The sequence below is a fragment of the Coregonus clupeaformis genome, chromosome 33, assembly GCF_020615455.1.
Source record: "Coregonus clupeaformis isolate EN_2021a chromosome 33, ASM2061545v1, whole genome shotgun sequence".
Taxonomy (NCBI): Eukaryota; Metazoa; Chordata; class Actinopteri; order Salmoniformes; family Salmonidae; genus Coregonus; species Coregonus clupeaformis.
In genome coordinates, this window is record NC_059224.1 from 33,618,618 (window position 1) to 33,762,796 (window position 144,179).

Consider the following 144,179-nt stretch of genomic DNA (forward strand, 5'->3'; position numbering starts at 1 on the left):
CTTGTTTGTAAGTGACCAAATACTTATTTTCCACCATAATTTGCAAATAAATTCATTAAAAATCCTACAACGTGATTTTCTGGATTTTTTTTCCTCAATTTGTCTGTCATAGTTGACGTGTACCTATGATGAAAATTACAGGCCTCTCTCATCTTTTTAAGTGGGAGAACTTGCACAATTGGTGGCTGACTAAATACTTTTCTTCCCCACTGTACAAACTAAAGGGGTGTCAGTGTGGTAATGGCTGTAGCTCAGCTGGTAGAGCACGGCGCTTGTAACGCCAAGGTAGTGGGTTTGATCCCCGGGACCAGCCATACACAAAAAAATGTATGCACGCATGACTGTAAGTCGCTTTGGATAAAAGCGTCTGCTAAATGGCATATTATTATTAATAGGAGTAACAAGTGCTTAGAGATAATCGTTTTAGAAGGTGCAGTGTTCAAGTCTCTCTCTCAAACCTATTTATATGCAGATATTTATTTAAAAGAACATTCTAACTCTCACTAAATATTCTTGCATTTTATTTTTCAGTCCGAACCCTAAAACACACCAAACAATCCATCCACAAGTCAAAAAGTACATTTCAAGGGCTCCTATCGCAGAATTAAAGACAGATCTCTGAAGAACACGTCACGTTCCAAGAAGGGACTGAATGACAACTAAATAAAACAATGCTGTATTCAGAACAATTGTGACAGTGCCTGCTAATCAATATCTCCTTTTCCACCGCACACTTGCTGCCACCTCCCACATTATTTCCACGGGACCTCTGGTGCACAATTTCTTTATGGGCCTAATATTAAAGACATGTCATTAACAGTAAAAACATGTATTACCTTTTAATTGGGCATGAACACAACCAGTCATGATGGTTTCATCTTATTGTCAAACAAATCACTTCAAAAAGTAGGCTACCTGCGCATGTTCATCCACTCCAAAATATTTCCAGCATCCAAACAGTGCACTGTGCACTTGTGCCATTTGATGAAAAGAAAGAGACATCTGTTACAAAACACCAAAAAGTGTAATGACATTCGGCGATTGATGCATCTTGCTGACAAAAGGACCTTTTCACACACCTGAAATGTGGCTTAAATACGGGACTTTCCCAGGATGACAAGTGCAGACACGAGGATAAAAAAGGAAAAACATGACACAGAGGTGGGGGTGTTTGTTTTATTTGGAATAAGCTTTTATTTTCATATTCACCACTGCAGCAGTACAAATTGCATTTTAAACAAAAAGGAGAATGGTTAAATTAGCATTATTTAGAGATAACCCAAAGTTGGACTTGTTGCATTTAAGGGGGTTCATCTCTCATTCAGGGGGGTTTAGCCCCCTGCGGGCCCCCTGTAATTCGCAATGCTGGATTTGATATTGGGTTTTGTCCTAAATGGAATTAGCCTGTGTTAAATCATCCATTCAGAAGATGGCAGTAGCAAAAAGTGTTTTTGTTATGGATCGATGACATTAACAACCTCGTAGAGGCCCTTCCATGTGTTGTCTTCCAATTCTGTCTTGCAGTTCTCTTCCAAGAGCAAAGAACAATATCCCCAAACAGACAATAACAGTATGACCATCACCATGTAATGTAATGTAATGTAATGTTGTGGCTCTAAATTACTCCTAGCAACAACCCTTATGTGTGGTAAATTTAATTGGAAATTATTCATTTGATTCAATGCAATTTCATCTTTGAGAACAGACAGTGAAGTAACTTCCACAGAATCTTCAACTCAATAAACAAACCCTTCCCCCCTGAAAAGATGTGTTGTTTATACAGGACGCTAATATTCTCAATTCCGGAGAACTTTGTCCAAACTTTCCCGTGGGATCATGGCACTTGTTGCTTTCCATTGGAAATTCAATGATTTGACAGGCCTACGTAAAGGAGTCACACACAATAGTGTCAAGTAAAGTGAACAAAATTAACAACAAAATTCCAGCTAGCACAAAAAAAATGTTGTTGCCTGTCTTAAAAATGTGTTCGAGCATTTTAGAGCATGTTGCAGCTCATTCCAGAGATTACGAGGGACTCTAGAAACCCCAGAGATGTATTAAAGGATCAAACCAAACCAGAGGATCATTCATCTGACATAGGAACATGATTGAGCTCATCATTATTTATAATCAGTATGAAAAATGTATGCACTCACTAACTGTAAGTCGCTCTGGATAAGAGCGTCTGCTAAATGACTAAAATGTAAATGTAAATTAGGTCCCAACTGTCATATTTGTTTTTTAAATCTCAAAGGGATAGTGTTTGAACCCTTTAGTGTACATCTTAAAAGTGTCTGGATGTTGGTTAGGTTTCCAATTGGTGCTCCAGTCCATTGTGGTGACTGATATCATGCCTTGGGTTGGGGTTAATGAGCACGAGTGTACACAGCTTAAAGGAGTAGTTCACTTTTTTGAAACCAAATATTTAAAAAATGTATGTAAATGTTTTGTTATAGAAGTGACCAGACACTTTTTTTGCGATTTCACATGGTTTTGAGAAACTTACCGCACCAGAAACAGACTTTCTCATTCGCAACGTTATATTCCATTTTGTTGGACTCAAGCGATACATTTCCGTGTGCGAGCATGCACATGCTTTCTCGTTTCTCGTATCACCACAATGGGAATGAGAAAGCATGCGCATGCTCGCACACAGAAATGTATCGCTCGAGTCCAAGAAAATGGAATATAACGTTGCGGATAAAGTTCTGAATTACACAATTTAATGTGTACAACATCTAAAGACCTGCATCACTACACTGAGCATATTTGGGTGTTTTTGGAGCCTTTGTTCATGTTTATCCACTGCAGAATGAGCAATAAGAAAGTATATTGCTGGTGTGGTGTTTCTCAAAACCAAATGAAAAAAAGTTGCCAAAAAAGTGTCTGGACGCAAAAATAGAGATTTGTTTCAAAACCACTCCTTCAAGGGGTCATGATCCATGATCCAATAATTTTAAAATTAATTTGACATTCAAACAAATCCCTTTAGAGAGTGAACTGCTAAGGGTTCACAGGACATTTGGTCATGATCCTTGATCCAATAATTTGTCAGATTGTTATTTTAATTGAGCCATAAGGGGATTCAGATTCAGAAAATATAATAATTTCAGCTAACATTAATTTATTAAACATTTATTTTGCATTTAAAAATCCTTTTAGAGAGTAAATTGCTGAGGGCTCACAGGACATTTCCAAAGACTGGACCCAACGCACTCCATTCTCCACTCCAGGTTCAATCAATGGTCAATGTCATGTCATCACAATCATTCCTACTTTCCCCATCTTTATTTCTGGAAACCATAATGGATTTTCTCTGTGATTATGATTCATCTGACTGGACCAGTGGGGGACTTAACCCAATAATCAACCCCTGGAATAGATTTTCCTGCTCTGCAAACGCCTCATCATCATCGAGTCCCATTTTTAACATTTCAACAACATGTTCGATAACTGTTAGCAAAGCAGACTAACAAATGGTAGCCTACAGTATGTTACAGAGTACAACAGGTCTGCTCACCAATAACCAGGTTTAGGGAATATATGAATGATGTTCCAACAAATGAAGGAGAAATCCACAAACATCTGGTCACTTTCACTACTCTTATGCTGTGGTGTTTCTCAAAACCAAATGAAAAAAAGTGGCCAAAAAAGTGTCTGGACGCAAAAATAGAGATTTGTTTCAAAACCACTCCTTCAAGGGGTCATGATCCATGATCCAATAATTTTAAAATTAATTTGACATTCAAACAAATCCCTTTAGAGAGTGAACTGCTAAGGGTTCACAGGACATTTGGTCATGATCCTTGATCCAATAATTTGTCAGATTGTTATTTTAATTGAGCCATAAGGGGATTCAGATTCAGAAAAGGACTGAATCCTTGAGCTATGACATATAATTTCAGCTAACATTACATTATTAAATGTTTATTTTGCATTAAAAAATCCCTTTAGAGAGTAAATTGCTGAGGGCTCACAGGACATTTCCAAAGACTGGACCCAACGCACTCCATTCTCCACTCCAGGTTCAATCAATGGTCAATGTCATGTCATCACAATCATTCCTACTTTCCCCATCTTTATTTCTGGAAAGCATAATGGATTTTCTCTGAGTGATTATGATTCATCTGACTGGACCAGTGGGGGACTTAACCCAATAATCAACCCCTGGAATAGATTTTCCTGCTCTGCAAACGCCTCATCATCATCGAGTCCCATTTTTAACATTTCAACAACATGTTCGATAACTGTTAGCAAAGCAGACTAACAAATGGTAGCCTACAGTATGTTACAGAGTACAACAGGTCTGCTCACCAATAACCAGGTTTAGGGAATATATGAATGATGTTCCAACAAATGAAGGAGAAATCCACAAACATCTGGTCTCTTTCACTCCTCTTATGCTGAAGTCTAACAAAACAGCCACCACAATCTTTTTGTCATCAATTTCTCTCAGCCAATCATCAGTAAATCGTGTAAGTGCTGTGGTTGTTGAATATCCTTCCTTATAAACGTGCTGAACGTCTGTTGTCAATTTGTTTACTGTAAAATAGCATTGTATCTGATCAAACACAATTTTTTCCAAAAGTTTACTAAGGGTTGGTAACAGTCTGATTGGTCGGCTATTTGAGCCAGTAAAGAGGGCTTTACTATTCTTAGGTAGGGGAATGACTTTTGCTTCCCTCCAGGCCTGAGGGCACACACTTTCTAGTAGGCTTATATTGAAAATATGGCAAATAGGAGTGGCAATATTGTCCGCTATTATCCTCAATAATTTTCCATCCAAGTTGTCAGACCCCGGTGGCTTGTAATTGCTGATAGACAACAGTCATTTTTTCACCTCTTCCACACTCACTTTACGGAATTCATAATTACAATGCTTGTCTTTCATAATTTGGACAGATATACTTGGATGTGTAGTGTCAAGATTTTTTGCTGGCATGTCATGCCTAAATTAGCTAATCTTGCAAATGAAAAAATCTTTAAAGTAGTTGGCAATATCAGTGGGCTTTCAAAATATTAGCTAGCAAGCTAGCTAGCTAGACAAGCAGTCATCATTATGAATCACGTTGACAATCTACTGGCAAATCCTTTTCCATCCTTGAAGAGAAATTATAGATATAACGTATCAGTGCTCATCAGCCATTGGTCATAAACACAACACGTCGGAAATCGCAAATTCAACAATGAGTGGTTTGGAAGGAATCAGTGGCTAACTGCTATGCAAAGCAATCACTATTTTGCTTCCCCTGTCTGCTATTCAGTGGAGAGGGTGTGTGGTCCAAGTCTGGGTTTAAGGATTTAAAACATCTGTCTGAAAGGGTCTCTTTTCCAAGCTTAAAAGGATAAACATTCACATGCAACACCATGGGCCAGAAAAGGTTTAATACATTGGCCATGCTGTCAATCCAGCATGACTTCTGCCAGGTTCAAAACAACTGGGAACTTAGAACTCAGAACTGGGAAATCTCAGACTTCGGTGAGTTCAAGACAACTGGGAACTCAGAAAAAAACGAGCTCCAACTGGGAAAATATGTTTTGAGCGGTCACCCAACTCGGAATTCCAAGTCGGGAACTCGGGTCTCTTTCTAGAGCTGAAGATCACTGAAGTCATGATTCAACCTAGTTTTTCCTGAGTTCCTAGTTGTTTTCAAAGCACCATAAATCCAGAGAATGCCAGACTTTGATGTCAAAGTTTGATGACAAAGATTGCCCACAAGAAGGACCACTGCGCCACCTTCCTGTTCAAATGAGCACAGCACAACAATGGTCCAAAAATAGGCCTATGTCTTGTATGCTGCTGCATAGCCTAAATGATGTAATATGCCAGGGAAAGAACGACCAGCTGTCTTGGGTAGCAACCCTAGACTTGTGTCGGGACTATATCTTGTGGAAGGATTAAATAGTATGAATAAATTAATCAGAATAACATTTGTTATGAAAATATGTCAATCATTATTTGAACATGTTGGTAACCCGTTGTATAAAAGTGATAATGCCCTCGAAGCAGATGTTTGGAGGATATATTGGGACGGTTTGCTGGCCCTCGACGAACCTGTGCCAATATATCCTCCAAACACTGGCTTCTTGGGCATTATCACTTAAGTATCTTATTCATTATTTTAGGCAATGTTGGAATGATGCATTTCTTTGTTTTGCTTACTTTGTGTATTATAATTAGCTCATGTGCTTTTCTCCACGAGGAGGAGATACTATAATGTTGTTGGGTCCGTAACGATGTTTGCCAGTGAAAGTTCAGTATTTAATTCCAGTTGACATTGCGATTTTAGTTTTGTTTGCGCAATGCGCTGTCTTTGCGTCATTATAGGCCTATTGTCTATAAAAGAGGATCCTCGTGATTGTATTTTCCTTCCTTTTTAGACCACATACTTCAAATGGTAGGCTAACCGCGTATCTTCTCTCTCTCTCTCTCTCTCTCTCTCTCTCTCTCTCTCTCTCTCTCTCACTCTCTCTGTTGTGACTTAAAGAGTCAAGTTAATACCTCAACATCTTGCTGAATTTATCTGAAATAACACCTATCTGAATTTCTGTCCATGTCCATTTTGAAAGGCCTACCTCGTCGCAGCTCGTTTGCTTGAACTTGCTTATACTTAGAGCTCCGTGTTAATGATATAAGAACAAACATTTTTAATCTACTGAACATAAATGTAATCATGTTTGTGTATGGTTCAAAAGTCAAAACTCATGTCGGCATTCGTTATTATTGAAGGATAATGTTTTTTTTTTAATCAAGTTACACAAATACACATGGAGTCAGTAGAAACCATATGTACAGTATTTAAGCAAGTCAGCCACATCAGCTATGGTTTTTAAAAAGCAGTAAATGAGGACTTTTTCGCTTCCAGATGAGGCGCTGCTGATAGCCAGGTGTAGCGGTGGTAAAGATTCACTCCATGGTGCTGAAAAGAAAGCTCCGCTGTCGGGACAGCTTTATGTAGGCCCTAACAGTTAGTGTGCACCATTTGACGCCGTTATAGTGCAATTAATGTCCTGTTTAGTGTTGTGTTGTGTAGTGGATTTGCTGGCATGCATTAAAAAAAAAAAAAATTGAGTTTGCCCCACCAAGATGTACATGCTAAAATCGCCACTGGCAATGATCAACAGTCAATTTGACAGAGCTTGAATAATTTTTAAAAGAATAATGGCACATTTTGCACAATCCAGGTGTGGAAAGCTCTTAGAGACTTACCCAGAAAGACTCGCAACTGTAATCGCTGCCAAAGGTGCTTATACAAAGTATTGTCTCAAAAACGTATACCAGTTTCATTTAAGGACCAACAAATGGACAGCTGTGCCATATAAATGGCCAAATAGTTGGGAAGAGATTTTCGATGTACTGATTTCATGGCACATGGTTTATGAACTGATACACAAAAGACGCTGGATTCAGAACTTTGAGTTTTTCTATTTAAATTATGCTAAATTCTAGCAACCAATATAATGTTATATATATGGGGGATACAACCATCCCAGCTCTGCAGATTTTGCTGCGAAGAGACAGAATCATTAGATCATTTGTTTTGGTACTGTCCATATGTAGCTTGTTTTTGGTCGCAGGTTCAGGAATGGCTGAAGAATTGCAACATTTACCTGGAGCTAACTCTGCAAATAGCAATGCTGGGTGATTTAAAAAGTCATAGTCAATCGATCAATAATATAATAATACTCTTAGCAAAAATGTTTATCTTTAATTTACAATCTGTAGAAACTATGAGAATAGAAAGGTTCAGAACTTTTGTGAAACATCACAGCACAGTTGAAAAACAAATGGCAAATTGAAATCAAAACTGGATGGTGTTCAGAGATAGATGGGAGGGGTTGAGTGGAGCTGAAGGGTGGGGCTAAAAATAACAAGATAATTAATGTAAAATTACCTGTGTCCATAAAATGTATATAGATTCAGAAATGTTGCAAAACAGCACAGTTGAAAAATATATGGCAAATAGAAATAAAAACTGGATGGTCTTCAGAGATGGGGGGGGGGTTGTTGTCCATTAGTTTACTCGAATTAGGGGAGGGGTGGTCGGGTTAGGTGAAAAAATAATAAAGGAAAATATATCCAAATATATATATTATATATTTACAAAAATATATATATGGAGGATTGGAAAGCCACAATCTGTCTGCAATATTAATAATCTTGACAGTTTTTATCATTTTTTGTTGTTGTTGGTTTTGTTTGGTTCTCTCTAATACTACTAGACACCTAGCAATTTTATGAAGTTGGCTTTAGATGGCCCAGATTGGGAACCTATCACCCAACCTCATAATTAGATATCAAGTTAGAGTAGGTGGCTTGTCTAACTACAGATATAGGATCTTAATTTGAGCCAGTTTGCTATAGCAGGGAAATACTCCTGCAGCAACAGGACATTTTGATTATTATGTGGATTATAATTAGGGTTGATACATTTTTCATTAGGGCAAATCAAGTGTGAAATATTAAAGTGGAAATTACAAACTTTAGAAGCCTTTTTAAACCTTGAATACTCTACAAGTTTTATTTTCCTGCAACAACAGGATGATCAAATTAAGATACAGCATCTGTATCTTATCTGGCATGCCTGCTGGCAAGGTTGGTAGCCTTTAGAAAAGCAAGCAGTAACTAAATGTACTGAATAAGACTCACATTCCTTTCAATCTTTTACCCAGATTAATGTTTTCTGTATTTTTTTGGAGAGAAGCATATTTAGTTTCTATCTTCTACCTGAAGAGGTATGCTTAGATATGCAGAAAAATATACATATTTTTTAATTAAGCATAATGATTATGTCCCTAGATTGCAGGAGAAAGCTGTTTTAGGTGTTTGAAAAATGCAAATTATCCAATTTAAGGTCGGGGTTCCTAGCCCCCCTCCGGACCACCCCCAAGCCATCCTCACGTACTTTGTGCATGACGCCCCTGATTGAGCCAACAGGGTCTGAGACAGCTTCTACCATCCGGCCATCAGACCGTTCAACAGATAACCCTAGCTGTCTACCGGCACAGACCTGCACCTTATAGAGACTATTTCCACTGACTCTCCACACATCTATACCTTACACACAAGCACACACACACAGTCAACACTGCTGCTCTATTCAATGCTGCTGCTCTGTTTATATACTATTTATACAACTACGCAACCAAGACACTATCCACTTTATATATATAGTCATACAGTCATACTTGAAATTGCACTCATCATTTATACTGTATATCTTATTGTGTACCGTTATATTACTATGCATACTACCTTCTTACTTACTTTTATTTGACTTTTGATTATTATTTGATATTGATATTGTACTGTGCTGTTGAGGGAGCTCACAAGTAAGCATTTTACTGCACCCTTTATACCTGCTGTAAACTGTGCTGAATACAATTTGATTTTATTAGAATTTTACATTACAAAAATGTTTCTGATGGATAGCTGATCTAAGCTTTCCAATGATTAAAGTCAAGGGTAGGCTATACGTGAGCAATAACTTGTTGTATACTGACATTGTTTGTCATAGAGTCAAATTCCTGTGGGAAAAATGAATGGAATGGAGGGATGAGAAAGAGTGCTAACACAGAGAAAGCTACCATTGTTACAATGCTATCACACACTTTCCAACTCTAGGGACATAGACCTTCAGGAAAATCACTATGATACATCATTAACCCAAGTGAGCCCAACCGACCCCACTGGCTCCAACTGGGTAGCCTAGCAAACCCCTACGGTGGAAAAAAAACATTCTAGGTTGGTGATGTTTTGCTTTCATTTGTGGAATTCTCAAACCCAACAACAGATAGGATATTGCTGTTTGTTCTTATGGTAGACCTATGAAATACATTGTCCATAGGGTAAATTTGAGTGGCGTATAGAGGGACACAGCACGGGAGTTTCTCTTTGAGGCATATTGGGCCATAGAGACCTCAATTTAGGATGCGTTGGGATACCCAGCTACGGTTTACTTTGATTGCGTAACGCACTACACATCATAGAGATCCTATTAAATTCGGTATATTCTATTGTATTCCAAATCCTAATTCTATGCTACACATCAAGCTTGCGTCATAATAGCGTTTCGCGCACCTGCTACTTATGTGGCCCACAACAACCTGTAACGGTCAGATACACTGTAGGTTATCTATCGAACAGAGCTGTAATATTGCCACGTTGCTTCAACCCCACGTTTGCCATTGGTAAAAGAGCACGCCATCACTGGATCTAAGCGGTAGCGTATCCTTCATATCCGAGTGATCATGACCATGTCTGACTTAAGAAGTTAACATGTTTGCCACTTCAGTAGAATACCTGGGCCTCCGTGTGCCCCAGCTCCTGCAAACATATAAGGAGGAGTTCGGCTCACATGGTGTCATCGGGCTCAACCTTTTCCTGATTCTCCTCTTGCTCCTGTTCGGGGCTATCCATCTGCGTAAAAACGATGTAAGTGCGCGCCGCCAGTAGACTTTACTTCTTTATGTAATGGTTTTTGACGCGGGACTGTCAGCCAGGCTGTGACAAACTACTAACAAACTGTCCTACTGCCCACAAACATGAGAACTATAGCTGCAGTGGCGCTGTCCTTTTAGCACCGCGGAGTGACTACCACTAAACTGTCTAGCCTACCTGTTAGACGAGCGCTGTCCAGCGACCTCAGCTCTCCATATAAATGCATGCGCTAGATCTTCATTTGTAGATCTACTTTCTAATTTCGCCATTGTTTGCCATGCAGAATTTATAGAATGTATATTTCAAAATCCTTATCTTATACACCCATGTATTTTTATTTTTCAACAGGATGATGTCTTCGGCGAGATTCACCAGTAAGTTTCATCCTTCATAATTCATTGTGAATTCAAAGGGATCTTTCATAGCTCTGAACTCAATTTAAACCCAGTCTGATATTTTCTCTTGCAGAGAGCTGGTCAATATGTTCACAGAGGGAGTGCAGCTCAACTACAGATACCTCCAACACCTGGAGGAACTGCTGGACATGAAGAAGTTACAGATAGACGACCTCACCTCTCAGGTGGACCTGGACTGCTGCTCTGCCTCTGAGTCGTGCTCTGACTCATGCTACCCAAGATCATCTTCCAGATCATCTTCTAGATCACATTCTAGATCTTCTATACCCTCCAGATCTAGTGACTGCAGCACATGCCAAACCTGTAAGAAACGGCCTCCACCTGACAGGTTTAAATACCTGAAAGGCTGTAGTCCAGATAGTCAAGATAGACCCTGCCCTCCGGTTAGTCCTAGCCCAGTGGGTAGTCCTAGCTCACAGGCCACACCCTGCCTCCAGCTACCAGGAGGTCGTGATGATGAGGACAGTTATCATGGCTCCACGTGCTCCTCCCATAGCTCCTCCTGCAGCTCCTCTAGGTACGTGTCTCCTTCTGACTCCCCTCTGCCCCTGGAATACCAGCCCAGCCCTCGTCAGCCTGCTGCTACTGGTTGGAGGCGAAACTGGACTCTGATGGAGACCAAAGTGGACTCTGTGGCTATTCCTGTGGCAGCTCCTTCTACTGTCACGTCCCCTGACGGCAAAGACAGAGCTGCTGACCTCACAGACCATACAGACTGCTCCAAGACCACTCCAGACCGTGCAGACCATTCCAAGACCACTCCAGACCGCTCCAAGACTCCGACTGTGAGACAGATTCTGACGGTGAGACAGCTGTTTGAGGTAGTGCCGAGGAAAGCAGACCCACCCCTCCTGCACTGCTGGCACTGCAGACGCCTGGAACTCAACGTGACGCAGAAGGTTCTGTAAAAATTTACTGTTAAACTGCGTCCCCAATGGGACCCTATTTCCTACATAGTGAACAATAAAGGAAATAGGGTGCCATTTGAGATACAACCACTACTGTTTTTTAAAATGTCTGGGTGATGAGTTGTTGGTTTGGTGTTTGTCTAAATGTACACGTTTGTGAAAAGTAACGTATTCTCGGAAGACAATAAATAGAATCTAATCGAATCTATAATCTAAGGTCGCCCGCAATCGCTGGAGGATTGCCGTGCTGATGATCTCCATCGTTAGGTGGCTGCTCGCCGAGAGGCTGAAGGGAGGAGGCACCACCAGCTCAACCTCCCCCCCAACCAACACCACTACCACCCACTCCAACACCTCAACCACCTCTCAGGCTAAGAAAGGATCCGAGATCATCAGGAAAACTGTCAACATGCCAGCCTTCTGTCCACAGGGTGTAAACCCTCCATTTCACTCCCAGGCTCCATGTCAGTCTCCAGGGTCGGAGCGTAAACTCATTATAATGTACGCTCAGGGCGCCAGGGTCCCCTTAATTTCCCAGGAGGTCCGGGAGAAGCTGGAGTCTCACATCTGCCGCAAGCAGAGCCAGCGCCTCTGGGGCTTCCCCAAGTTGGTCACCAGGTACGTGGGCGACCTCACGCCCCTGCAGCCCCCCACCTCCTGCAGCAAAGAAGACAGGAAAATCATGGGCAACATGACTGACTGCCAGGCGGTGTTCTCTGGACGAGTTCTCAACACAGAGTTCAGGTTGAAGAACAAGACTACCAAGCCAGCGGGGGAGCCGAAGGCTACTGCAGCTGTAGCTGCAGCAAAGGACATCTCACCAGCCATCAGACCTGTGGAGAAGACTACCACCACCAGCACCATGCTCCAGCCAGCCGAGACCCATGCTACTAAACCACCCCAGACCAGACCCTCTCTGAACCAGCCCTCCGCTGTGATGACCTTGACCCCGGAGGGACAATGGCTGGAGAAGAAGGTGAGGAGTAAGTGTATGGAGGTAAAGCTCAAACACTTCCCTGGCATGGTGGCCCAGTCACACCACTCCACCCTTGCCTGGGCAACCAGCCAGCCCACCAGGAAGCCCACCCAGGTGGCAGAAGCCTCCACTGTTGTTCGGAAACGCCCAGCCCCACTCAGACAGAGGGATAAGGTATCATTCATGGACCAGGGGGAGATAAGGCACCTTGCGGACAACCTGATCATGAAACACATGGAGCATCTTCAGAGGCAGGGAGTGACAACCCCTTCGACCCCCTTGGCCCACACCCAGGGAGTGACAACCGCCTCGGCCCCCTTGGCCCACACCCAGGGAGTGACAACCGCCTCGGCCCCCTTGCAAAGCTCTCACAGCCTGGCTCTAAAGACCTCGACCGGCACCGCCACTGTCTCACATCCCCACCCTGCCCTCATTAAACAGCTGGTGCTGGGGAGAGCAAGTGCTGGTGCTGGGGAGAGCAAGACACCGCAGGCTCCACAGCGGTACAATGTGAAGCCTAGCTCAGCCACAGTCAAGGTGGGAAGACGCTGCAGCATCATCCAGCACTGAGGTCCAGAGGGCTCCTGCTGCCTCCTTTGATTAGGCCTCCTCTCATTTCCTGCATATGGTAGCTAAAGATGTATCCAGAAGTGAATAGTATGTATTCTTTCTACCAAATACATTGTTTTGCATTTCACATGATTTGACTGTTTGTTCTATAATAATAATATGCCACTTAGCAGACGCTTTTATCCAAAGCGACTTACAGTCATGCGTGCATACATTTTTGTGTATGGGTGGTCCCGGGGATCGAACCCACTACCCTGGCGTTACAAGCGCCGTGCTCTACCAGCTGAGCTACAGAGGACCACAGTTCTATGAGTAGAGTATGTGTCTGTTCCTAATGAATATTGATTTTGGGCTTATTCATTTTGGTTTGTTTTAAATACAACAGGCATAGTTTAGGATACAGAAAAAATGGGTTATATCATGGTGCACTGTTTAAAATACACTATGTCAAAACAGAGTATTTTATACAGCCACATAGATACAAGCAAACACAGCTGACTGGAGGTGAAATAGCAGCGATATTGATGCTAGAATACACTTTACAGTATCAAACTGACATGTTGAGCTATTTTGGTCTGAGGTGGTGCCTCTTGAAGGTCTACTGCCGCTTTCCATTTCCATCTCAGAGCTGTTAGCCCAGTGAGCTCTTTTCCCAGTGACCTGTTTGGCCAGTTAGCCTATTGGAATGACAGTTGTAGGTCTATCTTTATGGACGTAAACAGACCAGTTCATTCCCCGGTGTTATTTTTCAGTCTATGCTTGTAGATTCCTCCAGATGACAGCACAAAGCAACACTACCTTGAGGCCAGTGAGAGCAGACAGACAGAGCGATACTCCCACTCACTTTCGCACACCCCCCACATACAAGTATTTACATGTCGTGCACATGGAACGATACCAGAACGAAGAGGACGCGTGCTAAATTATACCTGACCACTTTAGCTGGAGTGTTACTATAAACAGACAGGATTGACCAGTCAAAAGTAGTGCACTGTGTAGGGAATAGGGTGCTATTTAGGATGGGCCTGAGTCACCTCAAGGAGTAGGACCTTGTTACTCAGCTTCCAACAAAGACAACAGAGCAGATTTCGAATACAGTGCCTTGATGAGGCTGATGCAGGATCAGTGCTCTCTCATAATAATAATAATATAATATGCCATTTAGCAGACGCTTTTATCCAAAGCGACTTACAGTCATGCGTGCATACATATTTTTTTTTTGTGTATGGGTGGTCCCGGGGATCGAACCCACTACCTTGGCGTTACAAGCGCCGTGCTCTACCAGCTGAGCTACAGAGGACCACAGGATCCCTGGAGTCCTGTCACACGCTCCAGCAGACTGGGATTGAGAGGAGAGTCAGGAGGGGGAAGGGGGGCAGAGGGTGTTTGTCTCACTAACTGTGTGCTGCATCATCTTTTGACAGCTAACATTTACATCCCCACTGTGTTCTCTTGCTGTTCATATATTTATGCTAATGAGAATCCCAAAACCCAGATGTCACCAACGGTAAAAAGGTCGCGATAAATAGAGAAAGGAGCACAACCTGCAATTCTGAGCCACCTATGCCATGCATGGAAACTCATCTGCGTCCCAAATGGCACCCCTATTCCCTACATAGTGCAAAACAGTTGACAAGAGCCCTGGGCTCTTGGTCAAAAGTAGTGCACTACATAGGGAATAGGGGTGCCACTTGGGGGCGCACGCTTAGTCGTCTTATGCCAGGGTATTCCAGAAGATAATTCTTCTCAGATACGCATTTCAACACAGATGTGACACATACCGTGCTTCAATGTATTATGCAGTGCCCCCTAATCTGATTTTGATGACATGCTGAGCCTGAGGTACAGGAAGGTGATCACACCTCTCTCTGTGGCCCGTACACATAACTGATGTACCACACATTTGGCACAATAGTCACTTGTGATACAATGGAGAGTTATTCTGCACAAAAATAAATTATAACGCACAATGGTTGTGTAAAAATCTGTTATATCACAAAAATATCAGTTGTATCAAAACCATTGTGTCAAATCATCAGTTGTACAATCTGAGTGTCTATGAGTAGAATTCTATGTAGAAAACCTCCTAGTGTCAAAATGATAGACCCAGCGTTGACAGGATAGATTCTGATGTTCCTCTCTTTTCCGAAGTTAATGAGATATGTAATATTGATACCCTCTGCACCCAGGGGTACAGCTCTGTGTTCAGAAAGATAATATCATGAGCACATCATCAGCACAGAGGAAACTGTCTAGAATACAGTTGCTTTCATTCTCCTGTGGTGCTGTGAACAGCACCATTCTCTGTGATCCTACGACATTGAACAGAGACCTTGGGGGAACAAAAGCAAGGAGTCTTCTTGATAATTGGTTACCTTGGTGAGGTTTTCATGGCTCAGCCACATCTCTCATGTCAGTGGCTATTTTCATGTGTACTGGCTATTGCCAAGGTAGAGAGTCACATAACATCAAATGACCTCTCAGGAGTGTCACTATGATTCACTACTCTGTTCTGAGGTGACCATGTGTGTAAGGACCATGGGAGGTACTTCAGCTGGCAACTGGCCCTCAGAACCAAGGCACATGCTATGGTGCATTGGAAGAAAACTTGTTGGAGTCTCAAATTTTACCCGATTGAACCCTGGTCAAAAGTAGTGCACTTCGTAGAGAATAGGGTGGCATTTGGGACGCAGCCCTCATTTGTCAGCTTAGGCCCTCGGAAACCTCTCATTAATCAACACTGTTGCAGGTCGTCTTAATGACCTTAAATGGGAAGTAATATTCCACTAAGGGCAGCCAGCAGCAGCAAGGCGTGACACCTCCCTCTTCTGCTACCTGTGGCTTCAGTCTCTCACAAGGCTGGATATTAAAGCCACCACACAATTACAAATTACATATTCAGTTTGTGACATTTAATATCCCACACAATGGAATACACCAAATTAAAAAGTAATTGCCCTAGATGAATATTCAATGTTATGAGGTTTTTGCTATGTGTAAATGCCCCCCATTCGTTAGGGTGGCTAGGTTCTCATTACAAAGTGTCAGCACAGTGGCATGAATATACTGATTAATTCTCTTCTCTCTCAAGTTTTTGGATGAATTATCAGTCACACCCGACCCTTGTCCTTGAGCGCCTACAGTATATATATTCAACAAACAAATCACTTTTGCCTTTCTGTTCCTCTCCTCTTTGTTCCGCTGGATGGACAATATTATGCAAAGCAGAAAATCATCATGTATGTAAAACACCTCACTGTGAGCCACAGCATTAAAGACCTGGAAAATCAAATATTCATAAAGAGGATTACTTTCAAAGTGCGCTTTCTCAGGAGTTTATTGAGGACCACCTATTTTGATGTTCACTGATATCACTCTCGCCTGAGGGGATGGAAAATGAAAAACCGATTGAGGCACGTTTTTATCATCAACCCCCTTGAGAGGTTTACTCTAGCGTCCACCCTAAAAGGATGGTCTGTTTCAGCGTCACCGTTCCAGCTGCCTGGAGATTTAATTAGCATCAATACCAAGAGCAGCACGTCTCTGCTGCGCCCATCTCTCTTTTCATCTCCCAGCCTTCAGATTGTGACATAATTGACAATGCTGTATACGTCCCAAATGGCACCCCATTTACTCTATAGTGCACTACTTTTGACCAGGGCCAACAGGGAAATGGGTTGATATTTGGGACGCAGGCGCTGTGACCAAACACAACAAAGAATCTCATTAATCATGCAGAGAGCCGAGGGCATCAGAGGAAGACCAGAGCTGTAAGTGGGAGACAAACAGTGTGGCTGGCAAGGGGACAGTCAGTGGCAAAGCTAGAGGCACTTCTGAGGGAACTATACGGTAGGGGCACAGATTGTGGTAACTACGTATGTGGCCTGGATCCAAACTAAATGGTAAGAAAGCCTTCATAGAATGGCCCATCTCCTGTTTTTGTAGCACAAGGCAGCTTGATGTACCAGTACACCCCCTGGACAGGATGCTAGTCTGCCAAAGGGGCTTATCACCCAATCAATATCCTTAACCCTCCCGTTGTCCTAGGGTCAAAATGACCCGCCACTGTGTTGAACCAACTTTATTACATTTTTATATTTTTGGGATCATTTGTGAGAAGGAGGCAGTGAGACTTTAAAGAAAGTATCACTGCCGCCTCCTCACAAATGATCCAAAAAATATACAAATTAAATAAAGTTGGTTCAACACAGTGGCGGGTCATTTTGACCCTAGGACAACGGGAGGGTTAAGTGCCAAACAGAGAGGCATCTGTCAAATTTTTTAAATATTTAGTATGACTCGAAACTGAATTGCTCAAATGGAAATATTCTGTTTGGATCCAGGCTAGTAACTTTGTGGTTATTTCATATATCACTTCTTCCATTCAATTATGTAATGCACTATAATACAGGTCCAGATTCAGGTATACAGTGTGGATAACATCTAGTGAAAATCTTCACCTGGAGTTTATTTTGATAGCCTAAATAACAGAATCCAAGCTTCATTAACCTGCTTCATTTGTTTTGATCTATTCTCTCAGTCTAGATAATGTAAATAGAATGAACTCATTAGAACGCATTCTAGTTCTGTGTTCAGGATGAAAACCATGATCTGATTGCTGTATACTCTATAATCATGAAACAGCTGGATCTAGATAGGGTTCATGTATGGAAACATCACTAATAATTGCCTTGCCTTCATTTATCTTGTACTGTAGACTCAGGAGAATGACTGGTAAATGGCCTGGGAAATACTCGGTTTACTGTACACACATACTGTGTTAGTATCTAGCTAGATATCAAATAGTGGATTTAAAATTACACACTAAATCTATAGCACGTTGCTTAGCTTCATGAACAAGGGCGACACCTAGTGACATCATCCTGCATTAAGTTGGAACTAGAGGTCTGCGCAGTACTCGTTTCTTCATACCGCATCCGCTATCGCAAAAACGGGTCCCAAAGCCAACCACTGTCCCGCAATGTTATTTTAAGCATTTGTGACGCAGCTCACTTGCTAGCCATGGTCCCAGCAATTGTGCGCCCTATAGGCAATATTAAAATGCGCAACAATAACTATGAAATAGGTTAAATTACCAGATTCCCACGTGGCCCATTATATTAGGCTATCTGTATTACTGGGTTGTATCAGCCAATATGCTAGATGTAGTTTGAAGAGAGCAGAGTTGGAGACTTTTAAGATGGAGAAATATGGGTGGTCAATATTTATTTCAAGGCAATTTAGTAAACTACAGCCTAATCATATTTAGGAAGTACATTTCATTGGACATTTAACTGTCCCGTTGTTCTCCGCCCACTCTGTAATTGAGACCACAGGCGCACCTGATCTTGCACGTATGGCTACTGAACTTGAAGAAGCAAGATTTGATGCCATTCCACTGATTCTGCTCTAGTCATTACCACAAGCCTGTTCTCCCCAATTAAGGTCCCACCAACCTCCTGTGGTGTAATCATTTTAAAATTAATTTCCTTGGAAATATAACTGCCACGTGATTCTCCCACATGCATAGGCAGCCTACTCTATTTCAATGAGACCACACAAACTAGGCACTTACTTGATCTCGCACTCCCAATGGAGGAGAGGTAGTCTACTAAAGTTGAAGCAGCCAATTCTGAAAGTGTGCGAATATTGCGACAAAAGATGTGCTTTTAATACAATAGGTAGGCCTAGGCTAACGCATACAAAGCAGAAAGACGACCATATCCAAATAATCTACATGCGTGCATACATTTTTTTGTGTATGGGTGGTCCCGGGGATCGAACCCACAACCTTGGCGTTACAAGCGCCGTGCTCTACCAGCTGAGCTACAGAGGACCGCAATGATCTCTGTCAGGACCCAACTGAAAGCCAAACAGAGGCCATGACTACACTTGTCAGACTGAAAAGGTTTTTAATTATTTACAAATGAAAATACACCATAACATCAATCTCCCTATTTATGTAATTTACAAATGGGCAAAAAGTTATCACAAAAAATACATAAAGGTTATTCAAGGTACCCAATTCAAAGTAAATCTTTTGTATTTACAAATGGTGTAGAGATGAGACATGGCAGTAATACCAATCCAGGGTCGTGTTTACAACGTTTTGTTACCGAAAACAAAAACAAGTGTTTCTTAGTGGACAAGTTCACACAGCATCTCCTTGTTCCACTCAGTTTCAGACCGCTTTCATTCATTTTATACCTCCTGAACAGCACCCAGGGAGTTCTATCTCCGTGCCGACCTACTTTCTAACAGCTGGATGACCAGGCGGGTCTTCAACGATGGCAGCTTGTTACTGTAGTTCTGTTGGAGCACGGTGCTCAGTCTACTGCGCAGGCTCCGCAGGCAGGGCAGGGAACTGCAGTCAGGCACATTCAGCAGAGTGTGGAAGAACTCTGTCCACAGATCACTGTGGGGATTTCTGGAGAGGAGATGGAGGGAAGGGGAAAGTAGTGTGAATTTGAACTATGCTGGAAATATTTTGGGTCAAAAGGCGGAGATGTTTTCAAAATGCAAACAAAAATATTCAAGTGATTACAGAGAGCAAAAAATATGTTTTTTACACAACCACAACAACAACCAGTGAAACCATAAAAAGCCATTAGCACTCCTCCTCAATGGTTACCTTCTAAACACTGAGTTTGTCTTCCACACACCACCCTCCTGTGTTACTTGCATGTATGTTCCAAAAATCATGCAGTACACCGTTCCAGCTATTCCAAAGTAGTCCGTCTAAAACACAAAGAAACGTAGTTAATATTCTCAACAGGTCGTATCGGACATCCACCATATCACTACAGGACACGCACTTGACACGACAGACACACTTTACCTGGTAGTTCCATGGTCTCCCACTCTGCATCTCTGTACACTGGAAGCCTGAAGTCATACACTTGGCGGTGAACGAAGTGCCCTCTGGGAACAGAGTCATGTCAATGCTCTGACCCAGGTCAATCAGGGCAAGGCCATGATCCAGATTATCTGGGTCAAAAGACTTGTTCTCCAGGAACCTAACACACAACAGGCAAACAATTAGCACAGTGAAGAGCCACTGGTAATCCCTGGTAGAGTACTGCATCCAGCCATTACTAAAGATTCCCAGAGACATGACCACCAGTAAGGAGCCATCCCTACCTATCTCCCAGCAGGAAGTTGTCTGGTTTAATGTCAGCGTGAACGATGCGGATGCTGTGCAGCTGTTCCACCATGTGCAGGATGCAGACAGTGAAGTAAATCACCAGAGGCTGGGGCATCACCTTGTCACTCAGGTTCTTGTACAGGTTCACAGCGTTCTGGAGGGGAATAATAAACGTGTTTAACTCCTTTTAGTGCTCCGGTGTGGCCTCTTTTTGGGTGCATCCCAATTATATTTTATTTATCCTGAAGTGTAAACTTGTTCATTACTTCCCACAAATCTAAAAGCATTGGATTGGTAGAGGCATGGGCTACAGAGTTTCCATCATATTTTTAATACCAGTCATTTCCTTTCAAATCAGTGAAGGGAAGTGAACAAGTGCACACTTTGAGATGTAGCCCTGATGTTCAATTGATTGATAAAGTCTGGTGGGTGATGAAGAGGGGTTACTACCCACCAATAGGGTGCCACAGTTGTGGAGCTCGCCCAATAGCACGCTGCCGTTCTGGAAGAGGTGGGCAGAGTGGAAGTTGTTGAAGAGGTGGCGCACGCTGGGCTGCAGTCTGGCATTCAGCTGAGTGTTGATGTAAAACTCCCACGGATTGGCTGGTTTCTGCACCTACGTGTACAGATCAAGACACATACAAGAATTGACAATCAAGCATTCAATAGGAATGCATGAATTGTGAGGATAAGGTCACTATAAAGCCGTCATGTTATCAGGCCTTACTAATGGCAGCACCAAAACAGTCACTACTCATTTCATGAAAGGTCAGTGGAGTCACCAAGTTTAAATTAATATAAAGTCAAGATCCATCCTACCTTTAAAATCATCTTCTCTGAGGTTGTCAGGTCAGTTGCCTGGTAGACCGTGGCAAAGGCACCCTGTCCGAGGACGCAGTCAACCCGTAAGGAGCCTTCACCTGTGGATGACCATCACAGCGATTTTCAGATTTTAAAAATGGGGTGAAATTGTTTTTAAAGTCACTGCCTGTAAACACACCAAGACTTTCTTACCCATTTTGATGGTCATCTTGGGTGCGATGCTAGGGACTTTGCACTGCCAGGTGATGAAGTTTGGCTGGGAGGGGAGTGGCATGGGCAGTTTGGAGAGCAGGGAGGAGATCAGCTCCTCATCCCAGGGGTCGGAGAACTGCGCTACAGCCACTGCCTCTTGAACTGCTGGACTCATGGGCACATCCATGTTCACCTTTGACCCTTGGTCTGGGCTCATAGGAATATCCATGCCGTACCTCACCTCTGGAGCTGGACTCATAGGAATATCCATTCTGAACCTTAATGACGGATGGACTGGACTCATGGTACCATCCAAGCTAAACTTAGATGGTTCTGGACTCATTGGGATGTCCATGGTCTTCAGAGGGAAGACATCTGTTCTCTGACCCTGACGGGGATTCATGAAGGCATCCAAGTCCAGGTCGGGTTCAACGCCAACCTCTGGGCTTTTGACCACTAACCAGTCTGGCTTGGGTGCACACTCCAGGCTCATGGGGATATCGAAGGCAGGCGTTGGGGCTTTCTCTGGACTAGTTGAGACATCAAAGTTGGATTTGAGGGCATAGATCTGGCTCTTTGAAAGGGATGCCTCTGCCACAGATGCATGCTGTGAGAGAGGACAGGCTGGCTTTAAAGACTGCTCTGGGCTCACATAGACATCCCAGTCTGGTTTAGAGGCCTTGGGAGGAGGGCTTTTGGCCCCTGCCCCCTCAGTATGAGACAGTGGGGCAGTCTGGTCTCTGAAGGACAGTGTGGCCGGGGCATGATGCTGCACCTCAGTCATGGAGCAGGTAGCCAGGCTTCGCTGGGCCTGGGCCAGCCCTTCCCCCACGATGGTGCCCTGCTCAGCAAAGCCCTGTGCCCTCATAGAGCACTCAGCGCCGGTCTCAGATAGCCCATCAGGTGGGCTCTGCTCTATAATAGGGCTGAGGGAGGGAAACAAACTCATTATCTTCGCCATGGATGCAACTACATGTGTTTGCCCTAAACACTTGACTACACCTCAAAAACGTTGACCAACAAGCATTCAGAGTGAAAACATACAGTACAATGCAGTTACTGGTAGTCTACAATATCAGGTTACCGGTAAGTACCTGAGTTTTGTGGGCTGTCGCAGGAAAGGCCCCTCTTCCGGACCACTAAAGCCTCTGGGGTGATCATTTTCTAGTGGGAGGAGAAAGAAACAGAGCCAAAAAAGGTCAAGTACTTGCTTTAGACCACATTGTTGTTCTGAACTACAGACACCTTATGTCAGGTGAGGGCATTTGATTTCTGAACAGCCTATGGTTGCATCCCAAATGGCACCCCATTCCCTATGTAGTGCACTCCTTTTGCCCAGTGCCCTATGGTGGTAATTGGGATGCATGCATCCTATGAATGAGCTCAGATAGAGGGCTACCTTGGTCCTGCTCAAAGTTCCAGGAGGAAGGAGCTTTATTTTGGAAGGGCGTGGAGACCAGGTGGGCCGACAGGGAAAAGTCTCTGGTGCTGTTGGGGCAGTTGGCCAGGGAGTTGAGGGAGTTGTAGCGTGCTCCCCACATAGTGCTCTCATCTGGTATCAATTCCGACGGAGATTCCTGAGCAAACACACACACGAAACGATAAAGGTTTGCATTGTGTACACAACTTAAAATAACCCAACCATCATTATTCTTTGAGTCCTTGCTGAATGAAATGGGTATGTCACCATGTAATTGTGCACTTACATTTTGTTTCTCTGGTTTAGATAAAGGGATTTCTGCTAGGGCCCTTGGTGGCTTAGCCTTGTCCACCATAGCAGCACTAAATGGAGCAGGAAACGCACAATAAAACAGTGTTCATAAATTTACTTTGAGAATTAAAAGAGATAGCAAAGAAAACGGGATGCCGGAGAAGAACCGCATGCTTCACCTGCAGTTCTCCTTGTTGTCGTTCTCATCCTGAAAAATGGCAAAAGGCACTGCACTGGGGGGCTTGCTGAACAAAGAGGCGCCTCCTTTAAATAAAAATGAGAAAAATAAACCAGACATTTAACCACTGTATGTAAAATAAAAAAAGGCCGACCTGCCATTATGCATCCCTTTGATTGATTGTTGTTTTCTTTCACCTCTCATTTTATTGTTTTACTGTAAAGTGTTTTGCAATTTTAAATGCACTTTTGATTTGACATACAGACTGAAACAAAGGTTTTGAGAAGTTCCAATCGAAGGGGGAATTGAATTACCCATTCTCTGGTAGACAGCATCAAAGCGCTTCTCCGCCTGATGCATTGGCATGCTGGGGAACTGGTCCTCCTGCATGAGGGTTGGAGCCTGGAACATGTCCATGATAGCATCTGGAGGGGAAGGTAAAGAGGTGAGATACTAAGGACCATATAATTAGGAATTAGAATACTAGAATGGACATGAACCTTCTTATGATGGGATGATAAAAGGTCAGCCATTTTGGTCAGGGAGTTGGTCAACCATGGTTTGCCAGTGCTGTGATAAGAGTGTAAAATAATGAATTTTAAGAATGTATCTGCACTGTATGTTTGTTAGCTACTGTAGCTAGCCAGCTAGTTTCATTTTTCAAATTAACTGCCAATATGCCAATATTCCATTCAAACAATATAGTAAATCCACAGCCATTGTCCATATACTGGCTGAAATCAGTTGATGATAGGACTTAGACAAGTTGTAAATGCAACAAGTACTGATAATGTATCATATAATAGCACTCACAGCTTTCCAAGAAATCAAAATAATCTGAGATATTGATGGTCTGTTTACATATATTTTAGAGGCTATTTATACAGAAAATGTGTATAAAACCTTTATAAAATATTTATAATTATATGACAATATTTTAGGTTGACAATAATTATATATTTACATTTACATTTATTTACATACATCACATTCCTTACTTTTATTTTCCTGCATAAGTAAAAATCAGGATTATGACACTACTGCCATTCATTCCTCCCTGACCAATTTGGCTGCCATTTTCACCCCATTCTGGAACTTTTATTCAGGTTTATGACATAGCCCCTCTAGTAATTTAATAGGATCTCTATGCTAAATCTCCATTGGTTGTACTGCCTTTACCACACAGATGTATGGTAATACATTGGAATATCTCCACCAAAAAAGGGATTCGGTGTAGCAGATAGCACCACGGAAGTGATTGTTTTTAGCACCAATGTTTTTTTCTGCCTTTGAATTTAAAATCACCAATATCTGAACACAACACACTTTATGACTGAGTGACCAATAAATGTATGAAGAAATGCCTTCATTTGAGCAAATGAATAAGAGTTGAGTTCCCAACTCACCAAGTGCCTCCCGTGTGTTGACTGTGGGGGATGGGAGAACCCTGGACGGGGTGGCTTGAACCAGTCCTAGAGAAGTGTTAGGAGTGATATGGGACAGGTTCCCAGTCCCTCCCTGTGACACTGACAGAGAGAGTGAGGGACGGTGTAATTAAACCTTTTAATTCACATACGGAAACCAATGAGGGGAAGAAAGGGCCCAGATTATGATATTTTACTTACCATCTAATTTCACCTCTGACTCAGTAGCTTCACTGACAGACACCTCACTGGAAAAACAAAGAGAAACGATTAGCTTAGATGATACAATTAATTAAAAACAAATTCATTATCTAAATCTCTGAGGCGTCTCGTCCCTGACAGAGCTAAAGAGGCTAGAGACACATAATACATTCTGGTTGCAAATAATTACACATCTGAAACCAGGACTAATCTAGAGACATGATGACTCATTATTACTTACTGATGATCTCTGCCATTGTGCTGCTGGAAGCTGCTGCTGAGGTAGTTCCCTAAGCCACCGAGGTGGGACTGGGAGCGAACATCCTGGCGAGGAACTCCCCCGTGCTGCAACTCAGATCCATAGGCTGCTGGCTTCTGTGGGGACGATCCAAATGACAATCCAATAGGCTTAGGGATTTGTCCTGGTTGGGGTTGAACCAGAGAGGCCTGTAGAGTATATGCCTGGGGAGCGACTGAAGATGGTTTTGGCGCTTCTGTACATTCACGCAAGTGACCCATTGGTGCTTCTGGCAGGTGAAGGGAGCGACTATGGGAGGTGTTTTCCTCTTCCACCTGTCCAGATGGGGGAGAGGACCTCTGTGAGAGCAGGGTGTCTGTGATGGGAACCCTGAGACGGTTGTGCTGAAAGTGGGCCTCAGGTTCCCTCACCGTGCCTTTTCTGGGGACCTGTCCACTGTTCAGTCTCAAGCCTGGAGTGGGTTTAATGCCGAGGTTGTTTGAGAGTGGAGGGTGCCTAAAGGACTGTTGGAGGAACTCAGGATTCAGTCCTGTTGCAGGTGTGCAGGATGCCTGAAAACAGAAGTGCATACCACATTTAAAAAAGGGTCCTACAAATTCTAGGGGAACCACAACAATCGAAACAACTGAAGTTAAGGAGCCATGTGGATTCTCCTACCTGCACTGGTGGAGCAATGGCTGAGCTTCCCTGGCCTGTAGAGCTCACACCGAGGTTACTCTCCAGCTCCTCCAGCAGTTGGTTCATCCTCATCACCTCCTCCTCCTGCTCTCTAGCCAACCTCTGACGTTCCCCTGGTAATATAACAAACAAACATTGGTCAAAAATCACAGTTGGCACTGTACTGGTGAGGTACACACTCACCCATTGGTGCATTTGATTTAGATAAAGGGTGTCTGTAAAGGATGTCATGTGGCCAGTTCATATTGATGTCTGACTACACAATAAAATACAGCCTTGCATTTCTACTCTGTTAGAGGAGTGCGATGCAACAGTGCTGGCTAGGAAGTCATATGACCCTACCAAACTCTCTCTGCTTCTCCACTTGCTTGCGTCTCACAAAGTATCGTCTGGCTCTGACCTCCTCGAAGCAAAGTTCAGACCCTTCACAGACGAGGTCTTCAGTACGGTACATCGACACTGTTTGCAAGTTTACAGCCGGGCCTTGATTGGGTTTATTTACCACCACATTTTCAGACCGGGAGATTCTGCGGGAGAGTTGTTTCATTAGAGGGAATACAATGTAACTTCTCAAAAAATATATAAAATGTAGGGACAAGAAAATGTTTTGGTTTTATTTCTAAAGACTTACATGCGAACTGTTCTGTCTGCAGGGAGTTGGGATAGACCTTCAGGGTCCTGTGGCAGAAAAATATATATTTCTCTGTTGATCACTTTTTATGAACAAACACATGAGAAATGAATCTGAAGCTATTTATAAACATGTTGAAGACAGAAAAATGTGGTAACTGACCTTGTACTGTGGGCTAGGCTCTCTGTGGAATTGCTGCTGATTTACCAAGTGAGAAGTCTGAAGAGGATTCCGTACACCTTCTGTTTTCATAAATAAATTCAGTTTAGATAGTGGATACGTTAGTTTCCTTTTATGAATTCCACAGTCAAAGAACCGGTCCACAAGGAAGAAAACAGTCTCACCTGATGCCCCTGTCCCACCTATAGAAGTCCTGGTTTGGAACCTCCTGTGAATACATTTAGATGTATCAACAATAAACACAACATGGAAAGGCTAAAACTTTTCATATCAGTTTCATTCAATAGAGTCCTTAATTTTGACATGTAATAATTTGCGTTCTAACTAAGTGTTGGAGGTTACCTGTATTGCTGAAGGACCGTGTCAGCTGGCTCAGCTTGGTTCTCCATGGCTCTCTGGTAGACGGCGTCAGCCTGTTGAAGCAGGCCCTGCTGCTCAAACTGTTGAGCCCACGCCACATAGAGGACTGCAGCTCTGGTGCCAATACCCTTACTGTATATGTGGCTGTACAGTTTGATGGGCTCATTGTAATAGCTTGCACATTTGATGCAGTAGTTTACGTATCGAATGTCATTGGAGTAGCGCTCCTCTTGGAGAAATCTTTGTACTAGACGATCTAGCACAAGAGACATCCCCTTGGAGTCTTCAGCAGGTAATCTCTTCTCTAGATATTCAATAAACCTGAAATAATGCAAATGTATGGTAAAGATAGTTACACACCAACAAATATTCACACAAAAAATCAAGTTATGTTGCTCCCAAACCAAGTGAGATTTGCATGTAAAAATCTATAACCCTTAATTGTTTACTTTTGGTGGGTGCCCCCTCTATGAAGATAATAATGGAATATAACGCATGCACAAGTTACGGTACCTGTCCCATGGATCTAGGGGGTCGTCTCCAGTATAGTTGCTCAAACTTTCCTCAAAGCTCCTGTAAAACAAATGAATTTGATTAAAACTCAACCGCAGGTTTGAACCTCTTTCTCTTCTGTTCTGCTTAACTGTTAGCTAGCTAACTTCTAGCATGGATGACAATATGTTTATGTCAATCAAAACCAAGTATTACTGTAAGTTGTATCAGCGAAGAAACTCTAATATCAAATGTTGTATTATTCAGCAAGCAGGAAAATAGGAAATAGTTACTTAACATTAGTTGGCTACTGTTAGTTAGCTAGCAAGGAATCAGGATTAGCTGGGTGGGGAAAAATAAAAGCAGAGTTAGCTAACTAACGTTAGCTAGCTAGCTACGGAACTTACTGTAAATGCGAACCAACATTCATGGTGTGGACTGAACAGCCGACTGGCGGTTCCCACTCCAATATCCAACAATACAAATATGAGCAAATATAAGTTATATTAATTCACTAACTAAATGTTAAGTATTACATTCACGTCGCTAGCAAAGACACTGGTGGCTTATTCTATCTGTGTCGCTAGCTTGGCTTGCCATTGAGCTATAATAAGAACGGTCTTTGCTGGTAGGGTATTTCAAATTCCGCGCTTAGCTGATACACTTCAAAAATCAGCGTAAAAAACGAATGCATCCAATCAGCGCCTTTGGAGCGAGTAAACGCGATTTCATTGGCTGGATGAAAAAATATATAATCATTTACCTAGTCATACTTTCGCTAATGCCTGAATCTGCAAATTTGAATCGTTTGATGAATTTGACTATAAATACTTCCCTAAACTCTTGCATCAAGTCAAAATTTGCTATATCTTAGAAATTCATGACAACAAAAATAAGCTTTTTGGTCTTAATTTAAGGTTAGGCATAAGGTTAACAGTAGCTAGAAAGATGTTTCAGCATCTAGTAATTGTCTCTGGCCCCCTCCCAGATAGGGGGAGTGATGAGCTCTACAGCAGTCTCCCTACTCAATCCCTGGTTGAAAACTGTTTTCTGCCCCTCCCAAAAGATGGAATTTGTTGATAATTCTCCCTCTTTCTGGGACTCACCCACAAACAGGACCAAGCCTAGCTGGAGGGGTGCTCTCATCTTACCTATCAACATAGACAGGGCTCTAACTCCTCTAGCTCCACAATGAGATAGGGTGCAGGCCAGGCAGCAGGCTGTTAGCCAGCCTGCCAGCTTAGTGGAGTCTGCCACTAGCACAGTCAGTGTAGTCAGCTCAGCTATCTCCATTGAGACCGTGTCTGTGCCTCGATCTAGGTTGAGCAAAACTAAACATGGCGGTGTTCGCTTTAGCAATCTCACTGGAATAAAGACCTCCTCCATTCCTGTCATTATTGAAAGAGATTGTGATATCTCACATCTTAAAATAGGGCAACTTAATGTTAGATCCCTCACTTCCAAGGCAGTCATAGTCAATGAACTAATCACTGATCATAATATTGATGTGATTGGCCTGACTGAAACATTGCTCAAGTCTGATGAATTTACTGTGTTAAATGAGGCCTCTCCTCCTGGTTATGCTAGTGACCATATCCCCTGCGCATCCGTAAAGGCGGAGGTGTTGCTAACATTTACGACAGCTGTACATTTCAATGAAACATGTTGAAGCCCCAACATTGCCTACCCTGGAAGCCTGTGTTTCAGACATAAGGAAGACTGCATTTTCGTGTTTTGAGCTTCTAGTCATGAAATCTATGCAACCTACTCAATCACTTTTTATAGCTACTGTTTACAGGCCTCCTGGGCCGTATATAGCGTTCTTCACTGAGTTCTCTGAATTCCTATCGGAACATGACTTTAATATTCACATGGAAAAGTCCACAGACCCACTCCAAAAGGCTTTCGGAGCCATCATTGACTCAGTGGGTTTTGTCCAACATGTCTCCGGACCTACTCTTTGTCCCGTGGAATAAATATTGTGGATCTAAATGTTTTTCCTCATAATCCTGGACTATCATCGGACCACCATCTTATTACGTTTGCAATCGCAACACATAATCTGCTCAGACCCCAACCAAGGATTATCAAAAGCCATGCTATAAATTCTCGGACAACCCAAAGATTCCTAGATGCCCTTCCAGACTCCCTCCACCTACCCAAGGACATTGGAGTACAAAAATCGGTTAACCACCTAACTGAGGATCTACATGTAACCTTGCAGAATACCCTAGATGCAGTCACACACCTAAAAACAAAAAGCATTTGTCACTAGAAATTTGCTCCCTGGTATACAGAAAATACCAGAGCCCTGAAGCAAGCTTCCAGAAAATTGGAACGGAAATGGCGCTCCACCAAACTGGAAGTCTTCCGACTAGCTTGGAAAGACAGTACCGTGCAATACCGAAGAGCCTTCACTGCTGCTCGATCAACCAATTTTTCCAACCTAATTGAGGAGAATAAGAACAATCCAACATTTATTTTTGATACTGTCGCAAAGCTAACTAAAGAGCAGCATTCAACAAGAGAGGATGGCTTTCACTTCAGCAGTGATGAATTCATGAACTTCTTCGATGAAAAGATCATGATCATTAGAAAGAAAATTACGGACTCCTCTTCGAACCTGCGTATTTCTCCAAAGCTCAGTTGTCCTGAGTCTGCACAGAACTGCCAGGACCCAGGATCAATGGAGACACTCAAGTTTTTTAATCCTGTATCTCTTGACACATTCATGAAAATAGTCATGGCCTTTAAACCCTCAAGCTGCATACTGGACCCTATTCCAACTAAACTACTGAAAGAGCTACTTCCTGTGCTTGGCCCTCCTATGTTGAATATAATACATGGCTCCCTATCCACTGGATAACTCACTAAAAGTGCAGTAATAAAGCCTCTCTTGAAAAAGCCAAACCTTGACCCGAAAAATGTAAAAAAAACTATCGGCCTATATCGAATCTCCCATTCCCCTCAAACATTTTAGAAAAAGCTGTTGCGCAGCAGCTCACTGCCTTCCTGAAGACAAATATTGTATACAAAATGGTTCTGTCTGGTTTCAGATCCCATCACAGCACTGAGACTGCACTCGTGAAGGTGGTAAATTACCTTTTAATGGCGTCAGACCAAGGCTCTGCATCTGTCCTCGTGCTCTTAGACCTTAGTGCTGCTTTTGACACCATTGATCACCACATTCTTTTGGAGAGATTAGAAACCCAAATTGGTCTACACGGACAAGTTCTTGCCTGGTTTAGATCTTATCTGTCAGAAAGATATCAATTAATCTCTTGGTGATGTCATTCACAATGTCAACTTTCACTGCTATGCGGACGACACACAGCTGTACATTTCGATGAAACATGGTGAAGCCCCAAAATTGCCTACCCTGGAAACCTGTGTTTCAGACATAAGGAAGTGGATGGCGGCAAATGTTTTACTTTTAAACTCGGACAAAATAGAGATGCTAGTTCTAGGTCCCAAGAAACAAAGAGATCTGCTGTTGGATCTGACAATTAATCTTGATGGTTGTACAGTCGTCTGAAATAAAACTGTTTAGGACCTCGGCATTACTCTGGACCCTGATCTCTCTTTTGATGAACATATCAAGAATATTTCAAGGACAGCTTTTTTCCATCTTCGTAACATTGCAAAAATCTGAAACTTTTTGTCCAAAAATGCTAATCCATGCTTTTGTCACTTCTAGATTAGACTACTGCAATGCTCTACTCTCCGACTACACGGATAAAGCACTAAATAAACTTCAGTTAGTGCTAAACACGGCTGCTAGAATCTTGACTAGAACCAAAATATTTGATCATATTACTCCAGTGCTAGCCTTTGACTTCCTGTTAAGGCTAGGGCTGATTTCAAGGTTTTACTGCTAACCTACAAAGCATTACATGGGCTTGTTCCTACCTATCTCTCCGATTTGGTCCTGCCGTACATACCTACACGTACGTTATGGTCACAAGATGCAGGCCTCCTTATTGTCCTCCCGAGTGGCGCAGTGGTCTAAGGCACTGCATCGCAGTGCTAGCTGTGCCACTAGAGATCCTGATTCAAATCCAGGCTCTGTCGTAGCCGGCCGCGACCGGGAGACCCATGGGGCGGCGCACAATTGGTCCAAGGTAGGGGAGGGAATGGCCGGCAGGGATGTAGCTCAGTTGGTAGAGCATGGTGTTTGCAATGCCAGGGTTGTGGGTTCGATTCCCACAGGGGGCCAGTATGAAAAAATAAAAATAATGTATGCACTCACTAACGTCTACTAAATTGTAATTGTCCCTAGAATTCTAAGCAAACAGCTGAAGGCAGGGCTTTCTCCTATAGAGCTACATTTTTATGGAATGGTCTGCCTATCCATGTGAGAGACACAGACTCGGTCTCGACCTTAAAGTCTTTACTGAAGACTCATCTCTTCATTAGGTCCTATGATTGTGTGTAGTCTTTCCCAGGGGTGCAAAGGTGAATGGCAAAGCACTGGAGCAACGAACCACCCTAGCTGTCTCTGCCTGGCCGGCTCCCCTCTCTCCACTGGGATTCTCTGCCTCTGACCCTATTACGGGGGCTGAGTCACTGGCTTACTAGTGCTCTTCCATGCCGTCCCTAGGAGGGGTGCCTCACTTGAGTGGGTTGAGTCACAGACATGATCTTCCTGTCCGGTTTTGTGCCCCCTCTGGCTTGTGCGGTGGAGGAGATCTTCGTGGGCTATACTCAGGGTAGTAAGTTGGTGGTCTGTTGATATCACTCTAGTGGTGTGGGGGCTGTGCTTTGGCAAAGTGGGTGGTGTTATATCCTGCCTGGTTGGCCCTGTCTGGGGGTATCGTCGGACTGGGCCACAGTGTCCCCCGACCCACCCGTCTCAGCCTCCAGTATCTATGCTGCAATAGTCTATGTGCCGGGGGGCTAGGGTCAGTCTGTTATATCTGGTGTAATTCTCCTGTCTTATCTGGTGTCCTGTGTGAATTTAAGTATGCTCCCTCTAATTCTCCCTCTCTCCCTCCCGGAGGACCTGAGCCCTAGGATCATGCCTCAGGACTACCTGGCCTGATGACTCCTGGCTGCCCCCATTCCACATGGTCATGCTGCTGCTCCAGTTTCAACTGTTCTGCCTGCGACTATGGAACCCTGACCTGTTTTACCGGAAGTGCTACCTTGTCCCGGACCAGCTGTTTTCGACTCTCTCGCTCTACCGCACCTGCTGTCTCGACCTCTGAATGCTCGGCTATGAAAAGCCAACTGACATTTACTCCTGAGGTACTGACCTGTTGCACCCTCTACAACCACTGTAATTATTATTTGACCCTGCTGGTCATCTATGAACGTTTGAACATCTTGAACAACAATCTGGCCTTAATGGCCTTGTACTCTTATAATCTCCACCCGGCACAGCCAGAATAGGACTGGCCATCCCTCAGAGACTGCTTCCTCTGTAGGTTTCTTCCTAGGTTCTAGCCTTTCTAGGGAGTTTTTCCTTGCCACAGTGCTTCTACATTTGCATTGCTTGCTATTTGGGGTTTTAGGCTGGGTTTCTGTATAGCACTTTGTGACAAGTGTTGATGTAAAAAGGGCTTTATAAATACATTTGATTGATTGATTGATTGATTAACAGTGTGGTCAGTGTTTGTAGTAGTGAACTACATGTACAGTGAGGGAAAAAAGTATTTGATCCCCTGCTGACTTTGTACATTTGCCCACTGACAAAGACATGATCAGTCTATAATTTTAATGGTAGGTTTATTTGAACAGTGCGAGACAGAATAACAACAAAAACATCCAGAAAAACGCATGTCAAAAATGTTATAAATTGATTTGCATTTTAATGAGGGAAATAAGTATTTGACCCCTCTGCAAAACATGACTTAGTACTTGGTGGCAAAACCCTTGTTGGCAATCACAGAGGTCAGACGTTTCTTGTAGTTGGCCACCAGGTTTGCACATATCTCAGGAGGGCTTTTGTTCCACTCCTCTTTGCAGATCTTCTCCAAGTCATTAAGGTTTCGAGGCTGACGTTTGGCAACTCAAACCTTCAGCTCCCTCCACAGATTTTCTATGGGATTAAGGTCTGGAGACTGGCTAGGCCACTCCAGGACCTTAATGTGCTTCTTCTTGAGCCACTCCTTTGTTGCCTTGGCCGTGTGTTTTGGGTCATTGTCATGCTGGAATACCCATCCACAACCCATTTTCAATGCCCTGGCTGAGGGAAGGAGGTTCTCACCCAAGATTTGACGGTACATGGCCCCGTCCATCGTCCCTTTGATGCGGTGAAGTTGTCCTGTCCCCTTAGCAGAAAAACACCCCCAAAGCATAGTGTTTCCACCTCCATGTTTGACGGTGGGGATGGTGTTCTTGGGGTCATAGGCAGCATTCCTCCTCCTCCAAACACGGCGAGTTGAGTTGATGCCAAAGAGCTCGATTTTGGTCTCATCTGACCACAACACTTTCACCCAGTTCTCCTCTGAATCATTCAGATGTTCATTGGCAAACTTCAGACGGCCCTGTATATGTGCTTTCTTGAGCAGGGGGACCTTGCGGGTGCTGCAGGATTTCAGTCCTTCACGGCGTAGTGTGTTACCAATTGTTTTCTTGGTGACTATGGTCCCAGCTGCCTTGAGATCATTGACAAGATCCTCCCGTGTAATTCTGGGCTGATTCCTCACCGTTCTCATGATCATTGCAACTCCACGAGGTGAGATCTTGCATGGAGCCCCAGGCCGAGGGAGATTGACAGTTATTTTGTGTTTCTTCCATTTGCGAATAATCGCACCAACTGTTGTCACCTTCTCACCCAAGCTGCTTGGCGATGGTCTTGTAGCCCATTCCAGCCTTGTGTAGGTCTACAATCTTGTCCCTGACATCCTTGGAGAGCTCTTTGGTCTTTGCAGTGGTGGAGAGTTTGGAATCTGATTGATTGATTGCTTCTGTGGACAGGTGTCTTTTATACAGGTAACAAACTGAGATTAGGAGCACTCCCTTTAAGAGTGTGCTCCTAATCTCAGCTCATTACCTGTATAAAAGACACCTGGGAGCCAGAAATCTTTCTGATTGAGAGGGGGTCAAATACTTATTTCCCTCATTAAAATGCAAATCAATTTATAACATTTTTGACATGCGTTTTTCTGGATTTTTTTGTAGTTATTCTGTCTCTCTCTGTTCAAATAAACCTAACATTAAAATTATAGACTGATCATTTCTTTGTCAGTGGGCAAACATACAAAATCAGCAGGGGATCAAATACTTTTTTCCCTCACTGTAGCTGCATTTGCTTAAGCTGTTTTCTAGTGACATTTATTTAGATACATCCATAACAATGAGCTAATGAGGCTGAGTGGGTGATTTGGACAGAGTCAGGCGCAGGAGGGTAAATCACAGAATAAATGGTTTATTCTGCAAATACAGCGGTACGCAGCAATGTGTAAAACACTACAGTGCGGTATAATGGCACACTGGAGAAAACAAAGCACACGGGGTGAATATCCCGGCGATACAAATATATAAAGCTCCACAATAAACAATCACACACAAAGACATGGGGGGCAGAGGGAATACTTATACAGGTATTGATGAGGGGATAAGAACCAGGTGTGTGTAAAAACAAGACAAAACAAATGGAATGATGAGATGACGAGTGACAGTGGCTATTAGGCCGGTGACGACGAACGCCGAAGCCTGCCCGAACAAGGAGAGGAGGCAGTTTCGGAGGAAGTCGTGACAGAGGCGCGATTTCGCCTGGCATCGAAAATGTGCTCACTCGTCAGGACACTGTTGTTCAGAAGAGCTAGCCAACAACACAGCTACAGTAACATAATCACTTCAAACTGAAGCTGGAAAGACTGAAAATTAGCTGCGTTGCGTTTAAACTTTTTTCAATTGACATTTTTTTGTATATAAATAAAATAAAATATAATTGTATTTGTCACATGCGCCGAATACAACAGGTGTAGTAGACCTTACAGTGAAATGCTTACTTACAAGCCCTTAACCAACAATGCAGTTTTAAGAAAGAATAACCACAAAAAAACACACAGAAAATACAATATAAAATAATACAAAATAAAAGTAACAAATAATGAAAGAGCAGCAGTAAAATAACAATAGCGAGGCTATATACAGGGGGTACCGGTACCGAGTCAATTTGCGGGGGCACAGGTTAGTCGAGGTAATTGAGGTAATATGTACATGTAGGTAGAGTTATTAAAGTGACCATGCATAGATAATAAACAGGGAGTAGCAGCAGCGTAGAAGAGGAGGGGGGATGCAAATAGTCTGGGTAGCCATTTGATTAGATGTTCAAGAGTCCTATGGCTTGGGGGTAGAACCTGTCTAGAAGCCTCTTGGACCTAGACTTGGCGCTCCGGTACTGCTTGCCGTGTGGTAGCAGAGAGAACAGTCTATGACTAGGGTGGCTGGAATCTTTGACAATTTTTAGGGCCTTCCTCTGACACCGCCTGTTATAGAGGTCCTGGATGGCAGGAAGCTTGGCCCCAGTGATGTACTGGGCCGTATGCACTACCCTCCGTAGTGCCTTGCGGTCGGAGGCCGAGCAGTTGCCATACCAGGCAGTGATGCAACCAGTCAGGATGCTCTTGATGGTGCAGCTGTAGAACCTTTTGAGGATCTGAGGACCCATGCCAAATATTTTCAGTCTCCTTGGGGGGAATAGGTTTTGTCGTGCCCTCTTCACGACTGTCTTGGTGTGCTTGGACCATGTTAGTTTGTTGGTGATGTGGACACCAAGGAACTTGAAGCTCTCAACCTGCTCCACTACAGCCCCATCGATGAGAATGGGGGCATGCTCAGTCCTCTTCTTTTTCCTGTAGTCCACAATCATCTCCTTTGTCTTGATCACGTTGAGAAGAGGTTGTTGTCCTGGCACCACACGGCCAGGTCTCTGACCTCCTCCCTATAGGCTGTCTCGTCATTGTCGGTGATCAGGCCTACCACTGTTGTGTCATCTGCAAACTTAATGATGGTGTTGGAGTCGTGCCTGGCCATGTAGTCATGAGTGAACAGGGAGTACAGGAGGGAACTGAGCACGCACCCCTGAGGGGCCCCCGTGTTTAGGATCAGCATGGCGGATGTGTTGTTACCTACCGTTACCACCTGGGGGAGGCTCGTCAGGGAATCCAGGATCCAGTTGCAGAGGGAGGTGTTTAGTCCCAGGGTCCTTAGCTTAGTGATGAGCTTTGAGGGCACTATGGTGTTGAACGCTGAGCTGTAGTCAATGAATATCATTCTCACATAGGTGTTCCTTTTGTCCAGGTGTGAAAGGGCAGTATGGAGAGTGATAGAGATTGCATCATCTGTGGATCTGTTGGGGCGGTATGCAAATTGGAGTGGGTCTAGGGTTTCTGGGATAATGGTGTTGATGTGAGCCATGACCAGCCTTTCAAAGCACTTCATGGCTACAGATGTGAGTGCTACGGGTCGGTAGTCATTTAGGCAGGTTACCTTAGTGTTCTTCGGCACAGGGACTATGGTGGTCTGCTTGAAACGTGTTGGTATTACAGACTCAGACAGGGAGAGGTTGAAAATGTCAGTGAAGACACTTGCCAGGTGGTCAGCGCATGCTCGGAGTAAACGTCATGGTAATCCGTCTGAATGTTGACCTGTTTTAAGGTCTTTTTCACATCGGTTACGGAGAGAGTGATCACACAGTCGTCCGGAACAGCTGATGCTCTCATGCATATTTAAGTGTTACTAGCCTCGAAGCGAGCAAAGAAGAGCTCGTGTCACTTGGCAGCTCGCGGCTGTGCTTTCCTTTGTAGTCTGTAATAGTTTGCAAGCCCTGCCACATCCGATGAGCGTCAGAGCCGGTGTAGTACGATTCGATCTTAGTCTTGTATTGACACTTTGCCTGTTTGATGGTTCGTCGGAGGGCATAGCAGGATTTCTTATAAGCTTCCGGGTTAGAGTCCCGCTCCTTGAAATCGGCAGCTCCACCCTTTAGTTCAGTGCGGATATTGCCTGTAATCCATGGCTTCTGGTTGGGGTATGTACGTACAGTCACTGTGGGGAGGACGTCATCGATGCACTTATTGATGAAGCCAGTGACTGATGTGGTGTACTCCTCAATGCCATCGGAAGAATCCCGGAACATTTTCCAGTCTGTGCAAAACAGTCCTGTAGCTTAGCATCTGCTTCATCTGACCCCTTTTATTGACCAAGTCACTGGTGCTTCCTGCTTTAGTTTTTGCTTGTAAACAGGAATCAGGAGGATATGCCAAATGGAGGGCGAGGGAGAGCTTTGAAACGCGTCTCTGTGTGTGGAGTAAAGGTGGTCTAGAGTTTTATTCCCCCTCTGGTTGCACATTTAACATGCTGGTAGAAATGAGGTAAAACGGATTTAAGTTTCCCTGCATTAAAGTCCCCGGCCACTAGGAGCGCCGCCTCTGGATGAGCGTTTTCCTGTTTGCTTATGGTCGTATACAGTTCATTGAGTGCGGTCCTAGTGCCAGCATCGGTTTGTTGTGGTAAATAGACAGCTACGAAGAATATAGATGAAAACTCTCTTGGTAGATAGTGTGGTCTACAGCTTATCATGAGATACTCTACCTCAGGCGAGCAAAACCTTGAGACTTCCTTAGATATCGTGCACGCAATATTAGGAAGGTGTTCCTAATGTTTGGTATACTCAGTGTGTAACGCACATGACATTCTGGCAACTATTTTATAGCGGAGTTGTGCCTGTTGTTCACAACATATTGTATTCTGCCATCTCTTTTTTGTATATATTTCTCAATCTCACTTTTCATCCTTCAACTAAATATACTTTCCTGCAACCCGCCTCACCCAATGTGGAACAGATTATATTATTTCTTATACCTTTTTATCTAGAACCGGCTGAAACTAGCCAGCTAGCCAGCTAACTAGCTACTTGCTATTAGCCACTGTTAGCGGTTTTCACCATTGTCCGTGGCCTGCACTACCTGCCAGCTCTAGCCTGGACAATTATCGGCAAGTCTGCACAGCGCACTATCGACCCAGAACATATCGGATTTTCTGCCGGAATCACTGGACCTTTAACACCGGATCATCGCAACTAGCTAGCTGAAACCGAATGGGTGTTGTTGTTGGCTAATCACCACTGTCCCGAAGCTAGCACCAGTTAGCCTTGAGCTAGCCTCGAGCCAGGCCCATCTCCCGGCTATCTACCTCTCTGTCAACCGGACGGGACCTCCTAGTGTCAACACGGAGCCCCGCTGATCCATCACGACTGGTCTGCCGACGTAATCGCCTGAGGTGGTTTCAACAGGCTTCCCGTTAAGATGACCACGAAGATCCATCTGCTAACCCCGGCCTGCTAGCACACGCAATCAACAGCCGTGCCTCCTGCTCGCCTGTGCCGTAGCAGCCATCGAACCTACTCCCGGACTCACCTATTGCTGTTCACTGGACCTTATGATCACTCAGCTACACAGCTGATGCCTGCTGGACTGTTCCTTTACACGGTACCCCATCCTGTTTATCTGTTTAGCCTCAGTCCAAACTTTCGTCGCCATTAACAGTTGTTGTCTTAGCTCTCTCGAATAACACCTGTGATTGCTTTATGCCTCTTGTCACGCCCTGGCTCTGGGGACACTTGTATGTTGAGCCGGGGTGTGAGTTTCCATTTGTTTGTCTAGTAGTTGTATTTCTATGTTGGCCACAGAGTGGTTCCCAATCAGAGGCAACGAGTGTCAGCTGTTGCTGGTTGTCTCTGATTGGGAACCATATTTAGACAGACTGTTTTCCCACAGTGGTTGTGGGATCTTGTTCCAGTGTGGTTTGTGTTAGACTGTGGACGTCACGTTATCGTTTGTTGTTTTGTTCGTGTAATCATTGAATAAAAGAGTATGTTTGCATTCAACGCTGCGCCTTGGTCCTCCTCCTTCGACGATCGTGACACCTCTCTCCCATGTCAATATGCCTTGCCTATTGCTGTTTCGGTTAGGTCTTATTATACAATTTCACTGTAGAGCCCCCAGTCCCGCTCAACCTGCCTCAGATAGCTCCTCTGTCCCACCCCCCACACACGCGGAGATCGGCTCAAATCGGTGCCTCCAGTGATGCTATCGCTTTCATCATTACCCAACGCTTAGGTTTACCTCCACTAAACTCATATCCTTCCATATCCTTGTCTGTACATGATGCCCTGAATCTATTCTACAACGCCCGGAAATCTGCCCCTTTTAGTCTCTGTACCCAACGCACTAGAAGACCAGTTCTTAAAGCCTTTAGCCGTATCCTTATTCTACTCCTCCTCTGTTCCTCTGGTGATGCAGAGGTTAACCAAGGCCCTGTAGCCCCCAGTATCACTCCTACTCCCCAGGCGCTATCATTTGTTGACTTCTGTAACAGTAAAAGCCTTGGTTTCTTGCATGTTAACATCAGAAGCCTCCTCCCTAAGTTTGAGTTATTCACTGCGTTAGCACACTCCGCCAACCCTGATGTTCTAGCAGTGTCTGAATCCTGGTTTAGGAAGGCCACCAAAAACTCTGAAATTTCCATCCCCAACTACAACATTTTCCGTCTAGATAGAACTGCCAAAGGGGGCGGGGTTGCAATCTACTGTAGAGATAGCCTGCAGAGCTCTATCATACTATCCAGGTCTGTGCCCAAACAGTTTGAGCTTCTACTTCTAAAAATCCACCTTTCCAGAAATAAGTATCTCACTGTTGCCGCTTGTTACAGACCCCCCTCAGCCCCCAGCTGTGCCCTGGATACCATATGTTAATTGATTGCCCCCCCATCTATCCTCAGAGTTCCTACTACTTGGTGACCTAAACAGGGTATGCTTAACACCCCGGCCGTCCTACAATCTAAACTAGATGCCCTCAATCTCACACTCAAATTATCAAGGAACCTACCAGGTACAACCCTAAATCCGTAAACATGGGCACCCTCATAGATATCATCCTGACTAATTTACCCTCTAAATACACCTCCGCTTTCTTCAATCAGGATCTCAGCGGTCACTGCCTCATTGCCTGCATCTGTAATCGGTCCGCGGTCAAACGACCACCCCTCATCACTGTCAAACGCTCCCTAAAACACTTCAGCGAGCAGGCCTTTCTAATTGACCTGGCCCGGGTATCCTGGATGGATATTGACCTCATTCCATCAGTAGAGGATGCCTGGTTGTTCTTTAAAAGTGCTTTCCTCTCCATCTTAAATAAGCATGCCCCGTTCAAAAAATTCAGAACTAAGAACAGATATAGCCCCTGGTTCACCCCAGACTTGACTGCCCTTGACCAGCACAAAAACATCCTGTGGCGTTCTGCATTAGCATCGAACAACCCGCGCGATATGCAACTTTTCAGGGAAGTCAGGAACAAATATACACAATCAGTTAGGAAAGCAAAGGCTAGCTTTTTTAAACAGAAATTTGCATCCTGTAGCACTAACTCCAAAAAGTTTTGGGACACTGTAAAGTCCATGGAGAATAAGAGCACCTCTTCCCAGCTGCCCACTGCACTGTCACCACCCATAAATCTACGATAATCGAGAATTTCAATAAGCATTTTGCTACGGCTGGCCATGCTGTCCACCTGGCTACCCCTACCCCGGCCACCAGCTCTGCACCCTCCACTGCAACTTGCCCATGCCCCCCCGCTTCTCCTTCACACAAATTTAGATAGCTGATGTTCTGAAAGAGCTGCAAAATCTGGACCCCTACAAATCAGCTGGGCTAGACAATCTGGACCCTTCTAAACTTAGCAGCCGAAATTGTAGCAAACCCTGTTACTAGCCTGTTCAACCTCTCTTTTGTGTCATCTGAGAACCCCAGAGATTGGAAAGATGCCGCGGTCATCCCCCTCTTCAAAGGGGGTGACACTCTAGATCCAAACTGTTACAGACCTATATCCATCCTGCCCTGCCTTTCGAAAGTATTTGAAAGCCAAGTTAACAAACAGATCACCAACCATTTCGAATCCCACCGTACCTTCTCCGCTATACAATCTGGTTTCCGAGCTGGTCATGGGTGTACCTCAGCCACGCTCAAGGTCCTAAACGATATTATAACCGCAATCGATAAAAAACAGTACTGTGCAGCCGTCTTCATCGACCTGGCCAAGGCTTTCGACTCTGTCAATCACCGCATTCTTATTGGCAGACTAAATAGCCTTGGTTTCTCAAATGACTGCCTCGCCTGGTTCAAATCGGAGGGCCTGTTGTCTGGACCTGTCTAAATGCTAAGTCAAACTAAATGCATGCTCTTCAATTGAACGCTGCTTGCACCCGCCCGCCCGACTATAATCACTACTCTCGGCGGGTCTGACTTAGAATATGTGGACAACTACAAGTACCTAGGTGTCTGGTTAGACCGTAAACTCTCTTTCCAGACTCACATTAAGCATCTCCAATCCAAAGTTAAATCTAGAATTGGCTTCCTATTTCGCAACAAAGCCTCCTTCACTCATGCTGCCAAACATGCCCTCGTAAAACTGACTATCCTACCGATCCTTGACTTCGGCGATGTCATTTACAAAATAGCCTCCAACTGTAGTTCAGTTGGTAGAGCATGGCGCTTGCAACGCCAGGGTTGTGGGTTCGTTTCCCACGGGGGGCCAGTATGAAAATGTATGCACTCACTAACTGTAAGTCGCTCTGGATAAGAGCGTCTGCTAAATGACTAAAATGTAATGTAAATGTAGTATTTTACAGTGCCATCCGTTTTGTCACCAAAGCCCCATATACTACCAACCATTCTGACCTGTACGCTCTCGTTGGTTGGCCCTCACTACATATTCGTCACCAATCCCACTGGCTCCAGGTCATCTATAAATCTCTGCTAGGCAAATCCCTGCCTTATCTTAGCTCATTGATCACCATAGCAACACCCACCCATAGTATGCGCTCCAGCAGGTATATCTCACTGGTCATCCCCAAAGCCAACACCTCCTTTGGCCGCCATTCCTTCCAGTTCTCTGCTGCTAATGACTGGAACGAACTGCAAAAATCTCTGAAGCTGGAGACTCTTATCTCCCTCACTAACTTTAAGCATCAGTTGTCAGAGCAGCTTACCGATCACTGCACCTGTACACAGCCCATCTGTAATTAGCCCACCCAACTACCTCATCCCCATATTTTTATTTATTTTGCTCATTTGCACCCCAGTATCTCTATTTGCACATCATCTTCTGCACATCTATCACTCCAGTGTTAATACTAAATTGTAATTATTTTGCACTATGGCCTATTTATTGCCTTACCTCCATAATTTATTACATTTGCACACACTGTATATAGATTTTCTATTGTGTTATTGACTGTATGTTTTGTTTATCCCATGTGTAACTCTGTGTTGTTGTTGTTTTTATTGCACTGCTTTGCTTTATCTTGGCCAGGTCGCAGTTGTAAATGAGAACTTGTTCTCAACTGGCCTACCTGGTTAAATAAAGGTGAAATTATTATTATTATTATTTATTTTTATCGCCTTTGGCAGCGTTTACAGCTGTGAGTCTTTCTGGGTAAGTCTCAAGAGCTTTCCACACCTGGATTGTACAACATTTGGCCATTATTCTTTAATCAAGCTCTGTCAAATTGGTTGTTGATCATTGCTAGACAACCATTTTCAGGTCTTGCCTAGATTTTATAGCAGATTTAAGTCAAAACTGTAACTTGCCCACTCAGGAACATATACACCTAAACTTATTTAGGCTTGCCATAACAAAGGGGTTGAATATTGACTGGAGACATTTCAGGTTTTCATTTTTAAGTATTCCACTTTGAAATTATGGGGTATTGTGTGTAGGCCAGTGACAAAAAAATCTCATTTTAATCTATTTCAAATTCAGGCTGTAAAACAACAACATTTGGGAAAAAGTCAAGGGGTGTGAATACTTTCTGAAGGCACTGTACACTTTCATTTGGGTCCATATGCCCTGATACCTTTTCTTGTGAGAATAACTAATTCATGGGACATGAAGAGTGAAGAAGATAGTTATGATGCCTGAAATATTTAACACCTTTGTCTCCCTGTTTGTTCTGGACAAATAATGTTACTATGCCATTGCTTCTGTTCTGTGCCAAAAGCTCCCAGTAGCCCCGCGAAAATGCACCAGCCCGTGGTTAGCAGTTGCAGAAACCCCATAGATGTAGAAGCACTTGCAGGGTCGTCATTCGTTACCGCAGCCACAAAGTCACACACCCCGCATATTTCTACAATATCTATTTTTTTAAATCTAACCACACTGCTAACCATATGCCTAACCCTGATCTTAAATTAAGACCCCAAAACTCATTTCTGTTTATATGACTTAGTCAAGTTTGACTTTGTGGCTGTGGTAACTAGTGACAACACACTCTCAGCGTCAGTCAACTAGCCGCCATTTCACATCATCGGGACGGGAACCTGACCTAAACCTTAAGCCGGGAATCGTAGTTTATTTTATTTTTTTACACACACCCTGAAATCAGACAAAATCATCACCTTGTACCTTGCTGAACTATCGAATGGTAAGTATTTACATGATGTGTTAACTGGTGAAGCTACGCGGATAAGTGACGTGTTTTGTTCTGGCAGTGTTCTCAAACAATGTGGAAAGTGGTTAGCTAACTCGAGTCCTACCCGACATTTTGAAAATGAATTCGTCAGAGCTAGATAACGTTAGCTAGCTAGTTATTTTGCGGCTGGAGACCAGGCCGAAGCGGTGTGACATTTCAGACGAGAAACGCATGACAAAGGTTAATTATCGTTAGCTAGCTACATGTTATTCGCTTTAGCTAGCAACTACTGGTAAGCAGGTTGCTATGGCTAACATTGGCTACGCGGCGTGGATGTCTCGTGGACTGGTCAATGGGATTGCAAAGACTGAAGTCTCTGTAAGTCGCTCTGGATAAGAGCGTCTGCTAAATGACTAAAATGTAATGTAAATGTTGAAACATTGCTTGCTAGTTATCAAACTAATACATTAGCTAAGTCGTTGAAACGTTGAACTGACATTCTCAAACATCTCTTCTTGGCTATCTAACTTACGTTAAAGTTGTTTTCAGTTACGTTATAGTAACGTTAGCTAACGTAGTTAAGCTACTTAGTTAGCTTCCAATGCATTGCTAAACAAGCCTGCAGCAAGAGTTTCAGAAAACAATATGGGTGTACACAAAGCACGTGTAACGTTAGGTAACTACAGTAAGTAGTTAGCTGGTTCTGCTCGAATGCAAATGTTAGCCAATGACTCCCATTGCAGGTAGCTAGTAATATGTTCAGTATAAAGCCTGGTGTCTATGGACGTGTCCTGACAAAAAAAATTGCCCTGTCACCCTAGTATCTAGCTAACTTGTTAAAACAAGACCATCGACGTAACATAACTGATGATGGCTTTTGTCATAACAATTTTTCTTCAATGCAGTAGTTTCGTGATTAGCATAAGAGGGTTGATTTTGTATTATATGCACCAAACTGGCTAGGACAATTAATTAAATGCTTCTTGGTATGCAATGATGTTGCCTGGAAACCCGACGTTGAATTACATTGAATTCTAAGTTGGGCAGAAAATAACGTTTGAATCAGGAAAGTTTCCCCACGACCTCTACATCCAGAATGTTGAATAAAATATTTTAACATACTTTACCTGTTGGTCCTTTTGGATGTAGGAATGTGAGACAGTATGTCCACAGGAAAGTATAATTACATCAACTTTTCAGAGCGCTGGTAGTGCTATCAGATTCACTCGAAACATGTGCACAAGAATAAAAAAATATGCAGGAGATGCATGCATACTTGTCGAGTTCGTGCACTTGTTTACATGGTTCTGTGCATGCTTCAGGTGATAGAAATCTGAACACGACTAGCACTTTAAAAACGTGATGTAATTGTACTTTCCTGTGGATATATTGTCTCACATTCCTGTTCCAAATTGACCAACTGCCAGGACAACCGGTAAAGTACGTTAAAATATCATTTTATTTAACTCTCTGGCTTGTTGAGGTCGTGAGAGGAAACTTTCCTGATTCAAACACTCATTTCTGCCCGACATAGTATTTAATGCCAGGCAACCAATGATGATATGCCTGGAAGTTTGTATGTTTTGCTTATTTGAATTGGCAAAGTGCAGTAGGTACTTATGTGTTATTGGAACATGAACTTACCCGGTTATTCAATAAATGTTACTCATCATTGCATTAAACAGATGGCGACCGATCATGTAAATGGGAATGGTACAGAGGAACCAATAGACACAACTGAAGTGGACACAACTACAGCTGAAGTTACCCATTCAGAAAATTACCAGCCTTTATTAGATGCTGGTTTACCACAGAAAGTTGCAGAAAAACTAGATGCAATTTACATAGCAGGTAAGTGCATGTTATGCATAACCTAACAGTTTGAGTCATGTTCATCCTTTTTAGTTTGTATTTATATTAGAAGCTTAGCAACTTTGTGATTTATTTACAAAATAATAATAGTAACAACAAAGCTATCCTCACCATACCAAAGAACTGTGAATTTGAATGCATTGTGTCTGGATGGAGTTGAGGAGCTAGGCTATGGCTAACCGTAATTCTGCTAATAGGTTATGCATGTATGAACTACACATTGACACATCCAGCCCAAAGCGGGAGGTTTAAAAAATACTTAGTTGTCGCCAAAGTTTCGGAGCATGTCTTTAATAAGGATGTCTTGATATGGTCTCGGGGGCCAGCTGGACATATGCAGGAACAATGGCAGCAGCTGCCTAGGCTGGGACAGGTGATGTCCCCTGAAGGCACATTATGGACATGGTAATTATAACTGGGGTGCAAAAGAAAAGCGTAGTGGGGCGGTTCAGATGTCTGAATTTATTTGTGCATGTACAGCTGACCTGGTTCATGCAGTAGGATTCATACTTTTGGTTGTGGGTGCAGATAGCGAGATAGTTTTCCCTCTTGATGAGCTTGTTTATGTGCATTTCCTTGGTTTCTGTAAGCATAATTCATAATTCTTCATGTTTTATAATGTACAACTAGCCTAGCTGGGACTATTTCAAGCAGTGGCTACACTTTTTTCTTCTATTTTTGTTGTCCACATGATGATCTCTATACTCAAATACTGGAGCAACTCAACATTGCTGTGATGGTTTACCGCTAAGATCTGATTGGACATATTCCCGTGAGTTCTTTGTGCTGTCATTTGGCAAACAATGGTTATACTTGAAATGTCGCTCTTCTACAGGCCTGGTAGCGCACAGTGACCTAGATGAAAGAGCTATTGAAGCATTGAAAGAATTTAACGAAGAAGGTGCTCTGCAAGTCCTGCTTCAGTTTAAGGAAAGTGACCTGTCGCATGTGCAAGTAAGTGGCTGCTGTGTTACACTTGGTTGAAGATTTAATGAAACACAGGGAGTACTAAAAGTTCCAACTTTCCTTTTCAGAACAAAAGTGCCTTCCTCTGTGGAGTAATGAAGACTTACAGACAGAGGGAGAAGCAAGGGACCAGAGTTTCAGATTCCACGAAAGGACCAGATGAGGCGAAAATAAAAGTATGTCAACACCAGGAAGAAAGTTTACTCTTTCTAGAGATGAAAGCATGCCTCTGTTCCAATCTCTTCCCACCACCTTGGCATAGTCTATTGTAAGTCTTGCTCGTTTGTTGGCAGACTTGATCTTGATCTTGACTTAGCTTGTCGGAATATTATACCAATGTTACAAAGGTCTGTCAATTTAGACTAAGTGATCGCATATTTTTGCATAGCTGAGTTATTGTGGTTATGTGTGAAAATCAAGCTGTGTTTGTGTGTGGTTACAGCAACATTAAATGTTTTTTCTTTTGATAATGGCAGGCTCTGCTTGATAGAACCATCTATACACTTGATGTGACAACGGGTCAGCGGAAGTATGGAGGCCCCCCCCCAGAGTCTGTGTATTCAGGTGCTCAACCCACTATTGGAACAGAGGTAAGGTCTTTATCTTTCAGTGAACACTTTTGAATGAGACCATCAAATGTCTACAAATCTCTGTTTGGCCTTATGATGACATTTGTAATTCTGGAGTGACTCTTGTTACACTGAGAGCTTACCGCTAAGATCTGACTGGGCCGAAACGTAAAACGCTGAAATTAAATGTTTTTTTTCTGCTCTCATCTCCTTGATTCCCATAAATATTTTGGGTGTTTACGTTTCCAGAACTGAGCAATTTCTTAGCTGCTCACAAATGTTTCTTCATTACATGTTTCATGACCTCCCTTTGCAGATATTTGTTGGGAAAATTCCTCGAGACTTGTTTGAGGATGAGCTGGTGCCCCTCTTTGAGAAGGCGGGACCTATCTGGGATCTACGTCTAATGATGGACCCCCTTAGTTGCTTGAACAGGGGCTACGCCTTTGTCACTTTCTGCACTAAAGAGGCTGCCTTGGCGGCAGTAAACCTGGTCAGTGTCTCCCCGTGCCTCCAGTTATGGCCTGTCTCTTCAGCCTATCAGTCTGTTTGGAAGTATGCACTTTGGCATTGTCTGTGCCATGGCTGTTTTATATTTATCCTTGTTGTCACACTGGTTGATGAGTTCCTCTTTCCCCAGTGTAATAATCATGAAATACGCCCCGGCAAACACATTGGAGTGTGTATATCTGTTGCCAATAACCGTCTGTTCGTCGGCTCCATCCCCAAGAGTAAAACGAAAGAACAGATTGTGGAGGAGTTTGCTAAAGTCACAGGTAAGAAAGGTCTTTGTTGATGGGTGAGATCGGCACTTTTCATTTTATTAAGTCAACGACATGTCTGTGGTTGTGACTAAATACTTCAAGATCACATTTTGCTCAAACCTCACCTAACTTTTTCTATTTCCAACAGAGGGTCTTAACGATGTCATACTGTACCATCAGCCGGATGACAAAACGAAGAACAGAGGTTTTTGCTTTTTGGAATACGAGGACCATAAAACTGCTGCTCAGGCCAGACGCAGGCTAATGAGTGGCAAGGTGAAAGTGTGGGGGACGGCGGTTACTGTGGAATGGGCAGACCCCATCGAGGACCCTGATCCAGAGGTTATGGCCAAGGTAAGTGATCTGCTGATTACAAAGTGATGAAATAAGGGGCACCCTATTTCCTATATAGTGCACTGCTTTTGACCAGGGCCCATTGGACCTTCTCAAAAGTAGTGCACTATATACAGTGCTTTCAGAAAGTATTAATACCCCTTGACTTATTCTACATTTTGTTACAGCCTGAATTCAAAATTGATTAAATAGATTTTTTCACCCATCTGCACACCATTATCCCAGAAACCCTAGACCCACTCCAATGTGCATACCGCCCCAACAGATCCACAGATGCAATCTCTATTGTGCTCCACACTGCCTTTTCACACCTGGACAAAAGGAACACCTACAGTGGGGAAAAATGTATTTAGTCAGCCACCAATTGTGCAAGTTCTCCCACTTAAAAAGATGAGAGAGCCCTGTAATTTTCATCATAGGTACACGTCAACTATGACAGACAAAATGAGGGAAAAAAATCCAGAAAATCGCATTGTAGGATTTTTAATGAATTTATTTGCAAATTATGGTGGAAAATAAGTATTTGGTCAATAACAAAAGTTTCTCAATACTTTGTTATATACCCTTTGTTGGCAATGACACAGGTCAAACGCTTTCTGTAAGTCTTCACAAGGTTTTCACACACTGTTGCTGGTATTTTGGCCCATTCTTCCATGCAGATCTCCTCTAGAGCAGTGATGTTTTGGGGCTGTCGCTGGGCAACACAGACTTTCAACTCCCTCCAAAGATTTTCTATGTTGAGATCTGGAGACTGGCTAGGCCACTCCAGGACCTTGAAATGCTTCTTACGAAGCCACTCCTTCGTTGCCCGGGCGGTGTGTTTGGGATCATTGTCATGCTGAAAGACCCAGCCACGTTTCATCTTCAATGCCCTTGCTGATGGAAGGAGGTTTTCACTCAAAATCTCACGATACATGGCCCCATTCATTCTTTCCTTTACACGGATCAGTCGTCCTGGTCCCTTTGCAGAAAAACAGCCCCAAAGCATGATGTTTCCACCCCCATGCTTCACAGTAGGTATGGTGTTCTTTGGATGCAACTCAGCATTCTTTGTCCTCCAAACACGACGAGTTGAGTTTTTACCAAAAAGTTATATTTTGGTTTCATCTGACCATATGACATTCTCCCAATCCTCTTCTGGATCATCCACATGCACTCTAGCAAACTTCAGACGGGCCTGGACATGTACTGGCTTAAGCAGGGGGATACGTCTGGCACTGCAGGATTTGAGTCCCTGGCGGCGTAGTGTGTTACTGATGGTAGGCTTTGTTACTTTGGTCCCAGCTCTCTGCAGGTCATTCACTAGGTCCCCCCGTGTGGTTCTGGGATTTTTGCTCACCGTTCTTGTGATCATTTTGACCCCACGGGGTGAGATCTTGCGTGGAGCCCCAGATCGAGGGAGATTATCAGTGGTCTTGTATGTCTTCCATTTCCTAATAATTGCTCCCACAGTTGATTTCTTCAAACCAAGCTGCTTACCTATTGCAGATTCAGTCTTCCCAGCCTGGTGCAGGTCTACAATTGTGTTTCTGGTGTCCTTTGACAGCTCTTTGGTCTTGGCCATAGTGGAGTTTGGAGTGTGACTGTTTGAGGTTGTGGACAGGTGTCTTTTATACTGATAACAAGTTCAAACAGGTGCCATTAATACAGGTAACGAGTGGAGGACAGAGGAGCCTCTTAAAGAAGTTGTTACAGGTCTGTGAGAGCCAGAAATCTTGCTTGTTTGTAGGTGACCAAATACTTATTTTCCACCATAATTTGCAAATAAAATCATAAAAAATCCTACAATGTGATTTTCTGGAGAAAAAAATCTCAATTTGTCTGTCATAGTTGACGTGTACCTATGATGAAAATTACAGGGCTCTCTCATCTTTTTAAGTGGGAGAACTTGCACAATTGGTGGCTGACTAAATACTTTTTTCCCACACTGTATGTGAGAATGCTATTAATTGACTACAGCTCAGCGTTCAACACCATAGTGCCCTCAAAGCTCATCACTAAAAACCTCCCTCTGCAACTGGATCCTGGACTTCCTGACGGGCCGCCCCAGGTGGTTAAGGTAGGTAACAACACATCCGCCAAGCTGATCCTCAACACGGGGGCCCCTCAGGGGTGCGTGCTCAGTCCCCTCCTGTACTCCCTGTTCACTCATGACTGCATGGCAAGGCACGACTCCAACACCACCATTAAGTTTGCCGATGACACAACAGTGGTAGGCCTGATCACCGACAACGACGAGACAGCCTATAGGGAGGAGGTCAGAGACCTGGCCGTGTGGTGCCAGGACAACCACCTCTCCCTCAACGTGATGAAGACAAAGGAGATGATTGTGGACTACAGGAAAAAGAAGAGGACTGAGCACGCCCCCATTCTCATCATCGGGGCTGTAGTGGAGCAGGTTGAGAGCTTCAAGTTCCTTGGTGTCCACATCACCAACAAACAAACATGGTCCAAGCACACCAAGACAGTCGTGAAGAGGGCACGACAAAACCTATTCCACCTAAAGAGACTGAAAAGATTTGGCATGGGTCCTCAGATCCTCAAAAGGTTCTACAGCTGCACCATCGAGAGCATCCTGACTGGTTGCATCACTGCCTGGTATGGCAACTGCTCGGCCTCTGACCGCAAGGCACTACAGAGGGTAGTGCGTACGGCCCAGTACATCACTGGGGCCAAGCTTCCTGCCATCCAGGACCTCTATACCAGGCGGTGTCAGAGGAAGGAAATTGTCAAAAACTCCAGCCACCCTAGTCATAGACTGTTGTCTTTGCTACCGCACGGCAAGCGGTACCGGAGCACCAAGTCTAGGTCCAAGAGGCTTCTAAACAGCTTCTACCCCCAAACCATAAGACTCCTGAACATCTAATCTTATGGCTACCCAGACTATTTGCATTGCCCCCCCCCCCCCCTTGTAAGTAAGCATTTCACTGTAAGGTCTACACCTGTTGTATTCGGCGCATGTGACTAAAATTTGATATGATTTGACAATACCCCATAATGACAGTGAAAACATGTTTGTAGAAATGTTTGCACATTTATTGAAAATGAAAACCGATATCACATTTACATGAGTATTCGCACCTCTGAGTCAGGACATGTTAGAATCACCTTTGGCAGCGATTTACAGCCGTGAGTCTTTCTGGGTAAGTCTAAGAGCGTTGCACACCTGGATTGTACAATATTTGCACATTATTATTGTTAATATTCTTCAAGCTCTGTCAAGTTGGTTGTTGATCATTGCTAGACAGCCATTTTCAAGTTTTGCCTTAGATTTTCATGACGATTTAAGTCAAAACTGTAACTAGGCCACTCAGGAACGTTCAATGTCGTCTTGGTAAGCAACTCCAGTGTATATTTGGCCTTGTGTTTAACATTATTGGCCTGCTGAGGATTTTGCTTTTGCTGAGCTTTATTCTGTTTCTTTTTATCCAAAAAAAAACTCCCTAGTCCTTGCCGATGACAAGCATACCTATGACATGAAGCAGCCACCTCCGTGCTTGAAAAAAGTGGTACTCAGAGATGTGGTCCTCTGTAGCTCAGCTGGTAGAGCACAGCGCTTGTAACGCCAAGGTAGTGGGTTCGATCCCCGGGACCACCCATACGTAAAAATGTATGCACGCATGACTGTAAGTCGCTTTGGATAAAAGCGTCTGCTAAATGGCATATTATTTATTATTTTATGTTTGCCCCAAACATAACACTATGTATTCAGGACATAAAGTACATTTTCGGGGGGACATTTTTTGCAGTTTTACTTTGGTGCCTTATTGCAAACAGGATGCATATTCTGTACAGGCTTCCTTCTTTTCACTCTGTCATTTTAGGTTAGTATTGTGGAGTAACAAATTTGTTGTTGATCCATCCTCAGTTTTCTCCTATCACAGATATTAAACTCTATAACTGTTTGAAAGTCACCATTTGCCTCATGTTGAAATCCCAGAACAGTTTCCTTCCTCTCCGGCAACTGAGTTAGAAAGGACGCCTGTATCTGTGTAGTGACTGGGTGTATTGATACACCATCCAAAGTGTATTTAATAACTTCACTATGCTCAAAGGGATATTCAATGTCTGCTTTTTGTATTTTTCCCCATCAAACAATAAGTGCCCTTCGTCTTTGTGGTTGAATCTGTGTTTGAAATTCACTGCTCGACTGCAGGGCCTTACAATTATCTGTATGTGTGGAGTACAGAGATGAGGTAGTCATTTAAAAAATCATGTTAAACACTATTGCACACAGTGAGTCCATACAACTTATTATGTGACTTGTTAAGCACATTTTTACTCCTGAACATCTTTTGGGCTTGCCATAACAAAGGGGTTGAATTCCTATTGACTCAAGACATTTCAGCTTTTCAAATTTTATTACTTTGTAAACATTTCTAAAAACATAATTCCACTTTGACGTTATGGGGTATTGCAGGCCAGTGACACAAAATCTCAATGTAAGCCATTTTAAAATTCAGTCTAACATAACAAAATGTGGAAAGTCTAGGGGTGTGTATACTTTCTGAAGGCACTGTAGGGGATAGGGTGCCATTTGGGACGATACCAGGGTTTCTGGATAGCATGAGTTTCTGAACGGTTCCAATTTATTTAATCTGTGGAAGGACACTGGAGATTTTCATTGATATATTTCCAACCTGAAGTCTCGCTTCATAGGCTTGCAGTTGATTGATCAACCTTGGATGTCTTTCATTTAACAAAATACAACCGCTAGTCTTCAACTGGGTGGAGATCACACTGATGCCTGTGTGTAACCCATGTAGTTGAAGTTCTTAACACGTTTCCCGTTGTGCATTTCAACCCACAGGTCAAAGTTTTGTTTGTCCGAAACCTTGCAAATAGTGTTACGGAAGAAATACTTGAAAAATCCTTCGGCAAGTTTGGTAAACTGGAGCGAGTGAAAAAACTGAAAGATTACGCCTTCGTTCACTTTGATGAGCGGGACGGTGCAGTCAAGGTACTTATATTGAGTGATAATATAATGACAATACACTGTTGTAAGTAAATGACAGTGCATTGAGGGTGTGTAATTGTATGACGACTGTAGTTTGCCACCATCTCCACAGGCGTTGGCTGAAATGAATGGCAAAGTTCTGGAAGGAGAGCACATTGACATAGTCTTTGCAAAGCCCCCCGATCAGAAGAGGAAGGAACGCAAAGCTCAGAGACAAGCAGCCAAAACAAACATGTAAGAGATGTCTTTACAAAATGTTTTTTTGCGCTCCACTTTAAGGCCCAATTTGAAATTGGTGCATGACTTATTCTAAAGCCTTGTTTACACTGCAGGCCCCAATGCTCAAATCAGTTTTGTTTTCCAAATCCGTTTTGGAGTACTGACAGCAAGGTACAAGTGACCAAATCAGATTTGTGTGTGTTCAGACGGCAGTCATTTGCTGACATGGCTACACTAGTTGTCATAGTAAAGATGGATGTGTGTGCAGTGGTGTAGGCTGATCGGTGGTGCTCGTGCTTCCTATCACTCAAGTTATGTAGCAAGCTAAGGTAACAACAATGCCTGCCATGGACGTTTCCCAGTTGCTTTGAATGTTCAAGTAGTGTAATAACACTTAAAGCCTTTTAAAACAAGTCCTTTTTGGCTAGCCACAGCAGTCAACTATCTAGCTAGGTAGCTGTTTATCTTTCTAGCACATTCACTCATTTGTTTGTAAACAATTAACAAGCTAGGTAGCTACAGTGTGTTCTTGTCAAACTGTCAAAACAGCAGCTAACAAGCAACAAGATATGCAAAATAACAGTCTAAAAACCACTTGGGGGCAAATAAATCAGATTTGACCATTCAGACAAGTTGCATGGCCAGGAATCAGATTTGTATCTACGAAGGTGGTTTGAAATGTGTGTTGAATTATCTGATTCCATGTGATTTTTGGCTGTTCAGACTGCCGGAAAAATAACAACAGATTCTAATCGGATATGCAAGAAAATAGGATTTGAGTCACCTTAAACTGCCAGTGTGAACAAGGCTTTAGTCATCAAATCAGAACAATGAGTCAATGTGTGTTCAGGGCCTTGAACATTTTTGCATGGTTCTGCTTGTTTCTCCCATAGGTATGATGATTATTATTACAACTACGGCCCCCCTCAGTTGCCCCCTCCCACAAGAGGCGGCCGGGGTAGAGGTGGTGGTAGGGGAGGGTATTCTTACCCACCCGACTATTATGGCTACGAGGATTCCTACGATTATTATGGTTATGATTACAACAACTACTGCGGGGGATACGAGGACCCCTACTACGGCTATGATGACTTTCAGGCTCCCGCTAGAGGAAGAGGGGGCAGAGGTGCACGGGGGGCATCCCCAGCCAGAGGCCGAGGCGGGCCAGGCACTCCCAGGGGCAGAGGTGGCTTTTCCCCGTGTCGTGGTCCAGGATCAAGCAGAGGTGCCAGAGGAGATGTGCAACAGAGAGGACGCGGCGGGGTACGTGGTGCGAGGGGTGGCCGCGGTGGAAATGTAGGAGGAAAGCGCAAAGCTGATGGGTACAACCAGCCAGATTCCAAGCGGCGCCAGACCAATAATCAGAACTGGGGCTCTCAACCCATTGCTCAGCAACCGCTCCAAGGTGGTGATCGTTCTGGTAACTATGGTTACAAATCTGACAACCAGGAGTTTTATCAGGATTATTTTGGGCAACAGTGGAAGTAGAACATTAGGGCATTGATTCCAAATCCTTTTTTAGAGACTTGATCTGATTTGCCCTAAATCCATATGGTTGCCTCCCTTTTTTCCAATTTGGTGACTGGCAAGATTTATCTTGTATATATTTTACAAATCCGCTTGGACTTGAACAGTAGTCACACTTCCACCTGCTTCTGGCGAACTGGTTTTTATATTTTTTAAGTTGATTAATGCGATTTCCATAATCAGGTTTAAACATTAAACATTTGCAATCATGTGATCCAGCTGTCTTATTTGGCTGTAGTTTTATGTATGTTTTTAGCGATTCCATGTTTTAAGTAGCTAACAGCAACTAAACTTATGTCTCCTAAACATGTACCTATTTAAAACAAATGAAACTACAATTTGTATGTTACAGAAGATAATGCTAGGAAATGGCGTGTCTTGTAAAAAGAAAAAAGACTAGTCCTATTTATTGGGCTTTAAATTTTGGCTTGTATTTTTTACTGTTGGTCTGCTTTAATAAACATACACACACACGTGTACAAAACCTCAAATTGTTTCAAATTCATGTTTCGGCAAAATCGCTCTTCAAATTTAAGGCTCCTTGTGGAAGAAATGGACTAAAGGTTTGCTTTTGTTAGCCATATGCTGCAATGTCACTTTTGCATGACATAAAAAAAATATCACTTAGCTCAGCAGTCGGCATCTTCCACAATTCAAGTGTTACGTATGTGTAGAGACGTACTCCATCATTTGAGTTTCGTTTTTTTATTTCAAGACCGTATCTCAAACATTCTCAATTTAGATTTCACAATTTCGTAGCCCAAATTAAATGGATTCTCGTTAAAGAAATCCCATGAAAATAAGTGGTCTTTCATTGATGGCCACTTCAAATCTATCCCTTTGGCTATTAAGAAATCAGTCTGGCGATTTTCTTAACCCAGAAGGATCTACATAGTCATTGGTAGCCTTAACACGGATCTTGCGTGTTTCTCAAATTGAGCAACGGTGGGAATAATTGGCATGCATGAACTGTCTATAGGTAGTGCTTGTAGTTTGGCCATACCCCCCAATCTTTCTACATCCCAACCACTTGACTCTGGTCACCTTTTAAATAACACAGCAAGGCCACTGTTCTGCTCGACCTTTTCCTGAAGGCATAACCTTGCTGCATGTGAAGTTGAAGGGTGTGGAAGTCTTGGTGAATGCTTAGAAACACGTTTGCTTTTTCCTTACTCAAGTTAATTTGTTTGCCTTTAATGTCCATTAGACTGTGTTTACTGTAGTTACATGTGGGTAGCTAGCTAGATGTTATGTGGTCTTCTGTTGTGATCTATCTTCTAATTGCATCCTTTTGTTACCTGACTAGCAGGGAAAAGGGGTCGAGGCCGGTCCTGACCTGTCACTATGAAGACTGACCTGCTATGTGGGGTTATACCGGAAGCTGCCAATGGAAGTGATGGTAAGGTCAACTCAATGGTCCAATGATATTCCAGCCTTACAGGAGCATATCTCCCAGACTGCCAGATTAGAAGATAATCAAAAGGGCAAACTCGAAGACACTTGTTGCTTGGACTTTTTAGGCCATGGCTGCGAGTAGAGTTTTCACCCCTCTGGAAACCTCTTAAAGCTAAGGATCCAGATCACGTTCTGCGCATGTTATTTTACGCACACTACGTAGCTGCTGCTCACACTCCCCCCCTCGCTTCACGTTTCTCTTTTTACTCACCCTCTTCCGAACCATGGGTAGCCTATGTCTCTGCCTCATATTTCTGAAGAGCTGAAATAACCCCGAAGTGATTTGATCTAACATTCCAAAAAATATATTATGAAGGCTATACAACCATCTGTCTGTTTTAACGGATATTGCAGTTGCACAAGCAGGACGCAGTCCTTACACATTAATTCCATTTGAGAAAAAACAATCAGGTTTTTGTGTGAGGTAGGCTCATCTTTTATAGTCCTATCGTAGACACTAGCCAAAGTTCCTGAAAAAAACAAAACAATACTACTTTGACTGCCTCCTGCTTAGCTAATGCTTGTAATTATGGAAAAATTTAATTAAATCTCTAATTAGACTGCGTCTCTGTCTTGCTTGTGTTTTGATATGCTGCCTAAATAGCTGCATGTAACTCCGCACTTGAGTTTTGCGTTGTAACCACACTCAGGCCCTACGAACTGCTATTTCGCTTTTCAATAATCATGCAAGTACCGCACGAGTAAGCGGCCTAGCATTTCCAACTCCGGGCAGCTGAACGTTCTAGGCAGGCGAGTATGTATCTGGACAGGTAACCAGAGTCTGACAATGGGAGAGTTCGTTTTGCATCGCCCGGCGGGCTATTATTCTTTACGGCGTTTTGTCAACTACTGCTTTAGACAGCCTACTATTTGTCATAATTTTCATTGTATGCTGCCATATCGTAGCGAGAGTTGCTGAAAAAAGAACTAGCCAATGTTTGCGATAATGAGAAAATTAAATTAAATCACGATTTTGATTGCCTGTGTGTCATGCTTGTGTTTGATATGCTTGCCTAAGTGGCTGCATGTTAACGCAGCAGCTAAGGACATTAAATCGCTAGACTGCTTTTGTGTCGTGCTTATGTTTGCAACAGACAACTGTTACAACCGACAAAGTTTGTACGAGCATCGATCATGTCGTTTGTGTACAACATGATGGCTGCATGTAGCCTAACACCCCTCCTGAAAAAAATAATAACACTAAGTCACGCTTGAGGCATGGAAAGCATGCCTTTAGCATAGACTGTAAACAAAAACAACAAAAAAACGTTTTAGTATAGGCTACAACATGAAGTGTGCCCTCCATGTCAAGGAGGGTGAAGCAGCAGCGGACCACTGAGCAGAATCTACTGTATGCAGCGGAGTGGCCAGCAGCTACGTAAAACAAATAATAATAATGTACGTGCAGAAATCTCTATCATTAGCCACGGCAAGTGGGGTTCCAGAAAATCCAAAACCACAGCCACTCTGTTTTTATAAGCTTGCCACCTCCCCCATGTCCCCAAAGAATATGCCATTTAAAATGACTATTGAAGATGTTGCGTTCCCAGTGGACTGTTCATCCTGAAGTGGTTATGACTTTTGCACTTTGTCTAAATTTGAAGTGGCTCAGAGGAGCTTGACGCTAATGTATATTTGTGTGCTTAATGCAGCTTTACGATGGAAAATACATGTTTAATTCTGTTTGGATTGGTTTTAAGATAATGTTTAGCAGGTTGTTAGGTTAACCACCTGGCATAAATGGTCAGGCATTCCAGGAAAGTGGTTATTTTCAGAACTTGTCTTTTAAAGGGTTGGTTAACTACCTCAGTACAGAGGATACAACTGCCCTGTCTACTGTAAGTAGGGAAACTTAATTGATGAAAGCAAGGCTTGTTCCACCCACTAAATAGCACAAGGGCAACAGCAGAGCACATGTAGTTTGTTTATTATAGGTGCTGCATGCTGTTATTCTAACACTGCCAACAGTCAAACTGGGCATGTTAAATAATCTCATGTAATGAGCGAATGAATGAACAAGCCCTGCTTTCATATGGTTTGAACTGAATTGGCTATGTGCTTATTCAGATAATGTAGTTACTGGTTGTATAATAGTTTAGGAACAGTTTACTTTTTGTAAAAGCTTGAACACCAGAAAGACATCTACTTTTTTTCAGAAGCATTGCAGTGTCCCTTTTTCTTTCCGGGATAGGATAGTAAGTATTTTGTATGTGATCTATTCCTTTTGGTTGCCTGGAAACCTGACGTTGAATTGCATCTAATTCTACGTGGGGCAGAAATTAGTGTTTTGAATTAGGAACGTTTCCTCTCACGACTTCTACAAGCCAGAATGTTTAATAAATGATATTTTAACATACTTTACTGGTTGTCTGTGAAGTTGGTCCTTTTGGCGGTAGGAATGTGAGACAACATATCCACAGGAAAGTATAATTACATCAACTTTTCAGAGCGCTGGTATTGCATTCTGATTTCTATCACCTGAACCATGCGCAGAACCATGTAAACACGTTGCAGGAGCTCAGCATGTATTTTCATCTTGTGCGCATGCTTCAGGTGATAGAAATCTGAATGCACTACCAGCGCTTTGAAAAGTTGATTTAATTATACTTTCCTGTAGATATATTGTCTCGCATTCCCACCGCCAAAAGGACCGCACGGACAACTGGTAAAGTATGTTAAAATATCATTTTATTCAACATTCTGGCTTGTAGCGGTTGTGAGAGGAAACTTCCTTGATTCAAATGCTAATTTCTGCCCGACGTAGAATTCTATGCAATTCAACGTTGGGTTTTCAGACAATACTTTTGGAAGGTTGCATACACACTTACGTTTGAAAGCCATCAGTCTACTTTGTGTACAGATATTTGCCTAATCATGATGTACAACATGAATGTCGATCAGACATCCATGAGCTGCCTTTTTGTCACATTTTAAGTATGTGACAATTGTCTTGACTCTGCATCATGTTGAGCATGTAATCACAGAGTTAGCTGGATATGACTGGGTTCATCCAGTTCAAATGGGATACTGCAGCTTTTTAAAAATGTATTTATTTCCCATGGATTGCATAAAGAAGACTGAACAACTTGATCAGGTTTTGTACACAGTTGACTCCCTCTATCATCTCAAACAATTATTTGAAAAACTGTTACCAGTTTTAAACAATTGTTGGTGGCTAACAATTGTTTTTGCATTCTTGCAAATAAATTGTTTTATACTGTTGAGGCGTGTGTAACTTATAAAAAAAAATAAAGGTCTTGATTTTCATCACTGTCTTAACTTATTGCAGTGCTCTTGTATTATCCATATGACTGTATTCATCCTTGTTGTATATATTTAAATGTAGATGTTATGGAATAAGGCTGACAATTCAACATGCTGCTTAGTGCACCACACCTTTTGGTATGGAATTTACAGCAATAGTTAAATATGAATTTAATTTATTCACTGAAGTTCGTGTCAATATTTCAAACAGGCTATTTCGTTTAGGAAACGAAATGGTTTATGATTATGAATGCCAAACAATTACCAGCAGAGACTACTGTACTAAAGATCTTCCAGTAGCTTCTCCTACCCCTCCCTCTCTGGTCTGCTGGCATTTTCTGTGGTGAGGATTAGAACCGGAAGTGACGACCGTCGGATTAAGGAAACAGTCGATCGTTCAAGGAAATCAATACTTTTTCTGAAATGGGAAATAAAATGCTAACCATAATTAAAAGGAATACTTATCGTAGAAGAAATTAGATAATGTGAAACATGCACAAATGTATAAAATGGTTCGCTGTTTGAAGTACTAGTTGACTGGATTATATTGTGTATTAGTAAGTAGCTAAAGTCGCGAGCCTCCCTTGTTAACTTTAGCAAAAACATAAAATGTTATATAACATTAGAGCTAGCGAGTACATTTTAGCTGGTGTTATGGGTCACATGTTTAGGGTATCCATCTAGCTTTGTAATGTTTACTTCAACAGACCCCATTGTAAAATGGAACGTATTCGAGTTTATCTGGAGAATCTGAAGCAAGGACTGCAAATTGATGTCATGAGGGAAGTTGGACGTCAATACCCTGTCTTTTGCGTTCTTCTGGTTTTCATGCTTTCATCAACTATACTTCTTAATAGGTAGATTTTGTGGACATACAGTGGATATTTGTTAATGTGGAATGACATGTTATGCCTCAGTCATAATGTAATTTGAAGTACATATAGTAAAAGTTATCTTGGTCATTCTGGAGTGTCAGGAAAAGTCAGTTCAGCATCCTGTCTAAACTCATTATTTCAGAATGTTTCTTTTTTTTTTGTTCAGGCATTAACTAGATATCTAGCTATGTGTGTCTGACCAGGTTTTTCTTCCAGGTATCTCCACATTCTGATGGTGTTTTGGTCCTTCCTGGCTGGAGTGATTACATTATGTTGCTCCCTCGGCACGGAATCCCTCCTGCCCAACATCCTCTTCACCATGAAGCCCAAGAACAAAGTAAGTTGAATGTTAAAAACACAAATACCAGTAGTCGGAGGGTAATGCAGTGTCATACCAGTGGTGAAGTGACTCAGTTGCTTAACTTTCTAATGGGTCTGTTCCCATTTGTAAGTGGGATATCCAAAAGTACGTTTTGTAGCTTTAGGATCTCCCTCTATTTGTCCAGCACCAGGAGCAACAGGAGCTGTTTCAATTGGGACACAGCTGTGCAGTGTGTGGGAAAGTAAAGTGCAAACGTCACAGGTATGTCAGCACACTAGTGATGCTAGGGTTGACTCATAACACGCTGTCCCCGCGCGGGCGCGTTAAGGATCATGAAATATTGTGTGAATAAAGGGTGGGTCGCGGCCAGGTTGATTAAAGAGAAAACAAGGCATTAAAAATCCATAATGTATCAATCTTGTACAATTCGTTTCTATAGGCTACATTTAGGTTTTTCTTAATTTATTTTTATTTGGTGTTAGGCCCTAAAGTTTAGGCTTATACGCACGCTATATACACTCCAAATGCTTTTGGGAACTTGGGCAGAAAAAGTTAATGTCGATCCACTTAGGCAAAGAGGAGAATGTCAGTTTAATTCAATAAGAAAAGCTGCGAAATGGAGAATTGAAAATGAAGAGAAGAGAGGGTCAGAGCAGTAGCCTAATGTCTTGGAATATGGCACATGAATGGAACTGACTGTAGGTCTATAACCTCACATAGCCTAATATAATAATAAGAGTAAAATCATACACCAAATGTACATTTTTACTCTGGAACACGAGTGGAAAAATATGATTTCTTTCTTTCAGCATTTTGAGAGAATAAAGGCGCTGTTAGGTATTGTCTGAAAAGGTGCGGTCTTTATCAGCATCATAAAAGCTGATTTAGTATTTCAATCACATAAAATATGCATCCAATCCGAGCTGAAATGTTATTTAGTCTTCTAGGGCAACAAGTAATGACGAGAAGCTGCATGTATCCAATTATAGACAAGTTGACTAACAAATAGCCTACCAAAATGTCGGAAATTATAAGCAGGAACATAGGCCTATCTAAATTAGTCTTAAAAAAAGATAATCCCGCACCCCATGTCAAAAAGTTGTTCCGATATCCCTGACCGTACAGCGCAAATTCTATATTTGTTGGTTAGGGTCGGATGCAGGCCTAATTTTCACAATCACATAATCGGGAAGTTGCGGATGGGTTATTAGCAATTGCGGGCAGGTGCGGGTGAACAAACAGCTGACACGCCACTCAATATTGCACAAATAGAGTCAACAGACCAGATGTCACGTTTACATAGTGAATGCTTAAGAATAAATATTGTGTTGAACAATGAACAGAAGTGGCATTGAGTAAAATGCTAAGAAGGATTTGACCCCATTGGTTAGAGGTGCATCTGGAGTTAATCTGCCATCTAGTGGACACTAGAATACGGTTACATTAACACAATAATGCGATTATTGTGGATAGTCAGATTAATATAGCCTAATAGTTCGATTAAACCGTTTACATGCTTTGCAAGAAGAACGATTTCCCTAATAATCCTGTTTACATGGATACATCTGAAATCAGGCTACCTGATGGCAGACAATCAGCAATCAAAATGAAAGTTCTACCACAGCGACCATGTTCTTTTTGGGAAGCATATTTGATTCTGATTTCGGATACATATAAAGTTTGTATGTGAAAACTACTTCACGCCAAATACACTCCAATTGCCAAATGCTTTTGGGAATTTGGGCAGAACTCACTAACCTCGCGCTAAAGAGGGAGGCTCGCTCGGCCTATGCTAGCACATGCGCAGATCAAATACACTGCTGGAACACCGATTAAAAAAAGGTGTTTACATGTCCTAATCATTTGAAAGATTGCTCAGAAAACCAGGTGTTTTAATTGTCATATGCTTACTTAGATTTTGACCTTACGCCGATTTTAAGATAAGCAGAGTAAGGTGTTTACATGACTATTGCATAATCTGCCAACTGCCATAATCAGTTTAATATTGAATTATTACTGTGCATGTACATTTACTCTGAGTATGTGCTGCACAGGACGGACTGACACATTCACACATCACTATGCCATTAATTGCTTGCAAATGATTGTGTGATAAATATATGACTGAATTGTCATTGAAATAAAAATATATAATTACAAAAAACGTGAAATGTTGTCCTTCACAGACCAACTTTACTCCTAGAAAACTATCAGCCATGGTTGGACTTGAAAGTCTACTCAAAAGTGGATGCTTCTATGTCAGAGGTACAGTAATGGATCATTTCAATGATATCATTTTGATTTTGAAAATCACAAATGCAGTTAGTAATTATTGATATTTGGCCGTTAGGTGCTCGAGTTGGTTCTGGAGAATTTTGTATATCCCTGGTACAGGTGAGTAGATTCTACCACAGTTTTGAATGATTTGACATGATTTGACTTATGTTTTCTGTCTGGAGAAGAAAGGGATTTTGGTATGCGTATTTCATTATGCTTTTTATTACTTTACTTTATAGGGACATCACCGATGATGAGGCATGCGTAGATGAACTGAGAATGACCTTTCGTTTCTTTGCATCTGTGTTAGTTCGACGCGCTCAGAAGGTGATATATAGTTCTGTCTATTCATCTCTTTCAGCCCACATTCTGTTCTCCGAATATCATTCAAACAATCAATGAAATTTGATTTATAAAGCCCTTTTTACATCAGCAGATGTCACAAAGTGCTATACAGAAACCCAGCCTAAAACCCCAAACAGCAATCAATGCAGATGTAGAAGCACGGTGGCTAGGAAAAACTCCCTAGAAAGGCAGAAACCTAGAGAGGAACTAGGCTCTGAGGGGTGGCCAGTCCCCTTCTGGCTGTGCTGGGTGGAGATTATAACAGTACATGGTCATTAAGGCCAGATTTTTCTCCCAAGATGTTCAAACGTTCATAGATGACCAGCAGGGTCAAATAATAATCACAGTGGTTGTAGAGGTTGCAACAGGTCAGTACATCAGGAGTTAAATGTCACTTGGCTTTTCATAGCCGAGCATTTAGATGTTGAAATAGCAGGTGCGGTAGAGAGAGTTGAAAACAGCAGGACTGGGACAAGGTAGCACGTCCGGTGAACAGGTCAGGGTTTCATAGCCGCTGGCAGAAAACTGGAAACTGGAGCATCAGCACGACCAGGTGGACTGGGGACAGCAAGGAGTCCTCAGGCCAGGTAGTCCTGAGGCATGGTCCTAGGGCTCAGGTCCTCCGGGATGGGAGGGAGAGAGGGAGAATAGTAACCTTTGTCAGAAACATTAGCGTATATAAGAGTTTCGTATGTTATTTGTATCCACATATTGCTAATGATTACTACAGTGTTAATGTACTGTGGCAATTTTTCAGACTGTGTAATTGTTTCACACAGGTTGATGTCCCCTCACTTATTACCGGCAAAATGATGAAAGCTGCCATGAAGCACGTTGAAATCATTGCAAAGGCCAAACAAAAAGGTTTACAATTTGTTTTGTAGATTTGTTTTGCACATTTTCATCCTCACAGTAGTATTCTGCACTGCAAGATGTTGGTCAATAAAGAAAACAAAATGTGTACTGGCTGTGCAAGGTTTAATACTCTGTGTGTTCTAGTGAAGAACACTGAAGGTTTGCAGCAGGCTGCTCTGGATGAGTATGGCCCTGACCTGCATGTTGCCCTGTGCAGTCGCAGAGATGAGCTGCTTTATCTCAGGAAGGTGACGGAGATGCTTTTTGCCTATCTCATGCCTCCCAAAGCCACTGACTGCAGGTAGGCCCAACCAACCAGGCAGTCCATGCACCTCTGTCAGTCAGAATCCTAAATTGTATTATTCTATCACTATCTTGTTATCAAAATGATTGACATTTAAATGTTTTATTGATCTCAACCACTAAATATATTGAGTGAACATTTTCCTGTCAGATCTTCCTCAGGGGAAAAACAGAGAACTCTACAGTTAAATACATTTGAAATAAGGCACTTTATCTGAATCCTATGTCTTCCTGATTGTCAGATCTCTAGCTCTGCTGATGCGAGAGGTCATGGTAGGGTCTGTGTTCCTCCCCATCTTGGACTTCATGGCTGATCCTGTAAGTAGAATGTTGTGTGCTTAGTGATATAGGATACGAGAATAAACAGATATACAGTGCCTTGCAAAAGTATTCTTCCCCCTTGGCGATTTTTCTATTTAGTTGCATTACAACCTGTAATTTAAATGGATTTTTATTTGGATTTCATGTAATGCACATACACAAAATAGTCTAAATTGGTGAAGTGAAATGAAAAGAATAACTTGTATCAAAAATTCTAAGAAATAGATAATGGAAAAGTGGTGCGTGCATATGTATTCACCCCCTTTGCTATGAAGCCCCTAAATAACATCTGGTGCAACCAATTACCTTCAGAAGTCACATAATGTGTTAAATAAAGTCCACCTGTGTGCCATCTAAGTGTCACATGATCTCAGTATATATACACCTGTTCTGAAAGGCCCCAGAGTCTGCAACACCACTAAGCAAGAGGCACCACCAAGCAAGCGGCATCATGAAGACCAAGGAGCTCTCCAAACAGGTCAGGGACAAAGTTGTGGAGAAGTACACATCAGGGTTGGGTTATAAAAAATATCCAAAACTTTGAACATCCCACGGAGCACCATTTAAATCCATTATAAAAAAAATGGAAAGAATATGGCACCACAACAAACCTGCCAAGAGAGGGCCGCCCACCAAAACTCACAGACCAGGCAAGGAGGGCATTAATCAGAGAGGCAACAAAGAGACCAAAGATAACCCTGAAGGAGCTGCAAAGCTCCACAGCGGAGATTGGAGTATCTGTCCATAGGACCACTTTAAGCCGTACACTCCACAGAGCTGGGCTTTATGGAAGAGTGGCCAGAAAAAAGCCATTGCTTAAAGAAAAAAATAAGCATACACGTTTGGTGTTCGCCAAAAGGCATGTGGGAGACTCCCCAAACATAGAAGAAGGTACTCTGGTCAGATGAGACAAAAATTGAGCTTTTTGGCCATCAGGGAAAACACTATGTCTGGCGCAAACCCAACACCTCTCATCACCTCTCATCACCCCGAGAACACCATCCACAGTGACGCATGGTGGAGGCAGCATCATGCTGTGGGAATGTTTTTCATCGGCAGGGACTGGGAAACTGGTCAGAATTGAGAGATTTGAGACTGGGACGGAGGTTCACCTTCCAGCAGGACAATGACCCTAAGCATACTGCTATTTATTTCACCTTTATTTAACCAGGTAAGCCAGTTAAAAACAAGTTCTCATTTACAACTGCGACCTGGCCAAGATAAAGCAAAGCAGTGCGATAAAAACAACAACACAGTGTTACATATGGGGTAAACAAAAGTTGGATGGGCTAATTACAGATGGGCTGTGTACAGGTGCAGTGATCGGTAAGCTGCTCTGACAACTGATGCTTAAAGTTAGTGAGGGAGATAAGAGTCTCCAGCTTCAGAGATTTTTGCAGTTCGTTCCAGTCATTGGCAGCAGAGAACTGGAAGGAATGGCGGCCAAAGGAGGTGTTGGCTTTGGGGATGACCAGTGAGATATACCTGCTGGAGCGCAGACTACGGGTGGGTGTTGCTATGGTGACCAGTGAGCTAAGATAAGACAGGGATTTGCCTAGCAGTGATTTATAGATGACCTGGAGCCAGTGGGTTTGGCGACGAATATGTAGAGAGGGCCAGCCAACAAGAGCGTACAGGTCACAATGGTGGGTAGTATATGGGGCTTTGGTGACAAAATGGATGTTACTGTGATAGACTACATCCAATTTGCTGAGTAGTGTTGGAAGCTATTTTGTAAATGACATCGCCGAAGTCAAGGTTCGGTAGGATAGTCAGTTTTACGATGTTTGGCAGCATGAATGAAGGAGGCTTTGTTGCGAAATAGGAAGCCGATTCTAGATCTAACTTTTGATTGGAGATGCTTAACGTGAGTCTGGAAGGAGAGTTTACAGTCTAACCAGACACCTAGGTATTTGTAGTTGTCCACATACTCTAGGTCAGACCCGCAGAGAGTAGTGATTCTAGTCGGGTGGGCGGGTGCAAGCAGCGTTCGTTTGAAGAGCATGCATTTAGTTTTACTAGTGTTTAAGAGCAGTTGGAGGCTACAGAAGGAGTGTTGTATGGCGTTGAAGCTTGTTTGGAGGCCCTCCGATTTGACACATTGAACTCTATCTGAGAAGTAGTTGGTGAACCTGGCGAGGCAGTCATTTGAGAAACCAAGGCTATTTAGTCTGCCAATAAGAATGCGGTGGTTGACAGAGTCGAAAGCCTTGGCCAGGTCGATGAAGACGGCTGCACAGTACTGTCTTTTATCGATCGCGGTTATAATATCGTTTAGGACCTTGAGCATGGCTGAGGTGCACCCATGACCAGCTCGGAAACCGGATTGCATAGTGGAGAAGGTACGGTGGGATTCGAAATGGTTGGTGATCTGTTTGTTAACTTGGCTTTCAAAAACGTTCGAAAGGCAGGGCAGGATGGATATAGGTCTGTAACAGTTTGGATCTAGAGTGTCGCCCCCTTTGAAGAGGGGGATGACCGCGGCAGCTTTCCTTGTTCAAATATTTTTTTTTGAACACACACAAATAATGGTGTATAGGTATGAAAGACATGTGTACAGTTCTTATCTAAACATAAGAGAACAGACATGAACAACAAGACCCAGAGTTCTGGACACAAAACAAATATTACAAAACACGACATACAGAACAGGGACAGGTAGAAAGAAAAAGGGTAGATGTAACTTCCCCACTTATACCCCCCTTTATCCCGCCCCCCTTATTCCACCCTATTCGCCTCCCGACTGCTCGAGTGTCGGGGCCAGCACCCGCTGCCCAAAGGTAGATTACAATATGACAATTGAGTGCGTTAAAAAGTACAAATTCATAGCGCCGACTGGTCCAAGTAAGAGAGGAAAGGCTGACAGATTTGATCAAATGTTGATAATTTATTGTTCAGAATATATCTAATTCTTTCTAAGTGTACAGTGTTTGCCAATTCGCTGAGCCATAATTTGGTAGAGGGCGCTTCCCTCCTTTTCCAAAACAACAAGATTAATTTTTTTGCCGAAATGAGACTGTAAGAGATTAGTTGTTTTGGGGAGTTGGTTAATCCGTTTAGGGAATCGGACACTCCCAGGATTATCAGAAGCGGGTCTGGGTCTATTGAAGTCTCCAGAACTTCAGCGAGGACCCCAAAAATTCCACACCAATAACCATACAGGCTAGAGCATAGGGCAAAGCAGTGGAGTAGTGTACCCTGCTCAGTCTGACATTTATCACACATAGGGGATGTATCAGGAAATATCCTATGCAGTTTAGTTTTGGAATAGTGTAATCTGTGTAATACCTTAAATTGTATGAGACGATGTCTGGAGTTAATGGAGCAGGTGTGGATATACTCCAAGCTATCCTCCCAGTCTGCCACCGAAATATCAGTCCCTAGTTCTTCCTCCCATTTTGCCTTAATGGCATCAGTAGAGGGTGACCGCGGCAGCTTTCCAATCTCTGGGGATCTCAGACGTTACGAAAGAGAAGTTGAACAGGCTAGTAATAGGGGTTGCGACAATTTCGGCGGCTAATTTGAGAAAGAAAGTGTTCAGATTGTCTAGCCCAGCTGATTTGTAGGGGTCCAGATTTTTCAGCTCTTCTAGAACATCAGCTGTCTGAATTTGTGTAAAGGAGAAGCGGGGGGGCATGGGCAAGTTGCAGCGGGGGGGCATGGGCAAGTTGCAGCGGAGGGTGCAGAGCTGGTGGCCGGGGTAATGGTAGCCAGGTGGAAAGCATGGCCAGCCGTAGCAAAATGCTTGTTGAAATTCTCGATTATTGTAGATTTATCGGTGGTGACAGTGTCTCCTAGCCTCAGTGCAGTTGGGAGGAGGTGCTCTTATTCTCCATGGACTTTAGTGTCCCAAAACTTTTTGGAGTTAGTGCTACAGGATGCAAATTTCTGTTTGAAAAAGCTAGCCTTTGCTTTCGTAACTGATTGTGTATATTGGTTCCTGACTTCCCTGAAAAGTTGCATATCGCGGGGGCTGTTCGATGCTAATGCAGTACGCCACAGGATGTTTTTGTGCTGGTCAAGGGCAGTCAAGTCTGAGGAGAACCAGGGGCTATATCTGTTCTTAGTTCAGATTTTTTTTAATGGGGCATGCTTATTTAAGAATGAGAGGAAAGCACTTTTAAAGAACAACCAGGCATCCTCTACTGATGGAATGAGGTCAATATCCATCCAGGATACCCAGGCCAGGTCAATTAGAAAGGCCTGCTCGCTTAAGTGTTTTAGGGAGGGTTTGACAGTGATGAGGGGTGGTCGTTTGACCGCGGACCCATTACGGACGCAGGCAATAAGGCAGTGATCGCTGAGATCCTGGTTGAAGACAGCGGAGGTGTATTTAGAGGGTAAATTTGTCAGGATGATATCTATGAGGGTGCCCATGTTTACAGATTTTGGGTTGTACCTGGTAGGTTTGTTGATAATTTGTGTGAAATTGAGGGCATCTAGTTTAGATTGTAGGTTGGCCGGGGTGTTAAGCATATCCCAGTTTAGGTCACCAAGCAGTACGAACTCTGAGGATAGATGGGGGGCGATTAGTTCACATATGGTGTCCAGGGCACAGCTCGGGGCTGAGGGGGGTCTGTAGCAAGCGGCAACAGTGAGAGACTTATTTCTGGAAAGGTGGATTTTTAGAAGTAGAAGCTCAAACTGTCTGGGCACAGACCTGGATAGTATGATAGAGCTCTGCAGGCTATCTCTACAGTAGATTGCAACCTCACCCCCTTTGGCAGTTCTATCGAGACGGAAAATGTTGTTGTAGTTGGGGATGGACATTTCAGAATTTTTGGTGGCCTTCCTAAGCCAGGATTCAGACACTGCTAGAACATCAGGGTTGGCGGAGTGTGCTAACGCAATGAATAACTCAAATTTAGGGAGGAGGCTTCGGATGTTAACATGCAAGAAACCAAGGCTTTTACGGTTACAGAAGTCAACAAATGATAACGCCTGGGGAGTAGGAGTGATACTGGGGGCTACAGGGCCTGGGTTAACCTCTACATCGCCAGAGGAACAGAGGAGGAGTAGAATAAGGATACGGCTAAAGGCTTTAAGAACTGGTCTTCTAGTGCGTTGGGTACAGAGAAAAAAAGGGGCAGATTTTCGGGCGTTGTAGAATAGATTCAGGGCATTATGTACAGACAAGGATATGGAAGGATATGAGTACAGTTTAAGGGGAAACATTTAAATGTCTTGGAATGGCCTAGTCAAAGCCCAGACCTCAATCCAAGCTTATAGAGACATACCCCAAGATACTTGCAGCTGTAATTGGTGCAAAAGGTGGCTCTACAAAGTATTGACTAAGGGGGGTTAATAGTTATGCACGCTCAAGTTTTCTGTTTATTTTGCATCTTCAAAGTGGTAGGCATGTTGTGTAAATCAAATGATACAAACCCCCCAAAAATCTATTTTAATAATAGGTTGTAAGGCAACAAAATAGGAAAAATGCCAAGGGGGGGTGAATACTTTGGCAAGCCACTGTAAATGAGCAGAACATGTACTTCTGGAATGGTAGCAATTTAACTGAGTGGTGGTTGACAAATTCCGTCTTATTGATGCATTCCTCCTGTTGCCTTTCAGGATACTGTGAACCACATGGTGCTAGTATTTGTTGATGACTCTCCAGTAAGTAAATTGGGCATTTTACCAATCCTGACGTGGAAGCATCATGCTGTCATGCATTTGTGATTTATTCCTGAAATGTTTTCCCCAGCCTGAGCTGGCCATGGAGCCACCATCTGCCCTGGTTCCATTCCTGCAGAAATACGCTGACCCTCGTACCAAGAAGACATCTGTAAGTACTTAGTCCCATCGGCATTTGGAACGGAAAGCCCTTTTAGTTATGTATCCATTCCACTGACAACTAATAGCTGTACTACTGTACCTTCTTAGTTCTAACAAGCACAATTAGAAAGGTAGTCAGTAAACTAAAACAGACATGACAACAAAAAAAAAGCCAATAGATGAAGTATTGGTTTAGGGTTTTGCATGGACAAACACATTTCTGAACTCTGTGGCTGTCCTCCTGCCTGTGGTTTCCCAGGTGCTGAAGCTGGAGCTGAAGGAGATCCGGGAGCAACAGGACCTGTTCTTCCGCTTTATGAACTTCCTGAAGCAGGAGGGGGCCGTGCAGGTTCTCCAGTTCTGCCTCACTGTGGGTAAGGACAGCACTACTTTCAGAGATCCTCAAACAAGGCTATATAAGGCCTTTGTTTGCCCCTCCTACCACATTCTCACCCTTACAATTCAATTGAAAAAATATTTTTTGTCATGACAAAAATACATTTGTATTGCCATCTTACCTGCATGCTACTCCCATATTGAGGCATTTATATTGAAGACCATGAATCTGTGATGACACAGAGTAACCATAGCCAGTGATGTCTAGAGTAACCATACTCAACCCCACTTCTCTTTCTTTATTAGTGTGCTTGCTGAAGGCAAGACACTCTAGATGTCTTATTATTTGACTTCTTCCGGCCCGCTCTAGAGCTTAAATGATTTAAGCTATTAACACGAAATCAACTTTCAAATGTGCAGACTGCCCCAACTTAGATTGCTTGAGAAAATATTTTTGATAGCATTTGAACTTTTTTTACTACAGCAATATTTAAATGAGCTCCCAATTTAATTTAAATGGCAAAAAAATGGGCCATAGACTTGAAAATAAATAAAATCTAGACCTATTAACCCTTTTACTGTTTCAGCTATCAACTCCAAACCAACATTGAGATGTTCAGACTGACCCTACTTAGATCGCTTGTCAAAAACCTGTTGATACTATATATACTTTTTGAACTATAACCATTTAAGATTTGCATAAATTAACATGGGTTTGAATGAGACCCATAGGAATACAGAGGTAGCTATTCAAAATGCACCCTTCTGTATGTGTAGCCCATCTATCTGATGCTGTCTGGTCAAAAATAGTATGATATTGTTGCTGCCGTAGCATTGAATGCAAGGGATGCCAGCTAGCATTTGGCCTCCCTTGATAAAACAATTATACAATAATAGTCAATCAGCTTTGAGCTAAACTGAGTGAGCTCAACTGTGAATGGTCCTCTCAAGGGAAGCAAGTTTGGATTTGGCTTCACACCAATCACATCACATCAAGCCAAACGTCATTTACAGAAAAAAACTTGAATTGTTGCATCTCGTTGTGTTGTTTTCCTCCGGTGGCTAGCTAGCTAGCTGAAATTGACCCTTTCCTAAATTAGCCATAGACGGAGATAGGAATTTGGACTTGTGGTTTTACTTAATTCTCCGTACTGACCAATGATTATAACGGCGATTCTGATCCAACCATAAATGTATACATTGTGCCTCAGGCCTGACAGGATGGAAGTTCAATATGTTGCTAGATGTGGTAGGCTAATGTTAACTAGATGGCTAATCGTTGCCCATGAAGTCAGGCTAGTCAGCAAGCATTTTAGCCAGGTAGCCTAGGACAACAAAAACTAAAAGCGTGTACTGTGTGACAGTCATAGACCGTTTCGGCAACATGAAAGAGAGGAGGATGGCAATGGTGTTTTTCTACAAGTGAGTCAACATGTTTTTTTTACTTACTTACGCACACACACACATAAATCAGTGCCATGGACAGCCACATCATATCTAGCTTACGTTGATTGGACTAAAGAGTTTATGCAATCTTTTAGTTGTCACTATATTAGACTAAGCATAGGTGATTTGATGATGTTGAAATGGTGCTGGAATAGTGGAGGCAGCTCCTGTTTTCTTTGCGACTTGTGTTAACCCTACGGTGTTCTAAATCAATAATTGTTTAGTAGTCCGAAAATGTCGGAAACATGAACTTGATTGACCATGCTGTAGGTCATGTAACTGTTTGTTACATGCAATATGGTTTGTGGACTCCACCAGACAGATGTTGCTCTCCGGTTTTGTGATGAAACAAAGTGGTTGAATTTATTCTGCCGCTGTGCCTTATTGTCTCGGCCTTTAGGCCTATATATCAAGGTCGCAAGGCATATGAACTAACAGGTTATCGGACAAACAACGCAATTATCACAACACGTAGGTCGTAATATGGCTTTTTTTCCCTTTGCTTGGCTTCCCCAGTGATTTTACCCACGCACCGCTACTGTGAATTTGAAAGTTTTATAAAACGTTGATAAATCAAGTGACACTGTAACAGCATTCATCTACTTCTCCTTCATGTCATTCCAGAGGAGTTCAATGATAAGATCCTGTGTCCGGAGCTGAGTGACTCTGAGCTGCTGTGCCTACACAGAGAGGTGCAGCACCTCTATGAGACCTACTGCCTGGAGGAGAGCGTCGACAAGATCAGCTTTGACCCCTTCATCATCGAGGAAATACGAAACAGTAAGCTCTGCTAGATTCTCAGGACACAATCATCGTTCAACGTAGTGTGACGTGAGCAGCCTTTTTCAATCAGATATGTGCTCTTTTCTCAAAGTCCACAAACCTTATATATGACATGGCTCTTCTAAATAGTTTTAATGTGTTTTACTGCACTCAATAATTGCCACTAGTCGCACAGGGGCCTTACGAGGGAGTGGTGAAGCTGCAGACCATGCACTGCCTGTTTGAGGCCTATGAGCATGTGCTGTCCCTGCTGGAGAGTGTCTTCACCCCCATGTTCTGCCACAGCGATGAGGTGAGCCCAAGTATAGCACTTACACTGTACTATACTATCCATCTGTGTTCTAAATTGCACATAGGGCATACATAATATGACAAAGTCAAACGATATACAAAAGCAAGTTTCGCTATACAAAAGCAAGTTGACAAATGGATAACATTTCCCCCCGTTTAGAACTCTTTCTCTCTGCAGTATTTCAGACACCTGCTGAGGGGGGTGGAGTCTCCAAAAATGGATTCCAGAATGAACAGGTTTGTGCTCCTGATGGTAATGACTAACATTGGAAAGATGTCTAATATTATTCAAAGCTAAAGTGTTTAGTGTAGTTCGTTTTTTTATAGTCATATAATATAATACACACATTTTGTCTTTACATCCTAAATAGAGACTTCATTGGAGAGCTTTCATATTCTTCTAAACAGAAAGGTTAAGAGTAGTTTCATTTATCTTATTTTCATTCATGTAATACACAGAAAGTCTAAATCAAGTTCACATCAAGACTGTTACAAGACATTACGTCTAACATTAGGGTGGTGTATTATTATTATTGGCCCCAGTAACAGACTTGTTGACGCCCACCACATCCCCACAAAGGGCACTGAGGCTAATTTGTACTATTTGTGGGCTGGTCCTGTTTATCCTGGCAGCCGGTAATTCATTGTGCCTACTATTCCAGGAATAGTCTGAGTTTGGATGATATGAGGTGAGTATGTTTTTTTGAATGATGCTAATGTCCCGCGGCTGGCTGCTGTTGATTTAGCTGCATGCAAGAGATGCGACTTAATATGCCCAGAATGCAGTGAATGGAACCAAAATTTGCCGTAGAAAAAAAGCATTGTGGGGCTCTTGTCTTCAGTAGGCTTTTGCAAGCTAGTGTTTGTATGTGTTTTTGTATTGACTTACTCTTTACCGTGTTGAATTGGTCCTATTTTAGTTGGACCTTTTGAATATACAAAGTCGCGAGTGTTGAATGGAGGAAGAGGAGAAAGATTGCATTGCCCATAGCCCTATTACTAGTCTCTTCTCATGCCGTTTCTCTCTTGGTCTATCTATCCTTGTCTTGTGTGAGCGTCCATAGTTTTCTTGTGCGTAACAGCTGCCCGACCAAGTCCCCCTTGTTGGGACAGTGTAAGGGGCTCAATTTCACGCCATCTCTCTTCAACCCTCATTGGTTGTCCCTAATGGCATTAGTTGAATGTGCAACGTTTCATAATGTGTGCTGTCTTTGTGTGTTGATGTTCGGATTTGGACATCAGCATGGCATTTTGACTTGAGGTAACGCTCCATTAACATCGGACGTTTGCATAAGTGGCCTCAACAACTGTTGACAGGAACACATGCAGTCGCACACAAATCCCTTTCTGTCTCTCCATTTCCTAGTTGGTGTGTTCACTTGTGTGTTGTTCACGCGTATGTTTTTGTGTGTGCCTGTAAAGGAACATCTCAAAGCGAGGGGAGACCTTCGGGATAAGCAGGATCGGCAGCAAAATCAAAGGTGTCTTCAAAAGCACCACCATGGAGGGGGCGATGCTGCCGTACGCCATGGTCAACGCTGAAGATGAAGCGGTGATGACTTCCCCTCCAAATGGCACCCTATTCCCGATATAGTGCAATACTTTAAAACTGAAACCCAAAGAGAAACCAAGATCACCACCTCATCCTCCACTATCTGTATATGAATAGGTGTTATTCATGCTTATCACTACCAAAGGGTTTATTTTTTAGTTAAGTACAATTAATGGGGCATTTTGCGATTGGTACATCAATTTTTTGACATTTATATAAATGATTCTAGAAGAATATAACTTTTAAGTGCCTCATGAGCTTAGTTCAACTGTCGTCCCACACATCCCATGTGTTGCAGATTGAGGAGGCCACTATGGTGGTGGAGGATAACACCCCAGTGGAGGCTTGCAGTACTCCAGGAGTCCTGAGGAACCTGTCAGCCTGGAGCATCACCATCCCCTATGTTGACGAGGTCAATAGGGAGAGGGTCCCCGTGTTCTGTATCGACGTGGACCGCAACGACAGGAAGGAAGGTGAGGGCACGACCAGAGGTGTTTGAGTTAGTCCCAAATGGCACCCTATTACCTACATAATGCACTACATTAGATCAGAGGGTCATGGTTAAAAAGTAGTGCACTATGTTATAGGGCTGGGCGATATGGCCTAAAAATAGTTATGGGCGATTCACGATATACATTACCAGTCAAAGGTTTGGACACGTCTACTCATTCAAGGGTTTTTCTTTATTTTTACTATTTTCTACATTGTAGAATAATAGTGAAGACATCAAAACTATGAAATAACACATATATAGAATCATGTAGTAACCAAAAAATGTCTTAAACAAATCAAAATATATTTTATATTTGAGATTCTTCAAAGTAGTCACCCTTTGCCTTGATGACAGCTTTGCACACCCTTGGCATTCTCTCAACCAGCTTCACCTGGAATGCTTTTCCAACAGTCTTGAAGGAGTTCCCACATATGCTGAGCACTTGTTGGCTGCTTTTCCTTCACTCTGCGGTCCGACTCATCCCAAACCATCTCAATTGGGTTGAGGTTGGGTGATTGTGGAGGCCAGGTAATCTGATGCAGCACTCCATCACTCTCTTTCTTGGTCAAATAGCCCTTACACAGCCTGGAGGTGTGTTGGGTCATTGTCCTGTTGAAAAACAAGTGATAGTCCCACGAAGCCCAAACCAGATGGGATGGCGTATCGCTGCAGAATGCTGTGGTAGCCATGCTGGTTAAGTGTGCCTAGAATTCTAAATAAATCACTGACAGTGTCACCAGCAAAGCACCCCCACACCATCACACCACCTCCTCCATCCTTCACAGTGGGAACCACACATGTGGAAATCATCCGTTCACCTACTCTGCATCTCACAAAGACACAGCGGTTGGAACCAAAAATCTAATATTTGGACTCATCAGACCAGAGGACAGATTTCCACCGGTCTAATGTCCATTGCTCGTGTTTCTTGGCTCAAGCAAGTCTCTTCTTCTTATTGGTGTCCTTTAGTAGTGGTTTCTTTGCAGCAATTCAACCATGAAGGCCTGATTCACGCAGTCTCCTCTGAATAGTTGCTGTGTCTGTTACTTGAACTCTGGGGAGCATTTTATTTGGGCTGCAATTTCTGAGGCTGGTAACTCTAATGAACTTATCATCTGCAGCAGAGGTAACTCTGGGTCTTCCTTTCCTGTGGCGGTCCTCATGAGAGCCAGTTTCATCATAGCACTTGATGGTTTTTGCGACTGCACTTCAAGAAACTTTCAAAGTTCTTGAAATTTTCCGGATTGACTGACCTTCATGTCTTAAAGTAATGATGGACTGTCGTTTCTCTTTGCTTATTTGAGCTGTTCTTGCCATAATATGGACTTGGTCTTTTACCAAATAGGTGTCACGCCCTGACTCAGGGGACGTTTATTTGTTGAGTCAGGGTGTGTATATTCCGTGTTATGTTGTTTCTATGGTGTAGATTCTACAATGTATAGATCTATGTTGGCCTGTGTGGTTCCCAATCAGAGGCAGCTGTTGCTCGTTGTCTCTGATTGGGGACCATACTTAGGCAGCCTTTTGGCACCTGTTAGTGGTGGGATCTTGTTCCGTGTAAGGTATGTTGTTTGTATGATACCTTGGACTTCACGTTTCGTTTGTTGTTTTGTCGTATGTTTAGTCGTTAATAAATATGAATGCATATCACGCTGCGCCTTGGTCCGTCTCGTTCGTAAACGATCGTGACAATAGGGCTATATTCTGTATACCACCCCTACCTTGTCACAACACAACTGATTCCACAAATTCACTTTTAACAAGGCACACCTGTTAATTGAAATGTATTCTAGGTGACTACCTCATGAAGCTGGTTGAGAGAATGCCAAGAGTGTGCAAAGCTGTCATCAAGGCAAAGGGTATCTATTTGAAGAATCTCAAATATAAAATACCTTTTTGGTTACTACATGATTCCATGTGTTATTTCATCGTTTTGATGTCTTCACTATTATTCTACAATGTAGAAAATAGTAAAAATAAAGAAAAACCCTTGAATGAATAGGTGTCCAAGCTTTTACTGGTAGTGTATATCTCAAATTATTTTTTACTCTTTCTCTAAATAAGCATTGTTGCACAATTTAAAGGTAAAATACGCTGCATTTCAAACAGTTAGCAAAAATCTAATCAATTCAGGGCTTGTAAAATTATACCTAGGCTAAAATATAAGCCTTCAACCATAAGCCTTCTATTTGCTTGCTAACAAGGTAGAACAGTTGAACTGTTATGAAGACACCCTCCTGTCCGTCTCAACTGTTTGAACAACATAGCCAGTTCACTTTGTTTAGTGGCCTACCTGGATAAGAAGATGCTTATTTCTCAGAATGAGAATGAGTTGCCAATTCCTTATATAAAAGAGTATTTTTATGCTCATTGCACGTTTATAAAAAACAGACTAGACAGCTAGCACATAAGTCTGTGGCTAAAATGCTGCTAGTGGTAGCGCGACAGAAACGGAGCATTAATTTTCCACAGTCATGTTTATTGATTCTCCCGTTTTAGTAGGGTCTGCTCTGTTATAAAAGTTGGGAGTTGGGACATATAAAATAGTATCGTTCTCTATTACAGTAAAATAATATCTTTAAGCGTTTCGGTGTCCATATGACCAATTCTGTTGGACCAAACTTAAAATGCAAATAGCAAGTTTAACTTCTTCCTCTCTGACAACAAGCAGTTTATTTAGTCTTTGTTGTGAGTGGCAGTGGGTGGGGCTTGGTGTCTGTGTGCGGGTGGGAAGGTGCACACAACACAGAAGGAGCGAAGGAGACGAGACCAAAAATACATTAACGCTAATAAAAACGGGGATAGAATGAACCTTGATTCTTGCGATACATTGGCATTTGGAACATGGAGCTAAAACATACATTCAAATTAATCGAATTAATTTGATATGTCGCCCTACCTACTATGTAGGGAATAGGGTGCCATTTGGGACGCAGCTATAGATTTGATGAATTATGACAGTGTGGGGATTGGGAAATATAAAACTGCCATATTGATGTTGGTTTTCAATTCTGTTGATTCTTGAGCGGTTTTCTCTCTTAGTGGGGCAAGAAACAGAGAACTGGTCCATCTTCAGAAGATACATGGAATTCTATGTTCTAGAAAATAAACTCACAGAGTTTCATGGTAAGATGTCGCTTATACTTTCTCACACATTTCGACAGACAAAGTGTACCTTTTTGGCTTTATTTCCGTCCTGTGGATGGTCATTTGACCTTGTTCTCTTTTGCACAGGCTCATTTGCAGATGCACAGCTTCCCTCCAAAAGAATTATTGGACCAAAGAACTATGAGTTCTTATCATCCAAAAGGGAAGAATTTGAGGAGTATTTGCAGGTATTGATTCATAGGCCTGTTGCTCTGCATAGTGTATAGTAACTGTAGTGTATTCATGGCATATTATAGTTATTTTTAAATCAAATTACTCTATCTTCATCTCTCTCACTTTTGGTGAGTCCTGTGCGTGTGTGCATATGCGTATTTATATTGTGTGTGTGGTGCGTGCATCTGTGCCTGCATCCATGCCTTTATCCATGCGTGTGTTGGGAACAGAGACTGGTGCAGCACCCAGAGCTAAGTAACAGTCAGTTGTTGGCAGACTTCCTATCACCTCACAGCATGGAATCTCAGTTCATGGACAAGATGTTGCCTGATGTCAACCTCGGTATGGAGCGTTTTATAACACATTCATACAGTACATCATTAACATTTATGCAGCATTTAATAGCACATACATACATTATAACACAAGGAGGGCTAAAGATGCCCTGGAGAAGTACATGTGCTGTGTTCCAAATGCCACCCTATTTACATTTACATTTATGTCATTTAGCAGACGTTCTTATCCAGAGCGACTTACAAATTGGTGCATTCACCTTATAGCCAGTGGGATCCTCTATATAGTGCACTACTTTTGACCATACATTCATACAGAATTTATAGGACTGAAGATGCCATGGAGAAATACATGAGAAATCCATCATTGATTAGCTATGTAGCTCCATGTGGAGCTGTGTTGATTAATTGATTTTATTCCTTCTCAGGTAAAATATTCAGGTCTGTCCCTGGAAAAATTATAAAAGAGGTGAGAGGCATTTATCCAATGAGCTTTTAATAGTAGAAAGTCTCTTGGGATTCCAGCCAATAGCAATATATCAATGTTATAGTTAATCTCTGGGACTTAATTTAACTGGTAAAGGAAGTAGATATGATCAGACAATAGTGGTGCTGGACTTCCGGCTCAGTCGACTTATATTTATCACGATGTTCTGTCTGTGTTTTCCTCTGCATCTCTGCCTGCCAGAAAGGACAGCACCTGGAGCCCTTCATCCAGTCTTTCTTCAACTCCTGTGAATCTCCCAAAGCCAAACCTAGCAGACCAGAGCTGACCATCCTCAGCCCTACTGCTGAGAAGAACAAGAAGGTGAGGCTAGGGTTGCAAAATACCCCACATTTTTGAAACAAATCCTAAAATAAGGTCACATTTCCCCAAAATTCCCTGGCTTTATCTTTACAGTTACTGTGCGTGCCAACTGTGCAAAACTCCCCATTTGCCCTGGGACCACATACACACTTCACAGTGAACACTGACTGTATACATCCCTCCCATCAATCTCAGATATATCTAGGAATGTATCCTGCTTCAGTGGACAGCCTTAACCAATGTTCCTAAGCTGTGCGCGGGTGGACTTCCGTGCAGAAGAAATATCAGCCCGCACAGAGAGAAGCACGAGATTGAACTTCACTCAACTTTCTAGAGTTTTCCCCCTTAGTTAATACTATCAATGTTTCCCTTTACTGTGGGAATTGTGATCAAATCAATGCAATATTAGCCAATTCAACATTTTATTGCAGGCAACGACTCAGCTCGTACTCTACACAAACCAGTGCAGCTTAGACCATTACCATATATGGATCTGTGCCATTCACTTTGGACTGGACTGTGTTTACAGCATGAGCGGTCGTGAGTAGATGCGCTTGTTTTGAGATCAAAGCGAGAGCTGCATGTAGCCACGTGTGCACTTTTGTTCATATCCTTTGCTACTTAGTGAGTTATTACCCCAGTTATAGATAATTTGTAGTCAGTAATGGGGGAGTGATTGCTTCCTACAAAAGCGTCTTTGAAAAGCGAGTCGGGTAGAGAGCTTTTTCTTGCCTTAAAGGGGCAGTGTTGTATTTTGAGACAGGTTTGAATAAGCTAAGTAGCCAATAGGCAAAGGATAGCATAATTTATCTTATTTTCTGTAATAATGGTATGAGAATAATAATACTTTTTAATAATTGGTTTCATTTTCCGTCACCACCTTGTCTGAAGGACAAGTGGATAAACAAGTTAATGTCAAGCCCTGCATGTTTTTTTTTCTCCAAAAAGTCTCATGGAATGTAGGCCTACATTGAACACCACACATTGGCTGCTACTGTAGGCTGAATGATAGAACCGCTATTTCCATGTTAAAATGTTATGGGATGCATTTTCTCCATTGTTTTTGATGGTAGGCCACTCTGGTAGGCATACATTATGATCAAATAGCCACAGTAGCCTACTTGACCTCTGTCTGAAACTAACTTAATGCGGGTACAGCCTTAGTGTTCACAGTAAACGTGTGCTGGAAGTTGCACAGCATTTTCACAACGTTCAAGCTTGCGCTCAGCAGACCTGAAATTTGCTCAGTGCTGAAAAAAATTAGAGGGAACATTGGCCTTGACCCCAACTAATAAATTAAAACCATTCCTCTTAACTGTCAGCTGTTTTCCGAATGACCCCACGATGAATGCTGGAACCAAATATTTTAGTATTTTGTCACGGTGTCAAATACTCCTTAGCCCTGCTCTTTGACAGGATGTGCTTATTTAAGTCACAATGATAAATATTTGCATGTTCCTTCCACTAACCATAATGTTCCTTCCACTAACTGGTAATTCCAGGGTTTATACCAGAGTTTAGCACTTTTGAAAGAACATATTCCATGGAAATGATGCATGTAAATTCTGATTGAAATGATTACGTAAGTGTGTCAGACTTGTTAATTGACTGGTTTGACTCACGCTGAACTGCCTTGAAAGACTGAGTTGTGTGATTTGTAGTCTTTCATTTCTCGTCAATATAAAATATTCTGTGTATCTTCCTGTCTCCCTAGCTCTTCACTGACCTGTACAAAAACAACGCTAACCTGTCCGAGGGCCCGGAGAAGAAACGCAACCGGAACTGCTTTATGGAGATGATGTCAGTAGAAGGGATGTATGACTACATGATGTTCATGGGTAAGTGACCAAGCACTAGGGAAGAAGTAGTCCCCTGTGACTGAACCATGATTTGAAATATGGTAGTCACACAAATAACACAAACATCTTGAGCATAATACGGCTGTCATTAGAAGTGAATCTAGTGAGAGAATATGGAGGTTCTAGTACTGCCAGTGATGGCCACTACAGTACAGTATATGTAATGATATGAAGGTTGTAGGTAGGCCTGTGACGGTAATTGAATAACCGTGTAACTGAAGGTTATGGATAAAGTCTGAAATGAAAACAAAATACCATCAAAACTGTTCAAATAGGCCTATATTCATTTTAGGATTTTTAAACATTTTTATTAACTTTATTTTCATGTAGATAAACTTTACCTTATAGTGTTTACTAATGATTATAAGCAATTTCGCTAACTTAGTATGTCTATTAAATGTTCTAGATCTCCTATTTCCAATTGTTCTTTGATGCTTGAGCAGCAAATCCCTAGATGCGCGGGGGTGTAGAGCGCTTCAGTTTAAAATATTGCTTGATGTGTTGACTTTCTTTTTATACAATGCAGATTTTCATTGCTTGCTAGTAAATAAATAAATTGGTTCTTCTTTGAAAAAAGGTTGGATGTGTTTGACTTCATTAATTATTCAAAAGCAGTCTACAAGGTTATTCTGGGGCTTATAATGCGCTAATGTTGTGCAAAAAATGGACAATGCGCCAACCCTCTCCAACCTGACATGATATAATTTGATACAGAATATTTTCTTCGTTTATATATTCATCAATGCTGATCAGGCCCGGTCCTGGCTGATATGCCGCCATAGGCGAGACAAAAAAATATGCCGCCATCCTATCCCTGCAAAGTAGAATAGTAGCATAGGCTATAAAGTCTGGCCAGAAATGCACTTTTATGAATGTCTATGTGGTAGCCTACCTTTTGTAAAACTGGCAATTAACTGTTAATCCCTGTCATTTGGTTACATTCATTTCTGTTAATGCATGTATTAATTACAGTAATTTAATTATCGGAGTGGAAACGTTGTTTGCAGAGTTCACAACCTCCTACAGAAAGATGTTTAGGTTTATTTCATACCATCATTTACGCGCGCCATGTGAGCAATGAGCATGTGTCTGGTTTCTCTGTCCTGTTAATGTTGACGGAGCGTGGGCGCCTGAGCACACAGAAGTACCTGGCCTGCTTCTCGTAAATGTCAAATGTAGGAAAGTGCCCAGCTGGGCTTCTCAGTAAAGTTTTCTTCACCTCACACAGTAAGTCCATTTTGTTTAACATTATGATAGTTCCTCGCAGTATTTGAAAAATCTTTCCAAAACTCTCCTCCTCGATAATCAGCGTTGCTGATAAATAGGCTATGTTGTGTGTATTTATTATTGCAATTTGTATTTATTGGTTTTTAAAAGATATAAAGACAGAACATAGTCAACAGTAACAAAACATAAACACAGCAACAAGTTACATTGGTACTATCCTATCCAACAGCTGTTGGACAAAATGTTAATAATAAGAAGAAAATAAGAAAATATACTATGTAAGTACATGGATTTAAATATAAATAATAGAAGGATAAGTCGGCGAGCCAGAAGGGACGAGAAGGCTATGGCTTCTGCTTGGGTGTTACAAAAAGTAAGCCCTTCGGGGGTTTCCTTATTGCATATATATGAGAAAGTCTCAAAGATGGAGGACCAGAATGGAACTAGTGTCGGGCATGACCAGTACATGTGATACAGAGTGGTGTGTGCCTGATGGCATCTAGATCAGGTTGGGTCTATCTGGATACAATCTGGCAAGTCTACTCCTGCAAAAGTGTAGGCGATGAAATACTTTCAACTGTAGTAACTCATGCCTGATGCAGATAGAGGATGAGTGTATCCTTTCATTTGCAGAATGCCAGGTGATATCCCAGCTCCAAATTCTTCCTCCCATGCAATATTCACAATATGTTGCCTGTATTTGTTTCTAGTTTCTTGATTGTCAATTTCATCTTCATACTATAGCATAGCTGTCCTCTTGATACTTTCCTTGTCAATTCATTATCTTATAGCCTACTTTCGGAAAGCCTAAGGTAGGCCTAGTTTTTTTTAAATAAGTTTTTAAGGGAAGGATAAATATTTGCTTGTGTCTGACAGTAGCTGGTGGCTTTGATTGGCAGGTGCTTCTGCATGGGTGTGCCTGTGAGTTTGCTGATTCTCTCTATAGGCCTATATGTCCATTCAGAAAGTTTCCTAAAGTAGCCCGTCTGGACTCTCTTGAATAAAAATCAAACACTTCTGTCATGATTTAATCTTGTAAATAGGCTATTTTCCGTAGCTTAGGCTACATAATTTTTCTCATTACGGCGTCCTCTCTTTGAAGAACATATGCCATCGAATGACAGCAGCAGGGTTTGTGACATTATGTGAATATTTGGTGAAAAGTGGGAGAAAACCCATCGTACTTTATTTGAATGGTTTTGTGCGTCGAAATAGGATCTGTATAATTAAAAAAATAATAATATGCAGAAAAGCCAACACATGGACAAAGTAGGCATATATCTTCATTTTGACTCCGTTAATGTTGTCAATATGAAAATGCAACAGATTCTCTCCAACCTGGCATTTCTTAATTTGTTGATTAATATTTCTAAGTAATAACCTGAATAATAATAATGAAATGCCATGATAATAACAAAGTGTAATGGCTTGTTTAAAATAGGTTTTATTAAGAAGCATATCCATGTAAGCAAGTGTACAAACTGAATTGTGACCAAATTCCAAGACCGTGACAGCCCTAGTTGTAGGAAGGTTTGCATGTCAGGACTGTCAGACCCACATCTGTTACTCAGTCAGAATTATTCTCATTGTGTTTGGTGCTGTGTTGACATACTGTGTTGACATACTGTGCTTGTGACAACTGCTGATGTAACAAAATACATTTGATTGAAAGATTGTTTGACCGACAGGTCGAGCGGTGTTCCACATGCCAGACTGGTTGCACCACATCCTGTCAGTGGGGCGGATCTTGTTCAAGAACACGCTGGAGGCCTACATGGATAACTACATCCAGCACAAACTGGACATGATCCTGCAGGAGCACCGTGTCGTCTCTCTCGTCACCATGCTCAGAGGTACGGTGTGTGCGCGCACGCGCCCACCCCCGCGGGTGCTCAGGTGTGTGTGTTGCTTCAGTAATGTTGCCCCCTTTAGTTAAATAAAGGTTAAATAAAAATAAATAAATACAGTTGAAGTCGGAAGTTAGGTTGGAGTCATTTAAAAGTCGTTTTTCAACCACCACAAATTTCTTGTTAACAAACTATAGTTTTGGCAAGTCGGTTAGGACAACTACTTTGTGCATGACACAAGTAATTTTTCCAACAATTGTTTACAGACAGATTATTTCACTTATAATTCACTGTATCACAATTCCAGTTGGTCAGAAGTTTACATACACTAAGTTGACTGTGCCTTTAAACAGCTTGAAAATTCCAGAAAATGATGTCATGGCTTTAGAAGCTTCTGATAGGCTAATTTACATCATTTGAGTCAATTGGAGGTGTACCTGTGGATGTATTTCAAGGCCTACCTTCAAATGCAGTGCCTCTTTGCTTGACATCATGGGAAAATCAAAAGAAATCAGCCAAGACCTCAGAAAAAAATAAAAAAAGTCTGGTTCATCCTTGGGAGCAATTTCCAAACGCCTGTAGGTACCACGCTCATCTGTACAAACAATAGTAGGTACCACGTTCATCTGTACAAACAATAGTATGCAAGTATAAACACCATGGGACCACACAGCCGTCATACCGCTCAGGAAGGAGACGCATTCTGTCTCCTAGAGATGAACGTACTTTGGTGCGAAAAGTGCAAATCAATCCCAGAACTACAGCAAAGGACCTTGTGAAGATGCTGGAGGAAACAGGTACAAAAGTATCTATATCCACATTAAAATGAGTCCTATATCGACATAACCCGAAAAGCCGCTCAGCAAGGAAGAAGCCACTGCTCCAAAACCGCCATAAAAACGCCAGACTACGTTTTGCAACTGCACATGGGGACAAAGATCGTACTTTTTGGAGAAATGTTCTCTGGTCTGATGAAACAAAAATAGAACTGTTTGGCCATAATGACCATCGTTATGTTTGGAGGAAAAAGGGTGATGCTTGCAAGCCGAAGAACACCATCCCAACCGTGAAGCACAGGGGTGGCAGCATCATGCTGTGGGGGTGCTTTGCTGCAGGAGGGACTGGTGCACTTCACAAAATAGATGGCATCATGAGGAAGGAAAATTCTGTGGATATATTGAAGCAACATCTCAAGACATCAGTCAGGAAGTTAAAGCTTGGTCACAAATGGGTCTTCCAAATGGACAATGACCCCAAGCATACTTCCAAAGTTGTGGCAAAATGGCTTAAGGACAACAAAGTCAAGGTATTGGAGTGGCCATCACAAAGCCCTGACCTCAACCCTATAGAACATTTGTGGGCAGAACGGAAAAAGTGTGTGCGAGCAAGGAGGCCTACAAACCTGACTCAGTTACATCAGCTCTGTCAGGAGGAATGGGCCAAAATTCACCCAACTTATTGTGGGAAGCTTGTGGAAGGCTACCCGAAACGTTTGACCCAAGTTAAACAATTTAAAGGCAATGCCACCAAATACTAATTGAGTGTATGTAAACTTCTGACCCACTGGGAATGTGATGAAAGAAATAAAAGCTTAAATAAATCATTCTCTCTACTATTATTCTGACATTTCACCTTCATAAAATAAAGTGGTGATCCTAACTGACTTAAGACAGGGAATGTTTACTAGGATTAAATGTCAGGAATTGTGAAAAACTGAGTTTAAATGTATTTGGCTAAGGTGTATGTAAACTTCCAACTTCAACTGTATAAACCTTTGACTGTTTATTGACTTTCTTCCCCTCCTATTTCCTTCCAAAGGCTCCACCAAAGGGTTTTAGGGCAACACACACGTCAGGTTCCACTTCAGTGTTTAGCAGTCTCACTATGGTGGTGTTGTGAACTCCGGTCCATTAAGTTCTGGAATTGCCTTGCCTTACTTGATCCACTTCTCCCAGACTCATGATTATGTTTTCTGCCCAATATTAGATGCTGTGTTCTGTGAGACCAGTGAGGAACGCGCCACAGGAGACAAGCAGAGAAGAGCCAAGAAGGCATTTGAAGAGATGATGAATTATTTGCCAGGTTAGACCCAAGCTTTTAGCCTGGTCATGACATGACACACTTTGCATGACAAGGAGTGACAAGGAGTTGGTATGATAGCACAAACAGACTGCCACTCTCTGAGGGGGTATCAGGGGGAGTTGGGATATGCAAAAAAACATTTCCAATTCACACGTGTGAAATAGGAAAAAATAAGCACACACCAAATTGTTATTGTGCAAACAGACTGGAACTCAGACTACTAAGCATTGGCTGACAACTGATATTTTAATCTGCTTCCAACTGTTGAACAGATCAAGTATGCACTCTCTACACAAGATGTCTAGCCAACAGCATGATTCATTGATGTGTCTTCCATGTCTTAACCACAACTCATTAGCAACCGAGCAAGTTCCGCTTTCAGTCACATTGTGTTGACAAATGACATCCAGACACAAAGAGAAGAGTTTTCTCCAAGCCCAGATATTTTCCATTTCAGAAACACTCCAGTTTCATCATAGAAATAAGTCCCATTGCCTGTGCATGTGCCCCTATGGACACTGGTCAGAAGTAGTGCACTATAAAGGGAATTGGGTGCCATTTGGGACACAACCTGTGTCTGGTGAACACTCCCTGATTTATTATCAGTTTCATTCTATTCTCTGGAAGCCTGGTCCTACTTTTGAAAGCATGTTCTGGCAGGAACTCGAATGATGTCATCCATGGAAATAGAATGAGAGAAATTATCATTTGATGGGATCACTTGCCAAAGGTATAGTTATCTCTATGGTGACAAGGGTTTTTATGGACAAAGTGGGCCTCCGTTCAGTTATACTGTATTGATTTGTCTTTCTGTTTTTTCACCTCATAGACTTTGTGGAAAAGTGCATCGGACAAGAGGCCAAATACGAGGGCATCAGGCTTCTCTTTGATGGTTTTCAGCAGCCACTTCTTAACAAGCAGGTAAAGCTAACAGCCAAACAAGGAGACAAATAACAGCTTCTCTGCAGCTAAGGTCTCATGGTGGATTATCTGTTTTCTCTCCTCTTGTTTCTGTCCTCTGCCCCTCAGATGACTTACGTTCTGATGGATATTGCTGTCGAAGAACTGTTTCCAGAGATCGGCAAGGTAAACTCCTAAGAATCAGATATACACAGGGCAACCATTTGTAATACGTTTGTCATATTAAGTATGCCATCTTGTGACTTGGAATGTAATTACTCTGCTGTATAACACCGTTTTGGATACATAATGTCTTATTGAATTTAAGCATCGCTCTGACACAGGGCCCCTTAATGTTTACGCTCACTTTGTGTTTTGTTAATGTGGTTATCAACTGCATGTCTTTTCCAAACTATTTAGACATTTAAGACCCATTTATTTATAAAGTAGAAAGGTACCAGGATGTAGTTTGTGTACCTTCCGTTGGATACTGTGATGATATGTTGTCTATTCAGCAGGGACAGAGAGAGCCATCGGCCGACAGTAGCCAGTGGATGTAGATAACAGGAAATGCAATACACTTAACAAATGCCAATGTCTCTGGGAGCATATCAACATTCCAATGTACAATAATAAAATATATTTCTTGATTTTACTGGGTGGTCAAAAATCATATTTTATCCGGCTTATTGGACGTCGTGGAAATTCTTACACAGGGACACTCAAAGTCAATCTTAAATGAATCATCCTCTATTGTCAGTGCGCTGGAGAGGTTACAACCAACTCAATGCACCATAGTACACATGTCAATCAGGAGCTCTACTCGGGGCAGTCCCAGCAGTTGTCTTATATACGGCTATACACATTTAACATTTAAGTCATTTAGCAGACGCTCTTATCCAGAGCGACTTACAAATTGATGCATTCAACTTAGGATAGCCAGTGGGACAACCACCACTGGGGGAGGTGGGATGTAGAAGGATTACTGCTAGACTATTCCAGGTATTCCTTAAAGAGGTAGGGTTTCAAGTGTCACAGAAGTTATATTTGCATGATTTAGCATAATTAATTAATCATTACTGTTTTGTTTCATTAATGTGACTGACCAATACTGGTTCATAACATGTGACAGACCAATACCTCACGAGGCTTCTCTCTAAGCTGAGACCTTGAAACGGAGATATCTTTCGTTCTCATAATAAGGTCTGGGCGTACTGCCAAATTGCAGATACTGATAAGTGAGGATTCGTCTAATCAGTCACTTGCATGAACAGATTTTAGCTTCCTCAAAGGAGGTTCTATCACAATATTATAGTCCTATTAAAGTAAGGGAAATCAACACAGAAAAAAAACACGTCATTTCAAACCCTTCATTCTGGGTTGTACAATCCAATTAGTATGGTAATACTATAATCATAATCGAGGTTATACTTCTATTAATGGGAGTAAGTATCAAAAATAGACACACATACACAAGGGATCTGTAGATTCAGAGGTGAATAAATCTCAATGTTAACCATTGTTTCCATATCACAATCGGATTGGCCTATGTTTTTCACTAACTGTCCCTGGGACATCAACTTAGTCAAAATATAAATCCCTGTTGTTTAACAGTTCTGCTAAGACCTTCAAAAGGTTGGTGCTGGCTCATCAGCTCAGTGTTCCACATAATGTAAACAGGTTAAGGGTTTAGATGACCTTTTCCTCAACTTGTTAAATGAAAACAACCTTAAATCATTACTCATCGTCCGTATCTACAGGGGCAAATGGGAGCTCATCCAGAGTTGGCAGCTCATTAGTTTCACCATCCTCTGGAGGAGCAGAAAACATGATAGCTGCTGAGATCTTATCAGCCAGAGCAGCATGTTAATAACATTTCACAGGGAAGAGAGAGAGAGAGAACACGTTATAACAGTTTCACACCAACCTTAATAAGAATGGGATTGGGGCAAGGTTTGCCCAAGCTACAATCTAGTTAGCTCTCCTCACATTTTAGACACTGATAAGTGAGGATTCGTCTGATCAGTCATTTGCATGAACACAGAAATTGGTTATTAGAACAGCACATGAATGGAACATAGGAATGTATAGAATAGAAAAGCACCAACATAACAATTTCCATCACAGTATGTTGTCTATTCAGCAGGGACAGAGAGAGCCGGTAGTAGCCAGTGGATGTAGATAGCATCATGCTTTCCTTCCCTGGAGCCAAAGGAAGTGCAATACACTTAGCAAATTCTGGGAGCATATCAACATTCCAATGTACAATGTCATCTTTTCTGGTTTATTGGATTAAATAATTCCTTGCTGGCTGCACACTGGTCAATCTTCAGCTTGATGTGTCAATTTAAGATGTCTTCCCTTCTCTAAGTGAGATGACTGTTATCCAGACCAAATGAATGTCTCTGTTTTGATGCGTTTTGTGTATTTTGTATGGTAACTATGGTTTAATTTGTGTATTTTTACAGCAGAGATGCAGGCTGGAGCAATAAGCTGAGTTTAGACCTGTGGTTAGGGGCATGTTTAGTTTCTCACATCCAAGTTTAAAGTCAACTTCTGCGTTTTCTAAATTGAGGTTGTATGACCTAATACGATTTCCATCTGTCCTCCCTTGGAGTCTTGTATCTGCCGTCATGTTTTAGTCCACTGTGAAAAGGAGAAACGTTCTGTGGGTGTGGTAATCGGCAACACCATGTGCATTCCCAGTCCACTGGTGCCAGCCATCAGTGGAGATGAATGGTTGGCCCCTGTAATGAATAAAGCCTGTGGGAGGTTGAGACAGAATGGCCCTTGTCCTCAGAATACTACTCTGCCCTGTGTCCTTGACACAGTTCTGATCAATGGGGAGGGCAGCAAAGCTCCATGACACACCACTCACAAGTTGGAGTCACTGAGGGAGTTCATTGTTTCCTTTTTGAAACGCTACATTAGATGGAATTACACATCATGGGAGGCATTCCATAGTTTTGAGACTTTGTACTTTTTTTTTGCATGAGAGTCAGTTCAATGTCGGCTTTTAAATCACTGTTGAATTGTTAGTTGATCAGTTATATGCAGAAATAGCTACTAGACAAAAAAAAGAAGAAAATAACCGTTTGTTCATTTATTTTTCTAACGTTGACGCTTTTGGTACACATCTGTATAATGTACTACTACCAAGCTTATTTCAATATCACAACTACGCCAAATATAAAACATTACATTTCACATTTATCATAGGCTATTTACAAATTACAACTCGGAGAAAAGCTCCATTTACATGACCTCTTTGGTTCTCAATGTATTTCTCTAGAATAAACAGGTATTTGACGAAACAAGCTAACCAACTCTAGCACAGTCCAAATCAGATTTTCTACCATCCTATCAAAAACGACAGTATAGAGTGAAACCAGGTATAGGATTCATGACCATAGAAAAGTCGCTACCTTGCCTTGTAAAGAATTGTCTCTAAATGTTTACAAAAGGTTGATCACCAACTTGTTTATCTCCTTGCGAGATACCTCTCTGGTCCAAAAGAGCTTTAAAACATTTACAAAGCTATTATAGAGCTCGGTGTTTGTATATCTTCTCCCATAAACTAATGCTGGTTAAGCATACTCTGCCCAGTGCACACATTAAAAACAGGCAGTGGTCATCTGTTTCCATCTCTGTTGAAGTTTGCTTATGTTGGTACTCTGAGGGACTATTATTATATAACAGAATTTCTGAGCAAGAGCTTGACAGCAGTTACTGTACATGAGACTTGACAAAACAAAACCTGTGTTTAGAGAAGTACAGTGCATCATTTACAGTGCATATCAAGCTGCAGTATTTATATAGAATTATCTAAGCGCATTGGAGAAATATCCATGAACAATGTCCTTTAAATTTGACCTCTCACTAGACTAACTAGAATTGAGAACTTCCCTTGGATGCTGAGTTGGTGAGAAGAACACATCCGATGGCGAGCTAGTGTTGCAGCAGGAATCTCATAGGCTCCCAGACAGAGCCATCACCAGACCCAGCAGGATTAACAGAGTTGTGTGTCCAGGTCCTCCTGAATTTGAGTTGGAAATCTTGATACGTCCTTCTACAGCTGGATGCACCTTCTTCCTCTCAGTAATGTAGCTGGCCACCACCGAAATGTCCATGTCACCTGAAAGAGAAACTAATTTTTTTCAAACCCCATGAACTGGTCAACCAACAACTTTGATCTGATAAGTAATAGTTGTGCAACCACAGTGCAACAGAAAATGCCCAAGGGGTTCCTGTTCATAAGGAAGTTATGAGTCTGAGCTCATCCCTAGAGATGCATTGTCTGCATCCCAAATGGCACCCTGGCCTATTCCTTATTTAGTGCAGTACTTTTGACCAGGGCTCTGGTCAAAAGTAGTGGACTACAGGGTTGGGGTCAATTGCATTTCAATTCTGGACAATTCAGGAAGTACACTGAAGTTCTAATTTCAATTCCAGTTCTCTTCCAATGCTGTTCTATGAGGAAAATTTGGAATTGGAATTTGGTTTACTTTCTGAATTGACTGGAATTGACCGCAATCCTGGTGCACTATACAGGGAATAGGGTGCCATTGGAGACAACCATAGTGTTCTAATCTATTCAATTCTATGCGCTCACCACTATCGTGTTTTAGCTTCTCCTCTTTGATCATGGAGAATCCGTCTCCTCCTTCCACCAGGTAGGAGGGCAGGACCACCTTGTATAGCCTGCTGTCGTCCAGTGGCTCATAGACAGGCACCCGGCAGTTCGTACAGAGCACACTGATACTCCTGGCGCGCTCCCCAGGGGGCCTTGACATATCATACTCTACATGGAATCCTATTGAGATCATATGAGGAAAATAAAGTCAGTCCAAAACAGTTGGAGACCAAACACTAAAAGGGAAAAGCAAACAAATGTTACAAAAACTAGAGTAAATTCAATGTAGGTGCACAGGCTCTTGGAGATAGATAGCTACTAGAGACAAGTGCCTGATGTCAACTGGTTGATGTCATATTGTGACCCTTTTACCAATTAAAATTAAACAGTCTGATACCTGATACTTGAAGGAATTCCCCTGTGTTCCCTCCATATCTCCTGATGGAGTGCTCAAAAGCCTTCCTCAGAGTGGAGCCCTTCAGCTGCACCAGATCATAGGTGCCTCCAAATGGCAACACAGCAATCAGGTCTTCCATCGTGATGGAACCTAAAAAAAATGTCACATTTCACTCCGTTTCCACATTGCCTCAGCCAATGCTGGGATTTATTATCTCAAACACACAAGGCCGGTTTCCTGGACAAAAAACCAAGCTCAATGGAGAATCTCCATTGAAGTTATTTGGGTTGTCCATGATTAGGCTTAATCTGTGTCTGGGAAATGGCTCCATAAAGGCACACACACTCTCACCATTTCGACTGCGTTCATCTATGGATGACCGTATTGATCCCCCTTGGAGGATGCAGGAGCTGACATGGTTCCACTGAAGCTCATCTGCATATTTAATGTTGTGGTGTACCTACAGCAAAAAAACAGGATGTTATCAGTAGGCTACAGACTGACCGAAAGGTACCAAGTTTGGGTAGCTTTCCTGGGTATTACTAACTCACCATAGCGTCGCAGATTAGGTTTCCCAGGTTGCACTCTCGGAACCTGCATTCTTCAAACGTTCCATTGAGATACACCAGGGTCTCCCCCACATACTGGGAGGAGTAATTTGCCAGGGCCTTTTTCCATTTGTTTACTTCAGCAAGAATACTGGGGTCTGACGAGGAAATCATATGCAGTTACTGGGTCGATTCGGTGCCTTTTGAGAAGTGTAACTTGGCTAAATATTACTTGATTTCACCTCATTTTAACATTCGGTCATAAAGAACATGTTAAAATTAATAAGAAAACATGTTTTCCCATCTCAAGAGGTTAAATAAAAATTTTACTATTGTAAGTGCCTAGTAAGTGACAAATAAAGTAACAGGGTTGACTGTAATAGGGTTGACCTTAACAGTGTTGACGATTTAATCTTAAAATCAGCCATAAAGCACCTCGTGACACAGGGAATGTAAGCTTGTTGTGTGCAACAGGGAGTGGCAATTGAATGCAAGCTTCACAAAACGATATACACTGCTCAAAAAAATTAAGGTAACACTAAAATAACACATCCTAGATCTGAATGAATGAAATAATCTTATTAAATACTTTTTTCTTTATATAGTTGAATGTGCTGACGACAAAATCACACAAAAATGATCAATGGAAATCAAATGTATCAACCCATGGAGGTCTGGATTTGGAGTCACACTCAAAATTAAAGCCACACTACAGGCTGATCCAACTTTGATGTAATGTCCTTAAAACAAGTCAAAATGAGGCTCAGTAGTGTGTGTGGCCTCCACGTGCCTGTATGACCTCCCTACAACGCCTGGGCATGCTCCTGATGAGGTGGCGGATGGTCTCCTGAGGGATCTCCTCCCAGACCTGGACTAAAGCATCCGCCAACTCCTGGACAGTCTGTGGTGCAACGTGGCGTTGGTGGATGGAGCGAGACATGATGTCCCAGATGTGCTCAATTGGATTCAGGTCTGGGGAACGGGCGGGCCAGTCCATAGCATCAATGCCTTCCTCTTGCAGGAACTGCTGACACACTCCAGCCACATGAGGTCTTGCATTAGGAGGAACCCAGGGCCAACCGCACCAGCATATGGTCTCACAAGGGGTCTGAGGATCTCATCTCGGTACCTAATGGCAGTCAGGCTACCTCTGGCGAGCACATGGAGGGCTGTGCGGCCCCCCAAAGAAATGCCACCCCACACCATGACTGACCCACCGCCAAACCGGTCATGCTGGAGGATGTTGCAGGCAGCAGAACATTCTCCACGGCGTCTCCAGACTCTGTCACGTCTGTCACATGCTCAGTGTGAACCTGCTTTCATCTGTGAAGAGCACAGGGCGCCAGTGGCGAATTTGCCAATCTTGGTGTTCTCTGGCAAATGCCAAACGTCCTGCACGGTGTTGGGCTGTAAGCACAACCCCCACCTGTGGACATCGGGCCCTCATACCACCCTAATGGAGTCTGTTTCTGACCGTTTGAGCAGACACATGCACATTTGTGGCCTGCTGGAGGTCATTTTGCAGGGCTCTGGCAGTGCTCCTCCTGCTCCTCCTTGCACAAAGGCGGAGGTAGCAGTCCTGCTGCTGGGTTGTTGCCCTCCTACGGCCTCCTCCACGTCTCCTGATGTACTGGCCTGTCTCCTGGTAGCGCCTCCATGCTCTGGACACTACGCTGACAGACACAGCAAACCTTGCCACAGCTCGCATTGATGTGCCATCCTGGATGAGCTGCACTACCTGAGCCACTTGTGTGGGTTGTAGACTCCGTCTCATGCTACCACTAGAGTGAAAGCACCGTCAGCATTCAAAAGTGACCAAAACATCAGCCAGGAAGCATAGGAACTGAGAAGTGGTCTGTGGTCACCACCTGCAAAACCAGTCCTTTATTGGGGGTGTCTTGCTAATTGCCTATAATTTCCACCTGTTGTCTATTCCATTTGCACAACAGCATGTGAAATTTATTGTCAATCAGTGTTGCTTCCTAAGTGGACAGTTTGATTTCACAGAAGTGTGATTGACTTGGAGTTACATTGTGTTGTTTAAGTGTTCCCTTTATTTTTTTGAGCAGTGTATATACAAAATGTCTAGTCTGTCTAGCTATGGGTAACAAGGTTGACGTGTTATGCTCAACCCACTCAGTTGGCCAGAAAATGGCCAAAAAGAGTAGAACCTTTTACACTGTGATTTGACTATTAGCTGTTCAATGTTTGTTTTAAAAAGGAAAGGAGTTTCACCATTTTAAAACGAGAGTTCAGTTCACCTAACAGGGTTCACCTTAAAATGAGGGACAGACGTAAATGAATCACTAATCACATGAAATAAAACAATTTCTTCAGAAACAAAAATAACTAGGGCTTTACAATGATAGTGAAACTGAGAAGTTTTGGGATTAAGTGGATTAAAATCGTCCTAAAAGTGACAGGTTTGACGGAGGGACATGTCAAATGCTGAATTTTGGCATTTTAGGAAGCCTTTATTTATATTACAAATAATATTTATTGAATTCTCCATGTGTCTATATTAAAGTGCACTTCATTTAATATAACAGGCTTTAAAATTAAATATTGGTGCACAATTTCTACTTAATATCAAAGGGACGCAAAAGGCCCTCATTTCATGGAACGGCCCTACTATATACTCCATACAATATAAAAAGTCAAATAATTTTATATATAATAATGATATTGATAGTGGTACTGAAACTGATGTAGTCTTGACGTAAAAAAAATTCAAATAAATAGCAGATTGGTAACATAGTGAACTCATGCTTAAGACACAGTGAAACGCATTCTCATTGAATTAGTTCTTAGTAGTAAATATGAAATAAAAGTCTGAATTAGAAGGTCAACGGTATGTGTCCACCGTAGTGTTCAGTAGTGTTCTCCACCAGACATTGAAATGATTACAAAACATAGGACAGTATCACCATGCTATACAGAGAGTCAAGAAAACCAAACGTGTTATTGGCACACTTATTTCATAAGGGATAAGATAACAGCAATGCTGTGTTACAGGAGGGGGTCGCAGTTCTGGAGCGACCCACTAGGTGTCATCCTCCGACAACCTTAGGCACCTCCTCACTCACAGTCTGGACTAATCATTATCTTATCGGTGTCACCTGTGTCTACCTGTTCACCTGTGTATTTATGCCCTCACTTCCCTGTGTTCCCTTGCTCTGTTTTCTCTACTAGTTCTCGATGCCAAACAGTACTAATCAGTGTCTGATCGCGAGATGTATGTACAGGTGCTTGAGAAGTGTTTTCCCTGTTTCATTGTTGTTTTCAGTCATAGTTAGTATTTTGTATGTTTGCTGTCAGCCTGTTTTTGGAGACCAATTTGCTCCTCCTTAATTTTTTTGTGACCAGTCCGTTATTTTGTATCCTGGTTTTGGAACCACCAGTAAAGATCCTTGTTTCACCATCTCTGCCTAATGTCTATCCTGCACCGCACCTGGGTCACACCTCACACCAACCCTTACACTGCTGATGCAATCGGAAGTCCATTTCACTGTGTAGGTCCAGAATGGCACCCTATTTCCTACACTACTTTTGATAAGGGCCTATAGGGCTCTGTTAAAAAGTAATGCACTATATACTGTAGAGAATAAGGTGAAATGTAGGATGCACTTACTGTCAACTTCACCTGATGTTACTCAGTAGTACTGTACTCACCCTCTGGGACAGAGCTGTCCAGCAGGATAGGGTTGCCTGTGGACTGGACCACATTGCCAGCCTCGTCAAATATCACCTTGAGGTAACCCAGATATTTCCCAAAAGCAAAGGCCTGCACCACAGGGACATCCCGCCCATCCTCTGATTTCACCATGACGGGGTAGGGACCCGCCGGGACCTCGGAGGAAGGTTTCTCTCCTATCGAAACAGTGAATGTAAACAATGGAATTAATGAAGGTTTTCTATCAATCTTCAGTTGCATTGTAATCACGCTTAAGAAAACAGCCTTACAACACCTAAATGACTGAATGCATAAAGATATAGACTGGGTTTCAATTAGCTGCTATATAATGTGTCTTGGAATTAATCCAGGCCATAGACTTCTTGGATTCTTACTTTCCCACCACATCAGCCTGAAATACACTGACTTTACAGCCTGAATTACTGAACACAGGGCTTACTGTTTGTGATTTAGTGAACTGTTCTAAAGTGTAGGCCTCACTTCAAAGGGAATCCTTACAGCCATCACTGAGTCCTCTTTAAAAAAGCAGCATAGCGTAGGTACTGAACTTGCAGGCATGGGAACTGGGAACCAGCCAGTACACTGATTCTAACCAATATGAATCATGGCTGTTGCTGTGGAAAAAGCTCAGCACAGCGCAAGCTAACTAGGGCTACATCCCAAATGGCACCCTAATCCCTTTGTAGGGAATAGAGTGCCATTTAGGACGCAGCCAAAGAGAAAGGCCATGATGGGCATCACCGGACAGCAGGTAAGACAGGTGGCAGATACTCAATGTTCCAGCTTTTTGAAATTGCACTAACTAAGGATGTGGATGGTCTCAATCATGGACCAAGAGCTGCTGAGGCATAAAGTAATATACTGCCTGTGTAGCAAAAATAGTATGGTGTGGTTGTTGGTTGAGATATTAGTAAGCCTTCTTCCTTGACAGGACTGTAGGCAGAATGTATGTGCTTTGGTTGGACATAAAACATGCTTTGTTGTTTTGTAGTCTCTATGGTGCTGAGGTTAGAGTGAGACCTCTGGCGCTTTCAATTATATTTCAAGTCTGTTTTTGTTACTTGATTTCACTGTTGGATCACTTGTAAGGAGGGGAAACTGTGAAGACAGCCAGGGACACATGCATGTTCAGTTCGGGAATCAATCAACTGTAGGCTCCACAATTCCTTACAAAAACGTATGATAGTTAACCAAATGAAGGTGTTCTGAAGAAATACAGTCTCTACTATGATTGTAACCTCGACCCCACGCTCAGAGAGAGACCCGGCTGGTTGAAATTACTATGATTGTAGATATTAAACAGAAGTAGTCTGTGGCAAACATAATGCATACCGTACCTGTGTACAGAAATGTGTTGCTGTGTCCTCCGATGACCACATCCACACCCTTCACCCTTCTGGCTATTTCTTTGTCCGTAACGAAGCCAGAGTGACCGAGGGCGATGATCTTGTTGACCCCCAGGGTGATGAGTTTGTCGACCTGGGGCTGAAGGGCATCAATCTCATCCTCAAACACTAAGTTAGGTCCTACAACAGAATGAGGAACAAAAATACATTTTACATCAGGGAAATTATTCAAATGTATCTAGGGCAGTGTTTCCCAAACTCGGTCCTCTGGACCCCAAGGGGTGCATGTTATGGTTTTTGCCCTAACACTACACAGCTGATTCAAATGATCAAAGCTTGATGATTAGTTGATTGTTTGAATCAGCTGTGTAGTGCTAGGGCAAAAACCAAAACGTGCACCCCTTGGGGTCCAGAGGACCGAGTTTGAGAAACCCTGATCTAAGGGAAGGCATTCTTAAAATCATAGTATAAATATTGGAAGCAAATATGAAGCAACCTGGACAGAGCGATCAATATGGATTATTGTGAGGCGAGAGGGACTAGAGTAGGAGGAGCAAAGGCATGAATATGAATAACAATGTAATAAATGAAGCTGAATAGAAGGATTGAGGAGACGAGGAAGATACATTAAGAGAGAGGATGTAGAGGAGCTAAAACTTCAATCAAAACCTTAATCAAGTCAAAACATAATTGTACCTGTTTGTGACAGGGCAGGTGTTTCCTTTGAAGTATATCCAACCACGCCCACTTTCTGAGCGCCAACATCAAATATTTTATATGGGAAGTAAAGACCGCTGATGTGTGGGGCAAGTGTGTCATCTGATTTGATGTTAGCACTGAGGACTGTGAACTTTACCTCCTGGAGAAACGGCTTGATAAGTCCCTCCACTTTATTGTCAAACTCATGATTCCCCAGAGCCTATAAAGTTACAAACAAAGGCAAAGGTCATCCACAATATTTCACTGTTAACAACATGTGCAACCAACCATACTGTTCTGGTGTTATTGTGCTGCCAAGTCCATTTTAGATTAGATAAGATTAGATAAACGAATGTTTTTCTTAATCTAATTGCTATGTTAGTGCATGTCCACTAACATCTGTGATTGCATATCTCTTGTTATTTGTTTTATACATGACTAATTAGTGTCCTCCTGGGGTAGGCTTCCTGACCATATTATGAATATGGCTTCAATTATTCCCGGCCAGTGTCACACTGGGAATTGAAGACCTTTGTCTGGACTAGTCTTCTCCACTACATTGACACCTTGCTCCAAGCTACCTGTCCCTTGTACGTCACAGATGAATACACCATGGAGTACCCTGTCCCTAAAGTAACTATGGAAAATATATCTCTACACACCAAGGATGCATCCCAAATGGCACCATCTTATTCTCTATATAGTGTACTACTTTTAACAAAAGCGCTCTGGTCAAATGTAGTGCACTGTATAGGGCAGGGGTACTCAACTCTTACCCTATGAGGTCCGGAGCCTGCTGGTTTTCTGTTCTACCTGATAATTAATTGCACACACCTGGTGTCCCAGGTATTAATATGTCCCTGATTAGAGGGGAACAATGACAAAATGCAGTGGAACTGGCTTTGAGGTCCAGAGTTGCATTTGAGAGGTATAGGGAATAGGGTTCCCTTTGGGAAGCACATCAACAGAGCATTCAAAAGAAAGACAACTAAATTAACTAATTTACCGCATGGTGATGTCACCACGGATGGCCAAAACGCCATCCCCACCAAAACTGGCAGAAATTTCAGGCGGCCTTTTCAAACAGCTCTTACACTAAAAGGGCATTATCATCATTTTCACAATATTATTCCAACCTTATAGTGTGGAAATATGTATAAAACAAAGGGAAATCGCAGTTGACTGCACTGGGCCTAAGAGTTTAGTCGGTTAAAAGTGTGATTTGATCTCTACTAGTTCACTTTCTTAGATATGATTGGAAAAAAACATGAAAATATATCCTAGACTAACCAAATATAATTTGATTTGTTTAACACTTTTTTGGTTACTACATGATTCCATGTGTGTTATTTCATAGTTTTGACATCTTCACTATTATTCTACAATGTAGAAACAGTAAAAATAAGAAAAATGGAATGAGTAGGTGTGTCCAAACTTTTGACTGGTACTGTATATCATAAAGATGTGGTACTGGTAATGTTAGAGACTTTTCCAATCGTTGTTGATTCCTGATATTCTGAGTAGTGCAAGACGAGACCTAGGCCAGACAATGTCATAGGTCTATCATCAACCAATCACATTTCTCAAATCCTTCCGGGATAAATTCCAGCTAAACTTGGAGAGGACAGTTAGGCCTAACTATAGTACTTACAAAAAGCGTGCTTTGTGACGAAGAGCTACAAAAGTAAGTAAATAGCATAAACCGAAAGATACTGTATAAATTAATTTCTTCAAATTTGTGAGGATTGCTAATTAGTTGATCATTCAAAATATTTGCCACTACTTCACTCTATCCCGTTTTAAAAAGTATCCTTTCCTAACAGTTTTACATTCCCTCACACCAACCAGAAAATGTTTCCTTTGCCTCATATTCCCAGATTTACATAAAACAGCCACACCAAATTTTGCGCGAGGCAAAAGAGTAGGCTAGTCTTGGTGCCCTTCAAATAGCTCGTTCAGTGCAGCAGAGCACTCCACTTCTCACAATAGTGGTCCTTTAGTAAAGTTTAATCAAAGCTGAATCAATGTCTTGGAATATCATAATGATTAATTAGTATTCTACATATCAGAAACATAATAGTATAGTATAACGTTACTGCTAGGATGGTTAGCTAGATAATTATAATGTGGCCAAAACTCAACTCCGCGCGCCACTAAGCAGAATGTGCTTTTATTGAAACAAAATACTGGAAGGCTCTATAGTTTAAAACCATCTGCTCTAATTTGCTCACGAAAATTCTAAATGCAGATTTTCCCATGAAACGGATTGAGATCAAATCACTGGCATGCAGATGCAGTTTGGACGTTTCACCGTAAAACGTGAAGTATTATCATTCACGATTGACAGTGATGATGGCCTATTTTGAAATAGTGATACACTGTCCCGAGAATGTCCTGCCAAATCATCCTGTTGGGTATTTTAAATGGGGTCACCCTGAGAGCATCCTCCGTTATGAAATGATCCAGTAGCCCACATTAATATTAATTCATATTCTACTGGAATGATGTAAACTGCTTACCATCGCATCGTAGCCAAGTTTATTCATAAAATAGGCAGCCTCGGCTCCCTTATATACATTAAACCAAACGGTTCCCTGAAATTGGTCGCCTGCATCCAGCAGCATCACATTCTTCTCCCGGTTCCGGATCTCCTGTATTTTCGTAAACCTCCTTGCCACCCCGGCAAAACACGGAGGCTTGGTGCATTTGCCGTAGCTGTTGCTCGTCTCCTCAACCCTTGCGTGGACATCGTTGGTATGAAGCAGGGTGAGTTCCCACGCGTCCACAGTAGAAACATGACTACAGATGCAGAGGTAGAATAGAAGACCCTTCATGGGCTCACTCACTCCCATCTTCTCGTTGACAGCGCACTGTATTAGAACACTGAAGTTCACCCGTACATTGACTGCACTAGAAGGCGTGGACACAAGAAGGGGTGTTCTTCTTCAATCGTAGCATTGAATTTACATAGTTTGGGTTGGTTTATGTGTGTACAGTGCATTCGGAAAGTATTCAGACCCCTTGACTCTTTCCACATTTTGTTAATTTACAGCCTTATTCTAAAATTGATAAAATATTTTTTTCCCCTCATCAATCTACACACAATACCCCATAATGACAAAGCGAAAAACAGGTTTTTAGAACATTTTGCAAACCTATTATAAATTAAAAACAGAAATGTCTTATTTACATAAGTATTCAGACCCTTTGCTATGAGAAATTTAGCTCAGGTGCATCCTGTTTCCATTGATCATCTTTGAGATGTTTCTACAACTTGATTGGAGTCCACCTGTGGTAAATTCAAATGATTGGACATGATTTGAAAAGGCACACACCTTTCTATATAAGGTCCCACAGTTGACAGTGCATGTCAGAGCAAAAACCAAGCCATGAGGTTGAAGGAATTGTCTGTAGAGCTCCGAGACAGGATTGTGTCAAGGCACAGATCTGGGGAAGGGTACCAAAACATTTCTCCCTGACCAAGGTCCCCAAGGACACAGTGGCCTCCATCATTCTTAAATGGAAGAAGTTTGGAACCACTATAACTCTTCCTAGAGCTGGCCGCCCAGCCAAACTGAGCAATCAGGGGAGAAGGGCCTTGGTCAGGGAGGTGACCAACAACCCGATGGTCACTCTGACAGAGCTCCAGACTTCCTCTGTGGAGATGGGAGAACCTTCCAGAAGGACAACCATCCCTGCAGCACTCCACCAATCAGATCTTTATGCTAGAGTGGCCAGACAGAAGCCACTCCTCAGTAAAAGGCACATGACAGCCCGCTTGGAGTTTGCCAAAAGGCACCTCTCAGACCATGAGAAACAAGTTTATCTGGTCTGATGAAACTAAGATTGAACAGTTTGGCCTGATTGCCAAGTGTCACGTCTGGAGGAAACCTGGCACCATCCCTACGGGTAAGCATGGTGGTGGCAGCATCATGCTGTGGGGATGTTTTTCAGTGGCAGGGACTGGGAGACTAGTCAGGATCGAGGGAAAGATGAACGGAGCAAAGTACAGAGAGATCCTTGATGAAAATCTGCTCCAGATCGCTCAGGACCTCAGGCTGGGGCGAAGGTTCACCTTCCAACAGGACAACGACCCTAAGCACACAGCCAAGACAACGCAGGAGTGGCTTCGGGACAAGTCTAGAAATAGTTCAGACTCTCTGCAAATACAATACAATGCTCTTTTCATTGAACATTAGGCTCAATGTCGCTGGTAGTCCAGAGGGCTTTTTTCCCCTACAAGTTAGGATCCTCTTCATTCCAACCTTGGCAACTTTGGGTCCACTATTTTACAGTTATGCTCAATTCTGACACTCTCCCTACATATTAGTCACTATATTCGACACTACTTTATCATTCATGTACTTTTTATATTATACAGTGGGGGAAAAAAGTATTTAGTCAGCCACCAATTGTGCAAGTTCTCCCACTTAAAAAGATGAGAGAGGCCTGTAATTTTCATCATAGGTACACGTCAACTATGACAGACAAATTGAGAATTTTTTTTCCAGAAAATCACATTGTAGGATTTTTTATGAATTTATTTGCAAATTATGGTGGAAAATAAGTATTTGGTCACCTACAAACAAGCAAGATTTCTGGCTCTCACAGACCTGTAACTTCTTCTTTAAGAGGCTCCTCTGTCCTCCACTCGTTACCTGTATTAATGGCACCTGTTTGAACTTGTTATCAGTATAAAAGACACCTGTCCACAACCTCAAACAGTCACACTCCAAACTCCACTATGGCCAAGACCAAAGAGCTGTCAAAGGACACCAGAAACAAAATTGTAGACCTGCACCAGGCTGGGAAGACTGAATCTGCAATAGGTAAGCAGCTTGGTTTGAAGAAATCAACTGTGGGAGCAATTATTAGGAAATGGAAGACATACAAGACCACTGATAATCTCCCTCGATCTGGGGCTCCACGCAAGATCTCACCCCGTGGGGTCAAAATGATCACAAGGACGGTGAGCAAAAATCCCAGAACCACACGGGGGGACCTAGTGAATGACCTGCAGAGAGCTGGGACCAAAGTAACAAAGCCTACCATCAGTAACACACTACGCCGCCAGGGACTCAAGTCCTGCAGTGCCAGACGTGTCCCCCTGCTTAAGCCAGTACATGTCCAGGCCCGTCTGAAGTTTGCTAGAGTGCATTTGGATGATCCAGAAGAGGATTGGGAGAATGTCATATGGTCTGATGAAACCAAAATAGAACTTTTTGGTAAAAACTCAACTCGTCGTGTTTGGAGGACAAAGAATGCTGAGTTGCATCCAAAGAACACCATACCTACTGTGAAGCATGGGGGTGGAAACATCATGCTTTGTGGCTGTTTTTCTGCAAAGGGACCAGGACGACTGATCCGTGTAAAGGAAAGAATGAATGGGGCCATGTATCGTGAGGTTTTGAGTGAAAACCTCCTTCCATCAGCAAGGGCATTGAAGATGAAACGTGGCTGGGTCTTTCAGCATGACAATGATCCCAAACACACCGCCCGGGCAACGAAGGAGTGGCTTCGTAAGAAGCATTTCAAGGTCCTGGAGTGGCCTAGCCAGTCTCCAGATCTCAACCCCATAGAAAATATTTGGAGGGAGTTGAAAGTCTGTGTTGCCCAGTGACAGCCCCAAAACATCACTGCTCTAGAGGAGATCTGCATGGAGGAATGGGCCAAAATACCAGCAACAGTGTATGAAAACCTTGTGAAGATTTACAGAAAACGTTTGACCTGTGTCATTGCCAACAAAGGGTATATAACAAAGTATTGAGAAACTTTTGTTATTGACCAAATACTTATTTTCCACCATAATTTGCAAATAAATTCATTAAAAATCCTATAATGTGATTTTCTGTATTTTATTTCCTCATTTTGTCTGTCATAGTTGACGTGTACCTATGATGAAAATTACAGGCCTCTCTCATCTTTTTAAGTGGGAGAACTTGCACAATTGGTGGCTGACTAAATACTTTTTTTCCCCACTGTATGTATCCTAATATACGCTTTTATGTCCCTTCCAGAAACCGCAAACCTTCCTACCTACCACAACCATCCTACAGCACTTGAAACTCCAACTACTAAGCCTCCACTCCAACCCCTCCATTCAAACCCCTCATGTGCCTTTGTGTTTCTGTTTTATCTGTGTAATTAATATCCAATACTGGAACCCTATACTTTTGACTTCATTGCATTCTCACCGATGCACCATGGGGGCAGTACTACCCTGAACCAATTAAACAACAATAACTGTACTGAAGTTGTTGCTATACTGCTACAAATGTTCAGTCATGACAGTGCTACTTTGTTTGCAGCCACTAGTCATAGGTGAATAATGTATTCTGTAAAAATAATTACAATACAGTAATGCACTTGCTCTTCAGTAAAGTTCTGGCAATCTTATTTTGGAAACCATATTCAAGGAAACCTAGTTGCACATTACTTATGTAAATTATATATAACCTGTTTCTTGCGCACCAGTGATTTTCTTAGGACAAGAATGTCAAATCATGTTATACAGTGCCTTGCAAAAGTATTCATCCCCCTTGGCGTTTTTCCTATTTTGTTGCATTACAACCTGTAATTATTTTTATTTTTTTTGGATTTCATGTAATGGACATACATAAAATAGTCCAAATTGGTGAAGTGAATTTAAAAAAATTACTTGTTTAAACAAATTCGAACAAAATAAATAACGGAAAAGTGGTGCATGCATATTTATTCACCCCCTTTGCTATGAAGCCCCTAAATAAGATCTGGTGCAACCATAATTAGTTAAATAAGTCCACCTGTGTGCCTCGGAGGCGGATCCGGCTCCGGGCGTGACAACCATCTATTCTCCGGCTCCCTGTTGCGCCCCTGGTCTGGTCTGGACCTCAGCGTGCTGCTTCCCCTCTCCTTCCTCCCACTATACTCCAAGCCCTGTCTGGACCCTGGTGTGGGAGACCCCGAACCTGGAGAGGGGCTGACGTCTGGGTCTGGACTGGAGCCGCTGACCGGAGCTGGATCAGGCACCGGTGGAGCAGACTGCTCTGGCTCTGGACTGGAGCCGCTGACCGGAGCTGGACCGGGCACTGGTGGAGCGGACTACTCAGGCTCCGGACTGGAGCCGCTGACCGGAGCCGGACCAGGCACCGGTGGAGCGGACTGCTCTGGCTCCGGAGTGGAGCCGCTGACCAGAGCCGGACTAGGCACCGGTGGAGCGGACTGCTCTGGCTCCGGAGTGGAGCAGCTGACCGGGTCTGGACTGGACCCCGGTGGAGCGGACTGCTCTGGCTCCGGAGTGGAGCCGCTGACCGGAGCTGGATCAGGCACCGGTGGAGCGGACTGCTCTGGCTCCGGAGTGGAGCCGCTGACCGGAGCTGGACTGGACCCCGGTGGAGTGGACTGCTCTGGCTCCGGAGTGGAGCAGCTGACCGGAGCTGGATCAGGCACCGGTGGAGCGGACTGCTCTGGCTCCGGAGTGGAGCCGCTGACTGGAGCTGGACTGGACCCCGGTGGAGTGGACTGCTCTGGCTCCGGAGTGGAGCAGCTGACCGGAGCTGGATCAGGCACCGGTGGAGCGGACTACTCTGGCTCCGGACTGGAGCTGCTGACTGGTGCCGGACCAGGCACCGGTGGAACGGGCACGGGCCGTGCCGGACTGGACACACGCACCACTGGTCTGGTGCGAGGAGCAGGCACGGGCCGAACCGGACTAGGAACATGCACCACTGACTTGGTGCGAGGAGCAGGAACGGGCCGGGCCGGACTGGCGACACGCACCACTGGCTTGGTGCGAGGAGCAGGAACAGGCCAGGCCGGACTGGCGACACGCACCACTAGGTTGATACGAGGAGCAGGAACAGGTCGGGCCGGACTGGCGACGCGCACCACTAGGTTGATACGAGGAGCAGGAACAGGTCGGGCCGGACTGGCGACGCGCACCACTAGGTTGATGCGAGGAGCAGGAACAGGCCGGGCCAGGCTGGTAATACGCACCACTGGTTTGGTGCGAGGAGCAGGAACAGGCCGGGCCGGGCTGGCGACGCGCACCACTGGCTTGGTGCGAGGAGCAGGAACAGGCCGGGCCGGGCTGGGAACACGCACCACTGGTTTGGTGCGGGGAGCAGGAACAGGCCAGGCCGGGCTGGGAACACGCACCACTGGTTTGGTGCGGGGAGCAGGCACGGGCCGTACCGGACTGTGGAGGCGGACTGGAGGTCTGAAGCGGAGAGCTGGCACAACCCGTCCTGGCTGGATGCCTACTTCCGCACAGTATGTGTGAGGCATTAGCACAGGACGCACAGGGCTGTGCACGCGCACTGGAGATACAGTACGTAGAACCGGCGCAGGATATGCGGGACCGAGGAGGCGTACTGGAGACCAGGAGCGTTGAGCCGGCACACCCCGTCCTGGCTGGATGCCCATCTTCGCACGGCACGTGCGTGGTGCTAGCACAGGACGTACAGGACTGTGCCGGCACACTGGCGACACAGTACGTAGCTCCACATAACACGGAGCCTGCCCAGTCACACGCTTCCTCGCGTGAGTACGGGGAGTTGGCTCTGCTCTAACACTAGGCTCCGCCAACCACCCTTTTAGCCCCCCCCAAAAAAAATTATTGGGGCTGTCTCTCGGGCTTCTTCCTCGGCCGGCACCTTCTGCGTTGCCGCTGCTCCGCTCTATACCGGGCCTCCACTGTCTCCTCCCAAGGACGGCGATCCATCCCGGCCTGAATCTCCTCCCATGTCCAGGATCCCTTTCCTTCCAGGATCTCCTCCCATGTCCAGGCTGTCTGCTCCTGGACACGCTGCTTGGTCCTCGTTTGGTGGGATCTTCTGTCACGTTCGTTCATAGACGGGTCAGACCAAGGCGCAGCGTGATATGCATACATGTTTATTTTAAACTTAATAAACAACAACAAAACAATAAACCAACGAAACGTGACGTCCAAAGGTAACACACAACAAACCTCACACGGAACTAGATCCCACAACTTAACGAGTGCCAATAGGCTGCCTAAGTATGATCCTCAATCAGAGACAACGAGTGACAGCTGCCTCTGACTGGGAACCACACCGGCCAACATAGAACTACACATACTAGAACATAAACATAGATATACACCACATAGAAAATCACACCCTGACTCAACAAATACAAGTACACCCAGACCTTGTTATGTTAGGTTTTAATAAATTAGCAAACATTTCTATAAGCCTGTTTTCACTTTGTCATTATGGGGTAGATATCTCAGTTTCATGGTCTCGGCTTAGAGAGAAGAAGACTCGTGAGGTATTGGTCAGTCACATGTTATGAACCAGTATTGGTCGGTCACATGAATGAAACAAAACGGTAATGATGAATTAATTATGCTAAATTATGCAAATATAACTTGTCTGTGTATAGCCGTATATAAGACAACTGCTGGGACTACCCCAGCAGAGCTTCTGACAGACGTTCACTATGGTGCATTAAGTTTGTTGGAACCTCTTCAGCGCGCTGACAATAAACAATGATTCATTTAAGATTGACTTTGAGTGTCCCTAGTGGTAATTTCCACAACATGGTGTAGAATTTCCACAACAGTAACAAAATGTCAAGGGGTCTGAATACTTTCCGAATGCACTGTAGATGTGTATGAAATGATAAGCAAAACCGTTGAATTTTGTGTTGTCTAGTCAAGGAAGCATCATGCAAAATATATGGGCACACTCCACTTACCAAGACCATTGCCAAATAAGGTGCACTGTCACCTGCTTTTATAGTACGCCTTGAGGTGGTACCACCCAGCACATCTAGAAGGGAGTGTATTCCCTTGAGATGACGTAGAGACTACATCACGATTTCAATGGTAGAGTTGAACCGCTACGGGCAAAAAGAGCTAGATTTACTATTCACTTTTGCAACAAACTGTCAAAATGAAGACCAGAATTGACGTGTTCCATTATAACTAAGCTTAAAACATCTGGTTTTCAAAAAACAAAACAAAAATGTTTTATGAAAGTTACACTTTAATTATGCAAGCACGTTTTCTATCCATGGAATTAGTCCACTGCGCCACCAGGATGGAGCTAGCATGCCATGTTTTTTTACGCTGTTCATTTTAGTCTATTCAAACAGACCCCATTTCACAGTAAACAAGCACTCATTAAGATCAGGTGTGGCCAATTAGTGTGCACGGCCAACACACCTGAACACACTTAACAAGATAGAGGATAGAGAGAGTTTTGTTGATGCTGAGAACGGAATGTATATGTTTTTAAATAACATTCTTAGAATGTTCTCTGAACGTTACAAAAGTTTTCTTGTGTTTTTTAGGGAAAGTTTTCTTAACATTCTTGGAACTTTTTGAGAACATGACTTTAAATAGAACCATGACGAAACCTGTAGGAAAGGTTTTGCTGAAGTACTGAAATTCCCACAGAAAAACGTTGTTTCTTAATGTTCTCTGCACTATTTGAGAACATTCCCAATGTCAAACCAGTTGGAGAACGTTCCTAAAACGTTACCAAAATTGTTTGAACTTTTAGGAAACGTTTTGTTAAAGTAATGAAATACTAAGAAAATATATATTTTTTGTCAAGTTCCTTAAGCTTGGCACACCTGTATTTGGGGAGTTTCTCCCATTCTTCTCTGCAAATCCTCTCAAGCTCTGTCAGGTTGGATGGGGAGCATCACTGCACAGCTATTTTCAGGTCTTTCCAGAGATGTTAGATCAGGTTCAAGTCCGGGCTCTGGCTGGGCCACTCCAGGACATTCAGAGACTTTTCTAGAAGCCACTCCTGCATTGTCTTGGCTGTGTGCTTAGGGTCATTGTCCAGTTAGAAGGTGAACCCTCGCCCCAGTCTGGGGTCCTGAGCGCTCTGGAGCAGGTTTTCATCAAGGATCTCTCTGTACTCTCATCTTTCCCTCAATCCTGACTAGTCTCCCAGTCCCTACCGCTAAAACACAACCCCACAGCATGTTTCCTCCAGACATGACGCTTGGCATTCAGGCCAAAGAGTTCAATCTTGGTTTCATCAGACCACAGAATCTTGTTTCTCATAGTCTGAGAGTCCTTTAGGTGCCTTTTGGCAAACTCCAAGCGGGCTGTCATGTGCCTTTTACTGAGGAGTGGCTTCCGTCTGGCCACTACCATAAAGGCCTGATTAGTGGAGGGCTGCAGGGATGGTTGTCCTTCTGGAAGGTTATCCCATCTCCACAGAGGAACTCTGGAGCTCTGTCAGAGTGACCATCAGGTCCTTGGTCACCTCCCTGACCAAGGCCCTTCTCCCCCGATTGCTCAGTTTGGCCGGGAGGCCAGCTCTAGGAAAAGTCTTGGTGGTTCCAAACATCTTGCATTTAAGAATAATGGAGGCCACTGTGTTCTTGGGGACCGTCAACGCTGCAGACATTTTTTGGTACCCTTCCCCAGATCTGTGCCTCGACACAATCTTGTCTCGGAGCTCTACGGACAGTCCCTTCGACCTCATAGCTTGGTTATTGCTCTGACAAGCACTGTCAACTATGAGACCTTATATAGACAGGTGTGTGAGCCTTTCCAAATCATGTCCAATCAATTGAATTTACCACAGGTGGACTCCAATCAAGTTGTAGAAACATCTCAAGGATGATCAATGGAAACAGGATGCAACTGAGCTCAATTTCGAGTCTCATAGCAAAGGGTCTGAATACTTATGTAAATAAGGTATTTCAGTTTATTTTTTATTTTTAATACATTTGCAAACATTTCTAAAAACCTGTTTTCGCTTTGTCATTATGGGGTATTGTGTGTAGATTGATGAGGAAAACAATTATTTAATCCAATTTAGAATAAGGCTGTAACATAACTAAATGTGGAAAAAGGGAAGAGGTCTGATTACTTTCCGAATGCACTGTATATTCTGCCGTAAGCCTGTTCCACGACGTAAGAGATAAAGACTACAATTATGGCTCACAAACATATTTTAACTCTTATGTCTGCTGGCAGAGCAGAGGTGTTTAGGGTGTACACTGTACAGAGACCAGAACTTCCAGTAATGGGCTTGAGGTGATAACAGCATAGCTGGCTACAGTATGCTTGTACAGTATATGTCTGGGACCATAGCCTGAGTATTTGTAGCTTCACATTAAAAGTTATATGTATTGGGTGTTGTCCATTCTTTCATCCATTATTTTCTAGGTACCGTACAAGTTTTCCAGAACAACTGAGAACAGCAAGACATTTAGTAGTTTCAGTGGAAAGGCTATTTTTTCAACCAAGATTTGTCCTCAGGGCCCATCTGGTAGACATTTATGGCCAGTTTCCATGACACTTTCAATGGAGATTCTCCATTGGACATTCTTATTAGTCTAGGACTAAGCTTAATCTCTGTCCGAGGATCTGGCCCCTAGGGCCCATTAAAGTGTGTGGTTATGAAACGCTGAACAAATTAAACATTGTACTCATAATCATTTAATATGAAGGAGAATTTCCCACGAATTAACTGTCAATGCACATTATTGCTTCCATAACAATCCTGTGTTTAAAGATTATTTTGGTCCCATTATCCTTCCACAATGTCCACTGAATTCCCATCAACTCTGAGCAGTAATACATGTATTTCTACCTCTTCCTTGGCTGTTCATTACACATTTACTAAACCTTTATTTGGTATGTTTTAATGCTTTAAAAAATTGGAGTGATAAGTTCTCATTAGTTAGACATGCTGCAGGGACACCTTAGGTGCACAAGATGGCAGTAGACATTAAATATTGGTGATATGTAGCCATACCCAGAGAGGAGGTAGGCAAGCTGTATGTGGCAGTATTTTGATGTGTAATAATATAATACTCAGTTCTAGTAATACGTGTGTTGTATCATCAGCACCTCGCCAACCATAAGACATGGTAACAGTTCAAATAATATAAACTACTACTTCACTGAATATTTGAAATAAAAGCCAGGCCTGATGTTGGATGAAAAATGAAATAAATGAAACACTTCTTCACAGAACGTCTGAGAGCTTCTCAAGAGAAGTGCTCTGTTTTTATATGACAGCTGCTCACTAAATGAATGAGGAGCTCTGTGTGTGTGGGCTTGAACTGGGGAAAGCACACTGACAATCTCTTTCACCTTTCCACTTCACGTTCAACACAAATGACAAATGTCCACAACATATCATAGGCCTGCATGAGTGAGTTTCATTTTAGGCTGAAGTGGCGGCACTACATGTGGAGAGGGAGGCCTTCCATTAGAAGCAACTCTCTTCTATTTCATATCTGATGGCCATTGGCCAACCCTCTCATACACCAGGCTTAAAAGACTACCTATGATGATAGTGTAGATGATAAGGGTCTGAAGGGTCCAATCTGACAGACATGACTGAACGATATTATAACCGCGATTGATAATAGACAGTACTGTGCAGCCGTCTTCATCGACCTGGCCAAGGCTTTCGACTCTGTCAACCACCGCATTCTTATTGGCAGACTAAATAGCCTTGGTTTCTCAAATGACTGCCTCGCCTGGTTCACCAACTACTTCTCAGATAGAGTTCAGTGTGTCAAATCGGAGGGCCTGTTGTCTGGACCTATGGCAGTCTCTATGGGGGTGCCACAGGGTTCAATTCTTGGGCCGACACTTTTCTCCGTGTATATCAATGATGTCGCTCTTGCTGCTGGTGACTCTCAGATCCACCTCTACGCAGACGACACCATTTTGTATACATCTGGCCCTTCATTGGACACTGTGTTAACAAACCTCCAAACGAGCTTCAATGCCATACAACAATCCTTCAGTAGCCTTCAACTGCTCTTAAACACTAGTAAAACTAAATGCATGCTTTTCAATCGAACGCTGCTAGCACCCGCCCACCCGACTAGAATCACCACTCTCGACGGGTCTGACCTAGAGTATGTGGACAACTACAAATATCTAGGTGTCTGGTTAGACTGTAAACTCAACTTCCAGACTCACATAAAGAATCTCCAATCCAAAGTTAAATCTAGAATCGGCTTCCTATTTCGCAACAAAGCCTCCTTCACTCATGCTGCCAAACATGCCCTCGTAAAACTGACTATCCTACCGATCCTTGACTTCGGCGATGTCATTTATAAAATAGCCTCCAACACTCTACTCAGCAAATTGGATGTAGTCTATCACAGTGCCATCCGTTTTGTCTCCAAAGCCCCATACACTACCCACCACTGTGACCTGTACGCTCTTGTTGGCTGGTCCTCACTACATGTTCGTCGTCAAACCCACTGGCTCCAGGCCATCTATAAATCACTGCTAGGCAAATCCCCGCCTTATCTTAGCTCATTGGTCACCATAGCAGCACCCACCCGTAGTCTGCGCTCCAGCAGGTATATCTCACTGGTCATTCCCAAAGCCAACACCTCCTTTGGCCGCCATTCCTTCCAGTTCTCTGCTGCCAATGACTGGAACGAATTGCAAAAATCTCTGAAGCTGGAGACTCTTATCTCCCTCAATAACTTTAAGCATCAGTTGTCAGAGCACCTTACCGATCACTGCACCTGTACACAGCCCATCTGAAATTACCCCCACCCAACTACCTCATCCCTATATTGTTATTTAATTTGCTCTTTTGCACCCCAGTATCTCTATTTGCACATAATCTCTTGCACATCTAGCATTCCAGTGTTAATACTATTGTAATTATTCTGCACTATAGCCTATTTATTGCCTTACCTCCATAACTTGCTACATTTGCACACACTGTATATATATTTTCTGTTGTATTTCTGACTTTATGTTTTTTCTTACCCCATATGTAACTCTGTGTTGTTGTTGTTTTTTGTTGCACTACTTTGCTTTGTCTTGGCCAGGTCGCAGTTGTAAATGAGAACCTGTTCTCAACTGGCTTACCTGGTTAAATAAAGGTGAAAAAAAAAAAAAAAAAAAAAAAAAACTGATCATGGCCTTTCATACAAGGCCCTGTAGCCACTCATGACTGGGCTTTATCAGTCAAGAGCAGGCTTCTCATCCTCACATGCCCGTCGCATGTCCTCAGTCACGGATGAGACCCATGTAGCTGACATGGGGCACATCCCAAATGGCACCCTATTCCCAATATAGAGTACTACTTTTGACCAGGGCCCATAGGGCTCTGTTGAGATGAAGTGCACTATATAGGGAATAGGGTGCCAGTTGGATTGCAGACAATGGACCCATTGACATGAAGAGGCTCAATCACAGATGCTATCTGAAGAACACCTTGTTCTGCATAGGTGAGGAAGTGGACCTGCTCGAAATGAATGTGGATTGATGAGGCCAAAGGATGAGGAGCACTGGGTGGGAAATTACATTTTTGCTGGGCTCCTAGGGAACTGTGGGTCGAAATAGAGTGATAAAATGACCTGCTGTGCCTGTACTGCGTGTTCTTGTCCATCCAGACCAGGGTGGGCAGAAAGGGAGGATGAAATATTAAACTTTAAAAAGTCAAGGGGGTTGGAGGAATTGATAGAATTATGAGGTTCTGAGACTGTCAGAAATGATAGCTGGAGGGGACAGGGGTGTGAGATTGAGACAGGAGTTGAAAAGGAACATGATGCCGTCAAAGGGAAAACACAAAGCTATTATTTTACAATTTGTTCTGAGGCACACTCATAATTCCAAGAGAGAAGTCATTTGTGTTTCCTTTTTGTATTTTTTTTCCATAAAGACTTTGAGAATTCTTTATGCAAACCTTTGACACAATAGCTTTATCAAAATATTATGTTTATCAAAATATTACCTCTCAATTAAGTGTAAACATGCCAGATGGCAACCTTTTCTAAAGACTATGATTTCCTTCTCAAGATGGATTGAAATGGAGTGAATTTAGTTCCCTATTCTTCAAGGAAGGCATTTGAAAATGTGTTTTCAACATGCCAGCTGTTACTTCATGACACTTCATCACAGCTTTCTATTTGAATAACTTATGTTTTATTTGATTCCTTGTGATTTAATGAACACAACAAGTAGGTAGACTTATTTTTTGTTGCAATGTGGAGAAGTTAAGTGATAACAGTTACTGTTCTAATTTGAAATGGTCACAACAGTATGGGTCGTATAATTGTATACAGTATTAGAAATCCATAAGTGTTGCATGATTTTGGACCTCTCAAATCATTACTGAGTTGAGACTTTTAGTGTTTCACTGAAGGTTGAGAAAGTAAGCAGTGACTTTGGCATCATCACAATAACAGAACGTGGGGATGGTGGTGGTGGTGTCGGAAACTAGCCCTCTTGCCTGATCCTCCTTCCAAGTATTAAGCCACATGCACCCTTGTGGGTAGCATCATGGATCAGTGAGACTCTGATACACAGATCCAAGCTAGTACATTATTTTATGAGAACCATCCCACTGGGCACAGATGTCAGTTCAACGTCTAGGTTTGATTTACATTTGTGTGGACAACTAATATGAATTCAACGTGAAATCAACAAATCATTTCACCATGTCATTGGATTTAGGTTAAAAGTTGGGTAAAACATAAAAGACGAAATGCCCTTACATTGATGAATTTTTGGTAATTCAATTAGTTTTCCACGTTGATTCAACGTCATCACAATTATTTTTGGGGTTGAAATGATGTGGAAACAACGCTGATTCAACCATTTTTTGCCCAGTGGGATATGTTTCTTAGAGCTTGGTGAGAGCGTGGTTGTCCTATGGTTATTTTGCATACAACCATCCCACAACTTTCTGGGAATGGTGCAGGATAGTTGCTTGGCTTTGGAACATTGTCAGCACATTTAAGAAGCTTGCCAAAAACGTTATTTTCTTGGTATTTCAATACTTTAACAGAATGTTTCCTAAAAACTCAAACAGGGTTACATTTAATTTACATTTTGGTAATGTTCTAGGAACGTTCTCCAACTGGTTTGACATTGCGAATGTTCTCAAATAGTTCAGAGAACGTTAAAGCCCCCATGCAGTCTTTTAATTAGATTTTTAAATCATCACTTTATGTCTAATAAATAACTGTGTGTTTACTTTTAAAATATAACTCCAAAATATATGTTTAATAATTTATTTCCCTGAGCCTCCTTGGGCCACTGAAATGCTCAGTCTGATTGTGTGGGCATTAGGAAACAAAATTGAATATGAAATTAGATATTTACATACACAGCCTGATTGGCTGATAGAATGGTCTAAAGCCCACCCCTTCACCCTTCAAAAAAGAAGACCTGTAACTTCTTCTTTAAGAGGCTCCTCTGTCCTCCACTCTTTACCTGTATTAATGGCACCTGTTTGAACTTGTTATCAGTATAAAAGACACCTGTCCACAACCTCAAACAGTCACACTCTAAACTCCACTATGGCCAAGACCAAAGAGCTGTCAAAGGACACCAGAAACAAAATTGTAGACCTGCACCAGGCTGGGAAGACTGAATCTGCAATAGGTAAGCAGCTTGGTTTGAAGAAATCAACTGTGGGAGCAATTATTAGGAAATGGAAGACATACAAGACCACTGATAATCTCCCTCGATCTGAACGGTGAGCAAAAATCCCAGAACCACACGGGGGGACCTAGTGAATGACCTGCAGAGAGCTGGGACCAAAGTAACAAAGCCTACCATCAGTAACACACTACGCTGCCAGGGACTCAAATCCTGCAGTGCCAGACGTGTCCCCCTGCTTAAGCCAGTACATGTCCAGGCCCGTCTGAAGTTTGCTAGAGTGCATTTGGATGATCCAGAAGAGGATTGGGAGAATGTCATATGGTTAGATGAAACCAAAATATAACTTTTTGGTAAAAACTCAACTCGTCGTGTTTGGAGGACAAAGAATACTGAGTTGCATCCAAAGAACACCATACCTACTGTGAAGCATGGGGGTGGAAACATCATGCTTTGGGGCTGTTTTTCTGCAAAGGGACCAGGACGACTGATCCGTGTAAAGGAAAGAATGAATGGGGCCATGTATCGTGAGATTTTGATTGAAAACATCCTTCCATCAGCAAGGGCATTGAAGATGAAACGTGGCTGGGTCTTTCAGCATGACAATGATCCCAAACACACCGCACGGGCAACGAAGGAGTGGCTTCGTAAGAAGCATTTCAAGGTCCTGGAGTGGCCTAGCCAGTCTCCAGATCTCAACATAGAAAATCTTTGGAGGGAGTTGAAAGTCTGTGTTGCCCAGCAACAGCCCCAAAACATCACTGCTCTAGAGGAGATCTGCATGGAGGAATGGGCCAAAATACCAGCAACAGTGTGTGAAAACCTTGTGAAGACTTACAGAAAACGTTTGACCTGTGTCATTGCCAACAAAGGGTATATAACAAAGTATTGAGAAACTTTTGTTATTGACCAAATACTTATTTTCCACCATAATTTGCAAATAAATTCATTAAAAATCCTACAATGTGATTTTCTGGATTTTTTTTCCTCATTTTGTCTGTCATACTTGACGTGTACCTATGATGAAAATTACAGGCCTCTCTCATCTTTTTAAGTGGGAGAACTTGCACAATTGGTGGCTGACTAAATACTTTTTTTTTGTATGTGTAGGCTACTTTGTTTTGTCATCAAAGCAAAAGGCATACATGATGCGTCTTAATTTGCTATATCATTGTTGTACTGTTTTCAATAGGTCACCAAAAGATGCAGAAGATGCAGGAACAGAACAGTCTGTTTGCATGGTGGACCAACCTGGCTTATACCCTGTCTGCCGTCTATTCATAGCCGAATGCCATGATTATCTACAGGGCAGACTATAGACCTCTGCGTTTGAGGCCAAACACAGTAAGCAATACTAAGTATACATGGTATAATCTTCAGTATCATCACAAAGTGCATTTAATCATTTAGCCAAATAGACTTTGTGATGATACTGGAGATTTAAACTTAATTTTTTTCTAAAGAGTAAACACTTGAATTCTGTTGAAAATAAATAAAGAAACCAGACTGCAAACCAGACTTTATAGATTCTCTTGTCAGTCATTTACATAACATAATAAACAGATGCACTGCAATTCAGTTATTTATTGTAAACTGCCAATATCCTCCATTGTGGCACATGTATTTGTGTAAATAAAACATATCTATCTATCCCAGATCGTAAACAAGGTTATAATGATGGCATGTAAGTATCTTTTCAAGTTATTGTTTTACAGCTCAAGCTCTGGAAGGTACAGTATAACTAGTTCACAGTAAAATGTGTTTCTATTCTAATCCTTACAAAATAAGGAACACCTGTTTTAGTGACTGATGGTACTTTTATTAAATTCTATGGGATTTTCCGTGATCAGACACTTTCTTATCCGGATAGTAAATTAAACACATATCAGCACCAAAAGAAATTACAGAAAGCATTGAGTATTACATATGATAAGGAAAAACATACACAAGAAAGTAATATATAATATTAATAAAACAATAACTTTATTGAAAGAATAAGGTTAGGGGAATACATTGTCTCATTAAACCTGAAACAAAGTGCAAGTTACATCATGTAAATAATTGCGTAATTCAAATCTGGTATTGGAATAAGAATCAAGAGATCTTCAATCCAAGCTTAATTTATTATATGCAAAATGTATTGTATGATAAGTATGAAAGTTCGTATACGGGCTCACTGACAAACCACGCAGGGCCGACAGAGAACTAGAATTATTGTTTACAGATTCTTTCTCAAATACTCTGACAGAAAGCCTTCACCTCTTCTGTTGGCCAACCAGAGCAAAGGACTGAGTGTGGTCCAGACTCCATTTCAGCCAATCCGTTGGCGCGGGGGTTGGTCTCAACTCCTTGGCACTCCATTTGTTGCCAGGCAAAGTTGCTATGATAATAACCTGCAGAGTCAGCACCGAAAAGACACCGTTCCACTGTACTCTATGTACCTACGTTTCAAGGACGGTTCACAGATCACAAAGAGGCAGTGAGGTCTAGTATTTTGAGACACAAGTTCTTATCTCCCCCTACTCCCTAAAACAGCTCCTCACATTAATCACAGCTTGTACAGTACAAACCCTTCATGCTTAATCATTAATGCATTCCTTCTAAGCTATTCATCACATACAAATCCAATTATGAGAAAAATAAAACCCAACAATCACTATTATAACCATAACATCATACACAACCGCTTGCCCTCGCATTCAGGCGCCACACAAGCAAACCACGTCATATTCTCCTTTCTATCTTTCCTGTAACAAAGCCAACTATTTCTAGAGTAGTCCTCAAGTACATTGAAGTTTCACTCTTTCTGTTCTGACAATCAGCCAAATGTTAGTTTGGTCTTCGATCTGCTTGTGCTATATACAGTTGAAGTCGGAAGTTTACATACACTTAAGTTGGAAACATTAAAACTCGTTTTTCAACCACTCCACAAAATCTACTTTGTGCATGACAAAAGTAAATTTTCCAAATATTGTTTACAGACAGATTATTTCACTTATAATTCACGGTATCACAATTCCAGTGGGTCAGAAGTTTACGTACAGTATGTTGACTGGGCCTTTAAACAGCTTGGAAAATTCCAGAAAATGATGTCATGGCTTTAGAAGCCTCTGAATGGCTAATTTACATCATTTGAGTCAATCGGAGGTGTACCTGTGGATGTATTTCAAGGCCTACCTTCAAACTCAGTGCCTCTTTGCTTGACATCATTGGAAAATCAAAAGAAATCAGCCAAGACCTCAGAAAAAAAATTGTAGACCTCCACAAGTCTGGTTCATCCTTGGGAGCAATTTCCAAAACGCCTGAAGGTACCACGTTCATCTGTATAAACAATAGTACGCAAGTATAAACACCATGGGACCACGCAGCCATCATACCGCTCAGGAAGGAGACTCGTTCTGTCTCCTAGAGATGAACGTACCTTGGTGCGAAAAGTGCAAATCAATCCCAGAACAACAGCAAAGGACCTTGTGAAGATGCTGGACGAAACAGGTACAAAAGTATCTATATCCACAGTAAAACGAGTCCTATATCGACATAACCTGAAAGGCCGCTCAGCAAGGAAGAAGCCACTGCTCCAAAACCGCCATAACAAAGCCAGACTATGGTTTGCAACTGCACATGGGGACAAAGATCGTACATTTTGGAGAAATATCCTCTGGTCTGATGAAATAAAAATAGAACTGTTTGGCCATAATTACCATTGTTATGTTTGGAGGAAAAAGGGGGTCTTGCAAGCCAAAGAACACCATCCCAACCGTGAAGCACGGTGGTGGCAGCATCATGCTGTGAGGGTGCTTTGCTGCAGGAGGGACTGGTGCACTTCATAAAATAGACGGCATCATGAGGAAGGAAAATTATGTGAATATATTGAAGCAACATCTCAAGACATCAGTCAGGAAGTTAAAGCTTGGTCGCAAATGGGTCTTCCAAATGGACAATGACCCCAAGCATACTTTGTGGCAAAATGGCTTAAGGACAACAAAGCCCTGACCTCAATCCTATAGAAAATGTGTGGGCAGAACTGAAAAAGCGTGTGCGAGCAAGGAGGCCTACAACCTGATTCAGTTACACCAGCTCTGTCTGGAGGAATGGGCCAAAATTCACCCAACTTATTGTGGGAAGCTTGTGGAAGGCTACCCGAAACGTTTGATCCAAGTTAAACAATTTAAAGGCAATGCTACCAAATACTAATTGAGTGTATGTAAACTTCTGACCGCATGGGAATGTGATGAAAAAAGTAAAAGCTGAAATAAATCATTCTCTCTACTATTATTCTGACATTTCACATTCTGAAAATAAAGTGTTGATCCTAACTGACCTAAGACAGGGAATTTTTACTAGGATTAAATGTCAGGAATTGTGAAAAATTGAGTTGAAATGTATTTGGCTAAGGTGTATGTAAACTTCAGACTTCAACTGTAGCTAGCTCCTATGTATAGCCAAGCCAACTGCTATTCATGAATGGTTGCTGCTGCTGCCGATTTCAATATCCATGCAATACTTGATGGAGCTGCTGGGAAATTGACGTGTACCTAGCCTGATTTACAATGTAGTCCGGTGCAAAGTGTGCTGTGCAGGACGTTCTCTGACAGTTGATTATGAAAATATAAACCACAGCCAAATCAGACGAAGTGATTGTTCAGATGGAATACAGTGCAAAAACAGCCATATTGAAAAATCTCTCTTGCTTTTGGGCCGGACCAGCACCAAAACTCAGAGGGAATATGTAAATAAACCAGAGTAAAATGTTCTCAGAACCTCCCTGCAACCTAAAAATAAAAGTTCCCAGAACAGTCAAAATGCTTTATTCTGTTACCGGTTAGGAAATGTATGGCTTCGTTCCCACAACCAATGTGGGAGGTGTCAATGTAAATAGTCTGGGTGGCCATTTGATTAATTGTTCAGCAGTTTTATGGATTGGGGGTAGAAGCTGTTAAGGAGCCTTTTGGACCTAGACTTGGCGGTCCGGTACCGCTTGCTGTGCGGTAGCAGAGAGAACAGTCTATGACTTGGGTGACTGGAGTCTTTGACAATTTTTTAGGCCTTCCTCTGACACCGCCTAGTATATAGGTCCTGGATGGCAGGAAGCTTGGCCCCAGTGATGTACTGGGCCATACGCACTACCCTCTGTAGCGCCTTACGGTCGGATGCCGAGCAGTTGCCATACCAGGCGGTGATGCAACCGGTCAGGATGCTCTCGATGGTGCAGCTGTATACGTTTTTGAGGATCTGGGGACCCATGTCAAATCTTTTAAGTCTCCTGAGGGGGAAAGGTGTTGTTGTGCCCTCTTCACAACTGTCTTTGTGTGTTTGGACCATGATAGTTTGTTGGTGATGTGGACACCAAGGAACTTGAAACTCTCGACCCGCTCCACTACAGCCCCGTCGATGTTAATGGGGGCCTGTTCGGCCCTTCTTTTCCTGTAGTTGACGATCAGCTCCTTTGTCTTGCTCACATTGAGGGAGAGGTTGTTGTCCTGGCACCACACTGCCAGGTCTCTGACCTCCTCTGACCTCCATAAATAGAGTAAGATATTGGTATCTTTTACCCTCTAGAACCAAATCACAAAAGTTAATTTGAAGTCGGAGGGTATTATTTAATCTCATGCTGGCTGAAATAGTATCAGATATATAGCCTTACCTTATTTCCTGAAAGATCATTTCTCTCTTGCTCTATGCATCTCATTATCTGGGTTGGGAGTTCTATGTTATATTCATTCCAGTTCTGTGGTTCTATCCACCATTTCACCATGGTGATGTCACTCAGAAATGTTTCTCCTGACCCCTATGTCACTCTTAAGGGCTCGATTCAATCTGTACACTGAAGAACCACGAGAAAAATGATTGATTTATTTCTGCATCTTGAGAGAATGCAATGCTCAGTTAGATACCATCTGTTTAGGTGCTGTCTTCATCATAAAAGCATCATAAAAGCATCATATATATTATATTATATATATTATATTATATATTATTATTATAAAAGCTAATAGTATTTCAACCACATAAAATACGCATCGAAGCCGAACTGAAATCTTATCAGAAACACATTGGGTCGTTTTCACAGCTTTCTTTTTCCTTACAAACGGTAAAACAGATTTTTGTTGCTTTATTGTATTTTCTCCCCAGTCCCTAAACGTCTTTGCTCCACGAAGATGACAGAGAACTTCATCGATGTCAACTAGATTGAAGCATTCATTCAATCGATCTATTACATTATTCTGTTGAGTAAGTGTTTATTTAGTCTTCTAGGGCAACATATAATGACAAAAGAGAAGTTGCATGTATCTAATTATAGACAAGTTGACAAACAAATAGCCAACCAAAATGTCAGAAATTATAAGCAGAAACCTATCTAAATCAGGCAACAACAAAAAATCCTGCACCCCCTGTCAAAAAATCGTTCTGCAGTCTTTGACTGTAGCCAATAGCCATTTTCTATATTTGCGGGTTAGGGTTGGGCGCGGGTGCCTCAGATTTTCACTTTATCGCATATAGTCGGGCGGTTGCGGATGGGTTATTAGCAATTGCAGGCGGGTGCGGGTGAACAAACAGCTGACCCGCGCACCACTAAAGCTCACTATAGCGTCCAGCACCTACTGGATTGGCTGTTGATACCCAGCACTACCTAGCCTGCTTGCTAACTTGCTAGCACCCACATGAGGGCGAAATTAGCGTGGATATCCAAATTATCGTGTTATGTGGAAATGCACTGTGACAGTGCTTCTTCACTGAAGACGATGTGGCCGATGAAACTACAGAAAGCCCAAATATTTATATATTTGAATTGGGAGCAGTAAGGGAGAGGTCGAAATGTAAACAATTGTTACATGGAGGAAAATGAGGGTCATGCTTTTCAATTTCAGTTAGGGGGGAGGGTTTAGTCTTTTTTAATGTAGTCCAGGGGAGGGCCATGTAATTTGTAATCGATTAAATGTCACATTGCTCAGTGTTTGAGAATTAGTTGCTTATTATATCCCGATGTGTGCTCGATACTGCCCCTCATCCCTGATTCTCTACTGGGTGCGCAATATCAAGTGGTCTCAATCAAATGATCCATAGCCTATATTATACGAAGAGCATGCTCGGAGAAGCACAGGGCAAAGTTCTATTTCTAAGAAAATGTAATTCCTTCCGCTGCTGGGATGGTGTATATAAAACTAGGCTACAGAGCATTACACACTGCAATCGATAGGCTATCCCAATCATGAGCCCTGCCCTACTCTTGCTGATGTAAACCCTTTAGTGCTGCCTAACCAATGGCTGTTCTGTGTACGGTGGCACTTCAGGAGCCGAGTCAAAGGCTTCTTACAAAAATATTTGTAACAAAAAAAAGGAATATCTGTGCGCACTGACTAGGCCTACTGATGCTCTGTTCGGTTTGAGAGGGAGAGCGCGAAGATGAGAAGGAGGACCGGAGGTAAGCTTACTACTGCTATAATTGATTTTAATAAAAACAATACAGTGTATTCGGAAAGTATTCAGACGCCTTGACTTTTTCCAATTTTTTTTACTTTACAGCCTTATTCTAAAATGTATTAAATGTATTTTTTCCCTCATCAATCTACACACATTACCCCATAATAACAAAGCAAAAACAGGTTTTTAGAAATGTTTGCAAATGTACTCAAACTAAAAAACAGAAATACCTTATTTACATAAGTATTCAGACGCTTTTCTATGAGACTCGAAATTGAGCTCAGGTACATCCTGTTTTACAACTTGATTGGTGTCCACCTGTGGTAAATTCAATTGATTGGACATGATTTGTAAATGCAGACACCTGTTTATATAACACCCCACCGTCGACAGTGCATTTCAGTGCAAAAACCAAGCCATGAGGTCGAAGGAATTGTCCGTAGAGCTCCGAGACAGGATTGTGTCGAGGCACAGATCTGGGGAAGGGTACCAAACATTTTGGCCATCATTGAAGGTCCCCAATAACACATTGGCCTCCATCATTCTTAAATGGAAGAATTTTGGAACCACCAAGACTCTTTCTAGAGCTGGCCACCTGACCAAACTGAGCAATCGGGGGAGAAAGGCCTTGGTCAGGGAGGTGACCAAGAACCCGATGGTCACCCTGACAGAGCTCCAGAGTTCCTCTGTGGAGATGCGAGAACCTTCCAGAAGGACAACCATCTCTACAGCACTCCACCAATCAGGTCTTTATGGTAGAGTGGCCAGACGGAAGCCACTCCTCAGTAAAAGGCATATAACAGTCCGCTTAGAGTTTGCCAAAAGGCACATAAAGGACTTTCAGACCTTGAGAAACAAGATTCTCTGGTCTGATGAAACCAAGATTGAACTCTTTGGCTTGAATGCCAAGTGTCACGTCTGGAGGAAACCAGGCACCATCCCTACGGTGAAGCATGGTGGTAGCAGCATCATGCTGTGGGGGATGTTTTTCAGCGGCAGGGACTGGGAGACTAGTCAGGATCGAGGGAAAAATGAATTGTGCAAAGTACAGCGAGATCCTTCATGAAAACTTGCTCCAGAGCGCTCAGGACCTCAGACTGTGGCGAAGGTTCACCTTCCAACAGGACAATGACCCTGAGCGAGACAACGCAGGAGTGGCTTCGGGACAAGTCTCTGAATGTCCCTGAGTGGCCCAGCCAGAGCCCGGACTTGAACCTAATCGAACATCTCTGGAGAGCCCTGAAAATAGCTGTGCAGCGATGCTCCCCATCCAACCTGACAGAACTTGAGAGGATCTGCAGAAAAGAATGGGAAAAACTCCCCAAATACAGGTGTGCCAAGCTTGTAGCGTCATACCCAAGAAGACCCGAGGCTGTAATCGCTGCCAAAGGTGCTTCAACAAAGTACTGAGTAAAGGGTCTGAATACTTATGTAAATGTAATATTTCAGTATATATATATATTTTTTTGTGCAAACATTTCTAAAAACCTGTTTTTGCTTTGTCATTATGGGGTATTGTATGTAAATTGATGAGGGAAAAAAACAAGTTAATCCATTTTAGAATAAGTGTGAATACTTTCTGAAGGCACTGTATTTATCAGAGTTATTGACCTCACAATAAGCTATATTCGAGTAATTGATATAACTTACATTACTATGAAGCGGCAGCCGCGGAGATGGACAGTGTATGGGTGCTGAAAGTAGACTAATTCGAGAAGACCTAATTCATTTAAACAGTCTTTATTTTAATTTGGCTTTAGGCTACTAACAACAAGAGGGCTTTATGTTGGAGCCTATTTCTTCCTATTCAAGAAATAAGAGGTTTGACAGACAAAATTATAGTCTAGGCTACTATCCATAGATTTTGTCAGCCAATTCCTTCAGTCTCCATGCACTCCTTAAATATATTGGTGTCAGTGAAGGGTTTGGTGCATGTGTTAAGTTAAAACCAGGGCTCGAATTGAGGGGGTATGTGAGGGTATCGTGGCTTTTGTTAAGAAAAAATGGCTAAAAGCATAGGACTAACCCTTGTTAGCTAAAGATTTTGAAAAAACAATGATGTACCTGATTATATACAGTCATTTAGGTTAGTGAATTTACTTTTAGAAACACGAGTTTGGCCAGTCTTTGGTTTGAGGATGATGCGGTGAGCTATGCATGCCTAGTTTGTTAATTTAGCTTAGCAGATCATCTTATATTCCTGTGCCCTAATCACAGTCAACACAAATCTACACTCAGTGTACAAAACATTAGGAACATCTGCTCTTTCCATGACATAGAATGACCAGGTGAATCCAGGTGAAAGCTATGATCCCTTATTGATGTCACCTGTTAAATCCACTTCAATCAGTGTAGATGAAGGGGAGGAGAAAGGTTAAAGAAGGATTTTTAAGCCTTGAGACAATTGAGACATGGATTGTGTGTGAGTGTGTGTGTGTGTGTGTGTGTGTGTGTGTGCCATGGGCAAGACAAAATATTTACGTGCCTTTGAACGGGGTATGGTAGTAGGTGCCAGGCGCACTGGTTTGAGTGTGTCAAGAACTGCAACGCTGCTGGGATTTTCATGCTCAACAGTTTCCTGTGTGTATCAAGAATGGTCCACCACCCAAAGGACATCCAGCCAAATTGACACAACTGTGGGAAGCATTGGAGTCAACATGGGCCAGCATCCCTGTGGAACACTTTCGACACATTGAAGAGTCCATGCCCCAAGGAATTTAGGCTGTTCTGAGGGCAAAAGGGGGTGCAACCCAATATTGGGAAGGTGTTCCTAATGTTTCGTACACAGTGTAAGTACACAGTGTAAGATTTAGCAACTAAGGATTTTAGCTTTAAAACATGAACCAGTGACTAAAAAAACTCTCAATATGAGGAAAAACACCAACACTTGATTGTAACTCCTTGGGTGCCTGGTATGTATTCAGACCCCGTACAAGCCACACAAACAAGATGTCCTTATCACCCCCCTCCCTCCCTCCAGTCCTGAGTGATGGAAGAGCCTCTTCTCTGACTGCTGCTCGTGCTCACCGGCTGATTATTAAGATGACTGAGTCCATCTGGACAGTTGTGGACAGAGCATGGCAATCAAACACTCCCCTTCTGTTCCAGCCAGGCCTGAGCTGTCCAGATAGCTGTTCCTTTCAGACCACCACTGCATAATTCACCAAGGCACTGCCTATTAGATTTCCCTTTGCTCTAATGTTGGCTATGGGTCGCCCATTAAATTATAAACAGGGATGCACAGCAGAAGGATTGCATGTTGTTTCTCACTGGAGAAGTGGGTGTACATCAACACTGCATCAAACAAAGAGTCTTTATGCAAATGTTTCTTAATGTTTCTCAAACACTGCTGCTTCAATCATCCTCCAGAGGTATAATAAGTTATTCATTTGTCAGGAAGCATTAAGAGCACATAATTGCAACTGATAAACACAAAATAAATACAATAACAAACAGTAAATGGGATTATAAGGAACAAAATTAGCCTATTACCACAGTTGGAACTACATGATAATGTCCCTTTAAAGATTTCCAGGATGACACTGTGCATAACAAAAGAACGATCCTAAGAAAAGTGGAACATTACAGAACTCCTCAAAGTCAAGGTCAGAAGGAAGACATACAGTGCCTTCAGAAAGTATTCACAGCTCTTGACTTTTTCCACATTTTGTTGTGTTACAGCCTGAATTTAAAATGAATTATATTTAGATTTTTTGTCACAGGCCTATACACAATATCCCATAATGTCAAAGTAGAATTATGTTTTTCAAATTAATAAAAAATGATAAGCTGAAATGTCTTGAGTCAATAAGTATTCAACACCGACTGTGGTAATAGGCTAATTTTGTTCCTTATAATCCCATTTACTGCTTGTTATTGTATTTATTTTGTGTTTATCTCACTAACTGTAAGTCGCTCTGGATAAGAGCGTCTGCTAAAATGACTAAAATGTAAAACAATGTCAAGCCTAAATAAATTCAGGAGTAAAAATGTGCTTAAAGAATCACATAATAAGTTGCATGGACACTGTGTCAGGGCTAGTCCTGGCCATTCTGCCGCCCTAGGGGAGACCCAAAAATTGCGCCACTACTAGAATAGTCCCAGGAAGCAAAATGACGTTGAAAAGACGTCGAAAATATTTTTTCCAGACATTGAAGTTAGGTTCAATTTATATTCTGAATGAAAGGTGAAAATATGTATTTTCCGGACGTTGAAATCAGGTTAATTTTTGGTTCTGAATGAAAGTTGAACAGACTTATTTTCCGAACATTGAAAATATGTATTTTCCGGACGTTGAAAATATGTATTTTCCGGACGTTAAAAATACGTATTTTCAGGATGTTGAAATCAGGTTCATTTTCGGTTCTGAATTAAAGTTGAAAAGCCATCATTTATAGACGTCTCTGTTTGGGCCAAATCAAGGCTGGTCCAGACCGAACAAAATCTGAACCAAACATAGACGTCTATCATTGGTTCAGATTTGGTCCGTCCGCGTTGGTCCGTCCTTACTGGGATGTAGTCTACCATGTCGGCCCGCAGTGGAATTTTATGAATGCCCATCCATGTTGTAGGGCCACCGTTTGTAAAACAGGCCATTGCATTGGCTTTATTAGTCCTGATTCCTGTGACTAATCAATTTGGCTATTTAAGCTCTGAATGTCAGCTACCCAACTTTATCAGGAGGAGTTATCCTGAGTCTATTTGCAATGTGTTTACACAGCGGGAAGTGCAGAAGTATTTAATTTTTCGCTATGATCAGCTATTAAAAAATGTACGGATACAAACTTGAAACCACTCATCATGACAACTTAGCCTATGGGATGAAACTCCTGGACTGCAGTTGTGAGTAGCCTGATTGCCCATTTCATATTGTACATTTTACTTTGACCTGTCCTGTTTTTAGGATATGTTGTTTGTTAAAATGTCAGCAATTTTTTTTTTGATTGGGTGTCATTTAGGTTAGTGTCATGATCGTCGACTGAAGACACGGACCAAGGCGCAGCGTGATAAGCGTACATACTTTAATTGTACTTACACGAACAAAACAACAAACAAACGATACGTGAAGTCCTAGGTTATACACAACAAACCAAACGGAACAAGATCCCACAAAGACTAGTGCAAAACAGGCTGCCTAAGTATGGTCCCCAATCAGAGACAACGAGCTACAGCTGCCTCTGATTGGGAACCACCCTGGCCAACATAGATCAAACGATCTAGAACAAAAACATAGAAAAACTAAACATAGAAAAATCCACACCCTGGCTCAACCTTTAAGAGTCCCCAGAGCCAGGGCGTGACAGTTAGGCTATTTGATTGGAGAAACCTGCATGATGTAAAACGTTTCTGTCTTATTACATTGTCATATATTTTATCTCCAGCCTGTAGGCTACAGAAAAGGCCACATATTATTTCTACCGTATGCTATATCTGCTTCATGTTAGATTATTTTTACGACGGAATGTTGGTGGAGCACCGCAGCGATGTGTCTCTCCAGCAGCACCCTGGAGACACGTGCTGGGAATGGACAAGATAAATATTTTGCATCCCTGCCTTTCACAAAGTGGGCACTGGTTATCACAGGGCGGCATCAGCGCTCACCTAAAAAGCCCCATGTGCCACTGGTTGAGAGAAATTGTCATTGTTTTTGGGCAGAATTATGTGAGGTTTTATGTGTTGTTGGAGGTGCGTCTTGGTCAGTTTAGCTCAGAAAATGCCGCCCTCATCAATCTGCCGCCATAGGTGGCCACCTAATCCTGCCTAATGAGCAAGCCAGCCATGCTCTGTGTGCAATAATAGTGTTTAACATGATTTATGAATGACTACCTCATCTCTGTACCCCACACATTCAATTATCTGTAAGGTCCCTCAGTCTAGCAGTGAATTCCAAACACAGATTCAACCACAAAGACCAGGGAGGTTTTCCAATGCCTCACAAAGAAAGACACCCATTGGTAGATGGGTAAAAAAGCAGACATTGAATATCCCTTTGAGCATGGTGAAGTTATTAATTACACTTTGGATGGTGAATCAATACACCCAGTCACTACAAAGATACAGGCGTCGTTCCTAACTCAGTTGCCGGAGAGAAAGGAAACCGCTCAGGGATTTCACCATGAGGCCAATGGTGACTTTAAAACAGTTACAGAGTTTAATGGCTGTGATAGGAGAAAACTGAGGATGGATCAACAACATTGATAGAACCTAATTGACAGAGTGAAAAGAAGGAAGCCTGTACATAATAAAAATATTCCAAAACATGCATCCTGTTTGCAACAAGGCACTAAAGTAATACTGCAAAAACTCTGGCAAAGCAATTAACTTTTTGTCCTGAATACACAGTGTTATGTTTGGTAAAAATCCAATACAACATATTACTGAGTACCACTCTCCATATTGTCAAGCATAGTGATGGCTGCATCATGTTCTGGGAATGCATGTAATCATTAAGGACTGGGGAGTTTTTCAGGATAAAAAATAAATGGAATAGAGCTAAGCACAGGCAAAATCCTAGAGGAAAACCTGGTTCAGTCTGCTTTCCACCAGACACTGGCAGATGAATTCACCTTTCAGCAGGACAATAACCTAAAACACAAGGCCAAATCTACACTGGAGTTGCTTACCAAGAAGACAGTGAATGCTCCTGAGTGGCCGAGTTACAGTTAGACTTAAATCTACTTGAAAATCTATGGCAAGACCTGAAAATGATTGTCTATCAATGATCAACAACCAATTTTACAGAGCTTGAAGAATTTTGAAAATAATAATGGCCAAATGTTGCACAATCCAGGTGTCGAAAGCTTTTAGAGACTTACCCAGAAAAACTCACAGCTGTAATCACTGCAAAAGGTGCTTCTACAAAGTATTGACTCAGGGGTGTGAATACTTATATAAATGATACTTCTGTATTTTATTTTCAATACATTTGCAAACATTTCTAAAAACATATTTTCACTTTGTCACTATGGGGTATTGTGTGCAGATGGGTGAGATTTTTATTTATTTAATCCATTTTGAATTTAGGCTTTAACACAACAAAATGTAGAATAAGTCAAAGGGTATGAATACTTTCTGAAGGCACTGTAGTTCTGGAGAAACACAAAGACCAGCTGTCTCAAACCGTCACATTTGACCTCTCAGCTGCTGAAAGCAGCATCCTAATCGTTTCTCTTTCAGAGCACACGGTCGGTGGGCTTCAAAAAGTATTTCCCTCACACTCGTTGTCACCGCAGCCATCCAATCCCCTGGTCATCGACTGACCTGTGTGGCGGCCAGGACATTTAGCCCAGATTTGAGTTCAGACGAGGGCTGAGCTCATCTGAGGAGCTTGCTGCCCTCATATGGGTGGGTGCAGACGCTGGCGCTGCCTCCTCTCCTCTGGCTGGATGTGGCTGGAATACTAAGAGTCTGTTTCAATAGAGACGGCCCCCAGCATCTTGATTGCCCCTCTGATCCCGTCTCCCTTCCTCCCTCATGCATCTTTGAAGCGCTCCTATAGCCAAAGTAAATTCGACACAAGACACATCGATCTCCCCACGGCAGCAATTGCACTGATTAATCAAGGATGTCATTCTTCTTCTGTTTGATGTTGGCTAGAGTGGATGAGTGACAACCATTCACACACCCTGCATTCTTATTATGCATATAGGATAGTATAGTAGTAAACTTATGTTGACTTAACTGTAAGATGAAAGATGAGCGTATGTCAAAATAACGTTCAAAAAGAAATTGTTCAGCAACAAAATAAATAGTTTGACTGTCAGGCTGACGTGTAAGCGGTAACGAAGTCAAGCGCAGGACACCGAGCTACTGGCAGATGTACTTTACTGAACACAGTATAGAAAGTACAAAACCAAAATACCTCCTAACAGGGAGGAAACAATACAAGCACACAACAGCTTGCCAACCTCACGAAAAACAATCACACACAATAAACTATGAGAGACAGGGGTATTTAAAGGGAATACAATGCAACATAATAGGAAACAGGTGTAAACAATAAAGACCAAACAAGACAAACACAGAAACATAGATCGGTAGCAGCTAGTACTCCAGGGGGACGACGAATGCCGAAGCCTGCCCGAGCAAGGAGGAGGAGCAGCAGCCTCGGCTGAGTACCCCCCCCCCCCCTTGACGCGTGGCTCCAGCTGGACCAGGAGGACGCGGAGCAGGGCGAGTCGGATGACTCCGGTGGAAATCCCTCAACATGGAGGGATCTAGGACGTCCCTCCTAGGGACCCAGCACCGTTCCTCCGGACCGTACCCCTCCCACTCCACAAGATACTGCAGGCCCCCCATCCGACGCCTCGAATCCAAGATGGAACGGACTGAGTACGCCGGAGCCCCCTCGATGTCTAGTGGGGGCGGAGGAACCTCTCGTACCTCACTCTCCTGGAGTGGACCAGCTACTACCGGCCTGAGGAGAGACACATGGAACGAGGGGTTAATGTGGTAATTAATGGGCAGTTGTAACCTATAACATACCTCGTTCAATCTCCTCAGGACTTTAAATGGCCCCACAAACCGCCGACCCAGCTTCCGGCAGGGCAGGCGAAGGGGCAGGTTTCGGGTCGAGAGCCAGACCCAATCTCCCGGTGCATACACCGGAGCCTCACTGCGGTGGCGATCGGCGCTCGCCTTTTGCCGCCTGATAGCCCGTTGCAGATGGACATGCGCAGCGTTCCAGGTTTCTTCTGAGCGCTGAAACCACTCGTCCACCGCAGGGGCTTCGATCTGGCTCTGATGCCATGGTGCCAGGACCGGCTGATAACCTAGCACACACTGAAAAGGCGTAAGGTTAGTGGAGGAGTGGCGGAGTGAGTTTTGGGCTATCTCTGCCCAGGGGATATATCCCGACCACTCCCCCTGCCGGTCCTGGCAATAGGACCTCAGAAACCTACCCACATCTTGGTTCACTCTCTCCACCTGCCCATTACTCTCGGGGTGAAAACCTGAGGTAAGGCTAATCGAGACCCCCAGACGTTCCATAAACGCCCTCCAGACTCTAGAGGTGAACTGGGGACCCCGATCAGACACTATATCCTCAGGTACCCCGTAGTGCCGGAAGACGTGTGTAAACAGGGCTTCAGCAGTTTGTAGGGCTGTAGGGAGACCTGGCATAGGAATGAGAAGGCAGGCCTTCGAAAACCGATCCACAACGACCAAGATCGTCGTGTTCCCCTGGGAGGGGGGAAGGTCCGTGACAAAATCCACCGATAGGTGAGACCACGGCCGTTGTGGAACGGGTAGGGGTTGTAACTTCCCTCTGGGCAGGTGTCTAGGCGCCTTACACTGGGCGCACACCGAGCAGGAGGAAACATAAACCCTCACGTCCTTAGCTAAAGTGGGCCACCAGTACTTCCCACTAAGGCAGTGCACAGTCCGACCAATACCAGGATGACCAGAGGAGGGTGACATGTGAGCCCAATATATCAATCGATCACGAACCTCGAGCGGCACGTACTTCCGACCCTCTGGACACTGTGGGGGAGTAGGATCGGTACGTAACGCCTGCTCGATATCCGCATCAACGTCCCACACCACCGGTGCCACCAGACAAGACTCCGGAAGTATGGGAGTGGGCTCAATGGACCTCTCCTCTGTATCATATAGTCGGGACAGGGCGTCTGCCTTAGCGTTCTGTGACCCTGGTCTATAGGTGAGCTTAAATTCAAATCGGGTAAAAAACATAGCCCACCTTGCCTGGCGAGGGTTTAGCCTCCTCGCCGCCCGGATGTACTCCAGGTTACGATGGTCAGTCAAAATGAGAAAAGGGTGTTTAGCCCCCTCAAGCCAATGCCTCCACACCTTCAGGGCTTGAACCACAGCTAACAGCTCCCTGTCCCCCACATCATAATTGCGCTCCGCCGGACTGAGCTTCTTAGAAAAGAAAGCACAGGGGCGGAGTTTTGGTGGCGTACCCGAGCGCTGAGACAGTACAGCACCGATCCCAGCCTCGGACGCATCCACTTCAACTTAGCAGGGAGGTAATGGGAGCTGCTACCTGTCCAAAGCCCCGGATAAACCTCCGGTAGTAATTGGCAAAACCCAAGAACCGCTGTACTTCCTTCACCATGGTGGGAGTCTGCCAATTACCCACGGCAGAAACGCGGTCAATCTCCATCTCCACCCCTGACGCGGACAACCAGTGTCCCAGGAAGGAGATGGACTCCTGGAAGAACAGACATTTCTCCGCCTTCACATATAGGTCATGCTCCAACAGTCTACCAAGCACCCGTCGAACCAGGGACACATGCTCGGCTCGTGTAGCGGAGTATATTAGAATGTCATCAATATACACCACTACACCCTGTCCATGCAAGTCCCGGAAAATCTTGTCCACAAACGATTGGAAGACTGAAGGAGCATTCATTAAACCATATGGCCTGACGAGGTACTCATAGTGACCCGAGGTGGTACTGAATGCTGTCTTCCACTCATCTCCCTCCCTAATGCGCGCCAAGTTGTACGCGCTCCTGAGATCCAATTTTGTGAAGAATCACGCCCCGTGTAATGACTCTGTCATACTAGCAATCAGAGGGAGAGGATAGCTGTATTTGATTGTGATCTGATTGAGACCACGGTAATCAATACACGGGCGTAAACCCCCATCCTTCTTCTTCACAAAAAATAAACTCGATGACGCAGGGGAAGTGGACGGCCGTATGTATCCCTGTCTCAGAGATTCGGTGACATATGTCTCCATAGCCGCCGTCTCCTCCTGAGACAGAGGATACACATGACTATGAGGAAGCGCAGCGCCTACTTGGAGGTCTATCGCACAATCCACCTTTCGATGAGGTGGTAATTGAGTCGCCTTCTTTTTACAGAACTTGGTTCGGACTTTCCACCGTCGTTGCCCCTACGGAAACACCTACACACCGCCCGAAACACTGATCAGACCATCCCTTGAGAGCCCTCTGTTGCCATGAAATGTTGGGGTCATGAGATGTTAACCAGGGAAGCCCCAACACCACGGGAAACGCAGGAGAATCAATCAAATACAAACAAATTATCTCCTCATGACCCTCCTGCGTTTTCATCCTGAGAGGCGCTGTGACTTCCCTAATCAATCCTGACCCCAAAGGGCGGCTATCTAGGGCATGGATGGGGAAGGGCACATCAACTGGTACAATAGGAATCCCTAACTTATAGGTGAACTGGCGATCGATAAAATTCCCAGCTGCGCCTGAATCTACTAGCGCCTTATGCTGGGAATGAGGAGAAACCTCGGGAAACACCACTTTAATACACATATGCGCAACAGAGAGCTCTGGGTGAGTTGGGTGCCTACTCACCTGGAATGACTCATCAGTGCGCTGCCTACTGCCTCGATTCTTAGGAGACCCTCCCCAGCACCGACCAGCAGTGTGTCCTCTTCGGCCACAGTTGGTGCAGGGGACGGCCTCTCTCCTGGTCTCTCTCCTGGTCTCCCTAGCTCCAGCACCTCTGAGCTCCATATGGGTTGGCTCAGAAGTGATGGGGGATGGAATGGACGGCCCTGAATCCGGACGTCCGCGGGTAGCCAACAGGGTATCCAGGCGAATTGACATGTCCACCAGTTGATCGAAGCTGAGGTTGGTGTCCCTGCAGGCCAATTCCCGACGCACGTCCTCCCTCAGGCTACATCTGTAGTGGTCGATGAGGGCCCTCTCATTCCATCCCGCGTTGGCAGCCAGCGTCCGGAAGTCCAGTGCGAACTCCTGTGCGCTCCTCCTCCCCTGTCTGAGGTGGAATAGACGCTCACCCGCCGCTTTACCCTCTGGTGGATGATCGAATACTACCCTGAAGCGGCGGGTGAACTCCGCATAGTTGACAGTAGCGGCGTCTATTCCCCCCCACTCAGCGTTGGCCCATTCCAGCGCCTTGCCGGACAGACAGGAGATGAGGGTGGACACGCTCTCATATCCCGAGGGCACCGGGTGGATGGTTGCCAGGTAGAGTTCAACCTGGAGCAGGAAACCCTGACACCCGGCCGCTGTGCCATCATAAGCCCTCGGGAGCGAGAGCCGAATCCCACTGGACCCCGGAGGTGAAGCGATGGGCATCGCCGATGGTGGTGGTATCTTTCGAGGAGGTGTAGGCAGACCCCCTCTTTCCCATCGCTCCATAGTGCTCACCACCCGTTCCATGGCGGTGCCGAGAGCCTGGATCATGGCCGCTTGTTGTTTGACGCGTTCCTCCATTGATCCAGCTGGCACCGCCGCTCCTGCTGACTCCATGTGTGGTGTGTGATTCTGTCAGGCTGACGTGTATGCGGTAACGAAGTCAAGCGCAGGACACCGAGCTACTGGCAGACGTACTTTACTGAACACAGTATAGAAAGTACAAAACCAAAATACCTCCTAACAGGGAGGAAACAATACAAGCACACAACAGCTTGCCGACCTCACGAAAAACAATCACACACAATAAACTATGAGAGACAGGGGTATTTAAAGGGAATACAATGCAACATAATAGGAAACAGGTGTAAACAATAAAGACCAAACAAGACAAACACCGAAACATAGATCGGTAGCAGCTAGTACTCCGGGGACGACGAACGCCGAATTCTGCCCGAGCAAGGAGGAGGAGCAGCCTCGGCTGAATCCGTGACATTGACCTTGGTTTTATAGCAGACTGTTGATATACAGTTGAAGTCGGAAGTTTACATACACCTTAGCCAAATACATTTAAACGTTTTTCACAATTCCTGACATTTAATCCTAGTAAAAATTCCCTGTCTTAGGTCAGTTAGGATCAACACTTTATTTTAAGAATGTGAAATGTCAGAATAGTAGTAGAGAGAATGATTTATTTCAGCTTTTATCACATTCCCAGTGGGTCAGAAGTTTACATACACTCAATTAGTATTTGGTAGCATTGCCTTTAAATTGTTTAACTCGGGTCAAACGTTTCGGGTAGCCTTCCACAAGCTTCTCACAATAAGTTGGGTGAATTTTGGCCCATTCCTCCTGACAGAGCTGGTGTAACTGAGTCAGGTTTGTAGGCCTCCTTGCTCGCACACACTTTCTCAGTTCTGCCCAACATTTTCTATAGGATTGAGGTCAGGGCTTTGTGATGGCCACTCCAATACCTTGACTTTGTTGTCCTTAAGCCATTTTGCCACAACTTTGGAAGTATGCTTGGGGTCATTGTCCATTTGGAAGACCCATTTGCGACCAAGCTTTAATTTCCTGACTGATGTCTTGAGATGTTGCTTCAATATATCCACATAATTGTCCTTCCTCATGATGCCATCTATTTTGTGAAGTACACCAGTCCCTCCTGCAGCAAAGCACCCCCACAGCATGATGCTGCCACCCCCGTGCTTCACGGTTGGGATGGTGTTCTTCGGCTTGCAAGCGGCCCCCTTTTTCCTCCAAACATAACAATGGTCATTATGGCCATACAGTTCTATTTTTGTTTCATCAGACCAGAGGACATTTCTCCAAAAAGTACGATCTTTGTCCCCATGTGCAGTTGCAAACCGTAGTCTGTCGATATAGGACTCGTTTTACTGTGGATATAGATACTTTTGTACCTGTTTCGTCCAGCATCTTCACAAGGTCCTTTGCTGTTGTTCTGGGATTGATTTGCACTTTTCGCACCAAAGTACGTTCATCTCTAGGAGACAGAACACATCTCCTTCCTGAGCGGTATGACGGCTGCGTGGTCCCATGGTGTTTATACTTGCGTACTATTGTTTGTACAGATGAACGTGGTACCTTCAGGCGTTTGGAAATTGCTCCCAAGGATGAACCAGACTTGTGGAGGTCTACAATTTCTTTTCTGAGGTCTTGGCTGATTTCTTTTGATTTTCCCATGATGTCAAGCAAAGAGTTTGAAGGTAGGCCTTGAAATACATCTACAGGTACACCTTCAATTGACTCAAATGATGTCAATTAGCCTATCAGAAGCTTCTAAAGCCATGACATCATTTTCTGGAATTTTCCAAGCTGTTTAAAGGCACAGTCAACTTAGTGTATGTAAACTTCTGACCCACTGCAATTGTGATACAGTGAATTATAAGTGAAATAATTAGTCTGTAAACAATTGTTGGAAAAATGACTTGTGTCATGCACAAAGTAGATGTCTTAACCGACTTGCCAAAACTATAGTTTGTTAACAAGAAATTTGTGGAGTGGTTGAAAAACAAGTTTTAATTACTCCAACCTAAGTGTATGTAATCTTCCGACTTCAACTGTAAGAGCAGCTCAGATCTCAAACTCTGTCATGAAATTGAAACATGCTTTCTTCCATGACTCGGTATATCAGTCAGCATAAATGTACTTTTCCAGCCATATGATGCAGGCTTTTGTGAGAGCATGGTTGATAGAACAGGCCTTGTCATCAAAAAAGTACTAGGGTTAACTACCAGACTATGCCAGTTATTGTTTAATGAAGGGAACACATTTACGTCATTTAGCAGACACTCTTATCCAGAGCGACTTACAGGAGTAATTAGGGTTAAGTGCCTTGCTCAAGGGCACATTGACAGATTTTTCACCTAGTCGACTCAGGGCTTAGAACCAGCAACCTTTCGGTTACTGGCACAACGCTCTTAACCACTAAGCTACCTGCCACCCCACCTCAACCAGAGCAGATATATTTGTACATTTATTTGTTTATTTGGATCCCCATTAGCTTTTGCGGAGGCAGCAGCTGTACTTCCTGGGGTCCACAAAAAAACTAAAAGCATGATAAGTAACAAAACACTGATACACTGATAGACAAGGACACACACAAATTTAAAATACGATATACAAACAATATAAAACAATTATAATAATACAAACAATACAAAAATATATACATAATGTGTGTCTATAGAGTGTGTCTGTGTGTGCGTGTGTTCACGTGTGTGTCCCCTCACAGTCCATGCCATTCCATGAGATGTTGTTTAATCTTTTTTTAAAGGTGATGTTTGATTGAGTAATTGGAGATGGAAGGGAGCTCTGTATAATACTGTGCGTTGCTGTGAATTATTTTTGGACTTTGGAACTGTGAAGAGACCCCTGGTGGCATGTTTTGTGGGGTATGTATGGGTGTCTGAGCTGAATGTTATTTGATTATGCAGACAATCTTGAATTTTCATTACAGTAACACTTCTTATAAAAACTAGAAAATAAGCAGTTAATCTCTCGTTAACCCTCAACCAGAAAAGACTGGCATACATGTTGTTGATGTTAGTTCTGTATGTGCAGTTAAGGGCAAGGCATGCTGCTCTGTTTTGAGCCAGCTGCAGCTTTGCTAAGTCAATCTTTGCTGCATTTGATCATATTACCGGACAGTAATCAAGATGGGACATGTTGAGCCTGAACAACTAGTACAGTTGATTTTTGTGTCAAAAATGCAGAACATACCCCTCCCCATCTTCACAACAACTTTGTTAATATGACTCGACCATGATAATTGACAGGGGTGCACATAACTTTTTCAGTGAGTTACTCAGGTGAGTTCCAGCAGATGGTGTCTGGTACTCACCCCATATGTAGCGTGGTCTTAATAAGTGCAGTCTTCCTCACTGTCCTCTTCAGTGCCGCCACCACTGTCCTCTTCAGTGCCGCCACCACTGTCCTCTTCAGTGTCGCCCCCCACTGTCCTCTTCAGTGCCGCCCCTCACTGTCCTCTTCAGTGTCGCCCCCCACTGTCCTCTTCAGTGTCGCCACCACTGTCCTCTTCAGTGTCGCCACCACTGTCCTCTTTAGTGTCGCCACCACTGTACTCTTCAGTGTCGCCCCCCACTGTCCTCTTCAGTGTCGCCCCCCACTGTCCTCTTCAGTGTCGCCCCCACTGTCCTCTTCAGTGTCGCCCCCCACTGTCCTCTTCAGTGTCGCCCCCACTGTCCTCTTCAGTGTCACCCCCCACTGTCCTCTTCAGTGTCGCCCCCCACTGTCCTCTTCAGTGTCGCCCCCCCACTGTCCTCTTCAGTGCCGCCACCACTGTCCTCTTCAGTGTCGCCCCCCACTGTCCTCCTCAGTGTCGCCCCCCACTGTCCTCTTCAGTGTCGCCCCCCCACTGTCCTCTTCAGTGTCGCCCCCACTGTCCTCTTCAGTGTCGCCCCACTGTCCTCTTCAGTGTCGCCCCCACTGTCCTCTTCAGTGTCGCCCCCCACTGTCCTCTTCAGTGTCGCCCCCACTGTCCTCTTCAGTGTCGCCCCCCACTGTCCTCTTCAGTGTCACCCCCACTGTCCTCTTCAGTGTCGCCCCCACTGTCCTCTTCAGTGTCGCCCCCACTGTCCTCTTCAGTGCCGCCACCACTGTCCTCTTCAGTGTCGCCCCCCACTGTCCTCTTCAGTGTCGCCCCCACTGTCCTCTTCAGTGTCGCCCCCACTGTCCTCTTCAGTGTCGCCACCACTGTCCTCTTCAGTGTCGCCCCCCACTGTCCTCTTCAGTGTCGCCCCCCACTGTCCTCTTCAGTGTCGCCCCCCACTGTCCTCTGCTTCAGCTTCCTGCATGGTAGATGAAGATGCTGCAGATGCACCTCCCTGTCCTTGGTTGAGCCTCCGATTAGCTGTCTCCATCCACAGGTCAACAGCAAGCTTTGGGTCAAATGTCTCTGTGGTCTGCTTTGACAGGTGAATGTGCATCAGGGCTGAGAGACGAGCATGTGACAGACAAGATCTGTACTTGGTTTTTATTATGTTGAGATGTGAGAATCCCCTCTCACAAGCTGCACTGCTTAAAGGCAGTGTAAGAGACAGCTTAACCACCTTGTTGATGTTGGAATAAGCATCTGGGTTACTTGTATTTACTATTTGGACCAAGTCATACACAGAAGAGGCTCCCAGGCGTTTTCCTGCCTGCTTTAAGCGCATCCATTCTGTCACAGTGGTATCTTTGTCAAGTTGCAAGGTGGCCTCATATTTCTTGAGAATGCTGCAAACTGTTGTGTTTCCAAAACTGTGGAGGTCTTGCATTTCCTGAGGCCATGTTGAAGGATCAAATACTAAGAAATGATCACATGACTTGAGGGAGTCACATCTGATTTCAAACTCTTCAACTAACCCCCTGAGTAAGTGTGTCTTGTCTCTGTCAGCATCAGCATTGGAAACAGTGTGTGCCCTGTGGCTTTCACCATCAAGCAGAAGTGTGAACTGTCCAATGGCCACCATGAGTTCATCCTTACATTCTCCAATGGTCAGCTTTTCCTTCTGAAACCTAATGGATGTGGTCTTCAAAATGTTGCAAATGTCAAGCATGTTTGACAGAAAGCACTGAAAACGCTCTGTGCAGATATGCTGCAAGTCACTGTTATCACTCGTAACCAGTTGCATTTTAATGGCTGGCAATAGTCTTGATATTTTTAACAGTGTTTCATGCCTCCATGCAGACCATCTGGTATTATGAAACTTACCCAGTTCCACAAAGGAGATCCCATGTTCTTCACATAGCTTTATTCAGTGCAGCAGTTTTTTTTGCTCCACCTTTTTGTAAATAAAACTGCAGCAGCTTGACCACAGAGCGATGAAAAGTCTCACAGTAAGGAACGTTGCGATCAGCTGATTTCGCGCAATTCTCCAGTGTGTGTGCGGTGCACAGAATGCGCACAAGGGAGTCTCCAACCGCAGCAAGTAGCCGGAGTTTTGGCACAACGCCGTTGTAGATACCTACGTTGACAGCAGCCCCGTCTGTGCACACAGCGACCAACTTTGTTGTCCAGTCATCCAAGCCTGTGTCCTGGAAAAGTCTCACAAGTCCGTCTGTTATGGCCTGCGCGGTTCGGTCAGCACCCAATTCAATCAGTCCAATAAAGTCCGAAGTAAACTCTCCGTTGCTGGACACAGACACAATGTAAACTATTTCCTGCTCAGTTTTTGTGATGTCCTCAGATCCATCAAAAAGCAACCCCCAAAATTCAGCAGACTGCAACTTGGCTCGTAACTCCCCGCTGATGGTGTGAGCGATGCTCTGCATGATCCGTGTGCCCCCTTCACGTGAATGATATGCACCTCCGACATTTACTCCTAGCCGCTTCAGTAAAGGAACATCCTCAGAATAGGAAGACATGGGACGTGCGTGTTTAGCTTTATGGAAGGCGAGGAGAAAAATATTAAACAGAGCTTGCCGCTGTTCTTCAGTCAGCTTGTCTCGCCATCTGGCAAGTGGGCGACTGGACATTTCGTCTCGGCTAGCTAGTTTAGCAATGGCTTGTGCCACATTCGTATGCTCCTTGCTCTTTTCATGTTTGTCAAATAAAGGATGGTTGAAATTCTTTGAGCCTTTATAAAATGCACCAGTTTTGTCTGCTAGATGTGGATTTGAGCGGCAAATCTTGCACCACATTTCAGTGCGCTCATCGTTAGCTTCAAGCCACTGCACATCTTGGAGCCACTTTTCCGAAAGAACTATTTTCTTCGGCTCTGGCTCCAGTTGGCGTTTCTTTGTAGGTGGCGAAACGCCAAAGAAGCTGCTTAATGTCTGTTGCTTTTTGGACATCCCTGACAGTAGTTGACAAGCAACATGTCATGTGTAAGGTTAGATGAGAAGATCGGTCAAGTACGCAAAGGCGCGTAGTAACACAAGTGGCATTACGGATTCCTGATTTTTGTCGCGCTTGCGTACCTGCGTACCAGTTATGTGCACCCCTGATAATTGACCATCCAATGTTATACCTAGGAGTTTAGCTTCCTCAACATGCTCAATGGTCACACCTTTTATATACAACTCCAGTTGAGAATGAGGTCTTAGAGAATGTTTTTAACCAAATACAATGCTTTTAGTTTTGGATGTATTTAAGACCAGTTTATTATTAAATAATCCATTCTGATACTGTCTGTAACTCCTTATTTAGAATGTCAGTGAGCTCACTGGCTTTGAGTGCTGACATGTAGAGTGTGGAATCATCCGCATACATAGTCTTTCTAGCTTTGTGTAAGACCAGTGGCAAATCACTTGTAAAAATAGAGAAGAGTAACGGCCCAAGGCAACTGCCCTGAGCGACACCGCACTGTATATATCTGATGTTAAAGAAGCTTCCATTGAAGAACACTCTCTGGGTTCTATTGGACAAATAACTCTCCAACCATGTGATGGCAGGTAATGTAAAGCCATAGTAAGTGAGTTTCTTCAATAACAATTTATGGTCAAAAACATCAAAGGCTGCACTGAAATCTAACAATACAGCTCCAACTATCATCTTATTATCCATTTATTTTAACCAATCATCTGTCATCTGAGTCAGTAAAGTACAAGTTGAGTGCCCTTCTCTATATGCATGCTGAAAGTCTCACGGTAATTGTAATTCACATAAACACGTTTAGCATCTCCAGGCCTCCATGCATACAAGCTGCTGATGCACGCCTTTGGAACATCTACACTACCGTTCAAAAGTTTGGGGTCACTTAGAAATGTCCTTGTTTTCGAAAGAAAATCAAATTTTTTGTCCATTAAAATAACATAATATTGATCAGAAATACAGTGTAGACATTGTTAATGTTGTAAAAGGCTATTGTAGCTGGAAACGGCTGATCTTTAATGGAATATCTACATAGGCGTACAGAGGCCCATTATCAGCAACCATCAGTCCTGTGTTCCAATGGCATGTTGTGTTTGCTAATCCAAGTTTATCATTTTAAAAGGCTAATTGATCATTAGAAAACCCTTTTGCAATTATGTTAGCACAGCTGAAAACTGTCCTTCTTGAGACTGGAGAGTGTAGCTCGGTTGAGCTCCGTGTATTTTGTATTGCCAGGGTATATTTTCCCTGTGTGCCTGTTTGGTTCCAGTGCGCCTGTTTTGCGCACTGGACTGTTTTGACGCATTTCTGCGTAACTCTGTATTCCGGAATAAACTCTGTATTTTGTGATTTACCCTCCTGCGCCTGACTCCTTCAAATCACCCATCACAG

General features: G+C 43.1%; 5 protein-coding genes across 16 annotated transcripts; 3 read left to right on the plus strand and 2 right to left on the minus strand.

Moving 5' to 3' along the window:
* Nucleotides 1–10,079: 10,079 nt before the first annotated feature.
* LOC121549309 lies at nucleotides 10,080–13,438 on the plus strand. The gene is made up of 4 exons (XM_041861172.2): nucleotides 10,080–10,435; nucleotides 10,790–10,815; nucleotides 10,910–11,756; nucleotides 11,983–13,438. Exons 1-4 carry the CDS (start codon nucleotides 10,280–10,282, stop codon nucleotides 13,309–13,311), a joined length of 2,358 nt encoding a protein of 785 aa, XP_041717106.1. The 5' UTR covers nucleotides 10,080–10,279; the 3' UTR covers nucleotides 13,312–13,438.
* Nucleotides 13,439–18,888: 5,450 nt separating this feature from the next.
* bub1 (BUB1 mitotic checkpoint serine/threonine kinase) lies at nucleotides 18,889–28,212 on the minus strand. Its single transcript, XM_041860825.2, has 23 exons — nucleotides 27,991–28,212; nucleotides 27,605–27,664; nucleotides 27,074–27,412; nucleotides 26,896–26,939; nucleotides 26,714–26,793; nucleotides 26,552–26,598; nucleotides 26,263–26,447; nucleotides 25,900–26,033; nucleotides 25,225–25,793; nucleotides 24,984–25,030; nucleotides 24,765–24,884; nucleotides 23,673–23,783; nucleotides 23,360–23,444; nucleotides 23,176–23,251; nucleotides 22,869–23,046; nucleotides 22,564–22,633; nucleotides 21,470–22,395; nucleotides 21,275–21,375; nucleotides 20,910–21,071; nucleotides 20,452–20,609; nucleotides 20,150–20,327; nucleotides 19,943–20,049; nucleotides 18,889–19,738 (listed from the first exon to the last, which is right to left on the minus strand). Exons 1-23 carry the CDS (start codon nucleotides 28,011–28,013, stop codon nucleotides 19,543–19,545), a joined length of 3,996 nt encoding a protein of 1,331 aa, XP_041716759.1. The 5' UTR covers nucleotides 28,014–28,212; the 3' UTR covers nucleotides 18,889–19,542.
* Nucleotides 28,213–43,662: 15,450 nt separating this feature from the next.
* LOC121549039 (heterogeneous nuclear ribonucleoprotein Q) lies at nucleotides 43,663–59,952 on the plus strand. 6 transcript variants are annotated; one of them, XM_041860836.2, is made up of 12 exons: nucleotides 44,183–44,380; nucleotides 45,688–45,853; nucleotides 46,710–46,828; nucleotides 46,909–47,016; nucleotides 47,317–47,430; nucleotides 47,726–47,902; nucleotides 48,050–48,185; nucleotides 48,322–48,527; nucleotides 53,338–53,487; nucleotides 53,597–53,718; nucleotides 54,597–54,966; nucleotides 56,537–59,952. In XM_041860836.2, exons 1-12 carry the CDS (start codon nucleotides 44,309–44,311, stop codon nucleotides 56,576–56,578), a joined length of 1,782 nt encoding a protein of 593 aa, XP_041716770.1. In that variant the 5' UTR covers nucleotides 44,183–44,308; the 3' UTR covers nucleotides 56,579–59,952. The 6 variants fall into 6 exon arrangements, with proteins under 6 accessions (XP_041716769.1, XP_041716772.1, XP_041716770.1 ...); XM_041860837.2 differs by having other exon boundaries at nucleotides 56,540–56,624; XM_041860834.2 differs by having other exon boundaries at nucleotides 44,185–44,380; nucleotides 54,597–55,123.
* On the plus strand, nucleotides 56,544–88,915 carry LOC121549038 (sorting nexin-14). 7 transcript variants are annotated; one of them, XM_041860826.2, is made up of 30 exons: nucleotides 60,320–60,506; nucleotides 60,657–60,806; nucleotides 61,041–61,161; nucleotides 61,331–61,407; nucleotides 63,333–63,411; nucleotides 63,497–63,540; nucleotides 63,663–63,750; nucleotides 64,548–64,632; nucleotides 64,768–64,924; nucleotides 65,169–65,244; nucleotides 70,819–70,863; nucleotides 70,952–71,032; nucleotides 71,282–71,396; nucleotides 73,429–73,584; nucleotides 73,755–73,879; nucleotides 74,057–74,115; nucleotides 74,541–74,567; nucleotides 75,301–75,430; nucleotides 75,729–75,903; nucleotides 78,966–79,049; nucleotides 79,158–79,258; nucleotides 79,475–79,586; nucleotides 79,966–80,006; nucleotides 80,226–80,345; nucleotides 82,060–82,183; nucleotides 85,120–85,284; nucleotides 87,265–87,360; nucleotides 88,190–88,281; nucleotides 88,390–88,446; nucleotides 88,776–88,915. In XM_041860826.2, the coding sequence occupies exons 2-30, from the start codon at nucleotides 60,670–60,672 to the stop codon at nucleotides 88,818–88,820; spliced, it is 2,814 nt and encodes a 937-aa protein (XP_041716760.1). In that variant the 5' UTR covers nucleotides 60,320–60,506; nucleotides 60,657–60,669; the 3' UTR covers nucleotides 88,821–88,915. The 7 variants fall into 7 exon arrangements, with proteins under 7 accessions (XP_041716765.1, XP_041716760.1, XP_041716761.1 ...); XM_041860827.1 differs by having other exon boundaries at nucleotides 88,779–88,915; XM_041860828.1 differs by having other exon boundaries at nucleotides 61,340–61,407.
* A 2,433-nt stretch (nucleotides 88,916–91,348) lies between these two features.
* Nucleotides 91,349–102,499, minus strand: LOC121549041 (5'-nucleotidase). Its single transcript, XM_041860840.2, has 9 exons — nucleotides 102,097–102,499; nucleotides 99,575–99,797; nucleotides 98,870–99,058; nucleotides 97,511–97,708; nucleotides 93,842–93,996; nucleotides 93,642–93,750; nucleotides 93,291–93,440; nucleotides 92,873–93,073; nucleotides 91,349–92,395 (listed from the first exon to the last, which is right to left on the minus strand). The coding sequence occupies exons 1-9, from the start codon at nucleotides 102,427–102,429 to the stop codon at nucleotides 92,229–92,231; spliced, it is 1,725 nt and encodes a 574-aa protein (XP_041716774.1). The 5' UTR covers nucleotides 102,430–102,499; the 3' UTR covers nucleotides 91,349–92,228.
* Between the last annotated feature and the right edge of the window lie 41,680 nt (nucleotides 102,500–144,179).

Coding starts and splice junctions, on each gene's coding strand:
- bub1 (XM_041860825.2), bottom strand. CDS start 28,013: ATGAATGTTGGTTCGCATTTACA. Junction 27,413..27,604: donor CCCCTAGATCCATGGGACAG/GTACCGTAACTT, acceptor GCATTATTTCAG/GTTTATTGAATATCTAGAGA. Junction 21,072..21,274: donor CAGAGAAGATGATTTTAAAG/GTAGGATGGATC, acceptor CTGTACACGTAG/GTGCAGAAACCAGCCAATCC.
- LOC121549039 (XM_041860833.2), top strand. CDS start 44,309: ATGGCTAACATTGGCTACGCGGCGTGGATGTCTCGTGGACTGGTCAAT. Junction 47,903..48,049: donor CCTTGGCGGCAGTAAACCTG/GTCAGTGTCTCC, acceptor CTCTTTCCCCAG/TGTAATAATCATGAAATACG. Junction 53,488..53,596: donor AGCGGGACGGTGCAGTCAAG/GTACTTATATTG, acceptor CCATCTCCACAG/GCGTTGGCTGAAATGAATGG.
- LOC121549038 (XM_041860826.2), top strand. CDS start 60,670: ATGGAACGTATTCGAGTTTATCTGGAGAATCTGAAGCAAGGACTGCAA. Junction 79,050..79,157: donor TAAACTCACAGAGTTTCATG/GTAAGATGTCGC, acceptor TCTTTTGCACAG/GCTCATTTGCAGATGCACAG. Junction 79,587..79,965: donor GTTGCCTGATGTCAACCTCG/GTATGGAGCGTT, acceptor ATTCCTTCTCAG/GTAAAATATTCAGGTCTGTC.
- LOC121549309 (XM_041861172.2), top strand. CDS start 10,280: ATGTTTGCCACTTCAGTAGAATACCTGGGCCTCCGTGTGCCCCAGCTC. Junction 10,816..10,909: donor GTCTTCGGCGAGATTCACCA/GTAAGTTTCATC, acceptor TTTCTCTTGCAG/AGAGCTGGTCAATATGTTCA. Junction 11,757..11,982: donor AACTCAACGTGACGCAGAAG/GTTCTGTAAAAA, acceptor CTATAATCTAAG/GTCGCCCGCAATCGCTGGAG.
- LOC121549041 (XM_041860840.2), bottom strand. CDS start 102,429: ATGGGAGTGAGTGAGCCCATGAAGGGTCTTCTATTCTACCTCTGCATC. Junction 99,059..99,574: donor ACCTGCCCTGTCACAAACAG/GTACAATTATGT, acceptor ATTCTGTTGTAG/GACCTAACTTAGTGTTTGAG. Junction 93,074..93,290: donor GGAATTCCTTCAAGTATCAG/GTATCAGACTGT, acceptor TGATCTCAATAG/GATTCCATGTAGAGTATGAT.